Raw genomic sequence first — 144,179 nt, forward strand, 5'->3', positions numbered from 1 at the left:
CTGTGAGGCAACAATGCTACCGCTGTTAAATAATACATTTTAATAATACATTTTAATAAGGCTACTAAAACAAGAAGGCTAAAGCCACTGTAATTTTTTTTCTTTTATAGAAGAAAACTGTGAATCTGGTGAAGGAAGATGAACATTCATCAGACTTGGAATAAATTTCACAGAAATTGTCAAAAGTTGCTTAAATAGGATTTGTGTTAGCATGCATTTTCTGAAGGAAATAAAACTATGAACCTCAAATGTACATCATTATTTAGTGACATTAGTCTGCAATGGTAGGTGACAAATCAAACATTTTAGGAGTAAAGAACCTTCTTCTTCTTTCGGCTTTTTCCCGGTTAGGGGTCACCGCAGAGGATCACCTGTCTTCTCATGATTGGCAGTAGAGTTTTATGGTGTCGAGTTGCCAGCCCAGTGTCCAACCTTCCACAGAAGACACACACACACACATGCACACACTCATGCCTAGGGCCAATTTAGAGTGTCCAGTCCACCTACACCATGTCTTTGGGATGTGGGAGGAAACTGAAGCACCTGGAGGATACTCATGCGACTACAGGGAGGACATGCAGACTCTGCACAGAAGGCACCCCAGCCAAGGATTGAACTGGAGAACCTCTTGCTGTGTGGCAGCAACACTAACTGCAGCACCACCATGGCCACCCTTTTAGGAGTAAAGAACCAATAAATAAATAAATAAATACCTGAATATGTTTTTTTGAAGTGTCATATTTTGGATACAAAATGCTTCCGCCAACGCCATTAATATCTACTACAGCAAGTTTGAACATTAGGCGGAGGAACTATTTCACATTTAAAAAAAAAAAAAAAATATATATATATATATATATATATATATAGTAATCGAAAGAAAATAAGTAAAACGCATCAATTTTACAGATAGCCCATTGTCTAAGGGCAGTAATGTTGTAATGCCCAAGAGGGTGTGTGTGTGTTGTTGTGGACATAATGCCTTCCATAGGTGTAGAAACCCTCTGCCTGTGGTGTTGGGCCTCAGAACACCCCTTGGTGGGTGTTATTTTCACAAGAACACACACCCTGCTAGGCATTATTGCTTGCTTAGACATATAGCTTTTCATGTTAAGTGCATTGATGATTTTTATATGGCACAGTAACAAGCCGGAGTTTGATAAGTACGAGTCAAAACCTAATAATGTCGCTGTGTTTCTAAGGTTTACTCACACTTCTGGTGGATATATGTAATTTCTGGATGTTAAATTGCATGTGGGTTGTGCTTCTTTTCCTTATCTTTCCATTTTTTTCATGTTTAGGTCTTTGTCCTGTTAAAGTTGTTAAATAAAATATGGAAAAATGTCATTTATCTGAAAAGCTTCTATGTATTGAGTGTTAAAAAAGAATGTTATGAAGTCACAATTAGTGTGATTATTTTGTTTAACCTCAATCAAGTTGTACTTTGCTTATGAAGTATCTTTATTAGAAAAGAAGTTAAAGCCAGATACTACAATACTTTTTTCATACAATAGCCGCATAAGTTACAAGTTTGAGAAACCCTAAAGTCAGCTCATTCTCAATGGCAGTGCCAGTATAAAAACCTAAGCAACGTCTTCCACTTGTGATTTTGACTTACAGATCATAGTAAAACATTGCACTTGTGCATGGGAAATTAAATGCTTACAAAGCGGTAGGTGCAGCGCTTAGGTTTTCATACAGAAATAGGTTAAATTCAAAGTTTTGGTTTAAGCAGTATAATTACAGTATGTACTAACTGATTTTTTTCTGATAAGAACTAAGGTATGCACAAATGGGGGCTTGCTTCTAATTTAAATTTATAAATTAAGGATATTTAATGTCTGAAACATATTAGTCAAACTTTTCAGTAAATAAGCTCTAATTTTGCAAAAGTTCAAATGCTGTGCATGTACTCATGTTCAGAATTTGAAGAGCTTTATTTTGGGGAAAAATGAGAGACAGTAAAAGAATATGCAGACATTTTTTACTGGAAGAGAACTAGGGATAACACTGATAGTTTATATAACACTATGAAATGTTAAGGGTTTTTAAAGTTTGTGTTCAAAGGGCTAGATAGTGACAAGATCACCTGTAGGGTGAATATGATGCTCTTTTAAAGTAGAAAGAAGTAAATTGGCAGATTTTGTTAAATGCCACCCACATGCCCAGACTGTATGAAAATAGTATATTAATTATTTTAAAATTAAGAAAATTTGGAGAATGTTCTACTACTTAATCTGTTTCTTTTATTTCTATATTGTATATCTACAATAGATGTTATTTTAGTCATATGACATGTTCTGATGAGTTAAATTGGGACATTGTTTTACTGTGTTTGTTATGATGAGGTTGTTTTTATGGTGTGAGACAAAAGCACTACTTTTCTTTTGAGAAACTGCAATAGATTCAGCAGCTCTATGCTGTTTATTTATTTTTTATTTTTTTTATTCCTTTTTATTTGTCCTCGAACTTATAGCTACTTCTATTAGTCCATATACTCTCCCAATACCTGGGCAAAAGACATTCATAGCTCAGCTGTTATTTAGGCAGCCATGATGACTTTTTCATTTTAAGACAATGCCTTCTCCACTGGCTGATGTGAAGGTTTGCTTTACCTCTCCATTGTGTGTGCTTGTTCCTGTCCATGTACCATAAAGGCTGCTGTGTGGACAGGGCTTGGCATCTGAGCATGTCTGACCCTGAGTGCTGCACTGCATGCAGCCCTCCATTGTAAGCATTACAGTGGGCTGGACTGCCTCCCCCATGGATGTGTGAGCTGCTTTGGCTATTCGGCTATTCACTCTCATTCTCTGTTACATGGTGTCTCCAGCTGAGTCAATAATCAGTCCGGATAGATATTGCAGAAATTTTATGTACAGATAAGGGACTGGCTTTGTTGCTGACACCACAATATGCAGCTCAATATTAAGCTGTTCTGAGCCCCGAGTTAGAACAAAAGTTAAACAAGAACACTCAGTTCAGGAATTCATGGGAAGGGATTGTATTATAAAACATACAAAACACTACAAACACACTACAAAAAATCCAACAAATGTTCATGGTTTAATGTAGTTCACCAGATATAAATGTTTCATGAACTGAGTGATCTTATTTTGGCTATAGACACCAATAATGATGTCGTGGCAGAGTTCTTAAAATCAGTCTTTTGGCTAAAAATGTACCAGACAACTAACTAATAATGTGTCACATGGTAGTGCTGTATCAAACCATTATTTTTGATGTTGTTGCTGCAGAGGGGGCTTGGGGTGCTGAGGGCAAATTCATGCCTGTTTTCAGACTGGCTCATGACTGGATTACTGGCAGATGATGTAGTGAAGATTTGCTCTTTTACAAAATTATCTCAGAAAATAGACCAAGATCACTGCTGACATGCCAGTAACTGTAGAAGTCCATTTCAAGGATAAGGCCCTTAGGAGAAATACAGTTACTTAAGTCAGCTTATCATAACATAGATGTTTGAATGATCACTACTGCAATAGCCTTTCTCTATGGCTTGTGGCCTGCACAGAATACAATAGCAGACCAGCATCCAAAGCTTCAGTAGCCCTTCCACATGCCCAAATCTTTATTCAATTTGAGCTGGGCTGTAGAAAAAGAGTGGTTTGGATGCCAAGCCCTTCAGGGCTTTCATGCCATCTGACAGAGGGAAGCTAAAGCCCTGAAAAGGTCAATGCTAGGAAAGTGAAAATGTAGATCCTCACCTTGGCAAGAAAAATATACAAAATGGGGGGGGGGGGGTAGAGGGAGTGGCTGCTTCAGCGGTGATCATTTGAACATTTACTGTTATAGTAAATTTACTTACACAACTGTATTATGTTCATCCTTATAGTCAGTGCTTCAGTAGTCTTAGCTATATGGGTTGAGGACCATAGCTTAGAATAAGTAGGAGAAGGAAGGATGAGGGTCCAGGAGGCCCTGCAGAATGGCCCTAGCAAAGCCTGTCCTAGACCTGCAGAAGGAATCTAATTTCCAGTGCTTTGTAAAAGTATGCACAGAGGACCAAGTTGTTACTTCTAGAATACTTCTAGAAACAAACACTTTCAAAAAGCCACAGATGAAATCAGGGGTCTGGTAGAATGAATCTTGACCCTGCATGGAACTATCTTCTTGTGCTGGGTGTAACAAAAGGTAATAGCATGAGACAATCACTTGGATATAGTCTGTTTTGACACAGATTTCCCTTTTTTCTTACCTTCAGAAGACATGAACAACTGATTAGATTTCCTTAAAGATTTTGTTCTATTAATATACTACCCGAGTTGTCTGTGGACATCCAAGGGATGGAGTATTCATTCTTCACTTTTAGATTCTGGAAAGAAGATATGGAGATGGATAGTTTATCTTAAAGTAAATTCAGATACTACTTGAGGCATAAATGAAGGATTAGCTCTCAACAAAACCCTATCATTGTAAATGAGATATGATTGACCTGTCATAAGAACACACAGCTCAGATACTCTTGCAGAGGACAGAACAAGCAGTAATACAGTTTTCCATGTTCAGAATCACAAGTAAGACTTAGGAGCTGGTTCAAATTGGAGCAAGACTTAGTTTTCCCAACACAAAAGTAAGATCCCAGGGAAAAGCCACCTGTTTTCTAGGAAGCTTGGTGCACAGCACCCTTTTCTAAAACATTTTCACATGATATTGCATTGAAAGAGTGGGATCCATGGGCAGACATGCTGAGATGACTGACTTATTCCTCAATCTCGATTGAGGAATAAGACAGGCCAGAAGGTAATAACTCACTCAAATAACACAGAACCAGAGAAACACTAACACTGAAAGGGTGCTGCATCCTGTCTTGGCAGACTAACTAGAATATGTTTTCCATTTTCTAATATATGAGTTCCTAGTAACAGGTTTTCTTGCCTCCTTTTATACCCGCTACACATCCTCAGAAAATAAATATCTAAAAGGTATTAAAATTCTATCATCCAGGCAGTTAGTTGTACTTGTTTGGGGTCAGGATATATCAGAAACCCTTTGTTCTGTGTGAGTAGGTCCAATTTGTGAGGAAGTTTGTGGTAATTTTCCTTGGTCAATTCTAAATGAAGGGTGAACCACTGCTGCCTGGACCAGAAGGGACCACAATGATCTTTGGTGAGTCCTTCTGAATCTTCAGAATGAACTTAGATATCAGTAGAAATGCTGAAAAAGCATAAAGGAACATACATGTCAAGGGGAAAAATGCATCTGTCTTCTAGGCCTTGCTTCGTTTTCTGAAGCAGAATTTTGCAACTGATTGTTGTGATTGGAGGGATCTATATTATATTCTTGAAAGCCGACAATGTTGAATCTGACATTGTCGACACGAGAATATCGAACGCTCAGAATCTTGAGTGTGTAAACAGAAATCTCTGTAAGGAGAGATTTCCGTTTACTGCAATGTAGTGCGGTCTCGGAGTTGGTATATTTAAGTAGCTGTGGTGTGGGGGGTGCAGGGGAGCTTGCCCCCCAGCTTAAACCCGTCAGGGTACGTTTTTTTTTTTGTATTTTTATAAGGTCGATGTTTGAAGACATTGACCATATGTTGTTCGATGTTTTCAAACATCGATCTTATAATGTAGACCCAATTGGAGGCAAAAAGGTCTATTTGAGGTGTGCCTGGAAGCCCATCTGATTAATTTTACATTTGTGAGGATCTGCTCAGCCCGTCTGCCACACACATACTGATGGCATGTAAAATGCATGTAGATTGAGAATGTGCTGAAAAGCTATATACCAGGTCACCATGGCTAGTCTGCACATAGGGTAAGATCTGGATCTGTACATTTGTGTATGTAACACATCAATGTAGTGTTGTATGTAAACACTTGTAGTGGTCTAGATGATTATAGATGATAGAGAGTTGAACACATTTATAAGTGCCAGCATCTCTTTTATCTTGATGTGTTTTCTCAAACAAGACTTTTGTATGTTTTCATAGAACCCTAGGCTGTATAGGACAGCCCTCACCCAAACGAAAGATTCATGACACTTTAAAAACAAACTCTGGACAGGGGCGTGGAGCCTAGATGGCCAGCTGAGAGCAGTGAAATTTTAGAGCGCCATAAACTAGTAAAATAATATAGGGAAATTTTATTATTTTTGTGGAAAAAAGGTCAGAATTCTATAGATAAACATCTAATCTATATAATTATCAAATTTGGTGGGGTTATATAAAAAAATTCCCAACAAAGAAACTTGGAGATATTTTGAGTTATTGAAAATGAACAACTGAAGGAATTCTCATCTAGATGCTGCTCTGAATGACAACTACCTTACAGGAACTTTTACTCAAAATGGATGATTTTAAAGATGACTTAGAAAATCTCAAATTAAATTCTCAAAAAACAGACTGATACTCTCAAGGAACTTTTAGAACAACATCAAACAAAAAAAACAACATAGAGACGTCTCTAAATGACATTGAAAGGAGACTCAAGGATGAAGAGCCACAAAAAGAATACCTGCTTAATCAAACTGCTTGGCTGCTTAACAAAGTAGATGACTTAGAAAACAGAGAAATGAGGAATAACATTAGGATATTCGGATTGCCTGAGAACACTGAGGGTGATGGCATTATTTCATTTTTAACTACTTGGATTCCTGACTTTTTAGACTTGAAAGAAGGTTTCTCCTATGGAATTGAGAAGGCACACAGAGCTCTAAGGAATCCTGCTTCCAACTCAACAAATACTTCACCTAGATCAATAGTCATAAAATTTCTTTCATTGCTGGACAAGGAACTAACCTTAAAATCTGCTTGGAGAAAATCACCCTTAAAATACAATCAAAGTCAGATAAGGTTTGATAATGATTATTTTACAAGAATAATAGAACAAAGGAAAAAGGTCTGACCAATAATAAAACTACTAAAACAAAATAACATTAAGGCACAGCTTGCCTATCCAGCGAAGACAAAAATTCTCTTTGCCAATGAGATAAGAACCTTTAATGACTTAGAAGAAGCTTCTTTATTCATTAAAAACAACAATATAATTACTATCCCAGAATAAATGGAATGGCTGTCTCCTTCTCTTAAAAGAATAAAAGAAACAAATCCTTGGACTGATGCTAGAAAGAAAAAACAAAAGACTGTTTCCAAAATAGCTGTCTCAAAAATAACTTTACAACTACTTCTCTCAAAGCATCAGCTGATATAAACTATCATTAGTAATTACTTGAAATGAACATGCATTTGAAGTATGTACTTTCAAACAAAACATTTCTTTTAACTACTGCAAAATAGTAATGTTTTATTCAAAATGACTGAAGAGTTCAATGTTTTACACAAGTGCAGGTAGGTCAAGATGGGTTTTCTTATATATATATATATATATATATATATATATATATATATATATATAATAGTAAAAATGTACTATTTATTTTAAAAACATATATATATATATATATATATATATATATATATATATATATATATATATAGTATAAACATGGTGTCTTTACTTTTTCTTTAACTCAGTGAATACTTTCTTTACTTGTTGGTTCAGTGATTTTAAATTTCAGTAATATAGTTTCCTAATTAACGGTTTAGATGAGGTATTTTTTTCATTTGAGTCATGCTTCTAAGTGTATTCAAATAATATTTCATTTAGTAGTGGTATCCGTTAATTGTTTAAATACTCATCGCAAGGTTTTAATGACTCTCGCGGTTAAATTACATTTCAGACACACAATTCATGTCTTTGTGTTGAGTGTGTTGAGTTATTAGCTGGTAAGAATGTGGTATAGTTATTTATTCATAACTAGTTTAAATGTAGCTATAATTAAATATGTTAGTTTCTGTAGCTGTTTGTGTGGTTTTAAAAATAAGAAATTGGGTACAGGTATACTCTTGTGTCTAGCGGCTGATGGTGTGCTGTCGTTCTCATCACTGTTGTGCTGGGAATGTTTGTTTTACATTCACAGTTTGATGCGGGCTTACTGCAGTGAGGAGAGACAGGTTTCTGGACTGTTTGGAGGTGAATGAGGTGAGCAGCTAATGCTGTGTCTGTAGATTAGCATTGGAACAGTAGGTGTATACTTGTGTGGATTGGGTCCAGGATAGAGCGATTGTGGAAATGTAGGGCTTTTATTGGTAACTGATGTGTCTTGGGGGAATTTTCTCTGTTACTTGTTTCCACGACGAGAAATAGAGGGAAATTTGAGTTAAAAACTGTGGTGATGTGAAGTTTTGCTTAGTATGCTTTACGAGACCCTGGTTCACATGCCGCAATAATACATATAGAAATAGCCTCCATTTAGGTTTCCTTGGTAACAGAAACCATGACGTAAACATTTAACGGCCCTGCGGAGCCTCTAGAATACATCTTGGCATTTGGAAAGCCTCCGTGTTTAAGATGTTGCTGATAATTTTATAACAGCTTTCAGGTACTTGCTTAACACACAATTTCTCTTATCCAAATTGATTTTATCCCCAAACATACACAGCACTTTATATTGCATTATATATTTACTCCATTGCTTAAGTAAATAGGTGCACATAATTAGCACTATATATTATATTTTGATAAACAAACCTGCTTTTAAAGAGCCAGTAACTAGAATAATTATTTTATAACTTATGGTTTTTGATAAACATAGCAACTGTCCAAAAGGTACACAATAATTTATGATCAGTTGTTTAAATGCATATCAGAATTTTGTAATGACACTTTCAGTTAAACCTCATTTGCAGATATGTCAGTAATGTTTTTTGTTGTAAAATTGGCTAGTAAGATTTTGGTACAGTTGCTTATCTGTAATATGCCCAAATACAGTTATAATCAGATTTTTTAGGTATTTTACCCATTCATGTATGTGGATTGAATTGATATGGTGTAACCCCAGTCTAATGCCAGATGAAGTACTACTGTTTTTGTCACTGAAGTGATAAGGATGTTACTTTAGACTTTAACTGTGTTATTGGTGGATTGTAAGCAAGAGTGATAGGTTTCTGGTATAGCTTGTGGTTGAAGGGTATCACTCGTTAAAGCTATAATTTTCGGTTTCCATGGAAACAGATAGTATGCATTTATGTTTATTGGATGTAAATTAGAGTGGTTGTAGTAGGGAAGAACTTTTTTAGTTGGTGCAGAGTCACGGGGGTGTTAAAACTGTACCGAAGTGAAGCTTTTATATTGATTGTCACACAAGCTACTGGTACACATTATGCTTATACATTTACAGGGATAGACTCCATTTAGGTTTCCATGGTAAAGAAAGCCATGATGACAATGTATTGTGGCTCTGCGGAGCCTTTGAGATGAATCTAGACGTCTAGATTGCCTGTGTGTTTAAGAAGTTGTTGATAAGTTACTTGCCTGCATACAGACAATTGTTTAACTTACTATTTACTGGAAAACGAATGTAAGCACTTGGTAAAAAACTATTAAGTCCAAAAAAAGTGCCAGGGCACGCTATGTAGAATGATCCAAATTCCACTTATTCAGTGATTGAATAAATACATTTAAATACTGAATGAATTAATTGGAATCAATTTCATTGGTCATAGTTCATATCATACTCATTCAAACACACCAATTCATTAATAATGCCTTTCTCATTAAAGTGCTTTGTGCTTTTTTTAAAAAAGTCTCTCATTAAAAAGAATTAAAAACTGACATTTGACAATGAATACTGATTAATAAATAAGCTGTTTAGGTATAGAAATAAATAATTAAATAAATATACAATTGTATAAGTGTGATTAAAAAAACATGTTTTAATATTAAATTCTTGACATATAATTTAGTGAATGAGACTTGGAAAACAAAACTATATTAATGCCTGTCCTCCCCCAACTGTCCAGAATCAAACTATAATTTATTAGCACATTACAATGTTTATATAGTGCATTGGTATTTTAGCTTTTAAGATGTCATAATTGTGTTCATATATTCTCACGCTTTCAAACATCTCTCAGTCTACCCCATGAAGAGAACGACATACATGACAAATGCTAATAAAACAACTCCCCTACTATCACAATTATAGTAAGTCCTACTTTTTTCCTTTCTTCATCTATTCTTATATATATATATTATGTTAATTATGTATATGTATTTGCATTGTTGGCATCTTTTGTATGTTCATCCTGGAAATCTGAGTCATTTGATGTCATTGAGAACCCTTTACTTAATGTCCCTTTAACAATGTTCTTCGAGTTAACATAGGTCTCCTTTCTATGTACCTTACTCTCAAATTTTAAACTTGGTAGTATGATTGATGTATTCCATAAATTGGTGATAAATTGCTCTTATAAAATTATATTTTACACTGTGTCCATTAATATCACACTTTGCTACCTGTCATTAAGACTCCATACCTCTACATGTGGTATGCTTCCAAACAAATCATAACATCTATAGGTGATGAACATAATATCTAACTTACTATTTAGCTTATAGAAAATGTCATGCTCTAGATAATATAAGTGTAGTATTATATATTAATAGAATACACTTCTACTTCAAAGGATTAAGCAATATAGGTGAACTCATTACATTCTACATACAAATCTTTATTAAACAATAATTCTTGAGAAAAGCCAGTAACCAGAACAATCACTACAATTAATGGTCCATGAAAGAACTTGGCAATGGCCAAAATGTACACAATGGTTATGGAATATATTAGCATAATTATCTCTGTTAAACAATATACAATTGTTACACAAAGAAAACTAGTTTCATTGAATCTACATATTAAGTGACTGGATCTGGTAAATGGGGCCTGTTATATAACATCACCACTGTTTTAATTTACCATAAAGACATGTATAATATTGAACTTCAATAGGAAACAACCTGATTTTTCATACAAGGATATGTGCACAACAAGCGGGGTTAACTGTCTTATCTTGATTCTCAGTGTTTGAAACCCATCTTGACCTTGTAAAATATATAAGCTATTACCATGAGAGCTAATGTTTTTATATATGATAATAAACTGGTAAAGTTGTTCAAGGGAAACAGAATATGTAAATTTAGGAAATGTCATAGAATGTAATTATCACATTCTGAATTAACTGTTTTGAGTTAACAACAGTCAATCTATAGCGATGAAACTGGAGTCAGAGTTGATTTGTATGATAGACAACTATAGGATGGTCATCATTAATAGTCATCATTAAGCACCAACAGATATCTGTAGACTTAATTAATAACATCATACTTTCACATTAAGAAGAGCCATGTTGGAAAATGTCTTATATAAAAATATGGGGAAATGAAGAGTATCTCTTGTATTTGAAAAGTATAATTTCTAATTAATGTATATATAATATAACTTTCTTGTTTTTAAGCAAGTTAGTAACAAAACAAAATGATCATTTATATGTTAGTAAAGTACACAGTATGACTCCTAACATATTCAATTGATTATATTAATGTCTAAATATTAGATATAAAGCTTATTTTATCAGTTCATTTTATGTAATAAGTTTTATAAGTATGTTTTCTCATAACTTAGAGCACTATACAAGATAGTTCTTGTTTTCATTAAAACTGGTGAATATGTTAGGTGACTATCTATGGAGTTACCTCTTTATTGTGTTTTCAAACATGGCATAATTGATCATACTATGATTGATTTACTCATCTTCCTTACATGTAAATACTAATTGGATCTACTATAGTTAGATCATTCAAACTGCAGCAGAATTATTGCTTATTCTATTGAGAACAGTATAATCAGTTACAAATAAGACACATTTATTTATCTATATTACAAATAATCTCCATATGGTAGTATATGTTATGGGGCTCAGATGTTTTGGATTGTCAAAGGTATAAGTGATAGTTTGATGGACTTAGTTTTATCCATCAGATTAGGAATGTTTCACATTCCATGGCTAGAATGGATCTTAGTTATGTTAATAGTTGTTATTTTAATTTGGTTAATATACAAAAAATTATTTGGTAAGCCTGACCAATATAACACTTTATTGACAAATACACAGAAAATAGTACTATAAATCTTTTTTAAACGTTTGTTTTTTAACATAAGGATTGCTGTTGTCAGAGAAAACTGTTTAATAGTCACAATAAGAATAAGGATATACTTTATAGATATTTCAAGATGCATTTAACTTTATTATCTCTAAATACTAATGGCTTAAATAATCATGGTAAGAGATCAAATCTACTGAAATATGTAAAACTGAACAAAGCAAAGTAGTATTTCTTCAGGAAACTCATTTCAAAACAAATGACAGTTATAAATGGGACCCTAAGGATTATATGATACTGACCCAATCTTCATATAAGAGAAAGAGAAAGGGGGTAACAATTCTATGGAAAATGAATGTAATCACCCCAGAAATTATTTATAAACATGAAGATAAAGAAGGCCTTATGGCATTTGTAATAGTCAAATTTGATAATAGAATATGGACTCTAGTAAACTAAGGGTCTATTTTATATCATCAAATGCTTAAAAAAAGCAAACGATGATTAACTGACCCCATGTAAGCAAAAGCTTACAATCTCAAACATTCAGAACAGCGATTTTTTTCCCAAGGAAAAAAATCGCTGTTCCAAAAAAGAAAAAGAAAAAAAAGCCTTTAAAACATTATAAGTTGGGGGATTTGCCCCCACACCCCCGACGTGTGGGGCTGTGCCCCACACCCCCCTACTTAAATATACCAACTCCGAGATTGTTCTACCATGACGAAAATGGCAAAATTCCGAAGGCAGCCAAGCGATTTCTTTCCCAGGGAATGAATTTGCTTATATGCCGTTTTGGTATTTTGCCATTTCGCGCTTTCAAGTTTGATCAAGACGCATTCGAAAGAATGCGTCCTTGATCATCTAATAGGGAACTTAAACTAATACTGGTTCCCTGGAATTGGTACGGGAACAGTTACAAAAAAATTAGATTTTATCTCCAATAATTATAAAGGTAACTTGATAATTGGAGGAGACTTTAACTGTATATTTGATGCATCTGAAACTACAATAAGAGACTACTGCATTCATAGTTTCATAGTATAGTACTAGGCTATCTGCCCTAGGGCATTTATAAGCCTAGCCAAAGTGTATGTGGCTTTTGCCACCCCATGTAATAATACAAAAGTGTACAATTTAAATTAAATTTAGTTTACTGTGCCTCTATCTAGCAATGACACAGAGATGACCCCCGGGGTAAATCTACGATCACCCATCCATTCGTCCAGATTTCTCTTGAAGAGAGTCAGTGAGGGGCTCTGCCTAAAATGGAATAAAATAATATTAACATTTGAAGATAGATTACTATTAATAAAAATGGCTTTACTACCTAAGATTCTGTATATAGCATTGGCTATACAGTTGCCCCAGAAAGGAATACACTTAAACAAATTAACTCATGAAAGTAGAAAACATTCTTAGTGAGAACATGTTCAGCTAAGCAAACAAGAAGAGTGTTGAAACCAGGAGTGTATAGGTCAGCTCCATTCAGCCAGAAATGAATGGCTTCCAATCCTGCCCAATGTGGGATATTAGTATATAGGGCGGTAACGTCCAATATGCATAAAAGCCAACCTGGTTCCAACTGTGTGTCATTTATGATATTAAGAAACTGAGTGGTGTCTTTAATTCTGGATCTGACCAGCATCACCATTTCCAGCATCCTTACAGAGCTGCACCTGTTGAAGCTCTAATCACTTATCCTAGAAGCAAAAATCTCATTAAAAAGTGCTGTTTCTAATATGGCATACAGCATTTTTAAAATAATAACTTCTGCAAAACCGAATACGAACTAAAAAACAAGCTGTCTCTCTTTTTAGAGATAGCATCTATTGACATGTTTCATAAAGCTGGGAGCTGTATTTGTTTCAGATATACTTGTTTGAAAATTTAGACTGTTTGAATTTACACTGGACTATTCACATTTCGCAAACCTTTATTTTTCTAAACAAAATGAGGTAACTATTAGCAGGTTATTTTGAGGCTCAGCAGTTTATGTTTAGAAAGGAATGCAGTTTAACAAAGAGTTATACCACTACTGTTGAAGAAGTGATGAGAAGCATCACTGATACTAGTTTTGAGTTAGTTGCCATGAATGGGAGAGACCCCTGTATATGCTGAGAATCATAGTGACAGAAGAATAGCTCATGAGGCACTGAAGTGGTCAAATCAGAAGGAAAGGAGTGAGCGCTAGAACTGGGATTATGATAGGAGTTAGGAGAAAAAGATGAAAGCGAAGACTGAAACGCTAACACAGTCAGTACAGCTGAGTAAACCATTAAAAATAGCAAACAGACTCTTCAAAGAATTATATATATATACATATCACATGAGAAAAAGATGCTGGTTGGGGAAAGGGCAAAATGTTTAAAAAGAATCAAAAGCAGATTGCTTACAAAGGTGCCGTGAGCAAATACAACACATTTAATATCAGAAAACATCATCACAGGGTTTGGGGATCTGTAACTTATATACCTTTATATATATATATATATATATACTACAATTAACAGAAGAAATCAAATTAAACATCTTATTATTGATAAAATATACCTCTGTTACACAATACTGAAAAATATTTAATTGGAAATGCTTACATAGAGTATTTTTAACCCCTGATAGAATTACTAAAATTAATCTCTCCTCAAATGGAATATGTTGGAGGTGTGAACAAGTTCACAAAGCAGATTGGAATCATATTTTCTATGATTGTATTAAAATTAACCATACTGGACTGGTATATATAACTTTCTACAAGCTTTATTTAATGATTTGTTCATATTATCTAAAGCTCTTATATTGTTAAATGTGAACGAAGGTCCTCAATTGAACATGACTAATATGTATTTATTATGGACAATACTTGCAATATCAAGGAAGTGTATAACTAGAAGATGGAATACAAATACTTTAATGACTCTGGAAGACTCCTATAACCTACTGAAGACTACAGTGCTGATGGAAATTAAAATTAAAGAATTAAGGGTTCATCCTAAGCCATTGCCCATCAACCCATGGAAGAAAGTCTTATCATTAATTGACGCTATGCAATAATTGAACAGACATTCTCTGATAACCGGTTGGTCATATCTACAAATAATGGTACAGATGGATTTCTGTTATAAATGTCAGGCTAATGTATATAATGTACATGGTTATTTAGATGTTATTATGGATAATACTGCGGTGGTGGTGCTGCGGTAGCATTGTCACCTCACAGTTAGACACTGCCCGTTCGATTCTCAGTTAGAGCGTCTTCTGTGTGGTGACATGCATGAACGGGCGTTCCTTCGTTGAAGGTTGTGTGTTAGGCCTGGCAAGCCAGCACATAAAACTCTACTGCCAATCATTAGCGGACTGGAGTTCCGCTGTGGTGACCCCTAACCAGGAAAAGCCGAAAGACACAAACAAACAATACAAATATTATGGATGTCATTCAATTATATTTTGAAATAAAAACCTTTTGAGGAAAAAAACAAACAAACTCTGCAAAGTTAAGCAAGTTGTCTAATTAAGGAAAATATGAACACTGTACAGTCTATATTAGGCTGTCACAGGAGTTAGACACTTTATAAATATCCTTGTAGCAGTGAATAGACTAAAGGATAATGCAGAGAACTAATATTGTGATCCAGATATAGAAAACCAGAAAAAAACATCTGAAATCTGGATCTATAGATATATGATGATATGCCTCTTTTAAATCTAAGGTTACTGGAAAACTGAATTTGGGAATAAGAGGTGATAAATTGTGAACTGACATTTTTAAATTGGGCACTATCACAAACAGATTCAGAAAATAAAGATCCAGAACTGGTCTCCATGAATCTTCTTTCTTGAACAAAACAAACATTCTTGAATAAAATCCTTCTAAATAGGGAAAAAGGGCTGCTTCTCTCACCCCCTGAGATAATAGATGCTGAATGACAGGAGAAGAAAGGGGGTTTTGGTTTGGTGGAGGAGGGAGGATCCCACAAAAAGGAGAGAGAGAGAGAGAGAGACTACCACAGCCATCTGTAACCTTGATGGATTGTTTTCAGAACCCATCTGTCTGAAATGATCTTATGTCAGAATGAGAAATGGAGGTTCAGACTTTCTGTAAGGATTAAGGGTTTGCCAAGATGGGAAGGGGGAAGAGAGTCATGTAAATAGTCATTCTGGCTTATTAAACTGTTCTTTGTTTTGTGGGGCTCGTCCTTTCCTTTTGGAACCTCCCTGCCATTGCTTTTTAAACAGTTGCTTACCAGCCGCTTGCTGTGTTTATTTTACTTTTTCAAAAATGTTGTAGGCGTAGTGTTAAACCCCTTGGTAAAGTTGGATAATGATGTTTGAAAAAATCTGAGAAATTCTCAGAATGAGCTTACCTTTCTCATTGCACTTTTTAAGGACCTCTGCAACAGATAGTTAAAAAAAACAAATTTTCTGGCATCCCCTAGAAGGTTTAGAGAATGCAACCAAGCTAACCTCTTCATGAAAGTTCCATTGGCAGCAGCCCTGGAAGTGACGTCAGCTGAATCATAAGTATGTTTTAAACAGTGGGAAGTCACTTGAGACACAGAAGCAGTAAGGTTACATAAAGAAGTTTTCTCCTCAGAAGATGAAAGACATGCCATAATATACTTCACCCTCTCAAAAGAGGCAAGCATAAACTTTAACAGATGAGCTTGGCGGTTAAGAATTCTAAAAATAAATGTTGTGGAAGAATGCACTTTTCCCCATTTCTATCTAAAACTTCCTCATCCTTGTCAGAGGGTGAGAGACTGGTGTTTAAACTGATGTTTAACAGCAGCTTGTTTCACTAGAGCAATAGCTGCTCTGTTTGATCTGGGATTAGTATATAAAAGTTTCTAAGACTGAGGAGCTTTACACAAATTTTCTGTTTTGGGAGACAGAAAGTTGGTTGTCAGACAAGTTACAACTGTGAAAAAGCATCCTCCAATGCTGAAAGACCAGGAGGAATGAATCATCATACTTCATAGACAGTGTAATGTTATTATACACCTACTAGAAATAGTTTCAGAAAAAGGAAATCCTTCAACGGGACTGGCAGAAGCCATACTCTCCTCAGAATCTGAATCAGAAACCTGAGGACACAGAATACATTTTGTCTCTTTACAATTATTCTGTGGTTTAAAACAAACTCTTCAGAAAAAATAGAAAAAGAAGAACTGCAGTAGTCAAGAGCCTGAACTAAATCCTGGGTCAAGCCCAATAAATCTGTCCTGTCCTGTCCAAAGTAGCTGAAACAGAAGAAGATGTATGTCTAAGTTTTTGCTTCTATTTGATAGGAATTTCAGAAGAAGCAGACCCACCTTTCCAAGGAAAACCCTCCTTAGGGGTAAGTATTGCAGTCTGGCTAGACAGACATATTTCACTGCTCTTCTTCCCAGGACTGACATGAATGGTTCTCCTTTTTCCATTACGGGGACTCCAGTGGCCGCAGACAACATTTCTAACCCTTGTCCATGGTGGCTGTGGTGGGAACCAATGTAAAAGATGAGTGGTCTGAGGAACAAGTTTTGACACCACCAATGTCACCCACCTGTCACTGAGGCACTTTAGCAGCCTGCTGTCATAGCAAAGGCTTTTATTAATTTTCTTCTCTTTGTGGCTGGAAGAAGGAAGAACTGAGGAACAAGTAGGTTGTTCCATGGTTAAGCCAAAAAAAAATGCGTGATTCTAGGGCAAGCCTTGCAGCAGTCACAAAAACACAAAGAAAAGTACTTTAAACACTTATCTTAGCCCCCAGAAGCAAAACAGCACAACTTTCATCAGGAAAATGTAGTTTTAAATTAGTTCAAACAACTTATTTTTCCACAAAAATAAAAAAAACTAATGCTCCTGTAAAAAAGTTATTAAAAGTCACATGGCAGTCAATTAAAACACATTTTCCTAGCTTAAAGCTAATAATTTCTGAGGAAAAAAGTTTACTTTCTGACAAAATTAAAATTTGGAAGTTTTTATCCCTGAAGGGAACTTATCTCCCCAGGAATAGAAAGAGTTACCCAAACATCAATCCTTGAAAGCCTGAAGAGGAGCACTCTTCAGCAGCAGGAACGTTTTGAGGGGGTTTGTCACCCAAGCCATTCTTTTTATTCAGTGCAGATTAAGCTGAATAAAAGTTTTAGGTGCATGGAAAGTGCCCTTGTAGCTTTAGAAGCTGTCTGGCTGTTGTATCATTTGCAGGATACAATCTATAGAGCTAAGGGGCTAAGGCTAATATAGCTGTGATCATAATGATGAACACTAGTTGTGATGTGGAGTATCACTAGGTCTTGAGAAAGAAAACATATTTTATATGCTGTAATATCAGGTAACATGAGCTACTCAAGTTGATGTAAAGGTTATAACCTAGTTCATTCACTGGGGGATTCAGTCATGGATGTAAGGATTATACATGAGCCATGCCTTAATTAGGCCCCACCCACATTACTGCTGCATTTGCTTGAGATGCACAGGAATGAAACAGGTGCAGAAAAGGACTGCACAGGTTGGACTATGAAGGAAGGATGGATTCCCTGCACATGTGCAGTCTAACAGAAAATGTGCTTCAAATTTCAGAGTGTTGAAGGGGAAGTTAGGGGGACAGGAGTATCCATTTAGTGGAGAAGGAACTGTAGGAGAAGTAGCAGCACAAGGGAATGGAAATTAAGAAACGATCTGCAAAAACAGTTTCTTAGAGGAGGGTGAAGAACACATGGAATACCAGCCCCCCCCTCAAAGCAGTATCTTCTTTGTCACTGTTGAACTTTGAAATCAGATTGGGATCTTCTGAGAAAGAAGAGGTGGGGGAGAGGTAGGGCAGGAAATTCATACATGGTAGAGGTAATTAACCAGCAGATGCTTCCTGGCTATCAGGATAGGTTTCTATGGTAGGTGCCCTGCACTCTTCCGCCATGAGTTTATGTGAAGCACTGTAGAAGGCAGCATGCATGCCTCATTCCTCCTTTGTTCTGTGCATCATTGCGTTTTGTGTCTTTATTAAATTAAATAATATGTCATTTGTATGCTGTTTCATTTTTATGTGTTGTCTGTATACTGTTTAATTTTTGTGTAAATGGTAATATTATACCCTTCAGCATGTAGCTTAAACAACTGATTGAGCTAGAAACATGATATATTTAGCGATGTGTAACAATAACATTTTGGCTACAGGCACAAGATATATTTTTAAATAAGGTTAAAAGTAAATATATGATGTAAAGAATTTTGATTTAATTTTTCTTTTTTTTTTTTTACCCAGATGAGACACAGTAGGGACAAATGCTTCTTTACATGGACAACACATGATCTGCTCAAAGATTTGTTCAAAGTCAGACAGGGTCAGATAGAGGCTGAGGGAATCATAAATGAGTTAGATAGCTGGTGGAAGTGAGCAACTAATAACTGAATAAAGGAAATTCTATAGTTAATATGAAAGAGGATGGTAAATGCTTGGTAAGAGAGACATCAGAAGCAGCATTGCCTTAAACGACTGCCATCATTTATGCATGACTACAGCCAAGTGCCTCAGTAGCCAGTCCCAAAAGACGTGTATCATCCCTACCACCTAACAAATGCTTATAACCTTTGAAGGCCATCAATGACTCAACACCTGATAGCTAGGAGATAGTATTATTAAGCTATGGAGGAGGTAGAATGTAGATGTTTTTCCACCTTAAAGTTAATCCAACATTTGGGGCTATCTCAAGCAAGTGACTCTGCACAAGCTTACTTTATTTTATTCCAAATCAAACCCTTTTCAAAAGTAATGGAGATGTAAACACTGCATGTGTGTCCAGTGAGTAGAATTCAAGCACTTTTTAAACATACTGATGTATTTAAGGCTCAATGCAGGGAGCTGTAAGGTCATGTAGATGTTACCCGTATAAGTGAAAGAGAAAGGGAACAGCTTTGTAATCCAGTCAAGGAAGTGTTTTTCAGCAAAGATACAATTTTGTACATAAAATAACTTTTCTCTTTTGAGGGAAGGAGATGCATTTTGAGACAGTATGTGCTCCAATCCTTTTGTAAATCATGAAGAATGCATACAGGCATTGCTCATTGCTGTGTTCTTTTATTTTTCTGAAGTTCTTGTTATCAGCATAGATGATAAATAACTTGAATGCTACTAAGAAGAAAAGCTTTCTTTTTAATGCAAGGACCAAGCAGCTGTATATCAGGATTACATTTTACTTTGTTTCATGTCTTAATGCTAAGTTTGCTGCTGGTAAGTCGGTTTCTTTTGAAAGAAGTCTAGCGGTCTATGCTCGGTAATATTTCTTGCATTCAGGGCTAAAGTCAGCACCATGCCATTTGCAAAGTTTAATTAGAGTTCATATCATTGCTGTATTACTCAGAAGACAAAGAAACAGCAAACTCCTAATAAATTTACAGAGGTCTTCACTTATAAAACTGTTGATTATATTACTGATTTGTCTAATACAACCTTTAATGTGCCTGTGAGTGTTTTTCAATGACTTGGCTTCTAGAAAACAGTTTACCGTTTTCTGCATTTGTTGTCCTCATATGTGTAGTGCTATAACTGAAGTATATGAATTTCTCCTTACCTGTTCATTTATTGGCTGATCACACCATTCCTTTTTTGATCTCAGGGCATTGAGCTCCAGACTACCCTGTGAACTGTTTGGTCTGACTACTAGAGTGAAGTTTCCAATGCACGTCAGTAAAGTGGGGTTTCTCTGTAGGTAGAAGAACCTCACAGTATGTTAGTGTGGACAAGAGATACTCATCCAGCCTATGCTTTTGGAGATAATTTCATTTTGTAATGCTGCCTCATGGCTTACCCAGTGGCACGTGTTGCATGGCGCATAGTGCATATACCTGCTTCCACACGTGATTCATATGCCTAATTACACTGCCTGTGTGAGCTGATAATGGAAGTCCTATTTATTTCCATGCAACAGCCAGAGCTGGCAATTGTCTGCACCAGCCAAATGTTCTTGTGCAGGAACTATCAACACTTCCTCTGAGTAAGAAATGTTGTCCTTCTGCTACTCACTCCTTCCCCCAACCACCCCCAATTACCAAGACTGCTAAAGTCTCCATTACTGAAGAAGGAGGCCCTGACTTTGCACCATTGCACCAATATTACTTGTTTGTTTTGTTTTGATGGATGCTGACATGTTAACCAAATGCTGGGTCAAATGTAGAATTCACATAGAAAGTAATTACCATATTTGCTTGAAGATTAACAAAAAACACAGGAAACCATTTCACATAGGAATCAAGCTTGCTTTTTAATGTGTTCAGCTTAAATTTTAGTATGGGTGATCCACAACATATTCAGCAATGTATTTCACTGCCAACATTGTTTCTTCACAGGTTGGCCTGATCTGAGACTCTGGTAGAAGGAAGCCATATCTGCCTGTGTCACGGAGTTCAAAGGTAAATGCATACCTGACACCTGCGTCATAAGCCCAGTCATCTGAGCCACCAGCTGCAGGATCTTAAAAAAAAAAATAAAACAGTATTAACAGGGGAATGAAATATGCAGTTATAAATGCAACTATTGACTGGTTACAGAGTAATCCCAAGCATATTATAGCTGAAGAACATATGCATGCGCAGTTATTCAACATATCCAGATGTTAGTAGAATCAAGACTAGGAAAATATGAAGACATTGCTTCTTGAATTTCCAAAATGCTTGCACTGTGCAAAAATTTGAGCAGAGTACTGAAGTATCTCAGACATTTAATCTTTTATATAAAGAATAAAGCAAAGTAAATTTCACTGGAAGCAGACCAGTCTAGAGGGAAAGAATCAGTTTACCAAAATGCTATCCCTCAAATCATTCTTTTCTGAAGAAACACTGCTGTTCATGAAAGCAGCAGGTGATGGCATATGAATCTTCCACTCATGCCAAATGACTATACAGTTGCACTCCTATGCCAAATGACCACACAGTTGCTAAGGTTTGCTTTTTTAAATACCATGCTGTAAAATTCCTAGCACTAGGCAAACTAATGCCCACCTGTGTCCTCGTATTTCTGTGTTGCATATAAAATTTAATGATTAAGCCCCTCCATTTCTAACTCCTACACGGCTTTGTACAGATCATGGTCCAAACGGATAAATTATTGAACTATTGTCTACCCTGCGCCTGTCCCAGTCACACACACAGTTTCATGTGAGCAGAAGTATAGTTTCATTTACTTAAAACAGTTTTAACTTACACCTATGCATTTGTCCCTGCTGGGCAACTTTTTTACTTCCCCTACCTGTGCTGAAAACTCATTTTTATAGGTACTGTATAGTAGACTGGAATCTGAAATAACTGTTTGTCAAGGGAGCCTATATACTTCCATAATGCCTTGCTCTACAGAGTTCATGCTAGTTTATTCTATTTGTTCATAATTATGGGGAAAATCCAGAAAAAAAGTCTTACATAACAGGCGTCAAAATAAAAAAATACTGAAAATTACAAGGAAAGAGGAACTTTTAAATGGTTATATGTCCAGTAGTTCAAGAAATAATTGAAGCATTATTAATGTTCTGCATTTGGGCCATACCTCTCAACTGCACAGATTTTTGCAGAATGTCCAGATTTTTGGCTCATATTTTTGGCCTGTTCCTCTTTTTTTCCTGGCAAATCACTGGAATGATCTCAGGATTTAAGTCAGTAAATAATGACATACATTTGAGTTTTAGACATCAGATCCTTCAGAAAATGTATATTAAAACAAATCCTGTTACACTAGCAACTTTGTAAGTTTATAAGAGCAATATTTAAAATATGTCCCTATTTGTACCCCCATTTTATAGGTTCATAGGTAGGTACTAGGCTATCAGCCCTAGGGCCTATACAAGCCTAGCCAAAAATAAATAAACAGCCCTTGTAGGTCTTAAACCCAGGACCTTGTACACTATAATCATAACAGTTAACCACTATACCATGACAGCTTTTGTCAAGCTTTTTCCATTGTGACAAATGAACTGTCAGGGATGGTCCTTCTTTATCAGAAATGGATATGGAAAAAACAATAGGCAAGGTCTACAACCCCCACCACTGAAGCTTGAAATTTTACAGCTTAAAGGAACACTCCACCCTAGAACTAAACAATATGTTTTTTTTCAGTCTATCTGCTTAACTTCAGATAAGGAGAAGCCTTTTTCTATTGTTGAGCATCTTGCTTTGAATCATATGTTTGTATTTATTCTTATAAGTGAAGCTGTTTGGGCTGTACTGGGGAAATTCATTGGTCTGTACATAAGAATATGGGACTATAATAATGGTAAGAGTTGTGTGGCATTGCAGCATTACTGAATGCATAAGCCGTGTAATTTTGTAAGGTGAGAAAGATGACCAAATTTAATGTAAAGTAGTGACAGTGTATTGACCTTAGTTTACTGTAGACAATAAAACTGTATATTTATATAATGCATTACCATCCACCTTCCTGAAAACTTTGGAAGTATACTCTGTGAGACCAGTATTCTGCAACCAACCCCCCCCTCCCCCACAGTGGAAAAAAGCATTTAAACTGTAGACACTTAAACAAATACTAATATAGTACATCATCATCCATATTTCTAAAAACGTGCCAATAAACTTGATGAGACCAGTCATCTACAGCCAGAACCCCCCCCCAGCGGAAAATAACATTTAAAGTATGATTAATGTTCAACTCATAATCACAAGCTACTGATATACTCTCTATTTAATGTATCTGGCTACCTTACAGTGTGCACACTACTAGAGGGCTCCAGCCCCTTTCACTAAAACTAAAACAATATTTTTCTTCCACTCCATAGTTTCTTAGGTAAGAATAGAATATCCTGCAAATAAACATTAGGGAATATGTGTTGCGTAAGCACCCTATTTCAAACAGTAAAACAATACACTAGTATTACAGTCCCTATATAAACAAACTATAAAACAGTAAACCTGTTTCTGTGAATATACTGCCTAACATAGCACTGTCTGCTGCTATTTTCTTTACATCAGAAACATTGGCACAAAATACGCTTTGCTTGTGGTATATTAATCACTGTAATATTGCCTTAATAAGCTTACCTTACTTCTAAATGCAGCTCCACTGATTGTTTCTCTTCAGAATACTATACTGTGTATGTGGACCCCATTCTAGTTCACCCTTGCTTCACTCCGATTCCACTATGCTCCCCTACTCTACCCCCAATTCCCCCTCAACCCCACTGCACTAATATTTATACTTCCCAACCCACTCCCACCTCTCACAATTAACCAGTAACAGCCTCTAGCAACACCTCCCCCATCCTCTTTCACTATTAAGACCTCTACCCTGTCTAATACTCTTGCGACCTTCAATAATGCAACCTAACCACCCCAAACATGCAGTACACAATAACCTAGCAATCTTACATTGCAACAAACACTACTCCCACAATCATGAAGTATATGACATACCTTACATTCCTTTCTAGAGCAAAACTTTCTTTTCAATCACCATAACACTACTCGCCCTTCTCACACACATCACAATCTTACAATCACACTTACATCCATCCAGTTTCTATTCCACAAATCCACACCACAACAGTTCTCTAACACATCACATTTTCACCCAAATCTCGTGAACTATATCCACACTGACTACTAAACACATGCACCTTAAAACACTTACAGTTCAGTAAGTCATCATTCTCCACCTACCTACATACACGTAAAAAGGATATATTTTTCTACACGTCTGTATGCTCTCTCTCTCTCTCTCTCTCTCTCTATATATATATATATATATATATATATATATATATTTATATATATATATATATATATATATATATATATATATATATATATATATATATATATATATACTGGTCCAAAGTTGGGACATCCACCCCAACCCTTGCCCAAGCAGGAATATACAGTTAGAACGGCTTCAGAATGCCATAACTCCACTCCCAAACCACAACTTGGTTCACAAACTACTTCTCTTAAACATACATTTTCAAAGCATATGCAACAAGACCCATGATCTCCACACAACCCTCTCACACTATAATCCTCACATACTTATAGGTACTAAAACCTGGCTAAAACCAGAAACAACTAGTAATTAAATAATACCCCCAGGTGTAACATAATCAGGTGAGACAGACTAATAAACAGAGAAAGTAGAGGAGCAATCATTTAAAAAAACACCCTAGGAGTAATTCAGCATCCTCAAGTTACCTCAAAATTTCAAAATGCTGAAACTGTCATGTTCCAACTCAAACGCAATAACAGTAAATTAATCAGCCTAGGACTATACAGTCTCCCTTGAAACAATCTAGCCACAGTTGTTGAATGAATCCTTCAGTGGTTATATCACAATGCAAAAAACAGACCATTATCTTAGGTAATGTAAACATTGACTGGAAACAAATAAATACCTCACCTAGCTTACACTTGATAGAATTCTCACAACTAGTAAATGTCACTACCAGGACTCACAAAACATTTAGCAAATAAATCAAAATAATTTGGATTCTTTCAAATAAGCTCCACAACATACATGCCACCAGAATCTTACCAGATAGTATCTACCCACCTACGCTGTCAGGCAGTGTGCAAACATTCAGAAGGAAGTAATATACAGACAAGTGCATAATCTGCAGAATTTCAACTCTGAATGCTTTATAACAACTCTAAAGCAATATAAATGGAACTGCCTAAAAACAACACTGCTAGGTAAAGCAGTTACTCATTTTAATCATATCTTCATATCCTTCCTAAAAAAAGCAGGTCCAACTCAGAAACAAAATAGTCAAATCCATTCCAGCACACAAAGACTACTATGCAAATACTACTGGAAAACATATACAAAAAATGAAACTCGATTAACCCTACATGATTATAGATATCTCTGAAAATCTCACAGAAATAACACATACTTAATAACAAGTAAGAATATATTACAGACCTAAAAAATACCAACCAAAATACCCCCAAACTGTTCTGGCAGTGCTTAAAGTCACTGCTCAAGCTCAGGCAACCCTCTAACCTTCAACCAACCACAACCTCTAAATAACCAACAGCTCAGTTCAACACCTACTTTGTAAATTCTATTTTATCACTAACCAAACAAAACTCCACCTCGCCGCTCACTATTTCACATCCCCCTACCAACAAAAAACTCTTTAACCTTGATAGTGTACTGACCTCAACAATAAAAAATATCTACTAAAAATGAATCCAACCATCTTGGCAGCCAACAAATTACCAGCAGAATACCTCAAATAGCAGCAGAAGCTATAGCATTCCCAATGTCCATACTTATCAGTAAATCCATAAACAAAAACAACAACCCCAACATCTGGAAATATTATACACCATACCCCTACTTAAAGGCAGAAATTATTCCAACCTAACCAACTATGATCCAGTAGCACACCCAGTTGCTCAAATACCTCACCAATCGGAACCTACTCTCTTTGACTCAAAATGGCTTTTGGCCTAATCATAGCACCACTCCTGCCATTTTAAACTTTACAAACACATTTAATCATCTCCTAAACAATGGTAACCTAGTTTCAACAGTCTTGCTAGACCTATATAGACCTATATAAAGTGATCAGTACTGTCTCCCACCAGAATCTCCTTGATGAACTAGCTTCTTTAGGCCTCAATACCCAATCAGTAATCTGGTTCCACGCTATTTATCCAGTAGGAAACAAGCTGTGGAATGGCAACAAGACTATTCTGATTTCCTCACACTCACAGTTGGTGTCCCTGATGGATCAGTTCTAGGACCCTTACTTTTCAATATCTTTAGAAATAATCTGCGTTCTGCTACTAAACAAGGTACCCTGGTACAATGTGGAGATGATGCCACTCTCATCTGCTCAGGCCAAACTCTAGCTCCCTACAAAAAAACACAAAAAAGGCCTTTCTAGTCATAGAATCTTGACTGGATAGCTCAGATTTGCCCTTAAATGCTAAAAAAACCAACAAACAAAAAAAAAAACACAGCTGATGTTTTTCACTCTGTAAAACTATTCAAACAAAATCAATATTTTCATATCCTATCATCCAACAAAACAAACAAGCAAACATAGAATGTGTCACACAGGCAAAACTTCTTGGAGTAATGCTAGATGATAATCTCAGATATGACCAACACCTACTCCTAGCCATATAAAAAAAAGCTAGGATCTCTCTACAGGGCTAGGAAATTCCTTACAAATAACTCTAGACAAAACATAGCACAAACATACTTACTACTATCCCTATTCTATGCCTCACCCATCTTTACAAATCTTAACTTAACCATCAAAAATAAAGTAGAGGCAGCCTATAACAAAATTACAAAATTTGTTCCAAATAATCCTCAACCATTGCAAAGCATTAAAAAGCCTTAACTCGCAAGAACTTAAAAAACACAATTACCATTAACTTATTCCAGTCCATAAACTAATAAACTTCCCAGAAAAAATATCTAGCTCTAAAAGGAATTTCTGAAATGAGTGAGTCAGCGGCAGCCACCATTTTCCCGGGTCTATATTAGAACACCGAACATTTGAAATATCAGGTGTTCTAATATCAACCCGTTTTCAGCGAACGCTGAAAATATCAAAGTAACAGGAAACCAAATTCTTTCCTAGGGAAAGAATTTGGTTGCCCATTTCTGTTGCTTTGGTATTTTCAGCACTCTGGTGGAAAGTTACGGGTCGGGTTCAGGTAAGTGTGCAATTGTGTGGATGTGTGGGTTAGGGTGGGTTAGGTGAGTTAGGGTTAGGGCGCGGGTCAGGTAAGTGTGCGATTGTGTGGATGTGTGGGTTAGGGTGGGTTAGGTGAGTTAGGGTTAGGGCGCGGGTGAGGTGACTGTGCGATAGTGACGGACCTTAGGGTTAGGGTGTGGGTTAAGGTAAGTGGAGAGTTGGTGGTGTTGTATAGTTTAGTGTGGGACTAGGTGTTAGAGTTTAGGTGTATGTGTGTGGATTACTGTTTGTTTGGTGTGCTTGTGTTGTGTGTATGTGTTTTGGAACAGCAAATTGTTGCCCTAGGAAAAAATTTGCAGTTCCGAATGTTCAATGTTTTTTTTTTTGATTGCTAGGGTTCGATATTAGAACACTCGACATTTTGAATGTTTGGTGTTCTAATATAGACCCTTTTTCCCATCTTCCAACTTTACCAGCTTCTCTAGCATTTGGGCTGTTAATTAATCCAAAGATGGCTGGTTTGTAATCATGGTTCTCTCTATCCTTCTGTGCCACAGAACTGACATTTAATAACTGTGTGTACCTGTGAGATAAGAAACATGGGAAACAAGCTCATTCCCTAGGTGGCTGGCATGGAGATAAAGGGTTATTTATGCCACCCACTGAATCATTACACAGTGAATTCAACATTGACTTTTGTTGTACGGGAACTGGACAGCCACTACAAATGATGGACTCCATGCTTGTGGGCACTTCAGTTGTTCATAAGCTGGTGCGTCAGCCCTGACAATGCCATGACATGTGTAGAGCTTCTGATCTTTTTGTAGTCAATTTCTCTTAATTTCAGCCTTCTATTAAAAAAGCATTCTCATAGGACTCCAAAAAACACCAGTGGCATTTTCATTAAAAATGATAGCATACATGTTTGTCTGGAAAACCCCTGGATATTAAAACACATCTATTAACAGATAAAACAAATTCCTCACTGTAAATTCTTCAGGGTTAGGATTTTGGTTCAAACTTCATTAGTAATCTGCGATCTTTTCTGATGCTTTACTTTAGCTTTTAGAAACCCCATGAATTATTGAAAGAATGAGGTTTTCAGATACCAAGCTGTTCGATTATAGAGTCACCAATTTATTCCGAGAAAAGAAAATGGGAGGAACTTGATTAGGATAAGTTTTATGAAAATGTACTTAATCAAAGGAGTCATTAAGCATGTGCTTGGGTAGACACCAATGCCTAAGAAGAAACTTTGTTACCCAATGAAAACTAGGATCCCTCCAGAGGGCTAGGAAATTCCTCACTTATAACTCCAGACAAACCATAGCACAAACATACTTACTTCTCTCCCTGTTCTATGCCTTTCCTATCTTTACAAATCATAATTTAACCATCAAAAATAAACTAGAGACACACATGTTCACACCCACATAAACACATCTTAAATAATAAAGTCAATGCATTTTCCAGGGCCAACAGTCATAGAATTTAAAATAAGATACTTACAGATTGTAGTTGCTCCAGGTCCATATGTGTAACGTGTATTATACAAACTAGTCAATCGTGCCACGGCTGCACTGGCAATACTGTTCTGTAAGAATGAAATATAGTCAAATGAGTAGAGCTGAAAACATTTAGACAAGTAATCATCATAAGGGTGCTTCTTTTAAAAGCTACCTGATTCATGATTTGTTGTGGAAATACATTTTTGTATGAACATGACCACTGTAGTTTCCTTAATTGCTGAGAAAACTAATGTAAAGTAGGTGAAAGACCAGAATTACAAGAAACAAGAAAGATAGATGATAAATTAGGTGAACAGAAATACAGACGCAAAAAACAATGGACAATAGCTATAGTGAAGGAAAACCCAAAAGCAGCAAAGTAGAGTGACTCTAAAACTGGCTGAAAGACGATTATCCTATGTACGAAACTACGTAACCTCATTTGTCAATGCATGTCATGTCACTATTGTACAGCTACAGTAAGAGTAATGCTATTCTTCTTGTATGCTTTACATGTAAAATCATTGTGTCATTGCAGCAGGGGATTAAAGGGTATGGTTTGTAAAGGATTACCTGTTTCCCATGTGTAAGGCTATTTTGCTGTACCTCACGGATTTCCACATTACAGAAACCATGTGGAAACTACAATAATCATGTACCCTGTCATACTTTATTTCTTAAATAACCTCTTTCTGAGAAATTATTAATGACTTCAGTGTAAAAAAAAGGATGTTGGAGAAGAAATGCAAAGCAAAAAAAAAAAAAAAAACAAACAAAAAAAAAAACATTAAAGGGGGTCAATACACTTAAACACAAGAACCCAGAAAGATTCTGACAGGACTGAGATAGCTGACGACAGACCAGGTGATACATTCAGAATGGTAGTAGTTTAGCAGAGCTCATGAATGAAGCAAGTCAAGCAGCGTGTGTGTGTGTGTGTGTGTGTGTGTGTGTGTGTGTGTGTGTGTGTGTGTGTGTGTGTGTGTGTGTGTGTGTGTGTGTGTGTGTGTGTGTGTGTGTGTGCTTGTGCGTGTGTGTGTGTGTGTGTGTGTGCATGTGTGTATGAGTTTGTAGTACACACATTAAGTACTAGGCTAATGAAATGACTGAGTTTTAATTAGTAAAATAAAATAGTAATATGTTGTATTAATACATACCAATTCACTGTTGTGGGCAGTAAGTCCATATTTGTAAGAATAGGGGAATAACAACAACTGAGAGTAGGAATGGACTGTCAGGTAAGCCTTAATGCTGGAAATATTTTTACGAATGAAATTGGCAAGGTTCTTAGCCTCGATCTCAGATTCTGGAGCAGATCCACAGTAGGTTTCAGAACAAGGGTTAGATGATGCTCCAACACCTGAATAAACAAATATATATAATGTTTTATTAGCAAGTGGAAGAAAAAGGATTCCATTCTTACCCAATACTAGTGGTAGCCTTAAGATCGAATGTTATAAAAAGAACAAAAATTCACCTATATAAATATAAAAAATACAATTATGTGCAATTAAAATACTTAATGTAACTAGACAAACACAATTATGTAAGTTAAAATACTTTAATAAAGAAAGATAAATAATAAAAAAAATAAGCTCTTGGTCCCTCTGTATATGAAATACCCCACTGTCTCCCTCTTTGTCAACTCTTTGCTAAATTTGTTGGCAAAACATTCTGGATTAATGGGTCAATCAAGTACAGTGGGCAACCACCTGAGGTTTTTACTTTGGTTCTTAGAGCCATTAGCATGACCTCAGTATTACAGAAGAGAATTCAGCTTGGATTGACTAAAGGAGATGGACAGGTAGTTAGGAAGAGTCTGTGTAGGACCTTACAGATACATTACTTCTTGGCTAGCAGAAAATCCCTAAAGGAATGAGATCACATATGAAGAACTTGAAAAAGCAGTTCCGTGGCAGCTGCGTTCTACTACTGCTTGAATGAGATCACATATGAAGAACTTGAAAAAGCAGTTCCGTGGCAGCTGCGTTCCACTACTGCTTGAATGAGATCACATATGAAGAACTTGAAAAAGCAGTTCCGTGGCAGCTGCGTTCTACTACTGCTCGCAGATTATTAATATTTCCATTACTGATTTGTAAAGGGTAATTATGGTAGTTGAAATCCAGAAAGAAAAAAATAAAGATAATCTCCAGGATTGTTTATAGAATTAGTTTTAAATGCATCTGATTCTATTGTCTGCTGCTGTAATTATGAAGGGGGTCTGTCAATGTTGATATTTCATTACATGACATTAGATATTTAATGTGAACTATACTGTAAACGTTAACCCTGATGCCCCCACAACGAACCACAAAAGTATGTCTTTAGTTAGGGCTCAAAGTGATGGATAAGTCGTAGTACTTGGTCCATCACAGGCTTTTTCCTAGCCCCATCAGCTGGTTACATTTCTCTGTAAATATGAATTAAGTAAATCATTTAGCATGTATGCTCTCCTATGAGCATAACCACGGTGAGTGTGTGTGTGTGTGTGTGTGTGTGTGTGTGTGTGTGTGTGTGTGTGTGTGTGTGTGTGTGTGTGTGTGTGTGTGTGTGTGTGTGTGTGTGCGTGTGTGCGTGTGTGTGTGCGTGTGTGTGTGTGTGTTGTTTTTCTAATTAGTTGGACATCACACCTCATCATGCCCATGAGATGATAAATATCCAGCATATGACTATATTTGGTGACAATCTGGTTATGAATCAAAGTCTCATCTCTAATGGTCACATTTTCAGTGACCAGGTTCCCATAGGGACTTTGTTTGCCTTCACTACCTATAAAAGCACAGACCTTATACCCTCACACCATGGGGTTAATACTTTTATTAAATCCTGTTTCAGCAAATACACACATCTGGGCTTAGAGTAACCTCTTACTGTAAATTCTGATACTCACTTTCATTACTTGAGAAGATACTATTAGCAGAGTCAAGGTTTGGTCTACTGTTTCCTGGAGATTTCCATCTCATTTACATAACACAGCCTGGACATAAGGGTATCCACTTTGTCTGGGTTAAATAAAATAACAAGCTAAGGTTTGTCTGACCCTAAACATCGGGAAATAATTATTTCAGTGATATTCTTTATTGCCTACTCCAGATACAAAGGATCTGTAAATGTATTATGACAGTAACATTGAAAACCTTGGGTGTACTGTTAAATAACCCTCACTGGGGCAGTAGGACTTTTATGAACAGCAATGTCATGGAAAGAGAGGTGTATGCAATGTCACATGTCCTTACGCAGATAAATAAATCTGCCACTTTCACTCTCCCTTGTCCTCTACTCATGAAACAAGAGTCACCCAGCTGATGGTAGTACTTCTGAGTGTTCAATTCTCCTTAAAGGGATACAGCAATCGGGTTATCAAATGACAGACTGAAAATGACAGGAAAATCTGCTCTTTTATTATGCATTAATTTTGTTTTTATGTAGGGAAATACATGCTGTGTATGTATGTGTGCTTTAATATTAATTCTTCAAGGGTTGCTGTGTCTTGCCTTATGACACCATGAATCATGGCATGATAGTCAGAGGCTGAAGGAATAGTTTCCCATTAGCTGCCTCAAGTTCAAAAAAATATTCTTTTACTACAAATGTTATCAAACAACATTTGCAGGTTCATTAACCTCTCACCGAGAAAAGAACACCATTTCATTGTTCTTCTCTAAAAAGACCAGTGGCTACCGTCTTCACTGAGAACCTTATTCCTGCTAGAGATCTTATTTTCAAAGTCCTACAACTGCATATCTTCACCCACTTCACATCCCGACTTGCCAAAAGCCCACCTGCACCTTATAACTTAAGCTCACTCTCTTAGTCTCCACAATCCGTCTCTAGTTGCCACTAACCTACCCAACCAATCACACCTTTTCCAGTATGGACCCCAAAACATGGCAAGCCATTCCCAAAATGACAACTTCCATGACCTTCATCAATTTAGAAGGGAGCAAAACTTCATCTCTTCCAGGAAGTATATTGCAAGTGCTACCATTTAGGGCAATTACATAACCTAAATGCCAGGGCCACCGCTCTTTCCTTCTCTCTCTTTGAAACTGTCTCACTTCCTCAACATGTGTCTCCCATCTTTCTTCTTCCCTCAGTGGCTATACACTCTCCCTACACCCATGCCCACCTTCCACACTTCTACTTCATTACGACTTTATCTTTAAGTGCTTAACTCCCTGCGTTCACATCGTTGCAGGCAGGAATGCAACATTATTAAATCAATCTAAAGCAGCATCTTGTTACTCCCATATAGCCTCATAGATTAGTATTAGGCTAATTGCTCTTGTTGGTCATTTTAAGCATAGGCAATTACCCCATGTGAGAATCAAACCCTACACTTTGTGTTTGTAAGGTAAATACCTTAACCATTACGTCAGCCTCTCCCAGCCTCTGTTCAGATTATGGCCATAATTCTTTCTGGATTGACTTGTATATAGCTGTAAACAACACCTAAATATGTGTTTTGTAAATTACTGTACTCCATTCTTTTTATATTGTTGTATGTTTACTTCACATTTATGTATTATTTCATTGTTTGTATGTCATGTACTCCTGTGACTCAGCCTCAAAATGGTCCATCTGGAACAATCCTCTGCCAACAAACAAACAAACTAAAAATGAAAGCTCATTGAGACTTTTTAAAAAGACAGTAACAGTGCAGTCTGAACTGTATAGCTGTTAAGATGAGATTAGTACAGGAGAAAGTGGTGTGAGTTCACAGAAGCTATTGATACAGTGGCAAAAGACAGTTTGCAGCAAGGCTAAATGTCAGATAATCTAATAGTTTTCTCACTGAGTGACTAAAGCATTATATTTTTGGGGGGAGAGCGCATACCTCTCAACTGTCCAGATTTTCGCAGAATGTCCAGATTTTTCTCTCATATTGTTGGTCTGCTTCTCATGAAATTTGTGGTTTTCTGTGGTATCACTATCCATCATTGGATAAAACACCAGATACCTTAAAAATGTAGGTATTGGGGTCACCTACAATCAAACCCCCTTTGTCCAGCTTCATAATTAGAGCAGACCTATTGCAACATATGGAATATAATAACTGCTGTTCATCACATTTTAGGTTAAAACCAAAGTGCTTGCTATGACTGTAAAAGTCCCTGGTGTCTTTTTCACATAACTTCTCAAAAATAGCAAGCACGGGATGGGGGGGGGGGGGATTAAAACAACTCTGTTTAATTACAGAATTTGAAAAAAATCATTGCTTACTATTCAGGGCATCAATAACTGTAAGTTAAGTTTATGTACAAAACATTTCAGCTCAATTAGTAGCTCTGTCATTCTAGTTTGCATCCTTGGAACAAATGTTAGCTCCCACAAAAATAAATCTACAGAGGCTGGGGTAATGGCCAGAGAGCTATAGCTGAAAACCTTGACATTTTTTTCATGTATTTCAGGATGAACCAAACTGTTGCTTAGTTCTTTTATGAACTCCCATGGCTTCTGCTCTGGAAATAATCAGATCCTCTCAGGTTCGCATGCTGACGAAAAAACGTCACAAGGAATTATCGACCCTCCATATAAGATAATCGCTTCTTCATGTGGTTCTAAAAATTATGGACTGGTCACATGGATTAATGTAAAGTTAAAAACATTTCTTCTGAATGCCAATCATGTTTTAAGAGACTCATGGTATTTTTTAGAAACTTTGATAGGTATAAACATTACTGAACATACCCTAATGGTGACAGGTGATGTGAAAGATCTTTTTCCAGTATACCCCATGACATTGGTCTTACTTGGTTTCATGAAGCAGTTGCAATGAACACAACTTTTGACAATGCAGAAATTTGTTTGGATCACGATTCAATGTAAATTGTTTCAAGTAACAACTTTATGTTTTTGAGGGAGAGTATTTCCACCAGCAAAGAGGTGTGGCCATGGGTGCCAAGTGTGCAAAATTTTATGCAAACAGTTACGTGTCACCAGGAAAAATGTTTTGTCTTTGATTGTCCATTCAAGCACAAAAATATTATTATAGTTAAAATATCTGGGTGATATTCTTATTGTGGGATGATGATGAGGCTGAATTATTTTTGTACTTATTTCAATCATGGGGCAATTAGAATCTAATGCATGTAGAAAGCCTAACTTTTGTAATAAAATGTTTTGTAATAATGTGTTACACTCTAGCAGCCAAAACTCTATATGGCAAAAGAAAGGGTTGATCAAAGGTCAGCTTATTAAGCTTTCTATACTAATTTATGATGATGGGAAGTGCATGAAAGAAGTGGATGTTCTGTCTTCAGTGCTTTGGGAGAGGGGATACACCAAGGAACTAATCCATGATTTGGCAAATTAAATTTTCATTAGGAGGGCAGTGACTTTCCACTTATTTTGAAGTGATCTGATTTAGTTAGAAAAGCATATACTTAGCATGGAAGAGTCAGTTTTAAAAACTGCAGTGATTTTTACCTTTTGAGAAGAAAGGTGGGCATTTGAAAAACATGATACATCATAACCTGGAGCCTAACCTTCAAGAATGGTCCCCCAAACAAGTTTTGGGTAACGAACCTTCTTCTGTATAACAGTAATCTTAAAGACAATTTGTTTAATGCACTTGGTGAAGCAGTCACATTCTTGGTGCAGAAACTGTTTAACACCTTATTACAGGCTGCAGACACTAAGAGTACACCAGCTAGATGTCAGTCTCAGAGTTCATGGAATATACTGCTCACAACAGCAAGATATTGAGAATGGCAACCATCGATTGTTTGGTGGCCAAGATGGCCTTAAGCAGAAGTGACCTGTGGTCTTTTAAGTACATTAGCAAGTATGGGTGAAGCTGGAGTGTTTAAAATTTACTGAGACATTCTAGACTAGGATGTTAAGTGAACATATTTATAAGATACATTGTGCATCACTTAAAATCTTTCTGCACAATGTCTGACCACATATATGTCCATATGTCTGCATAGTACAGTACAGACATATGTGCATTTGGAAGTTGTGTGGAAGGAAGTTAAGCGATGCACAGCTGTATGTATTGATGTATTATCTGGAATCGGCAAAGGTCAGAACACCAAACATTGACACATTCTGTGTATGCTCTGAGGATTACTCTAGAGTGGACTAAACCAACAGTAAGAGTTTTTGCAGAGGGCAAGCACCCCTGTACCATCCATATGGGGGTGCACCTCCACACCTTCTGATAGTTATATATACTAACTCTGAGATCACACAGTCCCCAGGGAAAGGGAATATTCCCCTACCAAGGATTGTCAGTCTTGCATACCTGTTGATCATCTGTTTCTGTCACCTAAATGGTGATGACTGAACAGCTGGTGAGTTTGTGATCATTCAGTTACAAATGACAGGGCCATATGTGTGTGTGTGTGTGTGTGTGTGTGTGTGTGTGTGTGTGTGTGTGTGTGTGTGTGTGTGTGTGTGTGTGTGTATATATATATATATATATATATATATATATATATATATATATATATATATATATATATATATATATATATATATAGATATATATGCATATAAAATCTATATCTGTATATATATATATATATATATATATATATATATATATATATATATATATATAGAGAGAGAGAGAGAGAGAGAGAGAGAGAGAGGGAGATGCAGGCAAAGAATGAGCAGCAAACCCATTGCTCCAGTATTGGTTTTATTGGTAATACTTGGTGAGTGTTATTGAGCCATGTTTTTATTAGGACATCATGAACTTCTTTGTCTTCTATCCTTCTCCCAGTGGCATGTTTCACTGGGATGAATGACAGAAATATATAAATATATGGAGTACTAATATAAATGGGTAAACAATATGTTATTTAGATAGTTTACTTAATATTTAGGAAAATTATTGAGAAGTGCTGTAACCAGAATGTGCACACACACACACACACACACACACACACACACACACACACACACACACACACACGCACACACGCACACACGCACACACACACACACACACACAAACAATAGCTTCACATTTCTCCTCTAACTTCAACATCACTGTCTAGATTCATAAGCTGTAATGCTTGCAAGGAGGTTTTATACACCTGCGAAAATGGATGACGGTATTGTTATATCCCTACCAGTCTATGTTATAGCACATAACTGCACTACACCTTATATTGAGGACATTGGTGCATGGAATAGAACCCTTGGCCTTCAGTACTGTCATAATCTTCTGAGTCCTAGTCTTTTAGGATCTGATACCTGTTTCTAGAGTGTTTGGCATGATTAAGTCTAAATTCTTGATTTATGTGCCTTTCTGTTACTGATATGCACGTGTAGACAGCAAAGTTCCATGGAACATGACTTGCTTAGAACACATCCCATACCTATTTATTATTTTACTAATAGGCTGAATAAATTGATGACCATTATATATGATACTAAAAAAAGTGATACTCACTGCACCACCCAGCATCAAAGTTCCGGTTAGGGTCAGTTCCGATACATGAAGAGCCACTGTTTTTTGATCTGGTCTTTCTCCACATACGATCCTGGAATATAAATAAGAACTTGTACTAAACATGTCTGCTTTGATAAAAAACAAGCAAAACAAGATGGTTTCATGTTGCAGATTTATTCTGTATGCTACACTGTAATAACTTTTCATCATTTTGTGAATGATATTAAAAGAGAACATTCTGGAAAAATTATAGCTATATTTAGGGTCATAAATCTTTTTTTCATTGAGCTTTCTTTTTCATATCCTACCCATGTGTAGCATTTATTCTTGTTTGTTTTAAAATTGTTGAAATACATACAGCAGAGGAAAAAACAGATCAAAACCATTTTGTTTCTCACTCTTCTTGGAATTCCCTATTTATGAAGGGACTTTCTTGCCTTCTATTCCATCCCATCCTGTCCTGTATACTGTAACTGACCAGAGAAACCACCAGTATTTTCCCTGTGCTGCAGTATTAAATGAAAGTTTTTTGGACCTTGGACTTACTGCCATTACAAATGTTTCTCTTGTTCTAGTAATTTATTGTGTGAAGCAGAACATCCTCACTTCTGCTGCAAAACCTTTTGCTAGCTTCACCCCTGATCTCATATATAGGATCATAATGCTTACTGGGTTACACCTTTGTCTTCACTATCATGTCTCTTCTGAAAATAAATCTTTCATTGTTGTACCTTTCCTGATTGCTGATTTTTCATATAAGTGAATAATCATTAAATGAACATGTCATATGATTATACGTTATACTCGGACATGGATTTAATTGTAATATTTCAGATATTTAAATTCCCTGATGGTATTCTGCAAGGAGGTAGCATGTGTGATAAACATTACATAAAAAAGGTTAAAAAAAGACTGGTTGAAACACAGCATTCGTGCTTCAGTTCATTATTATCATAAGGACTGGACTAGAAAATGATTATTGACCGCTGTACACTCGCTGCACTAAGTAATAGCGGTAGTATGCGCAAGTGCAAAATTATAACGTGTGAATACATGATTTTTGTCTGACATCTGACAGAACACCTCCTTACGCAGTTTTGTTTGCATGCCTTTTAAATGGCTGCAGCTTTCATTCATTCATTTTCTGATTACCCACTTAATTCAGTTTAGGGCTGCAGGGGACAGAGACCTTGTCAAAGCACTCAGCAAGTGCATGGCACAGAAACTAGTATTGGATGGGTCATGGGTCATTGGCCCACTATGCGATCTCCACTATGCATGCGCTCACACAGAAGCACACACGCGCACACACACACACACACACACACACACACACACACACACACACACACACACACACACACACACACACACACACACACAAGCTGACATATGACACACATCTACAGGTAATTTGGAAGACCACCAGTCTATCTATGACATGTTATTGTGATGAAACTGGATCACATGCAAAGACCCACATGGACAGTACTGGCAAACACCACATAGAAGGTGTCTCTTTTGTGGACTGAACCAGAGAACCAGGTGATGGTGGCAGCAGTTAACTCTGCTGCAATGTTACCTGTTGTGCCACTGTGTCATCTGGCTAATCTTTTCAGTTTTTGTTATGTATGTTCTTGGCCCATGATCATTGTCATTTCTAATAGATTTCCCTCTGCTTTACTTGCTTTTCTGAAGTCTTTGACTGTATGGTGATTATGCTTATTTCTGTTCTATCGTCTGTGCCTATGATATACTGAATAGTTTAGGTACCACTCTAACTGCCTTTATGATGTTTCAGATATTTTTTTTTCTGGTAACTTATCAAAATGGTAGCCTTCCAAAAATGAAAAAAAAAAACAGAAAAACACAGGCACTGGTGCAAATTACTGCAATAATGTCATCTTCCTGCTCCTTCGATAAAAAGATGTCTCCCTATTGAAATGTCGGCACTCAAAATGCTGAGCGCTGACAAGCTGAAAAAAAGACAAAAACATAGGAGAAGAGCAAATATCAAAAATCACTCTTCTCCTTGAAATCTTTTTTTTTGGGGGGGGCACAAGCCCCCAGTTCACCCCCTAAGCATATATATGCCAACTCTGAGATCTCCATACCTAAGAGAAAAGGGAATATTCCAAGAAATGGCATCTTGGACTTAATATATATAAGTCTGATTTTTCCGGCTGTTCAGTCTCAGCATTTTAGGAGTCACTCTAGTGTGTCCTGACATTTCAATAAAACAGGCACTGGTGTACATTACTTACAGTAATATCATCTTCCTGTTGTTTGCATACATAAGTCAACATCTCTCACCACAGTTTAGACTGCTGTGATTTACTAGCATTATCTCACCTGCAGAACTTAGTACAGCATTGCTGGTCAACTTTATACTAAGCTTACAGATTTACACTCATCAGTAAAAACACCAGTGTACCACCTTCAGTCACTCATATTAAAATTTACATCATGGGAAACTGAACAAGAACTTGTATATGAGTTCATAACCAGAAGTGAATAAGGCTTTCCTTGATGGTCCTCTGACTGTGTGCAGTATGCCTAATATGGTAATGAAGCATGGGAAAACACCTTGTACATCTCTGATCAGGCTGTTGAGAAGAGTTCCTTTGTCAACTGATGGCTCAGAAATTCCCAAAAGATCAGAACAAAATGTGATTGTGTAGTACTTATGCTGAGTGCCTCCTTGGTACTCTGAATGCTGGAATGTTGTTTAAGGGCCTTTGAGCTATAGAATCATAAGGAATAAATTAATGGCAAATAGGAAGACGTGTGTGGATGAGTCATGATTAGGTCGAGGTCATCTTCAGCCTTCTGCATTCTTAAATGCCATTTACTTCTGAATGGTCCTAACCATTTCCTTTCAAGACAATTTTAGATATATTAAGAGCGTGATATATATGGCTCACAGCAATAATAAGAGAGGGTGACTACATGATGTGCAAGAAAATTAATTAGTTATTTTGGGAACTGAGATAGGTCACTACTGGTGGTGTAGAATGGGGTTCCTATTAAATGATTGAAGACACATTCTTTCAAATGCATCTTGATCGAACTTGAAATCACGAAAAGGCAAAATAGCAAAACGGCATATAAGCAAATTCTTTCCCTGGGAAAGAAATCGCTTGTCTGCTTCAGTTACTTTGCCATTTTCATGACTGTAGTGTGATCTTGGAGTTGGTATACTTAAGTATGAGGGTGTGGTGGCATAGCCCCCACATCGGGGGGGTGTGGGGGGGGGTGAAGCTCCCCACTTTATATAATTTAAATTTTTTTTTTTTTGTGGAACAGCAATTTTTTTCCCTTGGGAAAAAATTGTTGCTCTAAGTGTTTGAGATTGTAAGCTTTTGCTTACATAGGTTCAATAAATAATTGTTCGCTTTTTTAAGCGTTGGATGATTTAACATAGACCCTGAAAAATGACCCCCCACACACGTACTAAAACACATTAAATGAATAAATAAATAAACTAAAGTAGCCATAGGTCACAAATTGCACACCCAAAATTTTCCTGTGTTTCTGATGCTACTGATGTGTGTGGGACTAGTCTCTCTAAAGTAGATGAAGCTAGGAAAGTAAATATTATCTGTCTGATTGTATAATGAAATAAGAGTTTTAAACATATAAAGTAGAAGTAGACAAATAAAATGATGACAGAAATGCTGTAACAAATAAACACTGCACAAGTGTAAGGCTAGTGTACCTACGAAGGACTGAACTTTATTTACAACTTGGGAGTGAGGTATAAGGGGTGGCAGGAATTGAACAACTTATGTAATGTTAGAGTGAATTAGAACTGTTAAAAACAAAAGGTACATTGCATGACAGCAACAATGGAATCTGTTTATATGCTTGTTCATTTCTATTAATGTACATATACCTATGTTACACATTCAAATGTGATGATTTAATAAAGATATTTAAACACTTGCGGTGGTGCAGCGGTAGCATTGTCGCCTCACAGCAAGGGGCTCTCCCATTCGATTCCAGCTGGAGCGCCTTCTGTGTGGAGTCTGCATGTCCTCCCCATGGTCTAGTGGCGTTCGAAAGACATGTGTGAATGGGTGTGCCTTTGTTGAGGGTTAGGTATTGGGCTGGCACCTCAGCACCATAAAAATCTACTGCCAATCATTAGCGGACTGGAGTTCTGCTGTGGCGACCCCTAACCGGGAAAAGCCGAAAGAAGAAGAACAACAACAACATTTAAACACTTGCCATAGAATTGTGCAATTTTATAACAATAGAGGAGTTGGGGGCTTAGAAACAGTGTGGAGATAAACACCTTTACAAAATATAAGGAAAGATACATGTATTAACCTAGATTGCCTATGCTGAAATCTGTAGGCATGATTTTCCCTTTGTTTTTTAGGAAATTGAGTGTTTCCACAGGCTAATGTTTCTCAGGTAAAAGGAAGATAGAGCGCTCCTTGTCTGGGAACTCTAAGAAGGCTTGAGTCAGTTCAAGGAAGAAATAAAATAATTTGTTTACTTAATGACATATTACTGTGCTTACCTAAGGGTTACATATATTAAATGTTAGTTGCTCCTCTTCAGCGCACCATTAGAATGCAGCAGTAGTTTCCTCATTACAGTAATGGCGATATGTGTTTATAAATATTTATATGCATACCTATATACTTACATTAGTCTTGGAATATATGTAGCCATCAATGTTGAAGACTGGCAGAACGTAGAAATCAAGGTTGTCAAGGATACGTGTCATAGACTTGTCAGAACCATATGTATTCACAGCCTGCAGAAGGAAAATTAATATGTAGTTATAAAACAGTGTCCAATCCAAGTTGCATAAAATGAGTATGCATTTAACAAATTTGTATTCATTTTTCTTGACAATTTTCTTGCCACTGCACTATATTTGACAAAAATGCTGTGAAATATTTCTGCCACTATCAATTAACTTCCCCCCTGCTGGAACAATGAAACATGATTGTACAACACACGGAGAGACTGATAGTTTTTCAGATGGGGCAGTTATTCAGAGATGATGGGTTACCATGTTGCATGCTCTTTATTTTAGCACCTTGTAGTTCTCTGGAGCTTTATTCTGAGTACAGCAGCCATGGCAGTATCCTTGGCCCATGTATAGCTCTGATAAGGCTTATGCTGTGCAATGTAAGCTGGCTGCTTGCAGAAAAAATGGCGCATCCCCACTGGCATCTGCGTGCGCAATTCTAGAACCATTTACGGCTGTGTGCTTGCTACATCGGGACTCTTTTGTGCCACACTCTTCATCCTGTCTCTTTATATGACACAGATTTTTTACCATTTCTTAGACATGCCCAAAAACTATAGGTGGCACTGTCTCTGACACAGCAGAGCAAGAATTCTAACTATTCAGTATAGAACTACTGTTCATTAAATTGTTTTAAAGAGGAGCATATAAACATGGGACCCACTAGTAGAAAAAGTCTATCCTTGTGAGTCATTCTGCCTACCTAATCTATTTCTGCAGATATTATCTGGCTACTTCTGATGTCCTTTTCTTGTGGCTATCTGTCTGATAGCATTTCCATTTCAGCTTGATACCATTTACCCTTTTAGTTTTCAGTACTTCTTTACTGATCACCCCTTATAGGCACACTTGCTCAGAGAAGTGCTTCGATCTTTCCTTCCTGTTCACCCAAAACTTTATTGTATTAATCTAGTTGGACTTTTTTCTTATTTTATATAAAACAAGCACAAAATAGTAAGAAAACAAAACAATCCTAACTTCTCATGCATTTGGTTTTCATTTAGGTTATGCATGCATTTTTCCAACTGGTTTAAAATATTCAAGTATATTACCTCCACATTTATTTATAGTTAATTTATGTTTTGTCTGTTGCCTCACTTTGCATACAAACAATCTAAATCCTTTTACTGGATAAAATTGCGAATCTGTAAAGGTAACATTGTGTTGCAATGTCTAATGCATGTACTTGGAAGGATTGCTTCTGCCTGACAAAAAAAAATCATCCTGTTTCATAATGTTTATCACATAGCATCTCCTTAGGTATTTCTTACAACATTTTAAGGATCACAAATCCATAATAAATCATGGTAGCAAAAGAAAAGAGCTATAGATAGTGATGAATTACTCTTCTACAGGTCAGCACATGATTACATTACATTCATCATGCACTTTGTTTTTAAAATAATCGTGTAAACCTGGTACATTTCCTAGTCTTATGTTAACACATGGTATCTGTTAATTTTTGTATAAGCTTTTTACTGTACTGCCATCAAGTGCTGTCAATCAGTCAACAACATGTATTTTAAAGTAAGCTACTGCTGTGGTTCTGTCCAAGTTCATGCTTGCAAATGATTCTGTCTCAAAGGTTTTACATGCATATAAATAAATAAGAAGGTAACTGAATAGCCAGTCAAAAAAATAAAAAGTATGACATTTGCTTTTACTAACCTCTTTTACAAACCACTGACAGAAAGCAGGTGATATCCATTCTCGTGCATGAAAACCACAGTCCATGAAGATTGCTTTCTTTCCACTGCCACTCTTGCCAATCTGCAATGGTTCAGTACTCATATTAATGTTTCAGAAGATAAGCACCCTCTTATATCTATTAAAAGTTCTGCACAGCTGCAATAGGCAGGAAAAGTTAATGCAACCTGAAAACATTATCGAAGTATACAATAGCTTTTGGTACGTTGTTACATTTGTAGAAATATTTGTCACTGTTATAATGCTGTAAAGCTAGGGAAAACTTTTGATTTCATTCATACATATTAAAACACGTGCAGCTCTGAGTCAAGCATAATTATTAGATGATTCTATGTGCATTAGTAGAACTGAAATTAGATGAATGGAATTTGTAAACCACTCCTGAACAACTACAGGACTTGTAAAAAATGATGGGAATCACTACATCAAGCCCATAAGAAATTCCAAGCTGGAAAGGGGTATCGTGGCTGTACTTCGCTTTTATCCCCAGCTAAATATACTTACATGGACACTGATGATAAATGAAATGCTGGGCATAGTTGTTTTTATTCTTGTTGCTGTTTTTTGAAGAAATCACTGATTCCATGCTCACAGTTGACTGATTGCTATTACTGCCATGGCACTTTTACTGATTAGACTAGAAAGTGCCAAGTCCAAACATAATAATACAATCTCCAACTATGATTATTTTTGGAATATTTCATATCTTTTTCTTCCTCTTACCTACACTGATAATCAACCCCTCCAGATGCTTGATTAACACATTTCTCCCCTATGGCTCATTAATTCCCTCGTGGAAAGGGTCAGGCAGTAGGAGTGTTGCCTTCATTTTCAGGGACTGGGTCTTCTGCTTAACCCTAACGCTTTCCTGTTTGTGTGTGCCCATTGACACTTAATGGTTCGATGCATGAAAAACTCAAGTAAGTATGCATCACCCACTTTTGTGAATGAAATAATCTCTCAGTAGGCCTTATCTCCTTGCAAGCAAGCATCTGTACCTGTTTTCCAGTCTAAAGTGTGAATTCTAAGATGGAAATTGCAGCATGGTTATGTATACTCAACCTTATCTTCCTGAGAGAAGCGAGGAGGTGTTGCTCCATCATTCATCTGTCAGTCTGTCTGTCTCTGGCCTCACCAGCTCCTCAATATCATGATTCTGTTCTTGCTTGACAAATGTCCAAAATCATTTGGTGGCGTTTTACTTTTCATTTTGTACGGATAGTGGAATCAGAAGAATAGTTGTGACCACACACATGTAATTTAGCAATGATGTGTATCAGGCAATCTTGAATTTTTTGGATATTTTCTACTGCCTTGAATATTTTGCCCACGAGTTGATCATATGGCAATTTTGTGAGACTTAATTGGCTAAAAATGCATACTGTAACAGAAGCTGACTGGTTGCCATATTGTATTATGTTGCTCTCTGTAGAAGATTTAAAATGGTTTAGTAGATGCTATAACCTCTCTTTAGAAGTGCCAGTTTTGATCACTAACTTTGCTTGTGACTCAGAAGTTGGAAGGAAATCACTTCCTTTCCAAGTTTCTTTTGTAAGATACTATAGGTGAGACATTCCAGATTATGTGACATTCATTTTTGATAGCTAATTTACTGCTCATCTTTCCCTTATGAGTGAGTCAACATTTGGGGAAGGTGGAGAATTCTATCAATGTACCTTTATATTAATGTTAAGTATAGGCATGCCCAATGTAAAGTGCAAAACAGGAGAAAGATGTTCCCCTATTACATGAATAAACCCAGTAAAAGGCCACTACAAACAGTACCAGTTAAGCCCATTTTTCAAATGGCTACACTGATTGTTAATCAAACCATGGATATGCATGATGATAAAGTTGCAGAAAATGTTGTTTTTGACATGTCATCTTTTACTAGCAGTTTTATTAATCTCATATAACAATGATATCAAAAAGGAATAGGTCATGTAGTTCAGTTTCAATGTCAACACAAACATCTGATGATGAAAACTGTATAGTTTTTATATCACCTCTAACCACAGACTGCAGTTTTTCTAGGTAAAATTAACATACTTTTATAAAATCATTTTACGTAAGGGATTTCTCAAATTATTTAATTAATTAAACCAATCTCAAAAATAACACAAACAGAGCCTTTCATTAATGACAGCAATATTTTTCAAACCAAATAGTACAAATTGGTGGTGTACAGTTTGAAAAAAAAAATCCGGAACTGCAAAAATATAGGATACTTCATTATTGAATATATACATTCAGTAAAGAGCTTCCTAATATAAATGCACTTAATGCACAACAGTTTTATCTTATCAAGAAACCTTAAACAAAAAAAATATGCAGTGGAATTGTATAGACTATATTCCAGGAATTAACAAATGAGATTGTCCAAACATAAGAATTCACTATAATAAAAATATAATATAAAAATGTCAGGTATGGAGCATAGCTGTAGGGATTATTTGGGATTTAAGTTCTGGGTTGCACTATTTTTATAGATAAACTAGTCTTAAATATATTTGCACTGTTTGTGTTTTCATTTTGAAGAGTGTCAGTATGGATTACATAGCTGTATGCACAGAATGCTTTGTGGAATAGCAATTGTTATAAACAATGTATGAAATATCTTAACCAACATGTTTTGAGTTTGACTGGTCTGAGCCATCTTGCTGAAAAGAAGATTAGTTAGTATTTTTACAAGTGTTGGTGAGATATGTGTTGTGTGAAGCGACAGGAGAGAGATGGCTCAAATATATTTTAATTCTGAATTGCCAAAGCAACTGAGACTTGTTATAAAGAATTATAAAATCAACATGCTACAGGTTTTGTAACACAAAATTGCATGTTTAGCTGTGTAAAATACATTTTAGTATCCAGTGCATGCTCTACTTAATAACTATAATGATTTCTTGAACTGCATAAAAACATATTCTTAGAGTTTCAAGTTCAAGACTGCATTAAAATGGGAGAATTTAATGCTATTCTTAACTTAAAATGAATGTTTAATAATAGTTATCTGTATTATAAAAAGCCTTTTAAATGATCTAACAATAGTAAATTAGATATTTGGAAAAATAAATGTGATGGGATGTGTAAGGATAAATAAAATATTTAAGCTTTTAGTTTGTATTTCAGTTCTTGAAACTCTACCACAATAAACACCAGAAGTGGAAATATTTTCCACCATATGAGGTAATTGTGCAGCTGCTGTGATGGATTGATGGCTCTTTCTCCAGTTCTTATACTAATAGTCATTAAACAATTCAACCTTATCAAAATGAATAATTTAGCTTATATAGGTAGATCACTTAAATACTGAGCATGTAAAATGTTTGCAGTTAATCTCATTTAACATTAAACTAGACTAATTAAATACTTTAAGAAGGTCAGAATGAAAAAAAATGCACAATGAGAAGTCAAGAAGTAATTCAGCAATTTTGCAATTCAGTATCTATAAAAAAAATTCAGAGTAACCAGATTATCAGAAATAAATCATAAATGTATTTTGTATATATATATATATATATATATATATATATATATATATATATATATATATATATATACAGACATATATATGTATATACACACACACACACACACACACACACACACATACACATTAGGAAACTACCGGCAGGGCAGGCTAAAACAGAAATCTAAGACATGCTTTGAACATGATACAGTGGTGAACTGTTAATCAGTTCTGAACACACACACACACACACACACACACACACACACACACACACACACACACACACGCGCGCGCGCGCGCGCACAGCCCACAAGTTTTTTCTAGACAACACTAAAAAAACCTGAACAGAGAGAAAATATAGTTAACACTAATATAAACTTTTCAGGAGCCCCTCCCCCCAAGGTTTTTATATGGAGATGTTTAATTTGACACAATGAAAAAGTTTTCAGTTGGATTAATCTCTTTCCAAATGTAGGCTGCTAGGGAGCTGCATGCTAGCAGTGAAATTATATAAAATATTTAAATTCATGATAACCAGTTGCATTCCGCAACTGATGCAGATGCACCGTTTAATTAATTGGACACATCTAATAATGTCAGCTTAGCTAAAATAATTGTCATACATAATCCTACTAGACCTAAGGAAGAATTAAATAGTTACTGTCCTATTGCTGTTTAAACAGTGATAGTAAAATAAATAATTGGAGGTCATCTAATATATTATTTTTGATAACATTATATGTTAAATATAATTTTGTTTTGCATTAGATAAAAGTCAGTGACAGGTATAACACAAACTCTTTGGGTAAAAAGTCCTAGACATACATTTCTACAAGATTCTTTAGAATGTTTTGCCTTCTTACAATAGATATCTTTAAAACATGATCAAAATAAAACAATTTTTTCCAATATCTAGCATTGCTAACAAGCTGTTCATTAATACTGAATCTTTTCCTGGGTTAATGGATTCACTTCTTGTAATTTGTTTCAGAAGAATGGAGTTTATGAGTAATGTCTGTTTTCTGTTTCTGTTTCTTTAGTAATAATTTCATAACAGCATCATTTAAAATAGAGAAACAAAACCCTCCTCAAGAAAACTCTAAAAATAAAAAATACCCTTACTGAACTCTAAGTAAATGAGCACATAATCATATACTCCAACAGCCTAACTGATCTAAAGTTAGTATAAAATTATTACAAGGAAATACCAGTTTATAACAGTTCTGGACCAAAATAAATGTGACGTAGAATTATTAAGAACAACAAAGCAAATGAGTTTTGAAAGGCACAAAAATGTGAACGATCTTTGCTAATAAAATCAGTTCAGCAACATTTCTTACCAGTATGAACCCTTTGGTACAAATTTTGGAATGGTTACTGGTTTTACTTGTTGTCATATTGATGAGAAGAATGTTATTTTTCAGGTTGTATTTGTGTTGTATAAGGAACATATTCCTCCACATGGTAACTGGTGTTTAAATGTTAAACGGGCTTGGTAGAGTTTTTCTGGAGATGACATTCTCTGTATATCACGTAGTAGTCTTTAATTTCCAGTTATATCTATACTGGGTTTAAAGTAATGTACCTGGCCTTCAGTAGTATGATTTAACTAACCATTTAGTATTCAAACTAAATGTTAATTTTATAATCAGTGTATTAATGTTTAATGAATTGTTTCACTTTTGTGACAAATCAGATTTTACATAGGCATATTTTAAATACTAGCTATCTTAAGATACATAATTTTTTTCATTTGCTTCTGTTATTCCTGATTTATACAACTGGTTCATGTACAAACAGATGATGTACAGACATATGAGCTAGCCTGAACTTGTGTAGGAAAGGACTAATTTGTGAAAGGAAAAAGAGAAAGTAGCTCATACTTATTATATGCAAGCAAAAATGCATGCTTCATAACCCAGATGACAAATACCTGAAACTATATGTTCTCATTGCAACAGCTGTAGTTAATCAGAGAGAATTCTGTTTGTGGAATTAAAAGGTTGTAAGTTTTATAATATAATTATTGATAATATTCAGACTGCATTATTAAATGCTAATATAAAAATGGCAGACAGATGTGGGAAATGATTCATCTAATTACAAAAACAGGTTTAAACCATTTTCATACACTGCTAGTCTATCAAACATTTCCCATATAGAGGTTATTGTCACCTTCTAGAAATGTCCATTCTGGAGATACATTTTATGCTAGTATGGTTATAAAGCAGCATACAGTGTCTTGGTGCCTTTCACTGGAGTAAGAGACCAAGTGTTTTGGAATCTGGTCCTGAGTGTAAGCCCACTTTATAGATAGGTCGTACATCAGAGTACGTCACTTACACCAAGGCCAAGTCTTTTGGAATTAGGGCAGGCTTACCCTGGAGTATGAGAGAAAGTCTTCTGCAACTGGGCCCATAGTCTTGCCTCTACACCTTCTACTGTTCATAATATATATATATATATATATATATATATATATATATATATATAAAAGTGTAGTAGGCTGCAGATAATTAATTATGGTGTGGGTACAGGTGTTAATGTGGTAGGAATTACAGGGCAAATTAAGACTAGTGCGCCATTTTGTATCTTGCTAATGCCACCCTCAAGTTTGTGTATCAGCATTGATTCACAGTGTGTAGTGTTTTCTCTTTTCTCTGTATTGTGTGCCTGTTTAGTTAATATATTTCATTACGGGGGTACTGAGAGTGCAGGGGGTATTTGCAGTATATGAACTTTTATATGTAATATGATTTGACTCAACATATTTCAGATGAAATTTTTAGATATTTTGTGACTGGATGAAAAGTTTTGTAGATTAAATGTAATATACCAGATGTGTATGAGTGTATATTAACTGAACATGTATCTGTGAGTATTCTTATATATAGTAGCTGCTTCTCTTGTATTTAATCTATGTGCCTTGCCCTCTACTGTGTAAACAGTTTGCTTATTTTACAGTCATTATTATTATTATTTACTGATGTGACTCAGCTCTTGTATGAACTATGTGAATCTTGTTTAATTTTCTTTTTATCATGTAGTTTTCCATTATTTTCTCATCTGTTAGTCTATAATAACTACACCATGATGTATTTTTTGAGCTTTTTGCCATTGGCCTCCACCAAAAAATGGATGCTACTCTTTCCAGGTTAACTAGCAAACAAACAAACTGACAGACTGATTGACTAAATAACTAAGTGGTCACCATTTCAGCACTGCTGAGAATATTAGTGCAGAATGCTTTCATAACAGCCAGCAAAGTTTTCAACCTGCCCTGTTCAAGATAATCCTAGAGACAAGTTACTGTTTGACTTCAAGAACTGCATACAGCTTTAAGAGATGAAACTATGCCACTTATTGCTAAAATATGTCTTGTCTAGGTTATTTCCCTTTAAAGCAACATGACAATATTAAATGGAAGCTTTTTTTAATGTGGATTTTTAACAAGACACAAATAAAGAAAGAGGTGTAAGAGAGATCTGTTAAACTGATGTAATAACTTTTGTAATGAAAAAAGCAGGCAAACAGCATACTTTTCTACATTCAGATATATTTTTTCAGTACAAATATTTTAAGCAAAATATGCAAGGAAAACAATTATGTACATACCTTAAGCAAATACATGGGACGTCCATTGTAAGTGTTTCCAAGTGAGCTGCGTGTGACCAGTGTTGGATTTGCAGCACTTATCTCAGAAGTCCAGGCAGCAATCTTAACAAGTTAAAATACAAAGTAAACCAATGATTTGTAAATATGTCTAATCTGGAATTAAAATATAAGGCTTAAATTTGCTACACATGTAAAACACATAGCCTTCATACAAATGATCTCCCTTAAGAATAAGCATATTTGCATTTTTAACACATATGATGTTACTTTAGATTTGTATTAGCAGAGTATTTTATACGTAACAAGTCCTACTTGGCTTTGGAGAAATGGGAGTCATGCATAAACCCTGCTGTAGCTATAGCACATTTAGTAAACAGGAGCTCTACATTTTCTCAAATAGAGATGGTAACTTTGTTCTTCTTTTGCTGTAGTTTACTATAGTGACAAGGTCTCTGCTTGGTGCTATCAAAGGGCAGTTGCTTTTTTATCGTGATATAGTACACAGATATAAAGCATTTGTTAATTAGAACTGTCAAAATTGACTTGGGGTTGCAATATATATTATTTTGAAAATATAAAATTGCTTCATTTATAAAGCAATGCTTATTTTTAGTAACTTGCACAGGAAATCATGATAGCATAGCAAAACCAGATATATTTTTAACATTATTTGCTTAGCCCAATTCTCAGCTACCTTTCCTCCACTAGAATGTGACAGTAATTTCTTAACTAACTCTGATAATACCTTAACTCTGTGGTAGCACAGTTTTAACAGTCATCCATATTAACAAGATGTGTTGTAGATCTTCTCAGTGACCTTGCTCCATTTTGACCCAACATGCATGAGTAACTAGTAATATATACAACACTTAGATAAACAGGGATGACTAGTTACAGTCTTTTGTTTAGGTTTTAGGTTTGCAGCAACTCAGTTAAGCACTTTGTGTAGGTGGAAAGGAATGATTCACCCCCTGCTCAGCATCTGTTGGGGGTCAGTAGAAGGACGTGCGAAGTATCTGATGATGATGATGATGTTAATTCATTGTGCTCAATCATAACATACTACATTTGCATTAATGCCAGTATTTACTGGTTAGGAGAAATGTAACGTCTTTAATGCTAAGGATATGAAAAAGCATGAGGGTTTTTTTTTTTACTTTTATTTTTTTATTTATGCTTTGTTGACCAGGGTACTCCCTCTGGGCTTGTGGCCTCTTTCCATCAGAGACCCAGGGTGGTATTTATATCACTACAGAATATTTTACCAGGGAACTTCCTCCTAGTATTTTGATGGGTGCTGTAAGACCTTTTACATCCACTGGAGCTACCACCAACTTGAGCAGATGGCATCCTGGTTTAATGTCTTATCTGGAGGACATGTTTTGCATAAAAATAGAAGAATTCTTGTTCATTAGTGTGAATCTTTTATCTCTACTGGGTCTCACTGACTTGCTCTAAGCTTTTTTCTGTAAAATAGATTTGTATTGACCATCAGTTGAAATACTGTGCATTTTTACAGTTAAAATAAATGATAAAATGACATAAAACACTTTATTAATACAAAGGAGAAAAACATCACAGTAGGTATTCTTGTCCTCCTGGACTTCATCAGACTATGAAACAAATGTTGAAACTGGCTTTCTTTTATTAAAAAAAATCAACATAGCATGTGATCCATTATGCCACTAAACTTTTTTTGCACTGCATATAAGTCTCAACATAAGTTCAATTGCAAGACATGACTTGATCTGCAGTTTATATTTTGTGCAGTTGTGCATTTCGGCATTATAGATAAGTCCTACTGCTGTCTTTCACAGTATAAACCTTGTTGCTCAAAGTTGTATCAATATCCGGCCACTAATGGCTTTGACTGCATTTTTACTTATTTGTGTATATGTTTAGAGTACTGGCAAACATTTGTTTGTTGTTATACTTTCTGTCTACAAGTAGCAACTATACCTATATCTTCAGATAACCGACAGGTACGTATACCACCAGGTGGGTGATTCGCCGACAGGAAAGACCGACAAGGGGTAATGTGATCGCGACCAAATGTGTGTGTGTGACGGAGGTAGAGGAGTTAGGGTGCAGGTAGGTGGTGTGTGCATTAGTGTCGGGGTGTTGTTTACGCCCCGTGTGTAGGTGTTATGGTGTTCGGTGCTCAAGGCGTTTGGGTTGTTGTGTTGTTTTGGTTTTCCCGGGGGTGATGTCTGTGTTATCGGGGAATGGTTCGAAGTATCTTTATCTGTTTGTCTATCTATGTATAATGTTATCACGGAAACACTGCTGATTCATTTTCTTCTGTCGGTTTTTGTTTTTTAATTCAGCGTTTTAGAGTTCATAAAGCAGTTTTCCTAAAATGGGGATGTACATGCATACCATTTCTGTAAATAACACTTTATATACCTGTTTTTTAAACTTCTCTAATCTTTGGTTATTGTGCTTATTTACTGGTACATTGTGGCTGCATATTTGATATAGTTTTGAAATTCATTATGAGTATTTTCAAATTTCTCTGTTTATTTACACTAATGTCAGGGAATCTGAAGTTTTTAGGGATGCTATGATCTGTCGCAAATATTTTTTTTGAGGTAATAGAGTTGGTTCTTACGTATCACTTGACTGGGAATGGGTATTTAAACATGGAGTTTCACTGTTGGTGAGAAACTGATGAAGACAGTTTTATGCTAAATCCAGTATTTTGTCTCTGTGGTCCCTATATGGGATACAATTGTTTGTTTTTGGGGCTGATTAGTAGTAGTCAGTTATTTTGTGCTGGGTTCTGGGGTTCCTGTTTTAGTGACTGGACAGATTTTGCTCTCCTCTGTGCATTTTATGTGGATTTGCTGATATGTATCATGCCAACTAATCCAAGATACTGTATGCATTTTAAAGAATACAAGAAAATATAATAAATTTTCACAGTTGTGACTGATCCAATTAAACAGTGTGAAATGCTTCATGAACAATATACACCTATATGGTTTTCGTGTCATTAAGAAGTTGTATTTTTCTTGCATCACAGGCAAAATGAAATATTAAAAGACATACCTCATCCCAAGTATTATATTTCTCATAACTGAATCTTGCATTTGGCTTGGCATCAAGCTGCTGGTTTATTGTTTGCTGAAGGTCCTGAATGAACACTCTAGAAGAAATAACATCAGAAATCAAACTTGTTCTGCACCGACATTCACATCAATATTATAAAATATTTACATTTATGATTTTGTCTTACTCTTTGTTGATTTTTTTATCATTTCACCTTCTCCAGGTATTTATGACTGAGAATTTATACTGAGTAGAAGTAACAAGACACTCTGGCTGTGTTTTACCTACTGCAATACTCCAGGTTTGGCTGATAATGACTAGTGGTCTCATTGGTTGGCAAGTGTTAAATATTGAACTGTTTTATATAACATTGGTGAAGGAAATAAATAATGACATACTGTGCAGTTAACGCTTACAAGGAGTCATAGATTATAGCTGCTCTCATGAAGAGTTATGTATTGGGCAGAAAGGATTTCTGTGCATAATTCAGTGTGGCATATTTCAGGGATGTCAGGATTGCTTCATTTGGGTTGTAATTATTTAAAAGTAGAGAGTGTTGCTTCAGGATGGAATAAAATTTGGAATACGTAGATGAGTGTGAAAAGTGAGAAGAAGTCACCTTCTCAAGATATAAGTTCACATCTTATATAGTGATGAAAAGTTGTGATTTGGAAATTAGAATATGTTATGGCAGTATGGTCAAAACTGAAGAGAAAAAGGGAACAAGTCCGATGCCCTCCAGCTGTTTAAGGTAGTGGATAGAGGTTTGTGCAAATAGAAGACAGAAGTCCTACATGTGCATTTCAAAGCTGGGGCACATGCATGCCATTTTATAAATACACACTGTCATCTTGTAGGACATAAACCCAGAGCTGGGGAACTTTGTGATGAAAGTGTTAGGAATGATGGGATTGATGGGACTGAACCTGTGCAGAACGGATAGAAACCTTCTCCTCATTTTTCTGAAGATACAGCATGAAATGTATATTGAAATAAACACTAAAAATAACACAAATGTTAAAAATACCATCGGGCACATCTGAAGCAGCAGAAGGTGGTATTTTCCTATTGCACATCTATGCACTCCTGCTGGTACCTTTCTAATGCTATCATAATGTACAACATGATTAGTCTGATTTCAATAACTGGGCTTCCAAAGCCAGGAGTCCTTTTTCAGTGGTGAAACAAAACCTCAAGAAGAATTAATAACATATTGAGTGTCATAGAAGGATTTGAAGCCAAGCATGGTGGTATCACCTCATCCTATAACACTTGACACATTTTGGCTCTTTGAAGCACTTACTGCTACCGTCAGTCTATAATCCCAATTATCTCATTCATTTCCTTATAACTGGGAAGGGGTGCAACCAAATGCCACTGGGACTATGGCGGTAGGCTCCCCTCCCGGGGAAGAGAATAACTTTATACTCTACTTCCTGTAAGACTGCTGGACTCCCCACGTCCTTATCTATCTAGTGAGGTATTTCTCACCTTGAAGTTGGGCCATCCCTCCTTTGTAGTCCGCTTCCTCTAAACCTGCCATTACCCCTTTAAGAACTGCATTTTCTGTTGAACTTCTAAATCGTTACATTATGTAAATAACATAGGTACACCAATTTCAACGTATGAAACATTTTCAGTTCATTGTCTGTGACGCTCAGTCTTTAATGACATTTCTCTCTCCTTATGGTGTTTCATCTTGGCAGCAAGCGCTATTTCAGATTTTGGTCTTTTGCAAGTTTAGCTGAGAAGAGCAACTTTACAGAACAGACTTACTCATATTCCAATCCATTCTCTTGCATGTATTCTTCTACTTTGGCAACCTGATCTCCTGTAGCATGGAAGTCCACATCCATATTGGGAACAATTTGACTCACATCATGAGGTTTCCAAAAGTCAAGCTTCAAAGAAAAAAATGATAAGATTAGAAACCCCTACGCTGCAGAAACATTTGTGCCACAGTAATATTATTAGTCTTGTATCAGCAACTGTGCCAATCATATTACCTGTTAGTAGATTCAGAACATTAGGATCACAGTTGGCAGACAAGCTTTTAATAACATTTAATTTAAATATTAATTTGATATAGCACTGGAATGTAAGGTGGTCTGTTGAAATATATTATTTAACAATTAAGGGCTAAAACAATGCATGTTTCTCAGTTCGATCTCTGAACTGTTATTATTATTATTATTATTATTATTATTATTTCATCACTGACCTTTGCATAATAGAGAATTGCTTGTTAGATACAGGTACTGACAAACACAGGCACATATACTTAATTAGCTTTCATCTTGTAGATGAACTTTATTGTGGTAATTTATGAATCTCAATATCGTGTAGGCAACCTATAAACTTTGTTATAGAAAAAAAGTTTGTACAGAAGTTTGTTGCAGGAAAAAAAGTTTGTAAAGAAGTAATGACACCACTGGTTAAAGTTTTACTTTTGTTTTATTTCGATTTGTACACAGATAGAATATATCCTCTTGTCAGACAGCCTTTAGAGCTCTGAAATGGAATTTGAACTGCTTTAACAGAGTCAGTTTTAGGCAGAAATAACCCCTTCTAGTGGCATGCAGAAAAAAAGTCTTGTGATACATATAGAAATTGAATGTTACCTATAAAAACTAGACAGATTACAGTATTGTAACACTGTCTTGGGCACGTCACATGAGTAATGCTGGATCATCTATGCAGTCATCAGACTATTACAACTCCATAAACTAAGCAAGCAAAATATTCCTAGCTAACATACAAAGAAGGAGAAATGACAATGCAAACAAACATATTTCTAAAATGGAACTAACTTTGCTTTAGATTTAAATGAAAGCAAATATGTTTAGTAAACTACTTTTTCAATTAGTTTTTTTTCTAAACAAAACAAAACAAAAAAAAACTCAGAAACGAAGCTCAAATGTGAACTCGAACCAGCTTTGTATCTCTGTAACATTGAAACATCTCTTCTGCTTTTTTGTTGTTCTCCAAACCAAAAAGATTCCAATAGTTCTTAAAGTCATAGTAGTATAAAGAATACAACATGAAATAATAATTATCAGGAAATTATATTTCTCAAGGTGTGTATGCAATAACTATTGTACTTTATTCTCAAAGACTTAATAATTTATATCTTTCAAAGTATAATTTCATAGTAAACCTTGTTATGCTAGATATTAACATTTTATGATTTATATTTGTTTTCATGCATTGTACTCAAAAACATCATTTTTGCACATGCCAAACACAAGTCTATATCTATTTATCCTTTGTTGATCAGGTTAGTCCCACTAGGCTAGTAGCTTCTTTTTAGGGAAGACCCAAGATGGTATTTATACTATTAGGTGAAATTTTACTAAGGCATCATGGAACTTTCCCTACTTGCCATTATTGTGACCCATTTTGAAGGCGCACTTCCTGTTTCCATTCCAGGCACAGAGATGGCCCAGAGAAACAGGAGGCAGATGGAGAGAGAAGGAGATAATGAAGTGGTGAATGAAATAGAGGAGAAAGGAAATATCAAGACCAGGGAGGATGCAGAAACAATCCTGAAGAATAGTGATGAGATGGAAAAGAAAACATTTGCAGAGAAAGTAAAAGAAGGTAAAATGGGAGTAGCAGAGAAGGCAGAAGAAAATGATAAACAGAAATACATGGTAAGGATTCAAGGGAAACAAGACAAATAAATGGACAGATATGAAGTGCAGGACAATTTAGTAGCTCCTTTGGGTGTAAAAGCACATGAGGTAAGAGCATTTATTTCTTAACAAAAATATATTTTGATTTTCTGACATTATAGTTGAGACTGTTTTTTAATGGAAAGTTTTCTTGGAGAATATGAATAAAGAAAGACTGTAATCCATGGAATCTTTATGTGATAAAAGCATTAACAGGGAAACAAAAATGAAAATTGATGTACAACTTTGAACAGAGGTGGAAAGAGAGACTTTGAAAGAATATTTGAAAACTTTATGTAAAGAAGTACCAGACATTGCAAATGTTTATGACAAAAGGGGTTTACGGAATGGTGAATGAGATTATAATTATGTGTTAAAAATAGAAAGAGAAAAAAATTAAACATATACCAGACATGATAAATGTGGAGAGGAATAGGGGTGTTGTGAAATACTGGGACAACCCAAAACATATTTTTGTGGAAAAGAAGGACATTTGATAAGAAACCATGATAAAAGAAAATGTTATATTTCTAGGGAAATGGGACATAATGCAAAACATGTGAATTGAAATATTATAAATGTAATAAAATTGGACATTTCTGGATAGAATGCAAAAATGAAAATAAGAATAATGAAAATGAAAAGGAAGAGAAGCAAATGAACAAACAGAAGAAATTTTAGAAGTAGAGAAATAGAAGAAAAATTAGATGAGAAAAAATAATAAAGAGGACAAAGAAGAAGGGTTGAAATAAGTATGAAAGAAGACATAAATTGGGAGGAAGTAAAAGAAAACAAAACAATTTTAATGGTAAAACGGTAAAAGACAGAAAAAGAAAATTTAACATTATAAGTACAATAGGAAAAAAGAAAGGAAATGGATGGAAAAGAATATATACAGCTAATGATTGGGAGTTGGTACAATTGTTAATGTGTCTGGCTCACAAACTAAAGGTACAGTGTTTAATTCTCACCTTTGGGAGGGAAATAGGCTAGGCTTAGAATGGCCTATTAGGAAAGCTAGCCAAGTAATTAGCTATGAAATCATGACCCGAAGGGAGAATGAACATTTTATTGTGCTTTCTGTAAACGCGAATAGTATTAAAACATAGTAAGAAGAATAGGGATTTAGGAATGGTATAATACATATGATGTAGATGTAATTATATTAGAAGACACACGATTTATAACAAATGAAAGATTTCAAACAGAGAAACTATGGGGAGAAAATATAATCTGGAATTTGGGAAGTTCTTGAATAGCCATATTCCGTTAAACTACAGAAAATATATTAGAAGTAGCTTTAGCAAAGATAGGAAGATTAGCCACTGTAGATTTAAAATGGAAAGAACAAGTATATAGAATTATAATATTATACATTTATACTAATGGTAAAGAAAGGGAAAGCTTATTTAATCATATTTTAGACTATGTAGTGATAAATATGAATATTATAATAATGGGGGACTTTAATTGTGATTTAAGAGGCAAGCATAAAAAGAAAGAATACAATGTAAGAAAATGCTAGAAGTTATAAGATGTGGAAAGTTAAAATGCTGGGGTAAAAACTCATGGACTTACAAATGGGGTATGTATAGAAGTGAAACAGATTATTTTATACTATCAGAAGGTTTAATTATAGAGAAGGGGAAATAATTGAAACAGGATTTTCTTATAATCTTGCAATATGGCTAGACGTAAAGGAAAACAAAGGATATATAAAAGTAGGCAAAGGAATAAAAAGGGTAAATGAGAAAGAATGGAATGCAGATGGAAAGAGATTAATAGTACATTTATGGAAATATCATATTACTATGAGAACATTTTATATAAATTGGTCTGATTGGTGGATGATATTTAAGTAAAACTATAAAAAGTGTTCTTTACAGTGGCGATATGATGTGAGAAAAGTAGAGAAAGAAAAATATAAAAGAACACATGATATACTGGAAGCTTTATAACATGATGATAGAAATACATTGATAAAGACAAAGAATTATATGACAGAAATCAAGAAAAATGCAAGAATTTTTATGCAAGCAAATATACTTTACAAGGAAAAAGAGAAGAAGTATGAAGTTACTTAAGAATATTAGTAACGGAAGATGATAGTGTCATGAGATAAATAAAAATGTAAAAGGAGAAATAGAAAGAACTCAGGAAAAGATTATGAATAGTGTAGTACAATATGTACAATTAATGTTTAAAGAAAAAAAGTGGTGAAAAAACATGGAAAGTAAAAAAGTTAACAGAAAAGGAGAATAAAGAGTTGTAAAAAGAGATTTTGTTTAAATGGGTTGGATAAAGTATTAGGGCAAGTAAATATAGATTCAGCAGCAGGACCAGATAAATAGGATATGAAATTTATAAAAATTTTAGGGATTGATTGGCAAAAATATGTTTTAAAGATTTTGAATGAATAGTTAAATGAATATTTTATGTATAAAGAATGATATAGTGGTGTACTTAAATTCATATGGAAGAAGGATGATATAAGACATTTAAAAATGGAGACCAGCAGTATTGATTAATAATGATTATAAGATTTTTATGAGAATAATACAAAATAGATTTGAAACTAAAATGGGCAAATGTTATGGAAGATAGTATATATAGCATAAAGGGGAAGGACTGTTAAGAATTATGAATGACAGAGAAATTGTGGATGATATTATGAATAGAAAAGAGAAAGAAGTGAAAATCATGATAGGAGACCTTTATAAGGTATTTGATACAATTAAACATGAAATCTTATGGGTAATAATGAAAGAATATAAGTGAGAAAGCTAGGAAATTAGTAAAAATACTTGTAAATGGCTGGCTAAATGAAGAGGTACATATGAAGAGTGGTGTAAGACAGGGATGTCTAATGTGTTGTATACTCTTTGCATTAGTTATTAATGTGATAGTATGTAAAATAAATTATAAAATGAAGGAGATGGAGTATATAACACCTGAAGGGATAAGAATTCCAGATCTGTTAACATATGCAGATGACATTATAATAACTGCAAAAAAACAAAATTTGGATGAAAGAAGTAACAATTTGCACAAATGAGTATTTAGAGGTGGTAGGGGTGGTTTTAAATAAAGAGAAAAATAAAGGTTTTGTAGTATGTAGTAAGGCTAGGGGGCATCTATTTTACAATGAATGAAATTTCTGTGTAAGGTATACAATTTAGGAATAAAAGTTTAAGCAGATTTCAAGCAGAAATAACAATAGAAGAACTAAAACTAACCAGTCTTTTCTGGAGAACATATGCATTATCATTCAGAAAAAAGGCCTATTTAATAAATTCAGTACTGATGGGAAAAACAGCATACTTAGCAATTGTATGTATTTTGCCAATAGTATTTGAAAAGGAATTATTGCAGATCATTTTTTTCATTTATATGGCGTTCTGTATTAAACCCAGTAAAAAGAGGAGTTTTGTATGTAAATAAAGAGGAAGGATATTTAGGGTAAATTAACCCAGTGGTATATGATTCTTCAATAAATTTGTACAAAGTGTTAAAGTGGATAAATGAAAAAGATGAGAGATTATTTGTAAAACTACATAAATATAAGTCTAATAAAATTTGGGGTATGGTAAAAAAGAGTAAAAGAGAAAAAAAATGTATACATAAAGTAAAATGATAAGAAAAAAATATTTTTGTAGAAAATAAAAAATGATATAGAAAAAGATAGAAAAGTGTAGTATTAAAATGTAATGATAAAAAACATTACTATGTAAAACTATGGGAGAATCAGTTTACTATCATTTTGTCATTCTCACTGCAAGTGAATTATCATTTGCATGAAACATATAAATTAAAATCCACCGCAGCGCACAACAAAAAAGTCAAACGTGGAAGTGGTGAATGTTCGAATTCAACAAAATTCAAACATTCACCATACTTCCGCAAACAGAATTACTGTGCAATGCAGAGTGAAGAATGTGTTTGCAGGGGGGTGAGCCCCTCACCCCCCATGTGGGGGACTGTACCTCCACACCCCTGCTACTTAGATATACAGACTCCGAGACTATAGTGAGGGTAAAGGTACATTTTTAGATCCCCACTATAGTGCAAGCTGCATGAAAATGTAGAAGGTCACAACAGCGAATGCTGTATTGCATTTGCTGTTGTACATTTCTACATTTTTGCATTTGGTCTTCTGATTCTACCAAATGGGTCAATTCAGACTACTGTGACTCGCACAGAGTCCAATTGCCCATTTGATAGTAAACCAGGAAAATCTAACAGCTGAAAAACTTAAAGTGATAAAAATAAAAAGAAAATGGTGCAATCAGAATGTAGAATGTCAAGATTTTTTTTGTGCAGACTGGTAATAGATAAATTACCAGTAAAAGGAAACATGCCATATAAAATTAACAGTGGTAGAATATGTTTTCATGGTCAAGAAGAAACTACAGCACAAGTGTTTTTCAAATGTAAAAGATTAAAAAAGTTACGGGGAAAACTATGTAAGGAATATTTTTTTTCAAAGATATAAATGAGGTGGATAAAATAAACATGGATATGATTAAATATGGGTATAAGAACAGGAGCAATGAACATGTTAAAAATAGACAAACATTTTATTTCATATGGGTTACATGCAATGAAAGAATGAATTGAATTATATTTAATGGCAAATGGATTTTAGCAACAATATTAAGTAAAATCAGATGGTGGTCATTGAAAAAAGAGTGGGAGTCTAATAGGGATTAACATTTAGTATGATTGTAAAGAAAATTATGAATATGTGTAAATATATTTCCATATCTATATATCTGTACATTTGTAAATATTTGTAAATGTGTAAATATGGTGTAAATAAGAAAACTTTATGTATATAAAAAGGACCCATACTTGTTTGGAGAGAGCTTGTTCCATTACTAGCACAGTGGCAGCTGGATGAACAGCAGTCAAGGAGATCCAACATGTCAGATAGCAGAGTGGTGAATGCTGGTGCAGTGTTTGAAGCTCTACAAGATTCTGAGAAGCTGTTTCAGCAGAATGTGTTTGTTTCTTTAGAAGCAAATGTTCAAACAATGATGGAAGTGTTATTACAACCCTTCAGTTGGGAGGGTTGCTGGATAATATTTTGGGTGAATTGTTGGTGCAGAGTGAGCTGGAGAGTGGAAAAGATGTTTCATGGGGTAAAATTATGGACACAATTCAACTGAAGGAATTGGAAGTTATTTTGAAAGAAGATTGCCAGATACAAATATCATATGCTAAGACTGTTAAAAAACTTCAGGGAAAGTGATGAGAGATGAACAAAGAAAAGGAAATGTCAATAATCAAAGGAAATTTATGATGAGAATTCAGGTCAAAGAAGAAAAGGAAATGGACAGGTATGACATTTTGGATAATTTAATGGTCCTGTTAGGAGTAAAGGCTCAAGAGGTAAGAGCTTTTATTCTTATTCATAAAGAGACATTTTATGTCATCAGTTTTGAGACTGGTTCTGTTCTGGAAAGTTTTTTGGTTGAGTATGAGAAGAAAAAGTAGTGTAACCCATGGAATTCTTAGGTGGTTAAAGCATTTCACAGAGAAACACACACACACACACACACACACACACACACACACACACACACACACACACACACACACACACACACACACACACACACACACACACACAAAAAAATACATGTTCAATTTTGAAGTTGAAAAAAGAGACTTTAAATAGACATTTAAGCAAAGTTTGTAAAAAGTTATAGACATTCCCAAAATCTATGATAACAGAGGATTATGGACTGGGAGATGGAACTATCATATTGTACAGAAAAGGGAAAAAGAAAAAATGTTCATATCTCTACTGTGATAAATCTAGAAAGTAACATATGTGTTGTAAAATACTGGGGACAACCAAAAACATATTTTTCTGTTGAAAAGATGATAAATAACTGTAATAAGAGGAAATGTTACATTTGTGGGGAAATGGGTCAAGATATAAAAAGTGTGAATTGAAATGTTATAAATGTAACAAAACTGGCTATTTATGAATGGATTGTAATCTTGAGAAAAAGTCTGAAGAAGAAGAAAATAAAAGTGAGGACAGTATATGAAGATGAGAAACAGTCCTATTAAAAGATAAAGAGGAAGTAGGGAAGTAAGATCAGGGTAAAAAGAAAGATAAGTATAAATGGAAAAATTAAACAGAAGGTAATATAGAAGAAAGTTCTGAAATAAATTATGAGGAAGATATAAACTGGAAAACAGTGAAAAGTAAAAATATATTTGTAAAAGAGTAAGAGAAAGATGAAGAAAGTTTAAATGGATAAGTATAAAGGAGAAAAAGAAAGGAAATGGATAATGCAAATGAGATAAATACTTTAAACTTACACAATTTCTGGTAAGCACGACATTGACATATGCCAACTTTAGAGTGTTTTCAGTAAATGTAAATAGTTTCAAAAATATAAGTAGAAGAATAACACGCTAAACTGGTGTAGTAAGCATGATGCTGACATACTAATAGTGCAAGAGTAATATTTTTGACAGAAGAAGAAGAGAAATTATGGAACCTAGGAAAGGAACTATGCTCAGGCATAGTTGTACATTGTAGACAGTCCATGAAAATATTAAACATAATATTGGCAATGATGGGAAGATTAACTATTATATATCTCAGATGGAATAATCAGGTATATAGAATTATAGCATTGTATGCCTATGTCACAAGTAATAAAGAGGGAAATGTATGTCATAAAAGTTCGGATTATGCTGTAATTAATATGAATATAATGTTAATGGGAGATTTTAATTGTGCTTTGAGAGGAAAAAAGAAGAAGATATGAAGTGATGTTAAGAACTTTTTTAAGTTATATTATGTGACAATTTAAAGATTTAGAATAGTAATTTGTGGACATACAGTCAATGTATATATAAGATGAAAACAGATATTTTATTTATTATATCACAAAGTTTAAATATAGCTAAGGGAGATTCACGTAACAGGCTTTTCACATCACTCAGCCATATGGCTAGAAATACAAGAAAATAAGGAGTATATCAGATTGGGAAAGGAATAAAACAAATAAATGAAAAATTATGGGATGAAAATGGAAAAAATAAGTGTGTTTATGGAAAGATTACATTTGTACTAGAGTGTGTTATAAAAACTGGTCTGAGTGGTGGCTAGCTTTGAAAGAGAAATATATAAAATGATTTTTAGAATGGCAGTCAGATGTAAGAAAAGCAGAACAAATAAATTTATAAAACAATGTGTATTGTACATTAAAGGATTTGGAAAATAATGATATTGAATATTATGTAGTAGAATAAAGCATTTATAAAAATAATCAAGAGAATAATTAAAGCATTATTATTTAAACAAAGACATTATTTACAAGATAATATCTGTTAGAGTTGCATAGTTAAAGAAAATACTAGTATAATGATAAAAATGAAAGATTATAGAGGAGAGGTAAGAAGATCTCAGGAACAAATTATGAATATTGTAATAAATTATGTATAGAAAACTCTTGAAGATAGAAAGAAAGTTAAAAAAGAATGGGATGTTAAAAAATTGACAGGACTAGAAAATAAGAAATTGGAAAATGAGATTTCCTTATATGAATTAGATAATGTACTTAGACAAATTAATTTACAGTCAGTTTTAGAATCAGATGGAATACGATACCAATTTTATAAGAATTTTATTGATTGGCAGAAAAAAAATCTTCTTAAAAGTTATAAATGAGTGATTAAATTATGGTTTTGTCTATAAAGATTTATGCAGTGGTATACTTAAATTTGTATGGAAAAAAGAAGATAAAAATTAAATTGAAAATTGGAGATGTATAGTATTGAACAAAACTGATTATAACATATTTATGAAAATAATTCAAAAGAGAATGGAAAGTTAAATGAACAGTATCATGGAAGATCACATATATTGTTTAATGGGCAAAGGATGTCATGAAATATTATTTATTTTAAGGGAAATTGTGGATGATATTATAAATTGGACTGATGAGAACAAGATCATAAAAGGAGATTTAAATACAGTGCAATATAAACTTTTGTGGACAGTTATGGAAGACTATAGCATTAGTAAGAACATTAAGAATGTATGTTGTTCTGCATATAATAAAAATAATGTAAGAAAGAATTTTAGTGACTAGATGCTTAAGTAAAGAATAGATATAAAGAATGGCATACATCAGGGATGTCCCATGAGTTATATATTATTTGCATCAGTTATGACTGTATTAATCAGTGATATAAATTTGCACATGAGAAGTGCTACTTAATGAAGGGATACAAATTCCAGTCATGTTTACTGATGCAGTTGATATTATATTGATTATGGGAAACAAAGTCTGGATGAAAAAGTTATATGTTATACATATATATATATATATATATATATATATATATATATATATATATATATATATATATATATATCAATGTTTAAGTATAATAGGTATGACTTTAATTAAAGAAAAAAAGTAAAGGACTGTGTTATATAGTAAAGACAGGAGGAGTATCTTTCCTGATGAAAGAAATCTCTGTGTTAGGCATAAGATTTGTGGGTAAAATGTAAGTTAGGAGCAATAGAATAGGATACTAGATGCAATAAAGCAGCTTTGTTGTTTTTGGAAAACATAGAAGTTATTGTTTAATAAAAAGGTTTATTTAATTAATTCATTTATACTGAGGAAAATGCACATTTAGCGTGTGTCTTTATGGTGACAATAATCTTCAAATAATTTTTCTTTTATATGTGGTTCAGGTTTGAATCCAATGAAGAGAGGAGTCTTATATGTACATGGACAAGGAAGATGGAAGTTTAGGATTAATAAACCCAATTGTTTATGCTGCTTCTTTTAACTTGTATAACGTTTTGTTTCGGATAAATGAAAAAAATTAAAAGTTAGTAAATTTGCTAAAGTACAAATATAAGTGGCATTGGGATATGTTTAAAAAATCAAAAGAGAAAAATATGTTTAAATGAAGTAATGAGATGTTCTCAAGAAAAAAAATATTTTCTGTAAAATAAAAATTGATGAAATAGAAAATGAGAGGAAAGTATGGTATAAAAATACTACAATACAATATTATATTAGTCCCTTGGGCTGTGCTAGCGAATGAAAAAGTTAAAGCTGCAAAAGTATGAAAAGCATGGGGTGATAAGCAAGCAGAATGTGAAGATGTTTTATGGAGATTAGTAATTAATAATATTACCAGTACGTAAAGGGATATATGCCATACAAGAGTCTGATATATTTTCTGGCAAGGAAGAAACTGCAGAACATGTTTTCTTAAAATGTATAAGGGTTGCAAAATTGTGGGATAAACTTGTTTAAAGAAAATTTCTTTGAAAATACAAAGGAGGCAAAGCAAATTTCTTTGAAAATATTATAAAGGAGGTAAAGGAAATAAACATGGATTATGATTATACATGGGTATTTTAGCCATAAAAACAATTAATATATTAGTAAAATATACACAAGATTATTTTATGCTGAGTAGACCATTTGGAATGAGAGGCTAAATGAAATCATGTTTGATGGTAAATGCAGACTAGCAGTAATTTTAAGAAAAAATTGATGGTGATTGTGAAAAATTGAGTGGACGTTCAAATAAGATAATGAAAGTTTAACATAATAATGAAATGCAAGGTATCTATGACTGCATGACAATGGAAAGGAATGGAAATGTGTACACTGTATAATTTGTAAATATGTAAATATATACATTTCTAAATAGTATTGTACAGCATTTTTTTTAAATAAAGAACATCTACTCTTTTGCAGTAAGTGCTATGGGATCTTTTATATCCACATATATTTTCACCATATCAAGCAAATGGGGCCTCAGTTTAACATCTCATCCAAAGGACAACACATTGGAGAGGAGCACCCCCCCCATACTGCACTGTCAAAAATCAATCTATCCGCTGTGGGAATAGAACCCACAGCCTTTTGAACTAAAGATGAGTGTGCTACATGTTGCACCACTGACACTGCTAATCTGATATTGATTACCATCTTGTGGAGAGAATTCAAACACCTTCTGCTGTAAATAACATGGCCATACATTTTTTTTTTAATAAGCAGGACCTGTGTCCGGCATCTGTTCAACTACTCCTGTTAAATAATTGTAATTTAGTCACATGTTGCTGTTAAACTTGAATACTGAGAGAAAATGCAAAAAATCTACAGTCTGTAGATGGTAATGTGTGCAGCATTCTTTTTATATGTCACACTTGGAGTTCAAATTTCAAGTAAATGTGCCATTAGAAATGTTATTAGCCTAATGTTCAATGTGCCATTGTTTTACAAAAACTGGAATAAATGCACTGAGAAAACTAAGCAGAATATTTATCTAGTGCTGACACCACTGGAAAAGACATGTAACAAATGTACTATTCATGCACTGCAGAGATGGTACAAGTGATATATCTACTCTTGTCTGCCACTGCAAATGTAAGTCAATCCATGTTTGTGCATTAGTTACTTAGGTGTTCCAAAGGAATGGTAGTAAAACCAATGGTAGGATTTAACTAGCTAATTATTGACACTTACCCGCATCTGGTCCACAAGCTGAGCAAGGAGCTCTACATGTTGTAAATTCTGAACCTTGACTCGGAACACCTTGTCCCTTTAAATAGAAACAAAAATAAAACACTTACAGAAGTAGGACATTTTTTTATCATGGCAAAGAGTGTTTATATTTATGTAAGACAATTCTCAGTTTATAAGATTGCTTCACTCAGACATTACTAAGTGTAAGTCAGTGCTGCAGTGACTGGTGTATGTACCTTGAAAACAGAATCAACTAAAGATTTTCATCCAGTTTGTGACCCTAATCAAGACAGTCAGTGTTTAATCTATCAATAATGCTTGCACAGAATTAAGACCATTAGACTAGTGCCATATTTTTACCACTTTGCTAGTATTTATTCTCATACATTCACCACAGCCATTTAGTCTTCTCCTAGTATTTTGCAGGCCTTGGACGCATAGCATTTAGTGGCCACATTGATTGAATTCTGTGACAAATTCACATGACCCACAGCATTTAGCTACTACCTTGACTGAGTCCTCTAAGCAGTACACATGACCCACAGCATTTAGTGGCCACCCTGATAAAGTCCTGTGACAAAATTTGTGACCCACAAATTTTAGTGGCCAACTTAACACCCCATACATCACTACTGTTTATCTGGATTAACCTGCATGTGTACATGTGCGTGCATTTGTGTGTGTGTGTGTGTGTGTGTGTGTGTGTGTGTGTGTGTGTGTGTGTGTGTGTGTCTGTATGTGTGCGTTTGTGTGTATATGTGTGTGAGTCTTTGTATGAGTGAGTGCATGTGCTTGCATGTAAGTGCGTGTGTGTGTGTGTGTGTGTGTGTGTGTGTGTGTGTGTGTGTGTGTGTGTGTATAGATATATATATAGATATATATAAATATATATGTGCTGTTACCAGACACACACACACACACACACACACACACACACACACACACACACACACACACACACACACACACACACATTATAGAAAGATAGATAGACAGATAGATAGATAGATAGATAGATAGATAGATAGATAGATAGATATAGGTATACACTTTCTATAACAGTGAGACTATAACATATACTAAAGGATGACCAGAATGGTTTGATGTGTGAGCTCAATCCAACTTTGTGTATGTTTCAACATAAATTATAAAGTTTGAGAGAGATAATGCTAATGTAAATGCTTCATTTGTTCCTAAACAAGAAAACATACAGAACTGTAGCTTCTTTATATAGATGAAATATGCAGCATTTAGTAGCAAGGTAACAAATGAGCTAAAGGTAACAAATGAGCTAACTGTTCTAGGAGTATGATTATCTCTGTAACTTTGAATGTAAGGAGACAATTAAAAGACTGGAGACATTCTTTTATACAGGATTCTCATTTCCTTCTGTGCGTAGTTTGCATGTACATCCTGCATTCATGTGGGTTTCCTCTGGATGCTCCAGATTCCTCCCACATTTACAAAGGCATACGTCTGGAGGTTTTCTCCCTGGGCCTCTGCTGAAAATTGGCGCATTCCAAGTCCACCTTTCCTGGTAAATAAATATTAAATAAATAAATAAAATAAAATAAATAAAATTATCGAAGGAGGAAATAGGTCCCCTAGAAAGGTAAGGGTATGACACACCTGCTTCATATCACTCAGGCATTCAGCATAAACCTTTACTAAACATTTCAGGTGATTTGTAGGTTGAACTGACATGTATAAGGGCTTCTTCTATGTAAGGGCAATACTCAATCACAGATGGTGGGGGGTGGCTAGCTTCCTTGAACTTATATGTACCAACTGCATTGCTGCACAAGACTGTGGAAGTGAGATAGTCCACAAACAGTAAATAGCAGTTTTGGGCAATTTAATGCTTTCCTCTAACATAACCCAGCCACTGGGGATGCACAAACCAGTGCATTTCTTTGTGCTGGTCCTAAGCCTGGATAAATGGGAAGGGTTGCATCAGGAAGGGCATCTGGCATAAAACTTCACCAAATCATACATGCGGATAGCAGTAAATATTTACATACCGGATTGGTTGAGGCCCGGGTTAACAACGACCGCCACCAGTACTGTTAGCCAACAGGGTGCTGATGGAAATTGGGCTATTGTTGGCCAAAGGAGGAGAAGAGGTGGAAGGCATGGCCAAAGGCAGGAAGAGAGGAGAAAGGCTAGGACTGTGGTAGTGAGGGTTGAAAATTTGAATGTTGGCAGTATGACTGGTATAGGGAGAGAGCAAGCCGATATGATGGACAGAAGGAAGGTTGGTATATTGTGTGTGCAAGGGACCAGATGGAAGGGGAGTAAGGCTAGGTGTATCAAAGGTGGATTCATATTGTTTTATCATGGCGTGGATGGGAGGAGAAATGGCGCAGGAGTTATCCCGAAGGAACAGTATGCTAAGAGTGTTTTGGAGGTGAAAAGAGTGTCGGATAGAGTGATGTTTATGAAGCTGGAAATGGATGGTGTAATGATGAATGTTGTTAGTGCATATGTTCCATAAGTTGGGTGTGCGATGGATGAGAAAGAAAAATTTTGGAGTGAATTGGATGAAGTGGTGATGACTGTACCCAAGGGTGAGAGACTGTTGATTGGAGCAGATTTCAATGGACATGTTGGAGAAGGGAACAGACAGGATGAGGAAGTGATGGGTAGGTATGGTGTTAAACAAAGGAATGCAGAAGGTCAGATGGTAGTGGATGTTGCAAAAAGGATGGACATGGCTGTGGTGAATACGTATTTTAACAAGAGGGAGGAGCATAGGGTGACATACAAGAGTGGAGGAAGATGCACACAGGTGGATTATATCTTATGTAGGATGGCCAGTTTGAAGGAGATTGGAGACTGTAAAGTGGTGCCCGGCGAAAGTGTAGTTAGGCAGCATAGGATGGTGGTTTGTAGGATGATGATGATGATCAAGAAGAGGAGGAGGAGTGTGAGGGCAGCACCAAGGATCAAATGGTGGAAATTGAAAAAGGGTAATTGTAAGGTGGAATTCAGGGATGAGTTAATACAGGCACTAGGTGGCAGTGAAGAGTTACCAAATAGCTGGGTAACTACAGCAGAGCTAGTAAGGGAGATGGCTAGAAAGGTGCTTGGTATGACATCTGGACAGAGGAAGGACGACAAGGAGACATGGTGGTGGAATGAGGAAGTACAGGAGAGTATACAGAGAAAGAGGTTGGCAAAGAAGAAGTGGGATTGTCAGAGAGATGCAGAAAGTAGACAGGAGTATAAGGAGATGAGGTGCATGGCAAAGAGAGAGGTGGCAAAGGCTAAGGATAAGGCATATGAAGAGTTGTATGAAAGGTTGGACACTAAGGAGGGAGAAAAGGATCTGTACCGATTGGCTAGACAGAGGGACTGAGCTAGGAAAGATGTGCAGCAGATAAAGGTGATAAAGGATAATGAGGGAAACATACTCACAAGCAAGGAGAGTGTGTTGAGCAGATGGAAAGAGTACTTTGAGGGGCTGATGAATGAAGAGAATGAGAGGGAGAGAAGATTGGATGATGTGGGGATAGTGAATCATAAAGTGCAATGGATTAGCAAGGAGGAAGTAAGGATAGCTATGAAGAGGATGAAGAATGGAAAGGCTGTTGGTCCAGATGACATACCTGTGGAAGCATGGAGGTGTTTAGGTGAAATGGCAGTTTTTAACCAGATTTTTTAATGAAATCTTGGAAAGTGAGAGGATGCCTGAGGAATGGAGAAAAAGTGTTTTGGTACCGATTTTTAAGAATAAGGGTGATGTGCAGAGTTGTAGTAACTACAGAGGGATTAAACTTATCAGTCAAAGCATGAAGTTATGGGAAAGAGTAGTGGAAGCTAGGTTAAGAAGGTATGTGATGATTAGTGATCAGCAGTATGGTTTCATGCCAGGAAAGAGCACTACAGATGCAATGTTTGCTCTGAGAGTGTTGATGGAGACGTACAGAGAAGGTCAGAAGGCGTTGAATTGTGTTTTTGTAGACTTAAAGAAAGCATATGACAGGGTACCTAGAGAGGAGTTGTGGTATTGTATGAGGAAGTCGGGAGTGTCAGAGAAATATGTAAGAGTGGTACAGGAAATGTACGAGGGTAGTGTGACAGCAGTGAGGTCTGCGGTGGGAGTGATGGATGCGTTTAAGGTGGAGGTGGGATTACATCAAGGATCAGCTCTGAGCCCTTTCTTATTTGCAATAGTGATGGACAGGTTGACAGATGAGATCAGGCAGGAGTCCCCCATGGACTATGATGTTTGCAGATGACATTGTGATCTGTAGTGAGAGTAGGGAACAGGTGGAGGAGACCCTGGAGAGATGGAGATATGCTCTAGAGAGAAGAGGAATGAAGATCAGCAGGACTAAGACAGAATATGTGTGTGTAAATGAGAGGCAGGATAGAGGTATGGTGAGGATGCAAGCAGTAGAGGTGGTGAAGGTGGATGAGTTTAAATACTTGGGATCAATAGTTCAGAGTAATGGTGAGTGTGGAAGAGAGGTGAAGAAGAGAGTACAGGCAGGATGGAGTGGGTGGAGAAGAGTGTCAGGAGTGATTTGTGACAGATGAGTACCAGTAAGAGTGAAAGGGAAGGTCTACAAGAGGGTAGTGAGACCAGCTATGTTATATGGGTTGGAGACAGTGGAACTGACAAAAAGGCAGTAGTCAGAACTTGACGTGGCAGAGTTGAAGATGTTAAGATTTGCACTGGTGTGACGAGGATGGACAGGATCAGGAATAAGCATATTAGAGGGCCAGCCCATTTTGGAAGGTTTGGAGACAAAGCCAGAGAGGCAAGATTATGTTGGTTTGGACATGTGTTGAGGAGAGATGCTGAGTACACTGGTAAAAAGATGCTAAGGATGAAGCTACCAGGTAACAGGAAAAGAGGAAGGCCTAAGATAAGGTTTATGGATGTGGTGAGAGAGGACATGCAGGTGGTTGATGTGACAGAGCAAGATTCAGAGGACAGGAAGAAATAGAAACAGATGATCCGCTGTGGTGACCCCTAACAGGAACAGCCGAAAGAAGATGATGATGAAATGCTTTCCTCTAACATAAGTAAACAAGTGATTTTCAAGATACTGAGTTTAAGGGCCACAGACGAGTTATGTATCAGAAAGTCTGTTGCTGGTCCACCAGTAAACCACGACATCCCCAGCACCTGGCCCCCTCCCCTCTTCACCAGAGAGCAGGTCTTTAATGCCCTCTCATAGGCAAAAAATATAGTCTACATAGGACCTGACAACATCCCTGGCTATGTCCTACTTGAACTCAGGCATGAGCTCTCAGCACCATTAGGCACTGTATTCAACCAAAGCCTGAGCACTGGCTTCGTCCCAGCCAAATGGAGAACAGACACTGTCATCCCTCTACACAAAGGTGGAGCATCCACTGACCCAGGCAATTATAGGCCCAAGGCCTAACTAGCCTGATCTATGGGAAAGCATCAATCAATATGTTACCAGACGGGTAGCTAACTGGCTTACTGATAGAACCCACTCAGTCAAAGTAGGGAGAGCAACCTCTAGTAGTAGACCAATAAGCAGTGGTGACCTCCAAGGGGCCTTTACTGTTTGCTGCATATCCATAAGTCAAACTCCACTCATGCAACCTACACACAAGACCTCAACGTGGTCGGTGACATTAATAGAACTTGTTGGCGGGATAGATTTGTGTCCTAAAGACTCCCCCATCTATGGAACAGAGTCCCTCTCCATGTCAAGCAGAGTACCTCACTAGTCCTCTTTTAGAGATCTGGATGACTGGATGGGAAACAGAAACTATACCCCTGGCATCCCACCTGTGTCCCTGCTGGACAGTGGAAACAGGTACTGACTTTGTGGGAACATGGGCAAAATTCTTGGCTAGGCCTATAAGGGCCAACAGGCTAATAGCATGGTATCATCCTATGAACCCATGAACCTATGAACCTATGAACCTATGGTCTATGGATAATAACTAAGTGGGTACTGAAAGGTAGAAAAATAAAGCATTCTTAAGTTATCTCAATTTATATGTTCTTTATAAGTCCTATTACTAATCATTATAGTAAACCCACACATATTATGAAGTATATTTTATTTTAGTTAGTCTACAAAATCAGGTGTACAGTATTGTTTCTATATTTAAAGAAAGGAACTGGTCTATAGGAAATCCTCAGCCAAGTCAGTCAAATGAGAAAGATTACACTGACTGATGCTGAAGGATAGTGATGCTGTTGGTTTATTTAATCTTAAGAGTCATCCTAATTGTGGAATTTCATATCTACGTTTAGCTAGAATCATACAAAATTTGAGATGAATAACCTACAGGAAACAATAGTCATCCCAGAAAATGCAAACACAAACAGAGAAAATATTAGAATAGTGAGAGAAAGAAAGGTAAAGGTTGCAGTTCAGTAGGGTCTTAACTGAAGATATGGAACATGAACTTATTCTGAGACATTTTGAAAAACAGAAAGAAGACACTGTTGGAATACTACCTTAAGCACCAAACATATGTTAAACATATTCTTTTTAGCGGTGGGTAAAACAGCCTTCACTTTTGTGAAATTATCACAAAAATTAGTAACTATTAGAAATGATACATTAAATCTACTTATTATTAATCGGAGCCCATCGGGGTACTGGAAGACTTTTAAGACTCTCCACCATGGAGAGCTCTGTGTTTGCTAATGAAATTATGGTTGCTATATCAGAACCCCTAACTGGAAAGCTCTGGAGATGAGCTCCATCCCTCAAGCCTATAAAAATAAATAAAAGCAATGACTACTCCATTTTTCTTCTAGGGGAGACTCACTTACTCACTTACTCAGAAAGTTAATGTCAAAGTAAGTACTTATAGAAATCATTCACCTCTCCTAGCCCCCTTTTAGTCAGTCATTTCTTAACTAAACAATTGCAGGCATCTACACTCTTTACTTCACAGATCTGTCTCCTTTATTCCTTTTCTCTACTGCTCTGCAATATCATATCTTTATCTTTACTGTGAACTGCATTCATTTATTTCCACTACTTTTTGGAAGCCCATTACTTCAGGGGCTACTTTCCTTCATCAGACAAACCATCATGGTTGCCTTATTTAGGTCCCTATGACATGACATTAGTTCTTCAGTTCAAATGTGAGCCAGTCACCTTACAGATGCAGGTATAATCTCCAATTACAGTGTTAGGGAGTTATTTATTCACAGCATCCTATGTGTGTTTAAGGACACAGTTGTACTTCCTAAAAAATAACACTAGATACTTGTTTTACTAAAGACTTAATTATACATCATATCTGGGAAACTCTGACTCCCTTTAATGGTAGTGACTACAACTTGAAATGTCCTTATCTATAGTAACAGATTTCCTTCTCAGGTAAAGGAGGTAACATCAGAATACTACTAGACAAACTGAACAAATGAGTCTCACATGATTTTATTTATATCACAAGCCCACGGTTGCCTCTTACCCTAATACCTCTCTCAGAACATTAACATCCACGCACATACTTCACGGTTTCTTATTTGAAACTGCCTGTCCCTCCCAGTGACATTTAGTAGACACAGTCAAAAAGGCTCAACCTCAGAATTTCATTACTTGTTTTATGGAAAGGTGTATTTTAAAAGATCAAACCTCCCTGTTACTGCTAATGTTTGCAGATGTCTCTACCTTTTCCACTGCACTACACAACAGAAGGAGTAGCGTTTAGTAGCCACAGATGAAAGTCTTTATGCTTTGGGTGGAGAACTGCAAGACTCCTGTGTGTATATTTTTCTTTACCTTTTTCTGGCCTCTTAACTTGACCATCCAGATCAGCACCTTCTCAATGGACCTTTTCATTCTCCCCTCCCCGACCTCCTGCCCACCCCCCCATCTATCAAAGCAGGCACTGGAGGTAAAATATCAGAGCCATGCAGCTGCCATCTGCAGCTTGATGGAGCTTCCTATTAAATCTCAAGACTCGTATTGCTGTGTCCTGGGACATCAACATAAAAAAAAAAAAACATGTAAATACAGAAGAACAACAAATACTGAAAATCATTCTTCTCCTTTGAATTTATGTTTTTCCAGGGGACAAGCCCCCTTCACCTCCAATGTGGGGAATGTGGGGGGAAAACTCCCCACATCCCCAACTTAACAAATATATACATACATATATATATATATATATATATATATATATATATATATATATATATATATATATATACCAACTCCATTATCACTCATCTTTAGATAGAGGGGAATGTTCTGAGAAATGATAATCTCAAACTTAGAAAATTGGAATCTTGGCCATTTGTTCTCAACATCTCAGGCCTCAACAGTGTGAGCTACAGTGCTACACACTGCTCGACAGACCTAGAAGCTTACCATCCAGCTATTCCTGCTGCAGCTGTCACCTAACATCCAGCAGGTGGCTCTTAAACAATGGGTTTTGTCATCCCCCTCTTCCACATTGGAGAGACAACATTGGCTGCTCACTCCCATCACCGCCCTGGGTTTCTGGTATTACAATCAAGTCTCCACCTTATGGGCTACAAAGATGGCTAGTCTCTAGTGCATCTGACTCTCAATAATTGATTCCAGTCACTTCAGGAAAAGGTGAAACATGCAAGTTCTGTTACCGCAGAAGGTTTAAGGTCATTTGGCAACATTACACTGCCTTGATGGACTGTTCAAGTCAACAGGGTTCTGCTGTATCAGTTTAGGGATAGGGCTGCTATACCTTTACATTTTCTGATTTAAGTAATAACTATTAATGGCTTCCTTTCTTGAATTCTGTTTTGTGCATTTATGACACCTTTTTCATCAAATACCACCAAGTGATGTGCTGTTTTATTCTGTGATTTAATGTAATGTTGGATTCCTTTATGTGACTGCACTAGAACGTTTTAGAGAAATACACCATGGTTTAGTTACAATTAGTTCACTTCCACAAGAACACAGGGTAGTAAAGGAAAGGAAGCAGAGAAATCGAATACCATCATGGAAGTATCAAGTAGAGAAAACTATAAAGCAATGAAGACAAGAGGTGTCACTGTTAGAAAAGTATAGAAAAGGGAACAGATCAACAAAAATACTCAGAAAGATAGACGTGATAAAAGCAATGCACAGTATTATAACGGATCAGGATCTATCTTGCACTATCACAAATAATAAACTAAAAATGTCAGCACAGGCAGAAAAACTTAGAAGACACATAAATAAATATAAATGAAAAGTACAACATAAGCAATTTTTGATGACCCCAAAAAACTTTGATAGAGAATTGGGAAACAAGGTAAAAGGAATTGAAAGACCACCAAAAGAAGAAGAAACAGATACATTTTGGGGAAGTATTTATGAAGATCCTGTGGAACATAACACAAGTGCTAAATGGACAGAAGAAGTAAAAGAAAGAATAAGAAGATCAAAGATACAGGATATGAAATGGGATGAAGTAACAGAGAGACTGGAACAAAGTTAACAAAGCCTCTAACTGGAAAACCCCAGGCTCATATGCAGTATGTAACTTCTGTTTAAAAGTATTAACATCTTTGCATGAAAATGTAGCCATGAGTAAGAACTAGTTATATGCACATCCTGAACAGACACCAACCTGGTTAACAACAGGAAAAACAATGCTTCTACTTGCCTTTTGACGATGTAAACTATACAGTGGTATTGATGCCAACAGAGTTTATAGTCATTTAGAAGAAAACTCAATTATGGCAATAGAACAAAAGAGCAATATAAGAAAGTCATATGGAACAAAGGATCATTTTAAATAAAAGTCACAGTGGAGAACTGTAAAAAAGGGGGAGAATCTAAGTATGGTGTGGCTTGACTACAAAAAAGCATTTGACAGTATCCCACATTCATGGATATAGTGCTTACAAATGTATAAGTTACACCCTAGACTGATAAATGACATCACAGTGACCATGAAACACTGGTAAACCACTTTTCAGTTAAGCCATGATAAAGGACAAATTATTATTCCAGGGATAAAAATCCATAGGGGATATTCCAGGGTGACTCTCTGTCATTGTTACTGTTTAGCCTTGCCCTTAACTCATTAAGCTGTCTGCTTAACAGATTAGTTCATGGCTATATTTTGGCTCACAGAAAAAACAAAGCGTAAAAACTTTTCATCTTCTTTTTGTGTATTCTTTAAAACTGTATAGCTCATCAGATGAGGAACTGAAAACGCAACTGCAAGCGGTCAAAACATTTTTAGATGACCTAAGGTGTTGGACAGATTAGACAGGAAAACAGGAAGGATGCTTCATGCTCATCAAAGAAATTATAAAAATCAGTGCATACCGAGATTGTATATTCCCTATTCTGAATGAGGTATGAGCCTCCTTGAAATAGATTACCTATAGAGATCTTCGATCATGAGACTGCATACATATCTGCTGACCTCACAAGACCCAAACATAGTGAAAGTTTTGAAACATGAAGAGAATAAATCTAAGATGACTTCCCTTCTTAGTCTAGCAGAAGCATATTGGCATCAAGCTGGAATGGAAATCAAACCAGTAGTAGATAAAAATCAGGCAGCAACTGAATGTGCTAAAAAACGAAAGAATATGAGGTGAAGGATCAGATGAGAAGGGAAGAAATGTGGAAAATGCATAAAGCATAAATATAGTTACAAGTATAGAAAACTCTTGGAAGAATCTCACGTTAATCAAAACTGAATGCAGGAATGGTTAAGGAGAGGTGAATTCAAACCAAAAGATGAAAGGTTAATATTGGCGGCCCAAGATAATGGTCTATGTACACGGTTTACAAAGTCCATTGAACATGTGGGAGAAACAGACAAATGTAGGTTTTGTAAAACAGAAATGGAAACAGTTGCACACCTTGTTGCTGGTTGTGATAAACTAATGGCAGTAGGATTGTAAACTGAAAGGCATAATAATGTGGCAAGATTGTTGCACTGGGTATTGTGAAAACATTATAATACTAAAGTAGCTGAAAGCACTGGAAGCATAAGCCACAAAGTATCATAGAAAATGATGAAGTCTACATCACATGGGATCATCTATTACCAACAGTTCAAAAGATAGATGCAGAAAACCAGATATAGTTGTCCATGAAAAGAAGACAAAAGTAGCATTGATCATTGAAATTGCTACATCCAGTGACTACAGTGTCTTGTGTACAGAGAGACACAAAGTCATAAAATATCAGGATTTGCAGGCAGATATGAGAGCAATGTGGAAGAAAGATACTCAGACAATTGCAACAGTAGTAGGAGCAACCGAGTTTTATAAAAAAGAATCTGCAATCATATTTAGATATGTTACAGATACATGTAACTCTATACAAATGGCAGAAGGAGTCGTTACTTGCCACATTGTGAGTGCTGTGAAGAGCACTTCTGGCTGACATCAAAGATTGAGACAATCCTAATTTCATAAACTTTAAACATAATTTGACTTAGGAATGAGGTCCTTTCCCATTGTGGTATTAGAAACTGAAAAGATTTGGAGAAATTAAAAAAAGTGATGAGTCATGTGAGATGTTATATCATACCTTTTCAACTCTGTTCTCATATATGTTATCCTTGAATAGTGCAATGCTGCATGATGCTTGCTTATCTGTGTTTAGTGTGTCACTGCAAATGGGGTAGCTCTTTTTATGCCCCAAAATGTTTAAGCACACAATTCATTATTACCACATGTATCCATTGATGTTAGCTCCTTTACCCTTTTGGTTTAATTAACCATTGTCTGGAATAAGGGTCCAGCTTAAATATAATAAATCACTTGCTTTGCATAAAAACTGTATAGTGCACAGTTTGCTTGCTTGTTTACTTAATGATTAAGAAGACTAAGAACTTATCTTTTTTCTAACTTTTATCCATTTAAAGGAGGGACAAAAACCTGTGTTTAGACTATCTGAGGAAATCAAGATCCAGGCATATTTGGAGTGCTCCTTCACACATCTCATCAATAGTGCAAGGGTCTGTTGAAGAAAATTAAAAGGTTATTGTGTCACTGCCTTTTGGGAAAAAAACCCTCATTATTAGATGTGTATAATATAAATCTGTGATGGCAGTGGGACATATTGGTGTCTGCTGTGGTTAATATATTTAATCACCTTCAGATAGATTCTTCAATTCTGCACCTCTATATTTTCCTCATTCACTATATTTCCACTGAGATGTTTTGAGTCAATTAACATTCTAGCAACACAAACACACCACAGCCTAGAAAACTTGTTAAAAACTGAAAAACAAACAACTTCTATTGCAGCTGGCGACTCGAAGAGGCTTAAACATGCTTTTATTGCTTTCATTCTTTATTATTGTAAGAACTTCTTCAGAAATAAAAACATGTCCCTCATATCTAAATTTAAAACCTGTGTCACTGAATCATATGACCAGCTAGAGCCAATAAACACTTCATGTCCATTTTCCTAAATGCATTCTTAAAAGAAACACTATACGACATATGAAAATATGTTTATAAAAAGAAAAAAATAATAAAATAACTCAAAACAACATTTAATGTTGTTTTTTAGAATCTCTGTATCAATAGGAAACATTTTATATTAATTGACTCATTCATACCTGGTTCTTTGTCAGCACTCAATCTAATCTGCCACTCAGCTTCACAGCACTCCAGCAATATGTTATAATTTCCAGAAAAATTATCCAACTTTACTTCAACTACTACAAAAACTGAAATTTCCTAAACTTTTGGCAGTTTATAGTGTATTTCACCAATGAATTGCTTAAATCTTTATTTTCAATAGCAGTGACACGTTGGTAGATTTTTTGATAATATTCTAATGTTTTTTTTGAATAACTAGAATATGTCTCACAGGTGGCTAAATATACCACACCTTGGGAATTGCAATCAAATATGCCCTTAGCCAAAATGGCCCTACCAACATACATTTGTAAGTGCTGAGATTACCTTGTGTGCCTGAATTTGTGAGTTAGATTTTTCTAAAATAGCTTTAATATTGTCATTCCTTTTGTAAGTGAATAACGGGTTATTTCCTACAACCTTTGCCAAATCTTTGTTGCCAAGGATGATCTTCCAATTGTTTTTCAATATGTTCTTAATAAGAACCATATCCGAAGTTAAGGGGAGTGGGAACACCCTGCCATAATGTGGATTCAGGGAATTGTTGACACTTGTCCCTTTCAATTTGTTTTTTGTAGTACCTACCATGCAGTTGTTTAAAATAGGACTTGCTTTGTCCTGCCTTAATAAATTAACTTCCTGAATAATACTTGACAACAGTTCTATGTCTTATCCTCCCTTAAGGAAAAGCCTTTTAAGATATTCAACCTGTGTAGAAAAAGTTTCATCATTACTGGTCAATCTACTTAACCTCATAAATTGATCCTTGATAACTTCTTTCTTAATATGAAAAGGAGGTTGACTTTTCCTGTGTAAATAATTATTTACAAATGTTTCCTTCCTAAAAATTTTACTCACACTTCTTGATATCTTTATCCAAGGAGATATGAAAAAACGATCTCTTTACCATTATCACTTATGGTAAATTTCAAAAAGGCAGTAGTGGCACTGACATATTTGCACCTCTGGATTTTTTCATCACTTACTATATTTCCAATGAGAACTATTGAGTCAATAAACCTTCTAGCAAACTGCACTGTTAGTATTCCCCCAGATTCTGAGCCAGTTTATGTTCAAGGCAAAATACTACACTAAGTTCACAAGAATACATAGAATGAGTGTGACCTGATGTTATGTCTTATCCCCAAAGCATAATATTTTGGAAGCTAGGAGCTGGTCTTAAAAGATATAGAAAGTAACCTGCCCACATTTGGTGCCTCTTTGGTAGACCTCAGATTCATAATGTAAATCTAAAATCATTAGGTGTACTGAATGTTTCAGAATGAGCATTGAACATTTTAATTACTGAACAACATAACTTGGGCCTATACCTTATTGTAACAAAGTGACAACTCAGAAATTAGTCATAGTTAGAATTATAGTTGTTATTAAATGCATGGCAGCAATTTCACTTATTCTTTAGGATTTTTTATTGAAATAATGTATAAAAAATACAATAATGCTATTTGTTGGTTAATTTTACTGTTTTATAAATCTTGAATAATTGCTGCCTGACTGCATTAGTCATGTATTATTTTTGTTTGTTGGCATAAAAAGAAACAATTAATGCCTGCTGCTTGCAAGAATAAATAAATTACATTTTGAATAGAAATATGAATTGATTTGCAATTGTTTGAAAAATGCAGATAAATGATTCATAGAGAATAAATGACATCTTGAAAAGAAATATGAACTGACTAACTGTGACAAAAGAAATACAGATACATCATTCTTAGTTATTACTGTCTTTTCATAGTTGTTTGTTGCTCTGTTCTAAAGCTCTTTCTTATTATCCATATATTCCTTTCTTCCCCCATTTTCCTACTCAGTCTACTGAAAAATGTTATTAAATTAAAAACAATGTGAATACCCATTAGAAAAAGAAACAGCAGAGCTGAATTAAATATAAAAAAGCCAATGTACAATGAAGGTAAATCATTTGTATTGAATACTGACATTTAATAACTTAAACAAAAGAACCTTTTTAACAAAAATGACTTCCTGAAAATGAATGTGGTTAACAATTTTGCTGTAGCAGAACACACTTTTGTTAAACTTTTTTATACAGTTTTCAAGAAACATTTAACTTTGCATTTTATATTTCTGGCAGTCTGTGCTTAGTTTTTGTACTTTTCTGCAGTTTTTATGTGGGTACCACATGTGCTTGTCAGTATTTCAGTTTTGTCCACTAAGTTTGCTACTAAATAAATACTTCTTTATGTGGAAAGATTACACAGTGTTGAGATGTCATAAATAAAAGGGTTATGTTGAAGGAAAAGCTGCAAAACCATTGTGAACCTATATTCATAAGATTCTTGTTTGTTTTTATTAAATATTGTTGTTCCTTTGGCTTTTCCCAGTTAGGGGTCACCAGAGCTGAACTCCGGTCCACTAATGATTGGCAGTAGATTTTTCACGGTGCCGAGGTGCCAACTCGATGCCCAACCTTCAACGAAGGTATGCCCATTTCATTGTTTTTATTAAATATAGTATATTAAATCTGAAAACACATGTCTAGATCCTTGAAAAGAAGTGAAATATTGCAACTTCTGAATGAAATGGTTTGAAATAAGCAGAAAAAAGGAAATGCAGTTTGTAACATTAAACAATATTGTGGTCAACATTGAGCAATTCAAGTTATCTCACTACTCAAATGCAGAAAGACATCCTTATGTTATATAATTTGGTCAATCAGATTGATAAGAGTCATCGCTTCAAACACATCACATCTTGTGTGACATGAAACAAACTGGTGATGCATTTTTAAATGCAATTCAGTTTTTCTTTTTTTAGAATGACCCAGGGATAAGGACTTGGAAGCATGGCAGTGAGTGATACAATCCTCTGACTTTCCAGCGGTGGGGGGTCTGGAGATCAATCCTAACTTCTGGACCCAATTTGCAGTTTGCACATTCTCTCTGTAATTGTACGTCATTCTCTAGACACTTCAATGTCCTCCTCACCACCAAAAACATACTGGTTGATTGACCACACAAAAACAAAATTATATGCTTGCCTTTGTGGTGGAAAACAGTCTACAGATCAGCCCAGTTAACAAATAATAAAATTAAATTTCCAGCAGCTCCAAGGGACTGACAAACTTGCAATATTACCGGAGCAGAGATTTGTCTTGAATTAAGAAAACATGCCTGTGGTAGGTGGCAGTCTAAGCATGTGTTAAAATGTATATATACTGAATACAATTTGATGGGTGCAATAGACATGGCAGTGAAACACTGTATACATGTGCCACTGTTAAATACACACGCGAGGTATGGCAGCTGTGGTCTTGAAAGTCTTTGGTCTGTGTGTTGGATGATCTCCCAGTACAGTGCCTGCATGTTTTTCAAACCCTGGGCAGTCAGCCTCCAGTGTATGTCTATACTGCCAATATCCCTGCATCATTATTCTGTGTTGGGCTCAGGCCCTGGCATTTCTGCATCACCATTGCTATGACTAGACATCACTGGCTTCTGTTTTTTATATGTATGATACATACATACATACATACACAAATACTAATACAATATGTGTGTGTGTGTGTGTGTGTGTGTGTGTGTGTGTGTGTGTGTGTGTGTGTGTGTGTGTGTGTGTGTGTGTGTGTGTGTGTGCGTGTGTGTGTGTGTGTGTGTGTGTGTGTGTGTGTGTGTGTGTGTGTGTGTATATACATGCATACACTACACTGATATAAATATACAGTATATGCATATATGCATATGTACATGCATGCTTGCAGTAAGAATACATGCAATGTTTTTGTATTTTGTGTTCTTTATAAAGAAAGATGAACTACATAAAAATACATACTTTAAAAAATGTTTTTCCTTACCCATTAAAGCTACGTGGGGTTGGTTCGGCAGCAACCACTGCTATAAACCCAAGAATGAGAATCACCTTCATGTTTCTGGTAAAGAAATTCTCATCCTTTTTTCCTCTTTTATACCCTGTGCATTGCATACTTAAACTGATAACAATTTTCCAGATTTTTTTTTGGTCTGTCTTATCTAATAATTAATTGTATTTCCATTACTGAAATGGAATAGTGGGCTGTCCTTTTTTATGTGATAGCAAGCCCTTTCTAAAAACACACTGCCCAATTTCAAGGAGAAATGATCATTTGTTATGACCTTAATTTAGGGTCACTGAAAACTGATGCAATATGTAATCCAATTTGTTGTATTGTTTGGTAAAGAAATGTTTGCTTTTTGTTGTTAGTGTCTGAGTTTGAACAAGTTATATGGTCCTGACTGTTACGTTAATATGTGCATCAGTAGCATGGATATCTTCCAATGAGGTAACCTGGGAGAATGCTGGGTCTATATTAGAACATCAAACATTCAAAATGTCGAGTGTTCTAATATCGAACCCTATGAATCAAAAATTTAAAACATCGAACATTCACAACAGCAAATTTTTTCCTAGGGAAAAAATTTGCTGTTCCAAAACACATACACACAACACAAGCACACCAAACAAACAGCAATCCACACACATACACCTTAACTCTTACACCTAACCCTGCACTAAACTATACATACACCACTAACTATCCACTTACCTTAACCCAAACCCTAACCCTAAGGTCCGTCACCATCGCACAGTCACCTCACCTGCACCCTAACCCTAACTCACCTACCCCGCCCTAACCCTCACATCCACACAATCGCACACTTACCTGACCCGCACCCTAACACCTAACCCACCCTAACCCTCACGTCCACACAATCGTACACTTACCTGAACCCGACCCGTAACTTTCCACCACAGCACTGAAAATACTGAAGCAACAGAAATGGACAAACTAATTCTTTCCCTAGGAAAAAATTTGGTTTTCTGTTTCTTCGATATTTTCAGCGTTCGCTGAAAATGGGTCGATATTAGAACACTCAAAATTTTGAATGTTCTGTGTTCTAATATAGACCTGAGAATGCTAAACATTCTTCCTCTTCCTGGTCAAGATTTTGTGCTGTAGCATCATGTACCGTTAGCATTGCTTATTTTTTATTTCAATAGTACTAATTGTGAAAAATAAAGAACAAAATGTTAGCAAGCTATAATGTTATTTTGGGCAGACTTGGATTATTAATGAGTTTAGGGTGAATTCCCATCTTGCAGCAGTGGTGTTTCACAATGTGTTGCGCATTATAAATGTAATATGTTAATCAGTTTCTGTAACAGCTTCTCGTCAGTCATGATGTAGGTCTGACATAGAGTGCATACATCAATCCGTGGCTTTGACACCTGGCAGATTGGATATACTGACAGAACTGATTGACCTCTCTGCCCAGGCTTGCCACATCTGTCATCTGTTCACTGAAATGTGCTACTTAATTATTAGTAGGTCTGGAGATAAAATTTAGAAGTCATCCCTAATACTTTGCTAGGTTTGTTTATTCAGTGCTACTTCATCGAGTGGCCACTTGCAGTTCTCTAACTTTAAATCATTCTTTCTTAGCAGTACTTGCAGGATCAGGTATGGGACTTCAAAATATGGAGACAAACTTTGATCTCATGACAGAGAGCTACAGCATTATTCTAAAAGGGAGACATGGACCTGACAAAAACTATGAAGTCCTTTATAGCACAGACCTGACAAAAACTATGATGTCCTTTAAGAGGATGTATAGAATCTAAGTGGGCAGTGTATATATGTATATATTATATACATTTGTATACACACACACACACACACACACACACACACACACATATATATATATATATATATATATATATATATATATATATATAAACAGTTAAGCAGGCTTAATATGAGGATAAAGTGTGCTTGACTGAGAGGAGATTTGGGGAATTATTACGTCACAGAAAGTATGGTAAATGGATGGGAAAGCCTTCCTGTAAAGAATGCAGAGCCAGAGTATTACCATAGCTTCTGAGAATATTTTATTCTTTGAACGGACTGGTATAAAGGCCTTTCTAGTGGACATGGCTGTTATCTCCTTCCTTTTCAACATCTTTTCTTGCTAACTTATATCCATTTTATTTAACCTTACTATTCGTCTGTCTTCATTTGCTCACTTTTGTATTCGTAAAATATTTTATCTTTCTTTATGGCTGAATTGGCTCCACATGCATAGTTTGGGCTTTGGATATTCAAACTCTTTCTCCTGCTTTTACTGGTATTGTTTCCTATCCTTTTCCTACTGTGTTGCCTTACATTTTCTAAATGTTATACATTTCTAAAATTTTTCATGCCACATAGTTTGAGAAGCGTACTACTTTTTATCTTTCTTTCTTTTCTTTCTTTCTTAACTTTCTTTTTTATTTCAGAATATTTCACAGAGAGATGTGATATATCTGTGTTTCCTGTCCACATCAAATTCATGGTCCTGATTCATAGCCTCCCTCCCTTTTCTTGTTCTCCAAACATAATTCTATTGTAAGTTTCCTAGCTCTGTCAAACCTGTTTTCTCACAGCTTTCTCCAAGCCCTGGCTCTTAGCCTCCCACTTCTCTTGGTCTCCTAACATAATCTTATTGTAAGCTTCCCAGCCATTTTAAATCAGTCTATTCCCTCCCTCTTCCTATTGAGAGTTTCCTTATTCCTCCCCTGAGCTGCGATGCCATCTTTAAATGCTAAAAACCTCTGCCTGACTACACTCTGTTTCTGTCTGCCCCACGGGCATCCCACAGTAGTGTGCACCATTTCTGATGTAGAAGATTCAATGGCATCTGTTTCTGTTTAATTTCTGACATTCTGTCTAACTCAGACTTTGTACGCTAACAACCCTTTGAGTTTTGTAATATTCCAATCTTTTCAACACATGTACACTTGTGTATTTTAAATAGCTTCTTTCACTTACAACTGTTGTTCTTCCTATCTGTGCTTGTTGGCTTGTGGAGATTGTTTTTTTTTCGCCTTCAAGTGAAGGAGGGTGCCACCCACTCCGTTCACCCACTGCTTTGCTATGGGCTCACTACACTACCCTACCCTATCCCTATTCCCACACCCCCCCTCTTCCATTACATTTATACTTCCTGTAACTCCACCCTCTCTCCACCTTGACCAATACCATACAGCATATCATTAACAACCCCTTCCCCTTTCCTGCCACATCCCCTCCTGCAACACAACACTTTCCACCACCTCTTTTAGCATATACATCCAACTCCAATCCCTAAAATCCAATACAAGTCACTTACTGAGACTCTTATTTATCTCACTTGTCCTTACTACTTTACTACTCTTATTTCCCTCTCCACCACCATACACTCCAGATTAAATACATCTCCTTCAACATCCACAACACTAGCTACACATTTACAACATAATTTAAATAGTTACTCCAACATCTTACCATCCCTATTAGTAAGCAATACCCTATAACTAGCCAAACCACAACCCCCCCCCAAATACTTAAATGAAATTAACACAACACTATCCACATATACCTTTGCTAAAACACTCCAGGCAAAGACACTACTACCTTTTCTCCTAGCATTAACTTAGTGTGGAGAAGTCCATCCCAATCCTGGTCCAAATAACTTGCCAAAAAACACTCATTCCTCTAAATCCCATGAGTTATATTTTGTAACAATTAATGCAAGAAGCATCTGCAACAAAATTACAGAACTCCAGTCCTGGCGTTATCACTATTCACCAGATGTAGTTGCAATAAGTGAAACCTGGCTTAAAACACATATATTTTTCACTGAAATCCTTCCACCAGGTTACAACATGACAGACCCCATAAAAAAGGTGGAGGTGGAACCTTAATTTATCAAGAATCCTTAACAATAAATATTCATCCAAATCCTGTCCCCACCTTCATTAGTATGGAAATCCTAATAACATCCCTTCATATAAGCCCTAATAAACTACTCTGTATTGCTGCTATCTACATTTCCCCAGGTCAACATATCCCCCATTTGGAAGACTTCCTATGTTGGATTAACCAACATATCTCCCAAGAAACTATTATTCTAGGAGACACTAACATTAATTGGCAAAACCTAACCTCCAAAGCTCCTGTTACCAGCATTAACCTCCATAGTTTCACACAACATATCACAGAGCCTAAGCATGCTTTAAATACCCGAGCAGAATCTACATTACACTGGATTTTAGTATCTCATCCTTACTACTACTCCAATACTGGCACTCTCCCAAACACTTTAAGTGGCCACCTACCTGCTTACAGCCACAGAACCCAAATACAAATCCCCAAACCTCACACATACAAATCTACCAGGAACCTTGCCAAGTTTGATCAAAACATATTTATCAATACCCTACAAGCTCAAAACTGGACCCCAATAAAAACACTGCCTCTGAATGACACTGTAGATTATTTCAATAACGTCTTTCTTAGCACATTAAATAGCTTAGCACCTCTTTGAACAAAATGAACAAAACCTAACCTTGTCCCCTGTCTAACTAAACAAAACTAAATGAACCCTCCTGTCTAGATACAAAGCCTGGAAAATATGGAAAAAAATAGAACTCAAGCAAATGAACAACATTATAAACAGCTTTGAAATACTGCAAAAAAAATTATCTTAACTGATAAGAAAACCTATTTCTCCTCACAACTATCCTCCCAAAGTAATAATCCAAAAAAATTCTGGAAATCTTTATCCTCCCTGCTTAATCCTGTTAAAATTCAAAATCCATCACCTTCTCCTGACAAAGACCCTCACCAGATAGCACAAATATTTAACACCCATTTCACTGACACCTTTCAAAAGCTAGTCAAGGATTCATCTACAAAAAGCAACCCTAACTCCCAAAATACCACACAAATAGACCCCATATCTACCTCTATACACACTATGGTTTCCTCTAACAATAACCCACCCAATCCTCCTTTCTCACTACAACCAGTCCCTACATCCCTAATTCTAAAATTGCTAACCAAACTAAAGCCCAGCTCACTCTCTGCTGATAACTTACCATCTAAATACTTACAACTTGCTGCCAAAGCTATAGCTTACCCTGTAAGTATTCTTATTAATCTTTCAATTTCTGAATCTTATGTCCCCCAACTATGGAAAAAGTCTATTATAACTCCACAACAGAAAGGTGGTAATGCACACGATCTCTCAAATTACCAGCCAGTCTCCATTCTCTCCCCACTATCAAAAATCCTAGAAAAATGTATACAATCCAAACTACTAAATCACCTCATTAACAAAGACCTCCTAGCTCCCAGTCAACATAGATTCCACCCAGGACGTAGCACAACCACAGCTTTACTCTCCTTCACTATACTGTGAATAAATCTCTTGATGCTGGCCTATCAACTTCAGTACTCCTGTTAGACCTATCAAAGGCTTTCGACACAGTATCACACCCCAAGTTACTACAATATTTAGAAAAACTTGGATGCTCTCTAAGCATATTAATGTGGTTTTCCTCCTACCTAAATAATAGACAACAATCGGTTAGATGGCAAAAGCAACAATCAGAGTATCTGGCAAATAACACAGGAGTCCAACAAGGGTCCATTTTAGGACCACTAATCTTTAATATATTCATTAATGACCTTAATAAAGCCTCTCAACAAAGCATATTAATTCAATATGCAGATGATTCAACTATCATCCCATCCTCCAACAATTTCGCTAACCTCCATAAGATCACCCAAGATGCATTCACATCCATAGAAACCTGGCTAAATGACACTCAGTTAATGCTGAACCCCCAAAAAACTAAATTGTTACTATTTTCATCAAAACCTCCAGTTGCAGAATTCAAGATTTTTTCACATAACAATACAGAAATAGAACAGGTGCTATCTGCAAAACATTTAGGAATCACTATTCATAAACTCTCTGTTGAACAACACATTCTCAATAGAGTAAAGAAAATGCATTTCAAACTTGGTAAATTATACTGAAATAAACTCTACCTAGATAAACAAAGATAAAACTAGCAAACACTTTGCTTATACCATCCCTCTTGTATAGAAGCCCCATTTTCACCAACCTCCATATATCCCTCAGTAATAAGCTGCAATCTTGCTACTACAAGATAACAAAAGTTGCCTCTAACATGACCAACTGCTCACACCACTGCAAAGCTATCTCAAACCTGTCCTGGCTTAAATTTCACCACTATTTCTATTATACTCAATTAACACTTGCTCAATAAGCTAATTTTCAGACCTGATAGCTGTCCTGCACTCCAGTCTATCTTACACACATACTCCTTAACTAGAACCCTCCGGTCTTCAGAAAGGACACTTTTAAATGTAGCTAAACCCAACAAAAGAGCAGGACAATGCCTATATTCCTACATTTACAAACTATGGAATAGCTTCCCGTTATACATTATTCAACATGACTCCCTAATAGCCTTTAAAGTTGCACTAAAAACCCACTATTTAAATAATCCCAGCTATACCTGTGAAATACACTGTAAGCCCCCTTAACTTCACACACTTAACTACTCAGCTCCTACTCTTTAACCCTCTATTATTTTCTTTATGTGCAATTTACTAATGATTATGATTACTTTCTTGTGATTGAACGCATGTTATTATATATCCATACAGTCCGATAATTATGTATTAACTTTATACCATTGCTCCCCACCCTATGCCAGTGTATGTATATCTCTTTCACTCTGTAGTTGTTCTGTACAATATTTGATTACATGTGGAGTGTTTCTCCCTGGGCCTCCACTGAAAATGAGTTTCTGAAACAGTGGACTTTCCCGGTCAACAAATGTCAGTAAATAAATAAGTAAATAAATATCTGTTAGCTAGAGATTTTCTGAAACTGTCTCATTTTATAAACATTTCTTCCCCCAAAGTCTAGAACCATCACTTATGACTGCTTACCAGATACATGCATTTTTACTGTAGATTGCCTAGTAAAACCTATTCCTTGGTGACAGCTAAAGATATCCTTCACCTTGTACTAATCTTGACTAGTTGGAAGTGTTTCGCCTACTTCATTTCATGTTCTCAGCTTCTTGGTGGTAGCAACAGATATCCCTTAATCATAACCTTACCTGTGGTGGCAGCTACGGCTCACCATTTTCATCTTATTCACTATTCCCCTACTCAGTCTTCTTGTGGTAACTAGTGATCTCCATTAACCGTAACCTTGCATTTGGCAGCAGGAAGAGTGATTCCTTTTCTACTTCCCCATCAATTCCCTCTGATCATTGATGAGAAAAGATTCACCTCACAATATCTCTTCATTGCTTTCTTTGTCATTACCCTAGTTATACCACATTTTGTCTCTTTACTTTTCTATTTCTCTCTTTTTACCCTTACTGACAACAAATATAAATGTGCAGTTTCTCTGTCTCTCTCTTTCTCTCTCTATCATTAGTGGCGTTAAGGATATACCAGTGACCGTTCTGGCATTGCTTCACCTCTTAGTGAGAATAAAAATCTCCCTGTCTCTACTGAACTCCTTTGCAGTTAGCAATTATAAATTTAAGTACCAATGAAACACATAATATATGCTACTGACACACATACTTGAATAACTGCAATGCTTTACTTAGATCCCTTGCTGGCACACTAAATTCAATTTGTATAGCTTTAAATCCCTTTCATTCTTGCTATATTCTCCTCCGCTTTTGTTCCCCTTTATGATTACAATAACTACAATACATTTAACAACCCTTTTAGTATCACAGCAGCTCTACTACCTTTGACAGCCATGCCCACCCTCCCCAAACGACTTCTCTATACACTACTTATAACTTCTTGGTTGTCTGTGCCTTATAGACAACATAAAGTCCTCCTGTTTAACAAATTCCCTTTGACAAAACACTCAGCATCCATTTATAATCAAACCAACCTCAGCATTGACCTTTCTTTGCAAAAGGCTATTATTTACTTCAAAAGCAACTATGTATAAAAATAATAATATTCTAACATCACTTCAGAAGTCTTTCTCATGGGGGATGGAATCCAAGATGGAAGTCAGTAACAGCTCCTCCATCAGTTCTGTCAGAAACATTTTAGTGTGCTACTTGGACTACTTTAAAGCTTTCCAAAAGGCGTGTTTTCATCAAATAATGGTAATAACAGAAACCGTATGCCTTTGTGATATATTTTAACTTTCTTCAGTTGAAATAGATTAGATTTGGTCTCCACATTAACTCAGTCACCATATTCCTTCATGGTGCAGAGTTTGTGGTCCTCCTTGACCCTGAAACTGCAGGAGCTCTGCCACAAGGCTCACCTCTGTGAAAGTTTTCACTGAGAACATTGTCATTGTACAGTAACCTGTGGTCATTACATTCCCCCCTGACCCTGAAATTGCAGGATCTCAGTCATAAGACCCACCTCTGTGAAACTTTTCACTGAAAATATTGTCACTATGAAATATGCAATAGCTTATGGTCACTACATCCATCCCTAACCCTGAAACGGCAGGAGTCCTGCCACAAGCCCCTAATCTGTAAAGATTTTCACTGAGAATATTGTCATTGTGCAATGTAACAAGTTCTGCATGAAGAGTCTTGCTGTGTATTAATTTTAACTAGTCACATACATGCCTACCCTGTGCTGAAAAGTGGCTGTGACATTACCCCCAAAGGAGTAGTCCTTGCTTTCTAAGGACTGCTTACTAAATTGGCTACTGTTCTTTCTCCTGACCAATAGATTATACTATATATAACAGTTACGTAGTTGCCCTAGCTTCCTGGTTTCTGCATTTGGCAAGTAAAAGCAAACCTGTTCTGCTTTGTGCCTCCTTGTTAGTTGCTCTGTACTGGCTATAAACTAATTGCTCACTGTAATAATTTGACTTGAGGGTGGGAGGCCTGCAATGCTTGGCTTTCCTTCACGCCCCTACTTTAACCCAATTTGCACCCATCCCATCTTACTTTACCATTATACTTCTCACATACACATTTCAACTGTGACACCATTCCCTAACCCTCCCCAAACAACTGTATTATCATATAAAGACCTCTATTTCTATTTTCCTATTTCTCAGCATCCATTTAACATTAACATCACTCCCAACAACCATTCTCCCTTCCATACTGCTTTGCAAGATATCCATTCAGTACCTATCTATTATCCTACATTTCAACTTCTACTTTCCCCAAATAAGCCCTCCTATCTTAACTACATCCTCTTACTTTAACCTTTCATACCCTTCTATTTCTTACATTTTAACAACATAACAGACAACACCAGGACAACCCAGCTCTCCTTCATAGAAATACTTCCTTCCTACTTCCTTCCTACGTACTTTCTATCAGCTTTCAAACCCCACCACCATTAAATATCCTACAACAACTTCTCGCTTCCTTCTTGATCCCTACTTCCCTACTACTTTCCTCAATAAAGTACAGAACCATTTACTTAATCATACTCATCAGCTTATCCTCTATTTTTCTTCTCCTAGAGAACCATCTCTCATCCTACCATTAGTCAGTAATAGCTCTCAACATCTCTTCACCTCTGTTCCTACCATCTAATCATACTTCCTCTCTAACCTTTCCACACATCATACCAAACCTACTTAATGATACCTTTCATCTTTTCCCCAAATATAAGCTGATTAACTCCATTTCAACTCAAATCAAAATAATAATAAGTGGAAAAAACTCTTCAAAACACAAGAATCAGTAATACCTGAGTGTGCTAAAATCCTCCTGTGAGGAGGCATTTACCCTAATCCAGGCCTCACATACCACAACCGACCTCAAGACAATTCCTTTCCACACCCTACTCTAACTTTATAACAGTTAACCCCATCTCAGTAATCTAACTTTTGCTGCCATAGATATTAAAAACATAAGAAATAAAACTATTGAAGTAGCTGCCTGGATTACCAAACACAAGCCTGATATTCTCGCTATAACTAAATCTTGGCTTAAATCCAGCATAAACAACTCTGAAGTTACATCCCCCCCAGCTATGATATCATCCATAATGACTGTATAAAGAAAAAAAGAGTGTTATTGCTTTAATATTTTCCAACTACTACATTTTCCTACAACAAACCAATGGCAAAATTCACTTCTGCAGAGCTTCTTATTACTTTTCTGAAAATAAACAAATGTAAACAAATATGTATTATTGTCCTTTACATCCCTTTTTAATTTCTCCAAGACATTTGAGCTTCTGATACCATGATGGGAATGGACAGTGGACCCCATTCCTAAGTTAAAGTATGATTAAAGTTTATGAAATTAATATTGTTTCAGTCTTGATGTTAACGAAAAGTGCTCTTTTCAGCATCCGCAATGTGCCCAGAAATGACTCCTTCTGCAATTCATACAGTTACATGTATCGGTAAAATATCTGAATATGACTGTGAATTCTTTTTTATGAGACCCATTCCTCCTGCTACTATTGGAACTGTCTGGGTATCTTTCCACATTGCCCTTCTTTCTGCCTGCAAATCCTGGTATTTTATGACGTTTTATCTCTCTGTATGTAAGACCGTGTAATCACTGGATGTAGCGATTTCAATGATCAATGCTATTTTTGTCTTCTTTTCCTGGATTACTATGTCTAGTTTTCTTGGATCTAATTTTTCAACTGTTGCTATTGGGTGATCCCATGTGTTGTAAACTTCATCATTTTCTGTAATGTTTTGTGGATCATGTTTCTAATTCTTCTCATCTACTTCAATATTATCATGTTAGCACAATGCCACATTATTATGCCTTTTAGTACACAGGCCTTCTGCCATTAGTGTATCTCTCCTAGCAACAACATGTGTGTCTGTTTCCAATTCTGTTTTACAAAACATGCATTTGCCTATTTTTCCAACATGTTCAATGGACTTTGTAAACTGACATGGACTTAGCCTAATATCCTGGGCCGCCAATATTCACCTTTCATCTTTCGGTTTAAATTCACCTCTCTTTAACCATTCCTGCATTACATTCTGATCAATGTGAAGTTGTTCCAGAAGTTTTCTGTACTTGCAACTATATGTATGCATTTTCCACATTTCTTACCTTCTCATCTGATCCTTCACCTTATATTCTTTTTGTTTTGTTTTTTTGGCATATTCAGTTGCTGCCTGATTTGTATCTACTGCTGGTTTGATTTCCATTCCTGCTTGACGCTAATATGTTTCTGCTAAACTAAGCAGGGAAGTCATCTTAGACTTGTTCTCCTCATGTTTTAAAACCTTCTCTGTGTTTGGATGTTGTGAGGTCAGCAAGTATCTATGCAGTGTTATGATTGCAGATCTATAAATGTAATCAACTTCAAGGAGGCTGATACCTCCTTCAGAATGGGGAATACATAATCTTGGTATACAGTGATTTTTATAAATCATTTGATAAGCATGAAGCATTTTTCTTGTTTTCCTGTCCTACTGATCCATTTAAGAGCTTTTTTTAATTTTGTTTCAATCTCTCTGGCTGTTATTTCATCTCATTTCATATCTTGTACATTTGAACTTCTTATTCATGTTTTTACTTCTTTTATCCATATCTTTGGTATTTTCCACAGGATCATCATCGATATTTCTCCAAAATGCATCTATTTCTTCTTTTTTTTGGTGGTGTTTCTATTCCTTTTATTGGTTCTATTCCTTTTGCCTTGTTTCCCAATTCTCTATAAAACTTTTTGCGCCATCAATAAATTGCTTATTTTGTACTTTTCCTTTATATTTATCTGCACATCTTCTGTGTTTTTCTGTATGTGGTGATATCTTTAGTTTATTATTTTCAGTAGTGTATGACAGATCCTGGTCTGTTCTGATACTGGACATTGCTTTTATTATGTCTATCTTTCTGACATGGGGGCAAATAGGGACAGATTTTAAATATTGCTCTTACAGACTTAGAAAGTTGATAGAATATCAAATGTTTGTCATTATTTTCTGAGTATTTTTGTTGATCTGTTCCATCTTGTGTACTCTTCTAACAATGGCACTTCTTTAATTGTTTTATAGTTTTCTCTGTTTGATAGTTCCATGATGGCATTTGACTTCTCCCCTTCCTTTCCCTTACTGCTATGTGTTTTTGTAGTAAGACTTTATCTGTTATTAATTTAGCTGCACAGTAATATATCCTATTTACTTCTGTCATATCACTTGAATTACTATGAGCAGTCTTGATTACTGTGTTCATTTGTTTTATCAAACTTCTTACGTTTTGAGTCTATTGACTTTCTGTTGTCTATTTCTTTCAATGATCTTAGTATGTTTATCCATCTCTATTAAAGCAAACAATTCTCCCCTTAGATCATTTTCTTCTAAATTAAGGGCACATTCTTTGTTCTCCATTTCCTTTGGGCATTCTACAGAAAGATCCAGAAAATCTTCCTGTGTCATACTCTCTTCAGCTTCCTCCTGTGTCATCCATTGCTCTTTCATATAGGAACTCATTGGCCTATCACTTTACAACATTGACTGTGTGAGAGTCGCCACAGTTTCCTGTTCTTTCCCTTGCTGTTCAACTCCAATTGAATTTTTGTACTGGTTTCCTAATGAAGGCTCCAAAGTATCTTCATAGGACATCTGATCGGATGCTTTCCACTGCAATGGATTGCCTTAATTTGGAGATTCATTATTCTATCATGCTGTGATGTTATCAGAGTTAGATTTTCTACACTAAATCCTTCACTTCACAGGTAATCCATAACATCAGTTTCTATTTCTTTAGCTTCTCCATTACACATACTCTCTTCTACCTTCCCTCTTTGTTTCCTTATTTTTATAGCATTTTTCATATCTGGATGCCTTTGCTTATATTTCTCTTCAAATATCTTTGGTGCTGCTCTTCTTGTATTAATTAGTTTTGCTTTCTCCTTTGCATACATATTGCACCATATTAAATCTCTTTTTCTTCCCATATCCATATTTCTTCTTCTGATTTCTCCTGCTCCTCCTGTTTCTCCTTTCTTGGGAGACTCATTATTCCACCATGCTGTGACAACCCTGTGTTAGAACTCTGCACTAAATCCTTCATTTTGCAGATATTCCATAACTTCAGCTTTTATTTTTTTACTTCTACTTTACTAATCTTCTGTACTTTATTGCCCCTTTATGATCTTATTTTTGCATTGTGAAATTTACCACATCTGGGTGCCTTTGTCTGTATTTTTCTTCAGATATCTTTGGAACCGTTTTTTATATTAATTAATTTTGCTTTCCCTTTGAATAAATATTATGCCATATTAGAGCTCTAGTTCTTTCCCATGTCCATAGTTCCCTCAGAGTGTCAATGCACCTACACTAGAAGACATCCTACACTGGATATGCAGAACAATTACACAATAAAATGTACTATTAGTTGATGTAAATATCAGTTGGTTGGATATAACCTCTAACTCTCCTACATCTAACATGAACTTATACAGTTTCACACATTTAGTTAATATCCCCTGAGATTATATATCAAACTCCTTATTAGAATGGACTCTAATATCAGACCCTAGTAAATTCACCACTACAGGTACAATATCAGATGCCCTCAGTGACCCTTTCCCAGCCTCTACAACAAGACATCTCACACATCCAGTTAAACAGCATTTTTTAAAATAACATGCAACCTGTCCAAGTTTAACTTAGAAATATTGATTAGTACTCTACCGTCTATCAACCAGAACACTGTAAAAATCCTTCTCTTAGATGATGTTGTAAATGAAGTCAATACAATGTTCCTAAATATCCTAAATAGCCTTGTAACTCCTAGAAGAGACTAAAAATAAATTGTGCAATTTGGTTAGCCAGAAATAGTAGAATGATTATGCAGGATTAGAGAAAAAGCATGGAAAGAATGCCAAAAATATAAAACACCACAATATCTTGAAAACTTCAGAATGCTTCGCAATCATACTAAAAAGCAAATAAATGAAGACAAAAAATGATAATATAACAACAGCAATCAGTACACTAGTAGACACAACCCTACAAAATTTCTGCAAGTCATTAAAGAACTCTTACATCTTGGCCAAAAATTTAACCATAACCCATCTCCCAATAACTCATCACCTGTCACTCAAAACTGCAACTGAAGTCATCTTTTGTTTCATTGATAGTATAACATTCCTAACCAAGGATTTCCCTAACATCTAATCCCAACCCTGCCCAACAGTCATATTTAACCACATCCACATATTTAACCACATCCACTTTACCTTCAAACTTTGCCCACATCCTATATAAAACTAGTCTTAAACAAATTCAAACCACGGTCTACTTTACCTTCCAAACAAGTAACTTAAAATAGTAGCCAATAGCAGTGACGATCCTGTTTCAATCCTTATAAATAAGTCAAAATATGAATCCCACATTTCCTCTCATTGGCAAAATCACACATTATCCTTCTAAACAAAGGTGGAATTTCCACAGATATCACTAACTTTAGAACTATAGCAATCTTATCACCCTCTCCAAAATATTTTGTATTCAGAAAATTGCTAAACTATCTCCTGTCCTGTTCCGCACACATAATGGTGTCTGTCCTTCCCATAGTACTAATGCTGCACTTCTGACCTTTATAAATGCTCTCAATAGAGCTAGAGATAATGGCAATCTAGTCTCCTCCTTATTTCCAGATTTATCTAAAGTCTTCAACACAGTTTGTCACAGAAAAAAATTGTTTTAAATGTCCTACTAGGTCTATCAAAAAACACCCTTATATAGTTCAAAAGCTAATTGTCCAATAGGTATCAGTCAGAAAAATGGCACTCCACCCTCTATCCATACCTCCCAGTCACCACCGGTGTGCCACAAGGCTCTATCCTTGGTCCTCTCCTCATTAATATTCTCACCAACACCCCACACACAACCACAAAACAGACCTCCCTAATAAAGTGCACAGATGACTCCACACTTATATGTATGTTAGAGAATCTAGCACATTTCCAAATAAATTACTCAGAAAGCTTTAATAGTCCCTGAAACATGGCTTTGTAACTCACACCTCATGCTTACACTCCCCATATACTTCTTTTTCCCCAAATCCCTCTCTCATGACAAAACAACATTTAAAATTTTGTCTTAATAATACAACCACTTAGGTCACTTCTCAAGGCAATTTATTAGGGATGGTAGTGAATGATAATCTTACATTCAACCTGCATATACAACACTGCATAAAAAACTCTCCAAAAACTAGGGATGCTTTATAGAACCAAATACTTTTTCACCAACGCAATTAAAATGATCCTTGCTATTACTTACCTCCTTCATACATCCCCATCTTTACTAACCTCCAGGCATCACAGAAAACAAAAGTTGCATAATGCTATAACAAAGTGACTAAATTTGCAGGGAATACACATTTCAGAGCCCACCAATTGAATGGCATCTATTCCTGGAGATTTTCCTGCAGATTGTATGCCACTGCTTTTATCTCATCTCCTTCTGTATGAACTGCTAATCATTGAGCCTCATCCTCCTCTAACCTTGACATGCTTAAGTCTTCCATAAATATTTCCATTTGTGCTCTTTGTGCTCTTTCTTGGTTTCCATGTTTCTCTTCTTTATACAAATTTTCATAAACATTATGAAAAATATCTCCAATTCCTCTACAGGATATCTTGTTATTTGATGATCTCTTGTTATTTTTCTTGTTACAGGCACCCTATATATGGCAACAACCCTTTCCACCTTCTGCTGCCTAAGTCATTGTGCTAAAAGGTTTTGTGCTATGGAGTTATCAAAAAACAGTTGCTTAACAACAAGCTTTCTAAACTCATGCATGTAATCTAGATATTTCCTTATTTTCTCTTTAACAGTTTGCAGTTGCACCTCTTCTTTTTCTGTGATTTCTCTTTATTCTGCAATGCTTTAACCTTTGTCAGCCCTTCTAAATAATTCTTCTAACTTCTTAACTCTATCTCTTTTTATCCCAGCCAGTAGCTATAACTTCTGAAAACATTTCTGTCTTCCCTACTAACTCCTAAATAATTTTCACTTCCCATTCCTTATATTTATCTACTTTTAACAGGTAGGTGGGGAAGTGTCAGTGATTCATTTTTACTTCATTGACCTGCATTTTTATCTTAGCTGTTATTGGTGCATGATCTGAAATAGTTATTAGATGTTTGTTGAAGCTCTCAATGAAATGCACATGTTCATGTGAATTATAATGTCTGTCTAGTCTAGCTCAGTTAATGTACCTTGGGGAATAATATGTAGATTATCTATATGTCCCTACTACTGAATTAATTTCTTCCATGCCAAGTATGTTTATATTTCTTTAGAAATCTACCATCTTTTGTTATAGGTTCCCTTCTAGATCCCAGAGGTACATCATCACTGTTGCAAATCAAATTCCAGTCCCCACCTATAAGTAATATTCCCTGCTGAAAGTTGATTATTTCTCCTAAAATTTTCTTAAACTCCATAATAGCAGTTTTATGTGGATTATAAATACATGCCAAATTGCCAGCATACCCTCCCTTCTAGTAGTCCCTTAATACCATAAACCTACCATTATTATCTTTTTTTCCTCTTCTATTGTTGGAGCTCTTCCAGCAATTAGTATAAGTCCACCCCTTTTCCTTTATGCCTGCTCAAAGCCTTTCTTTATCAAATTCAAATGCTCATTTCTTTCCATGTATGTGTCCTGTAGCTTTGCTCTTTGAACTTAGCATTTCTTAACATAATTCAACACTCTTTCCTTTTTTGTCTATAACTGTGAGGTGATTCATATTACAAAATAATATCCTTAGTGTAGCCATTATGATTAGAAGTTAATATTCACACATATCATATATGACACCTTTTTAAAATGTCTATTTCCAGCTTTTGTGTTACATGCACTCACTAATATTTGACAGGATCATTTTTTATATAGTTGATTATTGTCATCTGTGTTTGAATCTGTGCTACAGTTCGCAAGACTTTTTATTTTAATCAAATCTCACAAACCAAAAAAAAAACACGTTTTAGCTTAAACAAACACACAAAACTATATACATTTTCAAATAATGAAGTTGAACCAATTGTCCCAAATCAGTAGCTGCAAACACAGGCAAAACCTAACCTACTAAAATACATGCTACAGCCTGTGCTCCTACTAATACTAATTGCTGTCTGTTCCTGTCTTATCTTTTTCCCTTCCCACATTTGAAAGGCAGCTTTAACATTTTCAGAAAACATTAACTTTTAGCTGTAAAAAATGTTCTGGCTTTTTTATTGCATACCAGTCAGTTTGTCTCCATGGAAACTTAATAATTAAATGTATGTCTGCCTTCACCTACAAACTTCTCAAACTGAACATTTATTTGCTACAGGAAAACTTTTTATTGCAATCAGTGTTCCCTTATTTACATGCTTAAACAAACAAAAAAAAAATAGATTAAGCCAAGGTCCTTACTCCAGACATTTACTTCAACTCTACATATATTATAATCTGTCCACTTTTGCATGCCATCACCTACCTTAACAATCCAAGTTTACATAATATTAACTTAAACACATTTTTGTTCAGCCTTTCTTCTCTTTTTACATTGTACATTTCTTAAAACTGTTTGTTTGTTTGTGCCTTTCGGCTTTTCCCAGTTCGGGGTCGCCACAGTGGAACTCCGGTCTGCTAATGATTGGCAGTGGATTTTTACGTACTGGCTTGCCGGGCCTAATGCACAATCTTCAACGAAGGAACGCCCATTCATGCATGTCGCTACACAGAAGACGCTCTAACTGAGAATCGAATGGGCAACGTCTAACTGTGAAGCGACAACGCTACCGCAGCACCACCACCGCAGTATTGTGCATTTCTTAAAACTAAAAAAGAAAAAAGACACTTGCTTACTTAAGTATCTTTAATACATACAGCAATTACTGAAAATGCTTTACTATGTAATATGCAATTTATATCATGAAATGTGTTAAATAGTTGTAAGAACAACATTTTTTTACTTAGAGTTTCTTTCCCCCCTTTCCTTTTAGTGTCCTTCCAAACATTAATGACATAAAGTGAGTTATATGTTTTTCAATGCCCTACAAGTTTAACAAAGTAAACAAAAGCTCAGTCTTTCTTCTTTTTTAGCAAAGCTGTATTTCACAAATGTGATTGATGCTTTATGATCTCAAATGTATTCACTAATTTCAGTGTTGCTGATCTTCCTCCTGTTCATCCTGTTCATCCTGTTAATCTCTATTCTCCAATTCCAGACTCCAGTTCAAGTCAAAGGAAATCTGTAATCTTCTAGTCAATGTCTGTGCTTTTTTCTGTCTCTGAAGCACTTCCTTTGGAATGTTGGAAGAGTTTTCACTGGAAAAGTTTATCTATGAGCTTTATTATCAGAAGAATGAGAAGCAGTGCCCCCCTTTGCTTGTTGGCTCACTTTTTGTCAAGCAAGCTTTTCTATTTCCTCCTTAGCCCTTACTGCATCAAAAAATGACTTTGATCCTCCAAGAAAACATATTCTGAAAACAGCTAGATGCAACAGCTTGAATCTTACACCTGCTTCTTGATATTCCCTAATTGCTGGGATAAATTTGTTTCTTTTCTGCCTGGTGTACAGTGAATGATCATTTTCCACAAACACTCTACTGTCTCCAATTTTCAATACTTTGCCCTTATATCACAACTCTTTGCTGATACGATTGCATCTTTACTAAGTCGTGCCTTCTCATGGCCAGGTTTGGCGAGATACACAATGTGCCCTTTCAATTAACAAATCCAGCTGTGGAATACCAGTCCAATTGTTTACTTGTGGTATCATAAAATTAATACAGTTCATTCCTTCCAGTTTCTCTGGTACAGCAGAAAATCTATTTTTTTTTCCTGCATGCTTGGTTCTCTAACTGTACCATTTTTTGAAACAGCTCTTATTGAGAGAAATGAATATCTGTTTAAAGTTTTTACCATTTTTCCAGCCTTTTGTTATTTGAGTTAGTGGGCTCTTTCAATGCTGTGTTTATTTTAATCAGCTCTGAGCATGTTTGATTTATTTTTCCTCTAAATTACTGGAAGCCATGTCTTAACCAGAGCTAGGGCTTGAACTGTTAAATAGCTACAGCATTCTTCCAAGTCAGTGTTTTCTCTTCACCATTTCTTGTTGATTTTCTTTCAGACTCTCTAAGTTTTTAGCTGACATCCAGGCAGTGTACTTACTAGCCAGTAAATTAAGGTTTACTATCGTTATTTTGAATGGCAAAACATTTGCCATTCAAAATAATGAAAAGTTAAACTAAAACAAAACATTTCGAGCATACACAATGTTGCCCCAAATGATCGACACATTTGAGTCGACATTGTTGCTGAAAATGTGACGTGATAGCTATATAGGAGCTGATGTAAATCAAACTACTATATGACATTGAACAATTTTGCAGGGGGACAAGCCCCCTGCACCCCCACACCCCCTGCTACTAATTTATTCCAACTCCAAGTTCGCATTATAGTGGGGATAGGGATGAATTTCCTATCCCCATTGTACCGCAATCTTGTACATATAGTCAAACACACTTTACATTTTGTGAACGACATTCTGATTTTTGGCGGCATAACTGCTGACAGCATGTCATTCGCAAAAATGATAGTAAACCGTGAATTAATTTATTAACTCTGCCATGGTTATTGGCCCCTATCTCGAGTTTCTTTTTTTCACACTGGGAGTGTTGAAATTAACCTGTTGATCAATGTGAAGCCATCTTGGAAGTCCTCCAGAGAGAATTCTATATTTTTCAGAACTCATTGCTATCCTGACAAGATAGAAAGTACAGAAAATAGATTAAGAAGGAATAATGAAAGAATTTAGGGGTGTGCCTAAATGTGCAAATGGGCTCAATTTAGTTAACATCTTGACTATGTGGCTTCCACAACTGTTCAGACCTCAAGAAGATATGTCATTTGGAATTGAACGATCACAAAAGTCCGATGGGAAACCTTTTGTCAAACCACATTCAGATCTATAAGCTTAAAGTTTATTTCCTTCCTGCACAATAAACCCATGTTGACAACTGTGTGGTTATATTTCCCTTGAAAGTAGAAAACAATAATATAAGGTTTGAAAATGACTATTCTACTAAAAGTGTGGAAATAAGGAGAGATTGCAGGCTATTAGCTGCAGCTCTCAAGCAGGATAATATAGAAGTCTACATTCTGTTTTATCCTAGAATCAAATGTTTCCTTCCCAGTGGCATATGATCTTTAATTCTTTCACAACAGAAGCTTAGTACTTAATGATGAAAAAGTGGACTGCTCTTATCCTTCCTTGAATTGTCTAAAAAAAAGAAAAATGGAAAATAGTGTTAGCTTCTAAAAAAATCTAAAGTAAGTATTCTATTAAATAATATTCTGAAAAAGAATAACATAATTTTGTTTTTTATTTAAAGTGACAATTGTAAGGCAGAGTTCTTTAAGTCTTACAAATACATGTGTATGTATGTATGTATGTACTGTATGTATGTATGTATGTATGTATGTAGCGGTAGTTGTAATAGTCACAAAAATAACATTTGATATGAATTTTCATAAATTGAATTAGAAATGCAGTATTCATCAATTGCCTCTTCTTTTTAGATGAAAGGTAAACCAAACCATGCAAATTACTAATATTTTAGTGTCTCAGTGTAAGTGAGGTTGCATACCTTTCAATGTTTACCTTTTTAACAATGGCATTCTCTAATAAGATATGCTTTTCTCCTATAGTCTGGTCCAATGTCACCTTACTATGGTTTTCCACTTTGGACATTGCAAGAATGCTTTTTTTTCCTGCACTTTTGACAGCTCTGTAGATGAAGTAATTAGTTCACTTATAACTTAGGAACTTATAGTGCTATGCATTTTAAGTACAATACCTTTCCTTTACCATTGTCAATGTCTCAGTGACCAAAATGGTGCAACTGCTGAGGTGACCCCCCCCCAAACCTAGGCTAGCTATTCCCAGAGATGACAAATCTTCTCTGTCAGCCTATAAACAAGTCTACAGATGGGACAATACTATGTCAATTTATAACTTCTCATAAAGGATCAGTGTCCCAACAACCACAGCACTGAATTAGTTCTATTGTTTCGTATGTCTGAAGGGTGGTACATTACCTGACATACAGTTCATTTCAGAATTGAGAAAGACACTGGGTGATGAATCTGTCCCTGCATATTGTTTTGTATATCTACATATGAAGGTTTAGATGACTGGTTCTAGTACTGGCTGCACTGTTTGTCTTCTTGAGAAAAAGGAGGTCAAGAATTGTAAGCAAGGCACAGATTCCCTCATGTGCCTATAAGGCACTGAGTATAGCAGCAAGGATTCCAGTCTTTCCTGGTAACTAAGGTGTTTGAGACCAGTGATCCTGTTTGTTAGGAACCCTTGCAGCATTTTGATTCATTTAATGTGTCTAGTGGGATACATACTGATGGGGATCAGTGTCCCAACAACCACAGCATTGTATTACTTCTATTGTTTGTTATGTTTAACTTTCTGCTGCTCATCCTCAGGCATACTGGAATCACTTTTAGATTTTGACTTATTTACAGTGCAGAATATTTGCTTCATTCCAGCTATAAACAGTAATGTCTGAATTGTTGAGCATTAAAGACAAATGACAGACCACCAAAAGGAATTGTGAAGCATGACATACACCTGGCCAGGCATGAATATAAGGGACAATAACTTTCTCACAGGTCGATGATTTTTTTATTCACATTTAAGCATCAGTCTGGCAGCAGTGTTTCCACTCTAGCTGGATGCATGAGACTTTCCATCCTTTCAGCATGAATTTTAGCTGTTGCCTCCATGGTATAATTTTCACATTTGTAATTCTTATAGATTTCTCTGTATTTGTCATAAATCTTTCTGTCATGTCATTTGTTGGACCCATGATGGAGGGGGTTGTTTTGTGTACTATTCCCTGTATGTCACAAAACTACTTCAGTCCTGAGCTGTTACAGTGAAGAAACTTCAGTATGAATTCCAGGCATAGAAGCATTAACGGGTGGCTTAGAATACGGGCTTGTATATAATGGATAAGGACTTCGTGAAACTAGCAAGACCAGTCTTTGACAAGTGCTCAGTGAAGTTGACTAATTACAATGTTAGAAGTTTATCCACTAGGGAAGACTGGACTTCCAAGGGTAGTAATAAGTAGTCTTTCAAAAAATAGCTGCAATTAGTTGTTTGGCCTTGGGAGAAACAGTAGGGGAGAGCCAGCCAAGTTGCCATAGAAACAGTCAAAACATATTTTAGGTTATTTAGAAGTTGGTTAGCTTTTTTCAATCTCCTAATAGCTAATAGCAAGCCCACTTCAAATGTATGTCAGCAGTTGGCAATTTACCCCACATATCTGTGGTGTTGCGATACTGTTATATATATATATAACTGTCTACCTACACCTGGATTGTGAAAAAATGTAAATTAATTTAATGGTAACTGAATAAAATGAGTTTTGGATAGACTGTATGCCTTTTATTCCCATGTGTTTCACTTAAATGTACATCCATCATTAAGCAGATGCAACCACAAAGCACTTATTTCCCTTTATACTTTAAATTTCTGGTAAGAATTTGGAAAATTTGCTTTTTTATTTCTGAAAAGTGAATTCATATTCAACAATTTTTCTGCCCATTCTGTTCACATATCATTGATGCTTTTCTAGCTCTGGTGAAAATAATCACTTTATTTGACTAGATCCACTACAGCGCATAGTTACAGCTCCTAGTGACCCATCGTTCTACTGTATCAGTAGTGGATGGGTGGGGGTAGGATACAGGGTAAGGGGTAGGATGACAGGTAACAGATGCCTATATTTGATCTATATCATACTTGTATTATCCTTCTATATTTTAAGCACTATTTTATTGCAGGATTCAAGTTTCATAGACATGTTAAGTAGTATGCAGCATGCATTTATGCCAGAAATGGCTGCACTCAAACTAGTGAGAAGTCATTATCCACAGTCCAGTGTTGTGCTTCAGTGCAGTGAGCTCAAATGTACACCAAAAGATAGAAGCAAATGATTGCATAATGACATGCAAGTAAAACTGGGTAGAGAAATGAGGTCCTCATAATGTTCAGATGTAAACGATTTAATGTAACCATGATTTGCAGTTGCATTTGGAGAAAACTGTACATCAATGTGTCATTGAAATATGTATGTGACTGTGACGTATCTGCTGTTCTGGTATCTTTCCATACATTTGTGACAGTTTTCAAACATGCACTTTCTCTTTTGAGATAAGCAGACTGTCAGAATAATCCTATTGTTTAACACAGGAGGCAGGAGAGGCTTGTGATCAGCCATGGTTTATTCCACTCACAAGACAAGTGCTGCCATGATTTTATTCACTCCAGTGCAAATATAGATTCAATTAAGACAGATTTACTACTATGTTTTCTCACTGCAGGTTTGCGTAATAGATTTACTCATCAGGCACCTTTTCCACACCCTACCCCTGCTGCAGCTACTGCTGAGTAGCATGAGGGTGATGAGGCTGAGAGTGCCTCACCACAGGAGGATCGTGACCCTTTGCTAGAAAGTAGTCTGGTATTAGTGCCTGATGAGGCCCAGCCACAGGTGGATGAGAATGCTATACAGAGAGCAGAAGGTAGATAAATTAATTGGATGCTGAGTTTCCTGGAGCAGATTGCACATTTGCTCACCTGTCTAACCTCCTCCCACTGGGTCACAATGGGCTACCAGCCTCAACTCTGAGCTGAGATACCAGACAACTAAAGGCTTCTGAGCTTCCAAAAAACATACATTGTCTGTTTTTTTTTTGCTTATTTATACTATTTACTGCATGTTTTTATTGCCTGCTCCCTACTTTTATACTGTAATTATATACTGTGTACTAAACTACACTGTTGTACTGCAATTGACTGCATTACTGTGCCTGTTAAATTGATTTTTATTGGTGTTTTCAGTGTTTACAAAGCTTTCAGTGTTTACAAAGCTTTTTGGCTATTTTCACTGTTTGTTAAGCATTTACAGGTATGTTTCACTGTTTTATAGCTATCTGTTCTGCTTGTTCTGGTTTTCCCACCAAGCAGTGTTTACATAACTGATCTGTTAGCCATTTAAAACATTCTTTATTGCCTTGCTGCTGATTTTCTTCTGTTTTAAACATTTGTTTTAGTGTCTAACTGCTATTTTTCTACCCTGTTAAACATTCTCTAGTGTTTCCCACTAAAACTAGGGTAGTGGGTTGCTATAGCATAGTCCAGATATAGGCTTGCTGCATCTGGGTTTGTTTGTAGTGGTTGTTTGTTCTGACCATGTTTTCCAGGCTATCTTTGATTGGAAGGAGTCTATCTGCAGTTTAATGAGAGGATGGTGTTGATTGGACCATGTCTGGTAAAGGGAGGTCAGTCTAGGGCTTGGAATAAGCATCCTCATTGGTCCTTTTGAATCTTTTAAAAGTTTTATTTCAAGTTTTTAGCTTCTGGTATTTATGTCATGCATTTGAGCAGGTTTTTGCTTGTTTGTGCATTGCACAGCACCACACACTGCCTCACAATTGTGCACCAAAGCCGGACAGTTAAATTCAACATTTTTTCCCTTAGATACTACTATAGCACACTAGTGTAGCCCTCATCCTTAGAGCTTTCCCGGTCAAAGAAATACTGCTAGTGAGCTGTAACCTATTAACTACCAGAAAAAATAAATAAATAAATAAAACCCCAGGCAGAAATATCCAACCACTGAGCTCCTCTGTGAATGATTCTGAAAAGCCACCCCTAGTGACAAACAGTCTTCAACCTAGCATTATGGACAGGTGGACTACCCTTGTTTCTCCTGCCAACATTGCTGACTTGGGTCTCTTGAAGCAGTGTAGCAATTACCTTCTGTACATAGACAATTCTCTACTAATAACTCACTCTAGTACAGAGTGCAAGAGATGTATCTACACCAAGAATCTTGAATCCATGTTCTCTTGCACTCAAAACCATAACAAGGAACAGGTTGTCAACTCACCCACCACTACATATGCATACAGTACCATTACTCATACACATAATACACATCAAACACAAAAATCTACATGCATGGAGGTTCTCTCAAAAAACTTACCTAAACACTAGAGACCTCCAAAACACAAGACCCCTACAACTAACATAGACCCTACAGAACCCAAGACACACAGCAACACCAGTGTCTCTCCGACTAAGCCCCTAAGGTGAAAAACTCAAAAAACACATTTTCTTGTCATTGGAGACTCAATAGTGAAGCAGACAGATGTCCCACTCACCAGGATAGATAAGGAAAGTTGCAGTCATCTGCCTCTCTGGTGCCAGGGTTTGTCAGATCATGCATGACCTCAGGTCTCTCAGCAACAGGTACCAATATGACTCCGTCATAGTTTATGTTAGTGTAAATGACCTAAGATGTACTTCGCTGGACTATTTGAAGAGAGACACAGTTGAGCACTCTGAGTATGTGTCCCAAGCAGGTATGTGCTTAGCATTGAGCAGCATACTACCCTCACCTAGAATGATGCCACAGTATAAACAAAAAATGATTGATTTCAATAATTGATATTTTTTATGTCATTCAAAGGGGATCCAGTTCCTGTCAGCCTGGAAAGCCATTGGCGACAAACCTCGCTGCTTTGCCAGAGATGGTTTGCATCTGGCACCTCTAGACTTTTGGCTGCTGGCAAAGGCTCTTGCCTCCCCCATAGTGCCTTTTTAAGCAAGGTCTCATAAACACCATTAATGAAGTGAAATTAGCCAACCAGAACAAAATAAGGGTCATGCTGCTAAATGCTAGGAGCTTAAACTAAAAACTGCACTCCTTGGAAGCACTTCTATCACTAAAAGATGTTGATGTCTGTGCAGTCACAGAAACTTGGTTCAAGGCCTCAGAGAGTACCCATGCCTTGCAAGACTATAATGCCTTCCACACCTTTAGACAGCAAAATGAACATGTGAAAAACAAAGGAGGCAGTGTTTCAATCTATATTAGAGATAAATTCACCTCCCTTCTAGTTAGACTGGACAATTCCATGGAGTTACTCCAAGTCCAGATTATGGTGGGTAAGACCTCCATTCAAGTCATAACCAGTTATAGATCCTCATCCATGGGTCACTACACCCAAGAAGCCTACTTGACCAAACTGGAGACAATCCAAATTTTACTGAACATTCTGGTTATGGGGGATTTCAATTATTGCACCATCAACTGGGAAACCTACACTAGCCCCAACTTGCTACCACAAAAGTTCCTTGACTTTGTTAATTCAAATGCCCTGGAACAAATTGTTCATACACTGACAAGAGGAACTAACTTTCTAGATCTGGTCCTCACTAACATGTCAAACAGATGCACTGCCACAGCATTGTTAACATTAGTTAAATCTGACCACAAAACAGTCACCTTCGAGCTGGCACTAACACCAGAACTTACAAAGGGTGAAATCAGACTAAAACATTCACCAAGGCAAACTATTCCCTCCTAGGCGAAGGTATAAATGTGTTCCAAGCTCTACCCTAAACTGAACATGCTAACTACGCTGAAGCTTACACTAAAGCCCTGTGCAATCACTTGCATAAGTGTATTAACTCGGCTGTACCAGAAAGAATCAAAGTTAGAGCCTCAAGTAAAAACAAGCTGCCATGGTGGACATCCAGCATCAACAAACTTTACAGTAAATGCAAAAAAGTTGCTGTCCAAGAAAACAAAGGCAAGGCCCAAACAATGGAAAAGCACCCTCCTCAGCCTCAACAAGCAAATAAGACAACTTGTCCAATTCTCTAAGGGCTCCTTTGAGAAAAACTTAGCAAGTACAGACAAGGATAACCATAAGGCCTTTTAGAGCTATGTACGTAGCTTAAAAGGTAGGACCCAAGCATGTGCAGAACTAGTGTCTAATGGTATTGAACACACTCACCCCACAGAGATAGCAAACCTGCTAGTGGATAAGTTTGGCAAACATTTCACTCCCTTATCCCTTCCCAACTTATCACAAACCTTCCCCCAAACTCCCTCCCCTCACCATCCTACATATCTGAAAAAAACACAGCCTCTATGGGACCAGACAACATCCCAGGCTATGTTCTAAACAGGCTAGAACATGAACTAGCATCACCATTAAGAACTCTTTTCAATCATAGCCTAATCACAGGCTTTGTTCCTGCAGAATGGAGGACAGTAACAGTTATTCCCCTCCATAAAGGTGGCCTAGCAAAAGACCTGGGAATTACTGACCCATGAGCCTGACCAGCCTCATATGTAAGCCCATGGAACATATCATTATGGACCTCATAAATAAAGACATAGATGACCCCCAAACTCTAGATCCTACCCAGTTTAGATTAATGAAGGGCAGATTCTGCCTGTTAAATCTGGTTGACTTCTTTGAAAATGTGACCAGGGTCATTGATGACGGAAATCTGTGCAAACAGCATACCTCAACTTGGCAAAGACTTTTGACACGATCCCACATTCAGGCATTACCAATAAACATAGCAAACTGAATGTAAACCCTTTGTTTTAAGATGGGTTACCAACTGGCTCACAAACTGGACACACACTATCAAAGTGGGTGACTTCACATCAACCAGCAGACCTCTTACCAGCGGGATTCCACAGGGGTCAGTGCTAGGTCTCCTACTGTTTGGTATATACTTCTCAGTAGTTCAAGTCAAAACTGAGGGGTTGTAGCTGACCAAGTTTGCAGATGACTGCAAACTAGGTGCAATTATTGAATCCCCAAATGATGTCAGTATACCTCAGGAGGGTCTCACACAGACTAACAACTGGGTGTATTAGTCATGGTCTCAAATTGAATGCAAAGAAATGCACCATCATTTCCTTTTGCACAAACAATGCCCCTTCACACTATCAAATCAACAATACCCTAAGTACCTACAAATTAGTAAAGGACCTAGGATCACAAGTTGATTGCAACCTTAACTTCGATCACCATGTGTCTATTGTAGTAAGGGAGACTTTCTACATAGCAGACTTGATTAGTAAAGGCATCACCCTGAAAGCAAAAGAGGTTATAACCCCTCTGTACTTGGCACTAATCCAGCCCATAATTGAGTATAATGCCCTGTTTGACATGTACCATACAAGGCACATGTAGTAACTGGAGAGACCTCCGAGTTTTCTAACATAGAAGATCAAGGGGCTCAAGCATGTGCCTTACACAGACTGAATAAAGTCTCTATCACTATACTCCATGCCATATGGACTTCTTAGGTGAGACTTATGCCTGGCCTACAGAGCAATCCAAGACCCAGACCTAATGAACTTGCTGCATATTAGTAAATCAAACGGAACTAGGGCTACCCATTCCAGGACCTAAATATGGCCTGCAACTTAAATAGGACATGTGAAGGGACAGATTTATCTCCCAGTGACTGCTGCTGCTTCTTTGGAACAGGCTACCAATTCTTGTGAAACAGAGCACCTCTATGACACTGTTCAAGAGGGACTTGGATCAGTGGATGGGGCAGTGTAAATTCTCACTGAGGATAGCACCCACAATCCTCTTGGACACTGGGCAATCATCACTAAATGCAATCTTGGGTATTGACTAGCATTTTCATGGTATTACATTGGGATGAAACGGCTAGGCTTAAAATGACCTCCAGGTCTATAGCCTGGTAATTTCTTATGATCCTATGATCCTATGAAGGGTGTGGCCATTACCAGCAACCACACCAATCCATCACATGGTGCTGGATTTACTGCAAATCTACCCTGTTCTAATGTGGTAGATGATGCACTGTTGGTCATACCCCACCCTCTCCCTAGCCATGTGTGCTATCTTCCCCTTATATCACTGGATTACTGCAATGTTCCCCTGTTCTAATGTGGTAGTTGACACACTGTTGATAGTACCCCACCCTCTCCCCAGCCACATGTACTATCTTCCTCTTATATCACACCCATTATCCTGTGCATTGTCCAACACTTTCCATTGCTAATTGGCTACTTTCTGTTAATATCTCCATAGCAAGTTTTTCCATCCTAGTGTGTGCACATCCACCCACCCCCATTTGTTTGTTTGTTTCTGCTGTTTTGTGTATGTGTGTCAGCCATTGCACACTACCCCATCCCTTTTGCTACCCTGCTTTCCCGTTTTCCCTTTCCCTGTATCCCTTCATCAGTATACTCCTATGTAGGGTCCTTTTGTGGGACTCACTGCTTGCTCTTCCCCTTTTCCTGCTTTCCTTTACACCTGTTTGTTTTCCTTTTATATGTTTGTCAGGTGTCTTCATATGTGGATGCCATAACAATGCAACAGCATGTGTGTTTGTGTAGGTGCATGTGTGATTGTTCAAGTGTGTGTGTGTGTGTGCGTGTGTGTGTGTGTATGTGTGTGTGTGTGTGTGTGTGTGTGTGTGTGTGTGTGTGTGTGTGTGTGTGTGTGTGTGTGTGTGTGTGTGTGTGTGTGTGTGTGTGTGGGTATGTATGTGTATACATGTTATGGCTACATTGTGACACTGAAAATAGGCCAGTATAATCATGTATTTGCTAACCTGGGTAACATCTGTGTTCTGGTATGGCAGTTTTTCAGACTGTATCACTGGCTTTTAATAAAGTGTTGGTGGTTGCCAAAACATCTCCAGTATAAGAATTCTCCTGGTCTCACCCAGTGCCTGATTTGTATATCGTGGTTCAGTTTCATAATCTAACCATACTCAGAGTTATTTTATATTGCATCTGACTAATATTTCTGGATGTAACTTTGAATGTTTCCTCTCAGTGTTACCACCGTTACCGTCCCCGATTCTTGATGGTCATCCACGATACTAGACACACATAATAACTGACTAAATTATAAGCTCTAGTCTGAATACTTAGTGGTCTGGGTGCAAGGTGTCCAGTTGTTTTTCAGACCAGAGTGAAATTATGAAATTAAGTTGTTTTGGGTTTTTTGGTTTGAGAAAACTGGAGTATCCTAGGGACTCACCACTCTTGTCCTCTCAGAAAGAAGATGGTGGTCTTTCTCAGCTCAGTGCTTTCTCATATGTGAACACAAGATAGTACAAAGTAAATACATGAAGCATCAAGAAGAGGAGGAGGACACTCTGAGACAGGTACAAGCTTTGTAAGCTTTGTTCTTTGCAGATTCCTTGAAGATAGCAGGACCTAACTAAGGAAGACAGGCTTCAAGACAAAATGACTTGATGACTAGCCAAGAAAATGGCCAAATTGGATGCTTCATTATACCCCTTTGAAGTCAGAAAGTGTGTGTGGGGGGGTGAGTAAATGTAGATATCCTAGCCAGTGATAAACCTGGGTAAGGCATAAGAAGGTAATGGATAAGACATGAAAGTAGGATGAAGATGTCTTTGGATATCTGAAACTAGAATTCACAAGGTAAAGACAGTGGTAGAGAAATATAAGTTCACATTTTACCACAAAGGAACACTAAATAAGAAAGCAAATAGTAAAAGGAGCGAACACTATGGAGAACCTTTCATGTACATTCCGTAGAAATAGTTTTAAAGTCTACAGTATGGTTACAATGTATTGTATGAGGACATATTGGCAAATATGGACCCGTCCCCTGAACCCCTGAAATATTGTTTGAAGTGGGTTCATGTAAAGAGGGATACTAGACAACTTACCTGGGATGATCTGGTAGTCATAAAATGAGTGTCCTGGGTGTTTTCACTGCCCCTTGTTAATGCCAGAATTTTCAGGTTTAGATGTCTCTTGCTTCTTGAAGGGAGATGCATATGAGGATATGATATTGCATGAAACTCCCGTTTAAATTTTATATAATAATGACTCATGGTGTCACCATGATCACATAGAACCAATAATTTTTCTGTGTCAGCTATAGATTTGCCATGTTGACACCACTGTTTTTGGGCTTAGTATTTGCATTATTCATTGTCCCACATTAGGTGCCTTGAATAAGAAAGTTGAATGTGGGAGGGGGAGCAAAGTCTGGAACATTCTAAGGGTCTTAATTTTTAAATGTGATAACTGTTCTGGAGGCCCAGAACTGGTCAAAGCAATGGCACAGTCAACATCACAGCTCAGTATTTGTGGGGTCACAAAGTTCTGTTTTTACACAACAATGCTAGTAACTCAAAAGGCTCATGATGTCACAGCTTTGATTGGTGAGGATAGAGTTACAGCTGTTAAAAATTAAGCTTTAAGTAGCGGAAACTAAATCATTTACTCCCTACTCCTGATTCATCTTACTCACATGATAATTTTTAAAGTGTATCTCAGGAGTTATTAATTAATTATCCAGTGTTATCAATATGAAATAATATACACAATAATGCTGAGCCCGACTTAAAACCCTTGTGGATTTTTGCAGTACTAAGGAACATTTCTCATCAGGCAGTACCTTTTGACAAAGGTGGTTTAAAATGCAGAGATATATAGATCATGAGTAGGAACTGAAACAGTTCTTAAATACTTGTATATCTTTTTCAAAGGTATCTGAAAAAATGGTGATCCTTGTGTTTAAAAGTAAATGTACAAAACAAAAGAAAATAAGTTTAGTGAGATTAGTGTAGCAGTTCATTTTTATCTGCAGAATTCCTTTCTGTGAAAACATTAGAAAGGAACTAGGCCCAGTGAGTTTTATAATTAATTTTAAAGCATGATCATTCCATTTTATCAGTGTGATGTTTGTACTGCACATAAATATTCTGTCAGCAGAGAGAAAGAGATAATGCCGTCATACTCAAAGACAGAATATTACATAATGTGATCGTATATCTGAGACTAAATCACATATAAACATTTGTGACTGTAGGATGCTCGAATGATCTCTTTGCCCCAGGTTCAGTAATGAGGTTGGAACAGTTAATGCAATGTTGTGTTTATTGGTTTCGCAGGTTAATGTCTTTGCACTTTCTAATTAACATTAGGCAATTTTAGAAAAAGTGGCCTGAAAGTCAACCCTGCAAGAACTGTAAGTTAGATGAATGTGGAAATTATGGTGATGAAATAAAAGCCTTTTGCTTCACTTTGCATTGCATCACTTGTAATTTAAAATCTGCCTTAACATTTCAGTGTTTTATGATGACCATAATAATTACAAACTGTGAAGAAAGAGTTATTAAAAAAGAAATGAAAAAGACTTTGGTTATTTTATAACTAAGGATGAATTCAGTACTGTGGGCAATTATTTATTTAAATTGCTAATCAGAGGATATGCAAACATTTTGAGGCATATTTCCAATTGTTGCTTTAGAAAAGGCTTTGCAGTAACAGACCCATTATACATACAAAGGGCATGCAGTGGATTACATTGTTGCCTATTGTATATTTGGCATGATGGTGTCATGGAGCCTTTTACACATTCCAAGAGCATAGCTGTATGTATTATAGTACATGTACGACTTAAGGGGTTACTCACGTATGGAAGGATGGGTATTAGGGTTACTGGAATTCAAAGGACAGATGTGGGAAGGGCAAAGGAAGGCAGCCATTCCAATGAAAGGCATGGGAAGCACAGGTAATGGAATGCCAGGTGCAAAAAAGGACACACATGGAACAGGGTGGCATGGCAAGTGCAGGCATAATAAAAGCTAGCATGAAACAAACGGCCATAAGAAGGAATGCAATTCAAAGAACAGACGTCAGAAGGATAAGCATGGAAAGATGGAAAGGCAGAGATGAGAAAGACAGCTGTTTTCTAATTAATAGGCCAAGGTGGCTCCCAGTAGTGCTCACAAGAACATCTCTTGCTTCATAGCAGGATATGCTGATATGCTTTTGAAATATCAAGTTATAAACAACTGAATACAGCTTATAATTTGTGAACTGAGCACCTTATAATTTATTACTGCTTTTTTGTTTTACTGCATTTACTTTATTTCCTACTTTGGCAGTTGAAGTACTCAGGGAAGATAATTGACTTCTCACTTGTGTTTGCACTGTTGCCTAATTACAGGAAACTACAATTATTGAACCAGCTAAGCACCTGAGATGACAGAAAACCTTCCCAACCCTGTTGTGCACACTTTACATTACTTACCAACTCTATGAAGTTTCTACCTTCCTGTCTTTATGGTAGCTGGTCCTAATTTGGGCATTTGTGTCCTACACAAAAAGATTAAATTAAAAATAAAAAAAAAATTAAATGTAAAGTATTTATGGTTTGAAATAACAGCAAAAAATAAAATTATTCAACGTAAACTGTGTTTTTGGTAATAAAGTGAACAGAATTGTTTTTATTGGGTTGAACATAATATGGTTGCCCTGCAAAATCTCAGATTTCAGTAAGTAATGTCACATTTTGGGCATCTGAAAATAAAGTAATCCTAATCGTGTGTGGCCATTTCACTATGCATTGTCAGCTGCTATTTTGTCAATATTTAAATGTTTATTGCTATGTAATTTGCTGCTTATATTGTCAATGTGTCAGTACACCTACCTTTTTTACTACTTGTACTGTAATGGCTTCTCCAAGGTCATGCAAACTAAAGAATGGGGAATTAGGATTCCTTTCCTCTCAGTCTGTGTGATGTACTAGGTAATATGAAATCAGGATGTAGGGCCAGTCCCCCATGTTGGATCTTTACCCTGTAAAATTATGTTGCTTGTATTGCGTGCAGTGTTCTCTTATGTGAGTTGTACTGGTGTGTTTGTTAGATGTTTTCTGTATCATGTATTGATTTACATTGTCCTCAATAAATCATTATAGACCCATAACCAGAATCAGCTCTTTATGTTTTATTGAGCAGTCATAGTGGCATGCAGCATTCCCTTGAAATATTCTTTTAATTAATGGCAGACATGCACTGCTGAGTACTTCCCACTCCTGCGTCATCCTAGATACCTGCTGGATACCCAAACAAAGTACATAGATTCAGGTATTTTCCAAAGCCACTGAGTCTCATGACCATTCTTGTCTTACCAGTACCCTATCTTAGGCCCACCTCCGTTCTACAGGTAGGCCATACTGGTCAATACTGGAACAAATTTAGATACCCATCCAGTTATCTAGTTTATGTTTAAAGGACGATAGTGGTTTGCATTACAAAATATGCAGGGGAAGTTTCTTTCGGTGGTTTGTGAGGCAATGGGTTATAAACCTATCCCCCATCGGATTACCTTCATTTCATTGACATCTCATTTCACTGACAAGCAAATCAGCAAGACCAATTCACTGAAAGTCATTTCACTGAAAACTCATTTCACTGAAAACTCATTTCACTGAAACTCATTTTGTTGACAGTTATATATGGCCTGTTCTCCACTGTAGTGTGATCCTGGAGTTAGAATATATAGTAAGGGGGGAATGGGGGGGCAAAGCCCCCCCCCCACATATTATAAACGTTTTAAACTATACAGATGGATACTTACAAGTGCAATGAATAACTGTTTTGCAAAAAACAATATACAACCAAAGTATGTGGGGGGCTTCACCCCCACACCCCACAATGTTGGGGGCGGTGCCCCCCACCCCCCTTACTATATATTCTAACACCAGGATCACACTACAGTGGGGATCAAGCCATATATAACTGTTGACGAAATGAGTTTCAGTGAAATTAGTTGTCAGTGAAATGAGTTGTCAGTGAAATGAGTTTTCAGTGAAATTAACTTTCAGTGAAATGGTTTTGCTGATTTGTTTGTCAGTGAAATGAGCTGTCAAGGAAATGAAGGTAACCCACCCCATCATGTTTTATTTATCTATTGGTGAAGATTTAGCTCCTCAGTTCTAGTATTGCTGGGGATATTGGACTTCTGGGTAAACAGGAGGTCCAGGACAGTCGAGTCTCTAATGGTGCAGTAAGTGAGAGACAGATCTATCCTCAAAAGTCTATAAGACACTGACTTCTGGCTTGCAATCTTGGTGGTTAGGAACCTTTGGCAGCTTTCTAATTATTTGATATGATTAATGAGCTACATTCTAGTGGGGGCATTGTATTTACCTCTTTAGACCTTGATAATATTCCTTGGGCAGTTCGTTGTGCTAAATAAAAGGATTTCTTGACAACTGTTCTCACATAATGATCACAAAAGAGGGAGTTATCAACCCAAATACCTAGGTCCCTTAACTACATTTTTGTTCTGTAAAGGTGTGTTGCCTAGACAGTATGATGTAAAAGGGGTTATCTACCGAAAGTGATAATGTTGCACTTTTTCCCATTTAGTTTGAGTCCATTTTAGTGCACCAAGAGTTTACTAGTGAGTGTTTATTCTGGATGGTTTGGGTGTCTTAGGGTGTCTTAACAACAACTCCCAGTTTGCAATAATCTGCAAACTTTGTTAGCCAGGGGTCTTGGCTTTCTGCTTGTAAATCTGAGAAGTAAATACCAAAAAAGAGAGGTCCCAGCATTGAGCCCTGTGGGATTTCACTGTTCACTTTTATACTTTCTGACGAGGACCTGCAACTTGCACTGGCGGGTTCTGTTGTTCATGCTGTTTGCTATCCATCTTACAACCCATCTATAGCTTCTGTAGCTCCTTCTGTAACCAGTTATATGAGAACTAGAACTAATGTGGTGCTCAAATCTGGGTCTGAGGAGTCAAAAAGAGGAGCTTTTCTTTGCGCCATTGTCTTGGCCTCAAACTTTACAGTCTGTTATGTAGATCTTAGTTCATACTTCCTTTTGATACTAAAAATGCATTATACAACCATCATCCAGCTAATAGCAGTTTGTTCAACTTTGACATTTGTATTATTACTGCTTAAAGGAAAACTCCACCCTAGAACTAAAAGAAATCTTTTTTTTCAGTCTATCTTTGTTTCCTGACCCATTTTAGCACCTCAAAAACACTCTAAGTGCTTTATTTGTAATTTTAGCCTATTTTCTGCAACATGGCTGCCAATGGGGCTTGATGTATCAAAATTATCTTGTTCTCCCTCAACCCTTTCTCTTTCCCATAATCCTTTGTATGGCTCATGCCAGACATAAGGAAGTAACTGTGAATTCCCATGCCATTGACATATAATGGGATTTGTGTGGGTCACTGTTATTTTCTTTACCTTCTGTAAAATGACTGCTTGTTTTCTGTCTCTAATCACCCTCATTTATGTTTGGCTCAGAGCTTGTTTTACACTATACTTAGAAGTTATCCAGCTACAGCCAGAAAAGTAGCTAAATTGCAGGACAGGACTTCGTTCAGGGTTTTCTTATGTAGTCCAAGAGGAAGTGACAGTCCCATCCCCCCACACTACTGCAGAGGTGTTAAAACTGTCACTGCACTGAGAAACCCTTGCAGAATCAATTCCTCTTGGACTAAAAGCATTATTTAATACAATAGTAGTACAAGGTAACAGCACATCAGAGTTACAAGCACAGGCAACTGAGAGAGTATGCATTCTGTAGAAATAACCATATGGCATCTTCCTTGTTAGTTTGCAATCTACATTCAAGGTTAAGGGTTGGAAGGCAGGCATCATATATGAAGTAAAGGGTTGGGGATTTTTATGTATGCAGGAGGCGGGAAGCCCTGATGCTGATGCATGTGACATCATGAGTATCACCACACACAATGACACACCTACTCCACCCCCCTGCTACCAAAGAATTAATAGCCTGTTTCATAACCAGAGTCTTCTTACTGGCCTCCACCAATAAGTGCCAAGTTGAAATGAGAAACCAAAACCCTGCCCCCCCCTGGGATGGTTGTCCCAGTGGTAGCTGCTTACTCCCCCCCAGCACCCAAAATGCTAATCAAAATCAAGTCATCTGGTTAACTGTTAGGGCTCCATTCCTGTGTGCCACAGAGCTGGGCCACTCCTTGCCCTGTGTTTTGCAGTCATAACTATTGAAGATTATTTTCCAACCCAGTGATTCTTTGGTTTATGCTTTATGGATGGCAGCCCTGTCCATCTTGTCTAGCTGAGGTAAAGCTTGAAAAAGACATCTTTCTATTCTGCCATCTTCTACGGTTTAATACCACAACTATCTATATTTACAGATTCCCATTGTGCTCTTCCCTGTTCACTTCTTCCTTCTCTCTTATCACGTTTATAGGGAATTAAGTTCAGTTCTTCCTGGCTGCTGCTTGTCTTTCCCTCACACCATTCAGTTCATCTGCAGCAACTCACATTTAAATATTTCAGTTCTGCCTTCATGAACCTTTTTTTTTTCTTTCTGTTTTTCTTTCTTTCTTTCTTTCTTTCTTTCTTTCTTTCTTTCTTTCTTTCTTTCTTTCTTTCTTGAAGAAATGCAGCCAGTCTGTGCATTTATGGCTAACTGCTTGCAAATATCAGTTTACTTCTCTAGTACTTTCAGTTCTGCCTTTTCTCTACTCCTTTAATATTAAATTCATTTGTCATTTCCTTCTACTCTTTCTATGTTACTGAAAGATACTAGAAAGAAATCTGAGGGTACCACTTAAACCCTCAAATTCTGATGGGAAACTTTTCAGTTTCAAAATTATGTCCACCATTACCTTGTCCTGGAAATCTGTGTACAGCAGTAACACCGGATGTCAGAACGTTCCTTCGATTTCCTCATGCATGCAGACATTGCAGACATGGCCTTCTGTACTTTCTCTAGTGTGAAGCCTGGTGAAGTCTAAAGTCAGACTAAACTGTCATTCTGATGTCTGTCTATCTCACTGTCTTGCCTCCCTTGTCCACTCACAGCATCCATTCATCCTCGTGTCCCCATTATGTCTCAGAGTCTCTCTCTCTTGGTAAGATCTCTCCCTTTGACCTTCCTGTATAGCACTTCACATTCTCTCACAACTTTCACCTCACTCTGACCATTTCTTCTCTTCATCATTTTCTTATCTTTCTCACCTCTGTCCTTCTGAGCGTTACTCTTTTTTAATCTTTTGTACATTTTTCTCTTGTTGATTCTGTACCTGACCCCACTCGTTATTACTGGACTCATTAATCTGCCCCTGGACAATCCAAGCATATGGTCCCTTCTAGTATGAATTTACCAGCGCTGCCTCTGTCCTTACTGATCTCTATTTATCGCTCCTACAACCTTTCTCTCCCTGATCCCCTTAATTATTGCAGTCTCCACCATACCGCAGTCCTATCTGGTAAGTCAGTGCTAGCTTCCTCACCCCTAACAATCTAATAACGCCTTTCACTCCAGATATCATTCAGCCACATGACCATTCATCACGCACTGTTCCTAATCACCTTTGGTCTTATGCTTCATGAGCTGGGTGCAGTAAGCGAGACACAGATCTATCCTCAAAAGTCTACAAGACACTGAATAAAGGGAGACAGCTTCTTCCTGCCTTTCTTGGATGCCAGTTCTTCATTTTCTTTCTCTTATCAAAGCTTTCGCTTGCTTACTAACTCCTTAACTATTTTCATAGTAGTAGGGGAAAAAAGCACAGAACGGATATACATAACTCAGTTCTGCTCATAAAGTTCTAATGACTGTAAAAATCTTGCACCTTGAGCTTCTCAGAATCCTTTAAATGAGTAAAATTTACTTAATTATAAAGTGCAGGGATGAAACAGAGTAATGTATTTAAATGTACAGAAGCTAACCATAAAGATCAGTCAGAAATAATAACGGAAAACTTCCCTTAAACTTTCATACATAAACCTAATCTTTATTCTCACAATTACATTTCTATTACAATGTCTCTCTTACATTAATCATATTGCTCAGTTAGTAAATAACATTCATATTTGAGCCTCATGATTTCCAAACATTAGTCCGAATACTGTATAGTAATTTTCTTTCCATGTACTCAGTTCTGTGTATAATCACCTGTATGAACAGATTGCATTCCTCTTTATTCTAAACAAGTAAAACAATGACATGATTGGACTGCTTACACATTCCCATCTGGCATGGGGCCATGAACAATTACCAGGCTTCTCCATAGCTAAAACCACCATTTAGAATACAGGCAGAAAGATGCAGGAAAGGAGTTGCACATTAATTCTCAATTCCTTAATTTTCTGATAGAACTGAATAAAGTGTTGCAGCTTCCTTTGGAATGTCTAGTAACCTTAAAGTTCATACTGTGCTTTCCATGTTCTAATAGTGTTTTGAAGTTCCTTCCTAGCATGTTTCATTGCAGTCTTGAAGGGAGACGATGGACATTTCTTGCGACTTTTCATTATTTTCTTTCTTTCACTGTACAGTTTATCAATACGGGAGATTCACCAGAGAGGCTTATTCCTCAATTTACCATTATATTTAGGGTGGATGGGTACTGAATTTACTATGCTACTATTCAGGTGCTGGTAGACATCAGAGGCGAATGTGGTGGCCCTCTCAGCTGGGTTCATTTGCAGGGGTTGTTGAGAATTTTCCTAGGTCTTCTACAAGCTGAGCTAGGTTTGCCTTGGAGAAGTCTCTAACGATGGTCTCATTTGGTGGTGAGGTTGTACCGCTAGGCCTTACAGAGAAGATGACTGATTTGTAATTAGATTTAACTAGGGATGAGGAGATATGAAGTGGTGGAGTGCAGACAGGGGATAGGTTAATAAGGACAAGGTCAAGCATATTACAGCCTCTAGAAGTCACTGAAAATTAAGAGATAGACACACACACACACACACACACACACACACACACACACACACACACACACACACACACACACACGCAGCATGCACACACACATGCATTCACACACACACAAATCAAATGCACACACGCATACACACACACACACACACACACACACACACACACACACACACACATGCAAACGCACACACACATGCACACACACAAATGCACACACACACACACACACACACAAACACACACATACACACATGCACACACACACACGCACACACACGCACGCACGCATGCACGTACACATGCACACATACACACACAAGGTTGACTCTCTTGTGTGGAAATGAGGTAAACCATGACTAATTTTAGTATACATTTTGTGAGAGGGTCAGAAAAAGAACAAGTTAAATGACAAGTTTATCACCGAAAAAAGCAATGTACTGTGTTTTTCTGAAGCAATATTGCAGCAGAAATTAAAGAGTGCAGAAGGCAAATAATCCAGTATACAATGACTTTGTCAGCAGTTATAAAAGTGTTTTTCCCCAGAGGCAAGCAGATTCACAGTGCGAATTTGACAACTAAGCTGTTAGAACTGTTCCAGATGGGTAATGATAATATTGAAGGAATGGAACAGCTTAGCTCTTTCATGATGCTGAATCTCTGAAATTTCTGAAGAATTGGAGGATGAGTGGGAAGAACAGTTTGTCACGAAACAAAAGGTAGCATATATGTTTGTTCGGTGGCTTGGTGTTAACCTAGGAAGACTTATCTACTTAATTGAAATGATCATCCAGCCAAGCTGCTCTAGGTTATATCTGTTGTATAATGGGATGAGTATGCAGTTTGGTACTTTGCTTCTGCCACTGGAAACAAACTGACATGTTCATCTGACTAGCAAAATGTGATAACAGGTCTGTTTTAGGATTGTGATGCATACAAATCATGTATGTATGCAATGAAAATACAAGAGGAAGTTAATGAGGAACTGTAAAAAAGTTAATTATTGCCTTTAACCAGTGCTGTTTATGTCTTTTTCTTTATTTCAAGTAAGCAGAAGCATACAATGGAAATGTATTAGTAGTGATTTGGCTTGCTTTTATATATAGTAAGTAATATTAACATACAAGAAAACATGGATAGAGTTTGCTTGAGCTGTGCACTGCCATTAAGAGGGAAACAGTGTTGTAAATACATTCCTCCTTTTTAACTTCATATATATAAATTACAAATATTCTACTGATGCTTTTAAGTTGTGACTTAAATCCTGTAACTTTGTCTAGTACAAGTAACATTATGAGTAACATGACTGCATTCACAGATCATAGGTTAGTCCTCGTACAAACATTGCAGGAATATTATTATGGTATTATAGGGTATTGTGTTTATATACTGTTAGTGTAAACACTGTTTCTTGTTGCAGTTTGTGGATGGCTGCCTTGTAAAACTGTATGGCTATACATAATACTAATAGTAACTGGAGTTCTAGTAATAAGGGAAGGCCTATTTTTTTTATTGATAAAAAACTCTAGTATTGATTTATAGGGGTCCACTGAGAAAGTTAAAGAATGGTCTGCACTGTGTAAATGGAAAAGTATAGGGAAACTAAGGGAAAGCACTTTTTTGTTTTGAACAGTTTAGTACTCTTTAAGTATTGAGTAGCCTGGTAAGTCAAGGTTTAAGACCAAAAGGATGAGACTATAGCAAGAGGTTCAGAGATTTCCCTTTCCATGTTCAAGTGAATAAATTGTGAGCACTGATACTAGGAAGATATTAATTAAAGTTTGTGTAGGGAAACGTCCTGGATCAGTGGTCAATACCTCTAGAACTAAACTAGCGGAAGTTGAATGTCTTGACATCTGACATCCATCCATCTACAACCCCTTTTTCACATTTTTACACACGGGGTCAAGGTGTCACTTCAACAGTGACAATCATCTAGAGCCAAGGTTTACACCACCGGGTGGCTAGCCCTGTAGTGTTAGTTCTCCACACCACACACTTGTAACCTGTTTATAGTGCCCATTCCACATATTACATGTCATTGGAAAGTGGGAGGAAACCAGAACACCCACAGGAAACCCACACAAACACAGGGAGGACATGCAGATTCTGCACAGAAGACACCCTGGCCGTGAATCTGTCAATCTGACACTTGTCTGGATACTTTATTGTAACAGTTAGTTAAGCGCTTTCATTCCTCCTTGAAAGGAACTTCATCAGAATTAAATTGTTAAAAAACAACATCAAGTTATATATTTAATACAGCAATTAACACATCACATGACCATGTTCTCCAACACATAATTTTTAAAAAACAAAAAAATTAAAAGTATCAAATTTAGGCCCTTAAATGCCCCTATAATATTTTGATTACTTAACTTCATAGTATTTTAATTTTAAAATGGGACACAGTAAACACGTTTCATTTAATCCCGGATAAACTGTTGCATTTAATATTATTTGCCAGTGTAATTCCCTAGCACTAAGATGTTCATCCATTGCTTGCATTTTTCCTTGAGGGTCCTTCTTGAGAAAATCATGAACAAAAAAAAAACAAAATTTATGAGTTACATTTCATGATATATGTTTAAACAAAGCATTAGTTCTAATATCTAAAAAATGCTCATAAGTTCTGTCCCTCATCCTCCTGGAGGTTTTTCCTTCATAAAACAGGGACAATTTTGACACTGAGCCACATATATCACATTCTTTGAAGTTCTATTAAAATGACCCTTGGCCACATATTTTGCATCTTGAATGAAAATGGTGTCTCCCAATAAAATATGTTTACACTGGGGCCAAGTCCCACATTTGTAGGTTCCAGTTCTTCCAGAGACCCTCTATTAGCCCTCCTATTCTCCAACCAATATTTGAAAGTTTTATTGATTGTGAGTTCCCTTCATTGGATGGTTTCCTCCACTTTTTCTCTGACCTTGAGTTTGATGCCTGACCCCCTTACAGATATAAAAATTCTCCCTCAGCCTTTTTTTCTGACAAACGTAATCTATATCCCGGTATATTTATGTGCTGCACTTGTTTGTCATTACTTTGATAGCAGCTTCCACCCTGCCATCCTTCCCCACTACTTGCAGCTCCCTTCCTCTTCAGACTCCGTGTACTGTATCACCTGGCCATGCCTCTAGCCACCCTTGAGGACAATTTCAATGTCCATTTTCTTCTTCTTCTATAAATGTTATACTGCAAACCTTAAAACAGATAGTTATTACAGGTCTTACTAGCTGGTTTTCTAGCTAAGAATTTATTTTATTTATTTATTTGACTTTGTCTACCGGGAAAGTCTGACTGGGTAATACCCATTTTCAGCGGAGGCCCGGGGAGAAAAGATCCATTTACTTACATTGCATTATACTAAGTTCCATTCAGACAAAGAGTAGTTACATTTCTATTTACATGTATACACAAACAATAGTTACATTTTTATTTACATTTATACACAAGCAGTAGTTACATTTATACATATACAGTCTAAGATTTTACAGAGGTGGAAGTTACTAAACAGAAAGAACATGTGTAACTTAGTGGATTTTACAGGCAGCAGTTATGTATAAAAAATGTTTTGTCATTTCAGTAAGAGATTGAGAATATTATGTTTAAGGAGAGTATTTGGATAGTATTGTACAGTGAACAAGTTTTAACCCCGTGATGAGCATGTGCAGGACCAGGATTGGTTAAGATGTTATTTAAGCAGTGGTTTAAAACTACTAAGTTTATCAGAGCTTTGCATGGGGATACTATTCCAGAGTTTAGCAAAGGTATGGGAGTAGAGCGAGTTTCCTGCAATGTTATTTGACTTGTTTGTAAGTAATAAGAATTTGTTACTAGAATGGAAGTCCCATGCTGGACAGTAGGGTAGTAATACGTTTTGTAGTGCAGGACATTTTTCTGGATGATGAATGAGTTTGTGTGCTGTAGTCAGTTGTGAATATGTTATACAATTTTGCGGTTCAAGCCAGTTTAACTGCTTTGTGCTATCACAATGGTGGGTCCTATGATGGAGACTGGTGGCAAATTTAGCTATTTATTGTAGCAGGAGGCAAGTTTTTTTTCTTTGACTGGTGTTTATGTTTGTTAGGATAGGAGCAGTGTATAAGAGGGTTGGCAGTAAGAAGGTGGTGGCTAGAGTTCTTCTTACAGTATCTGTAAGGAATCCATTGATCCTATAAAGGGAGCCCAGTTTTTGGTGTGTAGATTTAATGGTGTGCAGTATATGCTGGTTATATCTGAGATTGAAATTTTCCTCTATTATAATGCCTAGAAATTTACTGTGAGTTAGAGTTTCAGTGACAGTATTATTTGCTTACTTTATAGTAAAAGATTGCTTTTGATTTTCACAGCTTTTTGAGGTGAAGAGCATTAACTTAGTTTTCTTTTGGTTGAGTAGGAGGTTTGGTTCTTTGAGCCAGGTTTCTACAGAGGAGAAAGATTTTTGTGTAACTTCTTGGAGCTTATTTATTGTTGAGGCCAAGCATTAATTTTGAGACTTCTGCATATTGAACTAAACTAGCATGGTTTAAGTGAAGTGTTACATTGTGGATGCTTCATTGCATTGGTTGTTACTTTGTTGACATGATGATTAATACTGGATCCAAGGTTTTTAATCTTGGAGTAAGGTGAAAATGTGAAATGTTTCTTCCTTTTACATTTTCTCCTAACTCCCCCTGAATATTATTCCTTTTTTTTACTTTGTGCAATCTGATAGTATATTTAAAGATTGGAGGTCTAGAGGAAAATGCCCAGGTTTGGGGGTGGAGAAGGATTAATATGCTGTGGGGGCTAACATGTTACAATAACAGTATTTTGAAGCATTATTAAGTGATACATGCTGTTTTATTATAGCTCAGCCCTTCAGTCACTCAACAGTCAAAATTATAGTAGAATAGGAGCTGGTAAGATGGCAACTGGCATGAGTGGTCAGCCCAAAATAGCAGATGGTTATAGTGTAATTCTGAAGCATAAAACTGGCTAGTTTACCTTTGTCTGTTGTGTGAACATAACCAGATACTTTTGTGTGCCTTTACATTACACTGTAGTGTTATTTTTTAACAAAAAAATTCTATGTGACTATAATAGCAACCAGTAGTGGCAGGAGAAGTTAGTAAACTCACAAACAGGCAGTGAAAAGATGTTACTGTCTAGAATAAAAGTTGCAGTTGTTAACTGCAATGCAGGTACAAAACTGGGAGGAATGCCTTATTTAATTGGTGAACTGCTGCATTTCCATACTTTGAGCAATGGAGAAAGCAAAATGACTGACGTACACAAAAGGAAGTAATTTGATTCCCTGAAGTCTCATTTGTTCTCACCAGATAGGGAAACAGCAAAAAAGAAGATATCATCTCTTCATCTTCCAGAATGTCAGTTATGTGGCACATGGAAGGGAAGGACAAAGTAAGAATAAATGATTACATTTTTTTCCCCAAAATGTTTTTATTCATTTTATAACACAATAACTTAACAATCAATGATTAAAGTTTTTGCAGTCTAGAAATGCAGGCATCCATACACCTCAGAGAAGTATTTAATTTCAGGGGCACCCACTTAAATTCACAAGGTTTGGTACTGTTAATTTTGACTGCTTAAAAAGTAATAATAATGATTAATTCCCTTGTTTACTACAACCGATCATTTCTGATCTGGAATTGAAAAGATTATAAGCTCACTAACTGGAAGACAACCATAATAAAAAGCTGCCAAAACAATATCATCCACATATTCTCACTAACTCTATAAATGAACGTTGTATTTCCCTAGAAGATAGATCAAAAAGCGGATCTAATAATCATGGGTGTAAAAGAAAGTTTCCATATGATAAACAACATGGCTGTGCAAGAAATATTTATTCTAATAACTGGACATGCAAAAACTCTACCATTATATGTTATGGATAGAGTCCTTAGGACCCTCTCAACTGAAGGTTAACCACCTAGACTTGTATATGTTAAAATATTTGGCGCAGCTGATGCTTTGTAGGTTTTACTAGCAATTGAAAAACATAAATCTTTTTAATAGCATAGCTACGCCTTAAAAATATTTGCAGAGCTACCAAAGAAGTGTGAGAGAAGAGAACTACCATGGTACCCAGAACACAGTTGTTGTCTCAAAGTGGTATTAATTTAACGTTGCATCTTTGTGTCTTTTTCAGGGAAGGGAATACATCACAAGAGATTTTCTGGTTCACTTCTCAGCTGGGGTGCCTTCTGTGTAGAGTCTGCATGCCCTCCCTGTGTTTTTGTAGGTTTCCTCTGGGTGCTTAAGAAATCATGAGAGATTTTCTGGTTCAGTTCTCAGCTGGGGTGCCTTCTGTGTGGAGTCTGCATGCCCTCCCTGTGTTTTTGTGGGTTTCCTCTGGGTGCTTTGGTTTCCTCCCACTTTCCAAAGACATGCAGTAGGTGGAATGTACACTCTAAATTGGCCATAGGTGTGCATGTCCATATGAGTATGTGGAATGGAAGGACAGCCACAGCAGGGCTAGCCACCGGACAGTGTGAACCTTGGCTCTAGATGATTGCCACTGTTGAAATGACACCCTGACTCCATTTGCAAAAATGGGAAAAGGGGATGTAGATGGATGGATGGACTCAATCATAAAGCTCTAAATACTAAACAATTCTTAAAATGTTTAACAGTTTATTTAACTGAATTTATATGCCTAGATAGTTACTATCTTGTATAACTATGGAATTCTTTCACAGACGGACCATTTGAACTATTATTTTGTAATGGTGGTGAGGTATATATATTTATATTTTATGCAGTTCATTTTCAAATTGTATATGATGACACATTATAATAAACATTTATTGTAAGAGCTTTGAGTTATCTTCCTGTTTTGGAATAATTATATAATCTCCAGTTACTAGCATGTTAGGAGCTATTTTGACATTGTAGCTTAGTATTTACACTGTGGCACTACCCCCCCCCCACTAAAAGTATATATTCACTGCAGCTGAAGTTGAGATTATACAGTCAAGTATTATTACAGCCTTGTGATGCCCTAATACACTTTCAGTAATGTATCAGTCATGTTAACCTTTCTGTGACAAGCTACTAATTATTAATTTTGTAATTATATTTGATATTGGTATGGGTCTTCCCAAAAACATGCAGTAGTAGTCAATTTGTGATTTTCATTATGAGTCATTGCTGGTGCCATTTTAAGAATCGAAGAAGGAACATGAAGCAATATTTTGGGTTTGTCTGTTATTATATTACTCTAGAAGATCAGGTGGAGAGGTAACCTCATTAGTTCATCATAAACATTGGATTTTAGTTTAGATAAATGACTCCTGGAATCATTATGCAGCCTGAATGAAGGTTGACAAAGGAGTTTCCATTATATGACTGCATTTCTTTCTTAATCAAATTGTGTGCCGGCTGATTTGCAATACAGAGTGTCACTTCCCTTTTCTTTTTCCACATTCATCACTGTCAATGCTCTCTGAGGTTGAGTATGACAGCTCTGTATTTATGCTTAGCAAACAATAGTGAGGGATTGGGAAAAAATAGACCAACCACCACAAACCATTCACAAAAAGCAATCTTACCACCCTACCCCAAAGGGAGCTCCCTTCTGCTCCTAAATATAAATCTAAGGAGTATTCTAATAATGTCCTTGACCTCCATGACTAATAGATTTATATTCCCCTGATATCACCATTATGACTGAAACATGGCTAAAGCCGCATGTCAAAAACAATGAAATCCTCCTCTCAGGCTATAACCTATACAGGCTTGATCGTCAAAATAAATCCAGAGGTGGTGTAGCTATAATCTTCACCACACCACCAAAATTTAATAGTGCCAAATTGCTCCTCTCCAAACTAAACATCAGTAAAAACAAAACTCTGCTCATCATAGCTATTTGCATTCCTCCAGGTGATAACACTAACACAGTTGAAGAAATGCGTCACTGGTTAGCAACAACCTTCCACCAAGAGACCATCATCATGGGCGATGTCAACACTGACTGGTCCACCTATAATTCTAACAATCCATCCAGTTTTATAAACTTACATGGCTTCTCCCAGCTCATACAAAACCCCACAAGAATAGATAAAAGCTCTAACAAACAGTCCATCCTAGAGTGGACCCTCACCAATACACATAACACATCCCTACTAACAGGTTGCCTCCGCAATACCAAAAGTGACCACCTACCAACATTCCTAATCAGAAACAATCTCACTCTGCCCAAACAAGTGGTGTTTAGACTAATCCGCAACAAAAAGAAATTTAACACCCAAACCTTTAACTCCCTCCTCCAACAAATCCACTAGTCTCCACTTATAACACTACCTCTAGATGATGCCATGCAATACTTTAACACCACCTTCCTCAATGTACTAAATAGTCTTGCCCCCTGCAGAACAGCTAGAATAAAAAAATCTTCACACCCCCTGGCTAACAAAAAACACCAAAGACCTACTAAAAAAACAGACAGCATGGGAACATTGGCAAACAAACAAAAACAATGACAACCTACTACTATTTAAGTGACTTAGGACTAAAGCCAAATACCAAATAAAGGTAAACAAAAAAAACTACTATACCAACACTCAGTAAAAAAACATAAATAACCCCCCAAAATTCTGGGCCACCATAAACAAACTCATACAACCTGGAAATGCCTCCAATCCTAATCCCAATACACCTCCCTCAAATGACAGCATTGTAACACAATTCAACTCCTTTTTCATAAATACAATTCACTCACTCATTAACTATGACCAAAACACCACTACTACAATCCCAATAACCAACAGTGAGTGTACTAACAGCTTCTCCTTTAACCTCATCCCAACTCACACCTTCAAAAAACTACTCAGTAAGCTAAAGCGCACCAGCCTAGCTGCAGACAACCTCACATCAAAATTCCTTAAATCAGCTTCCGAAGCCATAGCCTACCCCATCTCCATCCTCATAAATCAGTCTATCACCAAAAACTACGTACCACTAGTCTGGAAAGTCTCCTACATCACTCCCTTGCACAAAGGCAGCAATTCTACCAAACTTAAACTACAGGCTCATAGCAGTTCTATCACCCATATCAAAAATCCTCAAAAAATGTATCCACTTCCAGCTCTTAAACTACCTTCTCTCTAACAACCTCCTGTCCAACACACAACATGGGTTCCGCCCTCACCATAGCACCACAACCACCCTCCTGATCGTTACCAGCACAATAAATCAATACAGAAATCATAATAAATTGGTATCATCCATCTTTCAAGACCTCTCTAAGGCCTTTGACACAGTTTCACACCAGAACCTACTGTCAGATCTGGCCACACTAAACCTCAGTCATTCTTCCCAGGCCTGGTTCCATAGCTATCTAAGTAGTACAACCCCTGTGAGTGAGGCAGCTGCAGGGTCTCAAAGAGCAATGTATACAAACAGAAAGAAAACAGGACCAGCATACAAGGCACCTTAAAAATGAATTTATTGTTTGAGGTTCTTGAAAAACGTTTCAAGAACCTCAAACAATAAATTCATTTTTAAGGTGCCTTGTATGCTGGTCCTGTTTTCTTTCTGTTTCCATAGCTACCTAACCAAACATCAACAAGCAGTTAGATGGTAACAGGAGCTGTCATCTCTGCTTCCCATTAACATAGGAGTTCTACAAGGCTCCGTACCAGGTCCCTTGCTCTTCACCATTTTTACAAACCAATTCCATAAAGCCATCTCTCTCGCCTCAGTCATCCAATATGTAGATGACTCAACCCTCATTTGCTCTGCACCCTCTCTAACACAACTACAGGCCACAACACAGCAAAGCTTCCTGGATGTAGAAGCTTGGCTAACTAACGCTAACCTTATACTGAACCCAAATAAGAACCAACTTTATGCTCTTTCTCCCCAATGAGACACCTAACCCCCCACATTTCTAATTCCCTCTTCCAGCAACACTACCATAACCCCCACCTCACAAACCAAACTGCTAAGTGTTATAATTGACAGCAAGTTAAAATTTGTCCTACACTCAGCCCAAACTATAAAAAACACATATTAAACTAGGTTGTCTCTACAGAATCAAACATTTCCTAGCAAACCAATCTAGACTAAGCATCGCTAAGACTCACCTGCAATCTACTCTTCTTTATGCTGCTCCAATCTTTACCAACCTTAAGAAAAGTGACCTTGCTAAACTTGAGTCATGCTACAACAAAATAGCCAGGTTTGCCACAAGCTCCCAACATAGATCTCACCACTGCTCTGCCCTACATTGAATAAACTGGCTAGAACTCCCTCAGCAAACAGCCTATACCCAACTCACTTTCACCCACCAATTAGTATACCAACCAAATAGAACTCCAGCTCTACAACAAATGCTCCATCCCTATACCAACCCATGCCAGCTTCAAACCTCAGACAAAACACTCCTCCATGTATTCAAAAGCAACAACAAAGGTGGTGACGCCTTTTACTCCCACCACATTTCCAAACTTTACAACTCACTTTTCCAACACATCATTAATATCACCAACCTACACCAATTCGAAAAATTGTTCAAAGATCACCTCAGCAGCAAATGGTTCTGCTCCTGTACCAGCCCAGGCTAATGGGATATAATTCCCTCTATATCCTTCCCCCCTGTGATAACAAGCTACTCATAGCCTCCTATCCCACCCTGTACAATCTCCCCACATATCCCCCACCTTCTTTTTAACCTAGCACAACAGAACTAACAGCATCTACTAGCTATTTGACTAATGAAACATCAACCAATATGTTCATTAACCATTGTTATATATTCTGACCACACCTATGCTAACATTAAGGTCTACTCTAATCCAAATATAAGTCTTTTTACCTCTGTAAACTTCTTACCACATACTTAGATGTACAGTTCTTATACTTGTCTTAAATGTTTTCATATATGCCTCATAAAATTTACACTGTAGCTTTTGTGGCTTATCACACACTCTGATGTACAATTATTTTACTTGTCTTAAATGCTTGTAATTGCTTTATAAAATGTACAATGTAACATTTTTGTGGAGCTTTTCTCCCCGAGCCTCCTCTGAAAATGGGCTTCCACCCAGTCGGACTAGCACGGTAAACAAATGTAAAATAAATAAATAAATAAATAATATCTTCTAGAAGTCTTTTGAGTTAGGACACTTAGACACAATGTGGACAAATCAGTTGCTCTGATCTCGGTGAGGATAACGCTAACTTAAAGTCTTACTCGTGGGGTATACTCCATCTGGGCATCAATGAGGCATTTTAATTAATTTTTGTCTTTTAATGTCTCATAATTATTGTAAGAGACCCTTACTGTCCTTTATAGTGTATTTTCATTTGGGAAACTAGTCAGCTACAGAGTTGCTCTACTATAATGAAAGTTAACAATTATACTTATGGCTTTACTCATATGGTGTAATCAATGATGATATCAAAGGATGGAATTGTAATAGCTGATGTGTGAGTATAGTACCATTTCAGACGGAAGTAATAAATAATGATTCTTATAAGCTGACATTAACAACGTATCTATATGTCTGCTCATTGGAGTGTGGAAGAATCCCTACATATTTTCCACCAATGTAAAATTATATATATATATATATATATATATATATATATATATATATATATATATATATATATATATATATATATATATATATATATATATATATATATATATATATATATATATATATATGCATATATATATATATATATATATATATATATATATATATATATATATAATAGATTCCATTCAGGGTCACAGTTTGTTTATTGTAGCACAAATATATTAAACTGGCAGCCCAACATTTGTATATTAGAAAGCAGTTAAGGAAAGTTTTGTTAGATGTTGTAGTTGATGATCACATGACTTGTTGAAGGGTTTTGTTTTGTTTTTTAATTTTTTTAAATTTATTTTTATTTTTTGTGAAGAATCCTTGTGCTATGCTTTCTTTTGGAGTTGCCTGTCAGAAGTTTAAACAAGCAAATGCTCACTCTTGAGGTTTTCCTGACACAATACTGTTTAAATGTACTAAATGTGTTTTTATTACACATGTAGAGGTCTGGGCTTTCATTTTCTGGTGTTCTTTTTGGCTTTAGTTTTGGTAATGTATATTCAGTTTTGTCAGCTTTATTTCAATTTATTTATGGAATTTCAGTACTAAGGAGACATAAAAGTGAAGGTATAACGGGAGTGCTACCTCTTTCTATCACAGTATTGACTGTAGTGGTAAGGATTAGTATTCTGAGTATTAAAGTTTTTTTTTTCCATTGTGCATTTATTATCCTTGGCATGATAATGTGATATTTTACAAATTACACTTTCCCCTAACTAGTAATGGTAATCTCAGAGAATTTTGGCAGCAGACTTTTATTTCTATAGTTTTTTTACTTGCTTTTGTTGTTAATTATTAAAACCTCAGTAAACCGTATTAAGTTGAAAAAGAAGGGAAGTAGGAGAGAAGAGTCTAAGAGAAGTAAATAAGTTAAAGAATAGAACAGCTTTCCCTTTGCAGAAGTCTGGAAGGATACATGCAGATAAGAAGGCGAGGGCAACTGGTAAAGAGTTTACTGGGTGATTTGCATTGCAGATGTGAGAAGCGTGTGTAGGAGTAACACAACTGTTGAGTAAACAATAACACGCAAAGGTAACATCACACAAAGGGATAGCAGACTTGAAATCAGAAAGGTGGAGAAATGGTTGATACAAAATGTGGCACAGGAAGAACTGGATCAAACTGGATTGAGCAGCTTACAGTTTTTTCTGAGTAATAACTAAACTGTCTTTCGGCTTTTCCCGGTTAGGGGTCGCCACAGTGGGACTTCAGTCCGCTAATGATTGGCAGTAGATTTTTACGGTGCCGAGTTGCCAGCCCTATGCTCAACCTTCAAAGAAGGCACACCTATTCATGCATGCACCTACCTGCATGTCTTTAGACATCACTCAACTGCAGGGAGGACATGCAGACTCCACACAGAAGGCACTTCAGCAGAGAATCGAACAGGAGAATCTTTTGATGTGAGGCAACAATGCTAACCGCTGCACCACTGCGGCCTAACTAAACTATTAGCCTAAATATAATGCAGAATTTAGTGGCATATTCAATACATTGCAATCAGGAACTAATGGAAAAAGTATAGTTTTCTGCCTCCTGAGATTGTTATAAGGGAATGTGGCTAAATAGACTAGAGTATGAGAGATTGATATTACTGTGGGGCTGAAAGAGAAAAACATATTTTGCAGAACAGTGAAGAAGTTACAGAAAAAAGAAAGAGAGGGGAAGGAGCAAGGCAAAGCAGTATAAAAGTAAACAAGAGCCTGGAATAAAAAAGATGTTGTGAGTTGAATGAAAAGCAATATCAATTGAACAGACATGTCTTCTATCAGTATGAAAGGTGGCGAGATGCCCACAAAAAAAAGTGAAGACAGTCGGATTACTGCAGCAACTAGGTCAGATGGAGAGGAAGGGAAATAATTAAGGCATTTGTGGGTAGGCCATGCACTAGCAGCTATAAGGCTTTAGGAAACAGCAGGAGCAACAATTCATTATAAAGAAATGAAAACATTTCCTTATAAAAAAGTTTGTAGATGACAAGGAGAGTTGGTTCTTACAAGTTCTTTTCAACACTGGAGGAAGACAAAGGATATGTAATGTGACCTGTAAATTAAGTACAACCTCAAGTACTTTTTTAGAAAACTTAAGGATATAATTTTTACTGGTGATTCACATGTGGTTAAGGATAATAAATAAGGCATGAATGAGAATGGATCTAGAGATACAAGTAAGGCAGAAAAAATCATTATATTAGCTGTCAATACGTATAGTTTTGTAGATTGTTAAAGACTGTTACATTCAGTGGCTAAAAATACACTTTCATCTCTGAACAGAAAAAGACAGACCTTGCTAAAGTATATCATTATAAAAAAACTGTATTATGTGGAAAGGGTTATGAAAGACAGATAAGAGATAAAGGCTGGGAAAAAGATGTTTGGAGAGTAAAGCATAAGGAAAGAAATTATGGAGTTGATAGTTATAAATATAAGAAGGAAAACAGAGTTGATAGAAATATAACAAGGAAAACAGGAAAGTTTATCATCACATGTATTGATTTGTGTTACAATTAATGTTCAGCAATGGACACAAAGGAAAACATAAAATAAAGAAGTAAAATCAAAAAAGAAGGAACCACATACTAAGAAATATTGTACAAACCTCACAGAACTGAGAATTATGAGAAAAGAGATAGGAATGTGTCATTTAATCAACACCTATTTGAGTGAATTATGGTCAGTCAAAGACATTTGGGGAAAACAACTTTTGCAGATAGTGGAATTTTATTTTTTCTCCTCTGTTGTGTGACCTCAAAATAGGTATATATAAGTTTGGAGATGTGGGTGTTTCTGCCCTCTTCAAGGTGTGGGGAGTGAGGTGGGGGGAGGGGCTTGTCTCTCATCAAAAATAACTTATCTCTGAAGTTCGCTAAAAGTTGTTTCTCCCTGTTTTTATTTTTATTGATTGGCACTTGATCAAAGAGTTGTTGACTGGTCAATATGAATCCAATGAGGCACTCTAGATACAAGTAAACTAATGATACTGAAGGAATCTCAAGCAAAAACTTGGAAAATTCAAAGGTTAATGAAGAATCATTAAGAAAATTAGTAGGCAGATCTACTGCCAATCATTGGCGGACCGGAGTTCCGCTGTGGCGACCCCTAACCGGAAAAAGCCGAAAGAACAACAACAAAGTAGGCAGATAGTTTGCCTAAAAGGTTAACTGTAGATTATCCAACAGCACATTGCATGCCATAAGTTTAAACAAATGGCAATGCTCAGTGTCAGAAATATAAACAAGACAATGTTTGCCTTCAACGCTTTCCTTCCTGATTCTTGAACAAGGAACTAACTCATGCTAGAAGTTTAATGAAGTAAATGCTCATTATTGAGACTTTCTTGACCATTGAAAACATATACATTTGTGCAATTACAGAAACTTATTTCCAGTGCATCTTTGTTATTGTTTGATACCCACCATTTGCTCAGAGGCCTTTCTGAGCATGGTTACATTTCAGGTGGGCACAGGTCTATATTCTGTTACCATCTCATCAACTGTTGCTAATTCAGCAAGATAACAATGTAGAACTCCTACACATCTTGGTATCTATAAACAAGTCTATTTAACCTTGTCTCCCACAGCCCATGACACCCATCTACCAAATTAGTGTCATCAACTACTGAACTTAACACATTCATTCTGGGAGATTTCAAAAATCCAGCGATAAACTTGCAAATATATACCATGAGCAACATATATACACAGGGATTCCTGGAAATAAGATCATAGGAGGTTACTAGACTAATGGCACTGGGCCCTTAGAAGCCTAGTCAAGAGCTTATCTCCAAAAAAGAAACCTCAGTCACTCCTGTCTATGAGGGACACAGGTGGAACCCCTGGGACAAATTTGTGGTTTCTCATCCACTCATCAAGGTTGCACTTGAAGATGGTCAGGGAGGTGCTCTGTTTGATGTGTATGGGAAGTCTATTTCAGAGATGGGGAAGCCTCTGGGAGACAGACCTGTCTCTCCAGCAGTTTTTGTTGATATTGCATATTAGTTTTAGACCTTTCAAGCGGGAAATGCTCAAGGAGTTAGACTTACAGATATGGAGCATCTCTAGTCTGAGATTGCCTTCTAGGCAAGACACAGATCACCCCTGAGTAATCTGTATGATACCAAGTAAAGTGATAGTGATTTGAGCCTGTCTGCAAAGGACAGGTGTTGGAGGCCATGGATTCTCTTTGTGAGGTATTTTTGTGGCCTTTCCAGCTGGTGCAGGTGTTTGGAGAGGTACATACCAAGCAGGGAGTTGTACTCAATTATTGGTCTGATGAGGGAGGAGTACAGGGAGGTAATAACCTCCTTTTCTCTGGATGCAGTCCCTTTACTTATGAGATGAACCAAGTAAAAGGCTTTTCCGACCACATCATAAACACTAACTCTCTAGATCAGAAATATGCAAAATAAAGAGCCTGCATATCATCTGACAGTAAAAACTGGAAGAGCATTTGACAAACTTATATGAATGTTTTTATCTGTGGTAATAAAAATGTGATTTCTTGGGAATTTAATAAATGAATTACAGCAGTTTATTTTGAGTCAATAGATGATGAAAATATATTGCTATGAATCATAAACCCAGAGATCTCTTCCTTGGAAACAGAGACAAATTGTTCAACAAGCAATAATGTCTGACAGGGTAAGCACTACAAAGAAAAAAAATGAAATGATTAACGGTGCTATTAGACTTGAGCATAAAGGCATTGGGCCCCTTCTTGCATACAACATCCATTATTTCCATGTAATGCCCACCGTGGTGGGCATTACTGTGCTTTGAAAATGGCCTATTTGTTAAGTTGTATTTGTATATATATATATATATATATATATATATATATATATATATATATATATATATATATAGGCATGGTTGTAGCTGACAAGACAGGCAGCCTTTTGTATTGGATTGCAGTGGGTTAAGGGAATTTGCTTTTACCCTATTGTTGTGTGATCTTGTTGTTAGTATATACAATTAGTAGGAATTGTGGGGTGTGCAGTGGGGCTTGCCCCCCCCCCTGCAAAAAGATAGTTTTTGATTTTTTGCTGTGCAATCATTTTAAAGTTCAATATAAAAGGATTGCTTTGCTTGTGTTCAGCTGATACACTCATATATATGTGTGAATATATATATATAATATTTTGATGTAAAATAGTTCCTCTACCTAATGTTTCAAAGTAGGTGTAGAATATATAATTGTTGTTGGAAGAAGTATTTTGAATCTGAAGTATAAGCAATGCAACTATTTAATAATATTAACACACACTTTCATGAGCATGGGTGTACATACACACACACACACACACACACACACACATACACACACACACACACACACACACACACACACACACACACACACACACACACACACACACAGACACACACACACACACAAATATGCACTCACACTGACACTTAATGATGTATAAATACAAACTGATAGGGAGGTGTAGATACAGTTTCCCACACATATTCAGAAACACATACAGACAGACTCACACAAATGTGCCCACTATTTATTGCCACTTTATTGATTGTGTGTACCTCAGATGTCTGAGATTAAATGAATGACTATATAAATAATAGCCAAAGTAATATATTTATACATATGCTGTCGAAATTTTTGCATATTTGCCACACAAATGTACACAGAGATATAACAACTTCTTTGAGTGCTTACAGCTCAGATGTCTGGCTGTGATCAAATGAATGTGAATAAGATCACACATAAATAACAGGCACCAAAATGTGCTTCAGCTCACTGATGTTAGATCCATGCAGTGCAAACCATTACATGACATATGCACACACACACACACACACACACACACACACACACACACACACACACACACACACACACACACACACACACACACTTGTAACTGCTGTGTGGCTTTCCAGAAGCTGGAAGAATGTCTGTGATGCCTTGTCCCACAATATGAAAAGCTAATTGTGAATGTTTAGAGAAAAATAACATCCTGGATTTTTCTTCATTATAACATATTACATTATTTATACAAAAACTGTGAATGCATTGGTTTCTACTAATAAACACTTTTCACCGAACACATTGCTGTTTGCAACTTTTTAATAGCATTTACTGTTCACAAGATATTTACATTTGTTTGACTTATGTTCTTTACCTTTTTTTTCAGAAATTGATTATCATCATCATCAACCCTCTTTTTTTCCATTTTTCTACACGGGACTCTGGTATTGTGCCATCTCTCTTGATTTAATGCCTCTTTCCTACCTCCTTTGAGAGTCATGTCTGACTCTCACAGGTTTTCCCTCACATATTCCATCCATCTCTTTGCTGGATGCCCTTGTTTCCTGTTACCTTTCTCCTGTCTGTCCCAAATCCTCTTTATCAGAATGTCTTCTTTTCTCCATGTATCTGAACTACCATATTTGGTTTTCTTTGACCTTCTCTGAAAATGGAACTACTTTGGCTCCTGCTCTGATGCCCTCATTTCTGTGTCTGACCCACAGTGTGCATCTTACCACCCATCTCAGACACTTCAACTCCATCACCTTTAGCTTCCTCAACTGCTCTGCCTTTACTGTCCAGGTTTCTGTACAATACAGTAGTACTGGTCACACCACTGTTTTGTACACCTTACATTTCAGATTCTTTGGCATTCTTCTGTCATACACTATCCCTGGCACTCTGTCAGTTGTCAGTATCCCCTCTGATACTAGCTTTGACCTCCTTATTCAGACTTCCCTTCTCCTCAACCACCCCTCCCAGATACTTAAAGTTGGTAACCTCTTACATCATTTTCCCATCTGTCTGAATTCTCAGCTTCTTCTTATTCTCCATTTGCTGCCATTATAAATGTCTTATCTATACTCAGTTTCATCCCTTGTGCTTTAAGTTTTGCATTTCATTCCCATATCCTTTCCTGAAGTTCTTGCTCAGAGTCTGCCTTTAATGCTATACCATATGCATAGAGCAACTTTGTAGATCTGTCCCCTCCAAACTGTTCACTAATGTAATCCATCATCAGTATGAACAGCAGTGGACTCAGAACTGAACTCTGATGTACACAAACTCCCACTGGGGACCCCTTTGTGAGTCTGGACACTGTACATACTTGAGGAATTGGGACCTTGTACATAGCCTGCACTAATTCTAGTAATGTTTTTGAGACATCAAACTGCCAAAGGACTGTACAGAGCAGCTTTCTTGAGACCTTGTCATATGCTTTCTACAAGTCTAGAACTGTCCAGTTGGACTCTTTCCTCATCTCTAGTGTCTTCTCAACTATCTCTCTCATTGCAAACATCGGGTTGGTTGTGGTGCATCTTGATTTGAATTAAAACTGCTCATCTTCCATTTTACTTTCTACTATCTGTGTATTCATTTATTAATCACCCTTTACAGAACTTTCTTGTGGTATGACAGGAGCTTGATACCTCTGTACTGCTGACAGTTGTGAATGTCCCCTTTGTTCTTGAACACTGGCACTAATATGCTTATTCTCCAGTCATCTGAGATATGACTTTCTCTCCATACTGCTGTCATTACCCTCGGGACCTATTTCTTCTCTATCTCACCCAACATCTTGATCATATCTGCTGAAATCTCATCTGAGCCTGCTGCCTTCCCAGGCTTCATTTTCCCTAGTGCTGTTCTTACTTTTTCTAGGGTGGGCTCCTCTTCTTCTCTCATTGTAGGCTGTGTCTGGGGGCAGTATAGCTTCTGTGGGGTTTTCTTCATTCAGAAGCTGCTGGAAGTACTCCTTCCAACTGCCTTTTATGTCTTGTGGACTGATGAGCACATTGTTGCTGGCCCCCCTTATGAAGGGTGTCTAACTACCTTCTTTATCTGTTTGTCTGTCTGTCTTTGCTTTGAAACCTGATAGAGTTTCTTTGTGCCATGTACTGTGTCACTTTCCAGAAGCCGGTAGAGTCCCTCTGATGCCTTGTTCTTTCTTATTGCAACTCCTCTCTTAGCCAACCGGTATTACTTTTTAGCCTGGTCTTTCTTTTCTATCTCCCACATTTTCCTGCACTCCTTCTTTCTTTTGATGACTTCCTGGACTTCTGCATTCCACCACCAAATTTCCTTATGTACCTTATTTCCATACCTTGCTCGGCCACATATCTTTTCTTTAGTCCTAACACATGCTGTTTTGAGGCACTGCCACTCTTCTTCATCTCCATCTATTTCCTCTTCTTGAGGTGCTAGAGCCCTGAGTACTTCCTTGAACTCTTGTGCTTTAGTAGGCTCGTAGGTGTATACTAAGCTAACCACCACTAGGGCCTTTATAAGCCTAGCCATGCAACCCAAATGTGACCCACAAGTTTTATGTTTTAGACATTTATATTAGGTTGATTTTTTTGTTAGGACATGATTTACTGTCTGCCTCTGTCCATCCGAGACATAAGCACCAGACCAGGGGTGAATTCCTAATTTCCCATCCAATGTTCTAAGTTACGCTAAAATAGGCTTAAGGAGGGACTTTGTTTCACAAGGATGGGGA

At 36.4% G+C, this 144,179-nt stretch overlaps 1 protein-coding gene across 1 annotated transcript; it reads right to left on the reverse strand.

Moving 5' to 3' along the window:
- Positions 1-21,177: 21,177 nt before the first annotated feature.
- LOC122801323 (carboxypeptidase B-like) lies at positions 21,178-81,353 on the reverse strand. Its single transcript, XM_044070865.1, has 12 exons — positions 81,192-81,353; positions 68,318-68,393; positions 56,156-56,222; positions 55,891-56,025; positions 54,115-54,211; positions 51,064-51,165; positions 43,941-44,042; positions 42,162-42,272; positions 37,505-37,595; positions 30,252-30,454; positions 29,096-29,180; positions 21,178-21,405 (listed from the first exon to the last, which is right to left on the reverse strand). Exons 1-12 carry the CDS (start codon positions 81,351-81,353, stop codon positions 21,218-21,220), a joined length of 1,419 nt encoding a protein of 472 aa, XP_043926800.1. The 3' UTR covers positions 21,178-21,217.
- Positions 81,354-144,179: the final 62,826 nt, after the last annotated feature.

This window comes from Protopterus annectens, chromosome 4.part1 (assembly GCF_019279795.1).
Source record: "Protopterus annectens isolate FY-2018-M chromosome 4.part1, PAN1.0, whole genome shotgun sequence".
Lineage (NCBI taxonomy): Eukaryota > Metazoa > Chordata > Ceratodontiformes > Protopteridae > Protopterus > Protopterus annectens.

Coding starts and splice junctions, on each gene's coding strand:
- LOC122801323 (XM_044070865.1), bottom strand. CDS start 81,353: ATGGTTCTTATTAAGAACATATTGAAAAACAATTGGAAGATCATCCTT. Junction 56,223..68,317: donor AGCTTGTGGACCAGATGCGG/GTAAGTGTCAAT, acceptor ATATTTCAACAG/ACCACCTTACATTCCAGTGC. Junction 42,273..43,940: donor GTCAGTGGTTTGTAAAAGAG/GTTAGTAAAAGC, acceptor TTCCTTCTGCAG/GCTGTGAATACATATGGTTC.